Raw genomic sequence first — 144,179 nt, 5'->3', positions numbered from 1 at the left:
TTTGGATATCCAGCATGAAGAATATGTGTCGGGTGGGAGGCTTTCAGCCACCTGGCCAATTGCCTAATTACTGTGTTTTCTTCTGTTAATGACTACCCTGTTTTGTGTAAACCTTGGGACTGCTGAGCAAACCAGAATAAACTGGCTTTACTCTTTCCAGTTGACATATCTGTTTTTCCTTCTATTAGCCATGCCAAATCGGGCTTAATACAAATGCCAATTTTATAAGTTTGCGATTTGGGATATATAGCATGCAAACTACTTCAAAACCACTTCATCCAAAACAGGCCTACAGACTGTTGCCAATTTGCTTATACTGTATAGACGTGGAGGTTGTTTAGGTCCAAATTTCAGAGTAGGACTCAACCCCTGTGTTACTGAGGGTTATGTATAGTTCACCATTATCCTCCATATTAAGAAATCCTTGAAACTTCTATAAAGAAAAACATGACCTTGATACTAGTGAATTGTTAACAGAATTTAAAGTGTGACAACACTTTTAAAACTCAGCAAAAACTACAAACTGGAAAATGTGCCTACCATGAGAAAATCTGATTATACAACTGTTTAGGCAATTTTTTGTGATGAAAATGAATAAATACTGCATTGTAATGGGCAACAATAAACTAAAAATGTAATATAAAAATTAAGGATGTCAGGTCAACCAACATCCTACCCTGGTGTATTATTTGAAATATAACATGTAATGGAGATTAGATTACATTTAAATAGCAACACAAGCCATGACATATAGTTGGACAAGTCCAGACCTAGCAGAAACAATTTATTTGCCAAACTGATTTGTCTAGCAGTTTGATAAAACTCATCTAGGCTTCAGTAAAAAGGGTCATTTATTATCATCGTCAAACTCCCTCTCTACCTTTGAGAAATGCCTCAAGCCACATTTGTTCCATGGATTTCTCTACTAGCCTGATGTCTCTTTATGGTACCTGAATGTTTGTATGTTGCACTTTTAGTTCTTCAATGGTTTTATTAGGTTCTTGCGTTGTTAGAAGTTGTTGTGTAGCTCCTGGTCCAGTACTGCTTACACTTGTACCTGGGCATTCACTGGAACCTCAGCCTAGCTGCAGTTATGGCTAGTTGACTCCTTGACAGTGTATTTGTTTGCAGTGTGCTGTTTGCTTGCTTTGGACAATAGCATATGTTGAGCATTCTGCACCCACTCGTCCTGTTTAGAGAGTCATGGGTGGTGGTGGATTGGGGTCTGGAACCTATGCAAGCAATGTAGAGAACAATCCAGGATGGGGCTCCTACTCATCACAGGGCACACTGAGCAATTTGGTGACTCTAGTTCATTTCAAAATGTTTTTTGTACTGAGGGGGGGCAGAGTACCCAGAAGAAATCTTACATCAACACAGGAAGAACATGCAAACTCTACATACATGGAACCATAGCAGAGACTTGTGCCCTGGTCCTACAAGTCTGAGGCGACAGTTCTAACCACTGCACCACCATGCCACCCCATCTGTTATATGTGTTAAATGTAAATATAAAGCCTAGCTGCAATACTAAACACTAAATGATGGGTGAACAGATATAAAGTCTATGCACATGGAGTCAGTTTCCACTGTTCCTCATTTGTGCAACTCAGTCATGCTTCCATGTGCTGTTCATGTGCATACTTTCAAAACCACCAATGTTGTATAGCAAAAATCATCATAGAATGCAAATGAAATAGTCCACATCTGTAAGTTGCTAATGGGAAATATTGGGAAACGTACCCCTGACTTACCTGTTATAGCTGAACATCAATCATGCCTGTTCACAGTTCCGTTCCTTGGGAAAATCCCTGTTACAGCCGCGAACTCATGTATACAACCTGCCATTTTCACTGTTGTCCTCCTTCATTCTTCACTACACCTACAGAACAGTTGAAGTCCGAGTGCACATATCCATTGAGCTTGAAAGTGGGCTGGCATATGTTAAGTTTGGGGGTGTAGTTAAGACCGTTACGTAATAGACAAGGAATTTCGAAGCAGTCCATTTCACTTCCTTCTTTTACATATTCAGGAATTATATTCAAAATAGGGAACAATAGTGTTTGAGATTCACGGTACAGTACGTCCTTGTACCAAATTCTCCTTTTCCAACTATGCCATGGTACAGTCAGATTTTCATTCTATGGCACCGTTCAAGTATGCGTGCATTTAGTGTATAAGGAATATGAGTTCATGAATATGTTTGGTAGTCTAGTTAGTGGCTACTGCTGGGCATTCTCTGCATTGGGTCAATGGCGATAAAGGGATTCAGGGAGGAAATCTGTGGTTCTATCCCTTCCCCATTATTATTCACACAGTGTCTTGGTTTCTTAGTATAATCATCTATATTTAATACCTACAGTATACAATATCTACCATATACTTACATTACAAAACATGTATCACATCATTGCATCATGTATATTTACCTTCTTATACTTATTTCTTTTTTATTCTATATAATATATAGATAACCTATATATAATATAATAATGCATAATTTATTATATATAATCTATAGGTCTGTCCAGATCTCTGGATAATTAAATAAGATGGGATGTATTCCAATAATACTTTATTGAATTATGCAATACAACTGATCCTTTGACTGTGGACCTACTGTAATAAGCCCCGCAGACCTAAGGTTATAACAAAATGGATAACGTATCTTGTACAATAATACAAGTGGATGTCAAGCATGCACACTGGATGAGCATAACACGTTATATATCGTATATAAAAGATAAAGACATGAACCAATACTAGCATGCTAAAATACTGGGGATTATAAGGTACTGACCTAGATGAAATCCATACAGAGATGCTGAAAGAACTGGATGTTGTTGGATTGGCATAGATCACGTGCTTCTTCAGTGTTGCATGGACGGCAGGTAAAGTACCTGGTGCTGGTCCCTAATCTTAAAAAAGGGGGAATAGAGGGTTTTGTTCAACAACAGGGAATCACGCTTCTCAGGCTCCGTGGGAAAACCTTTGCCAGGGCATTGGAGAGGAGGCCCTGCCCAGTGTGTGAGCCTCGGATTCAGGAGGAATAGTGCAGATTCCGGCCTGGCCGTAGAACAGCGGGCCAAATTTTCATTTTGGCACAGTTTTATAGAGTGTGAGTTGGCCTTCATCAAGGATGCATTGCTTCACCATTCCCAGGGTCGGATATACCTTTTCAGGGTCCCTAGGCAAAGTTTTATTTGGTAGAGTCTTCCACCAAAAAAGTTGATGACCATTTCACTTCCCCCACAAACAGATAAGGCCCTAGGCAGCTGCCTATTCTGCCTACAGCTCGAGCCGGCCATGTTTGTGCCTGCTCATAAACATTATAGTTTGATATATATATCATTTTAATTTCATGTATAAATACACTATATGGACAAAAGTACTGAGACACACCTCTTAATCACTGAATTCTGGTGTTTCATTCAGACCCACTGCCACAGGTGTATAAAATGAAGCACTTAGCCATGCAGTTAGGTTTACAAACATAAGGATGGGTCCTTCTGAAGAGTTCGGTTAATTTAAGCGTACTGCTGTCACACGATGCCAACTTTGCAATAAGTCAGTTTGGGAAATTTCTTCCCTGCTAGTTATTCCATGGTCAACTGTCACTGGTATTGCAAAGTGGAAACACTTGAGTGCGGAAAAAGTTGCCAACACTCTGATGACTCAATAACTACAGAGCTCAAAACTTCCTCTGGCATTAACCCCAGTGCCGGGAGCATCTTAGAATGGGCTTCCATAGCTGAGTAACTGCATGCAAACCTCACATCACTATGTACAATGGCAAACGTCAAATGGAGTGGTGTAAAGCATGCCACCACTGGACTTTGAGGAAGTGGAAATGTGTTTTGTGGAGTGACAAATCATGCTTCTCTTTCTGGCAGTCTAATAGATGAGTCTGAGCTTGGAGGATGCCAGGAGAACATTACCTGCCTGACTGTATTGTGCCAACTATAAAGTTTGGTGGAGGATGGGATAATGGCATGGGGTTGTTTTTCAGGGGTTGGGCTAAGCCCTTTAGTTCCAGTGAAGGGAACTCTTAATGCTTTAGCATAACAAGACATTTTAGACATTTCTATGCTTCCTACTTCCTACTTTGTGGGAACAATTTTGGGAAGGCCCTTTCTGTTCCAGCATAACTCTACCCCAGTGCACAAAGCAAGGTCCATAAAGACATGGTTGGATGACTATGGTGTGGTACTTGACTGGCCCACACAGAGCCTTGATCTCAACCCCATCAAACACCTTTGGGATGAACTAGACCAGAGATTGTGAGCCAGGCCTTCATGTCCAACATCAGTGCCTGAGCTCACAAATGCTCTTCTGGATGAATGGGCAAAAATTCCCAGACACAAGCCAAAGTCTTGTGGAAAACCGTTATAACTGCTTTGGGGAGACAACTAGATAATGATGCCTACAGATCATGGACGTTGTGGTTTTATGTTTTTTGGATACAATCCAGGTTAGTGTCCAGACATCCCTGTCAGACAGCTTCTGTCCAGAGTTACTCCTGTTGGATTTGGTCCATTCTTCATGGTGGTATGCTGACATTACCCTGGACATTGTGGCTCCTGATTCACCACAAAGATGTCCTGGTCACAGATGCACCAATAAGATGTGCACCAACAACTTGTCCTCTTTTGAACTCTGATATGTCTCCCATTACGTTGTGTGGATTGCAATATTTTATGTAGGGCTGTGCTATTGCTTTGCTAAACCAACATTTTCAACCTTCACACTCACGCTCTTACCGCTCTTAAAGTGACATCCACACTATTTGCAGCTGATGATGTACTTTTTTCCCTACAGTATACCCTTGAGAAATTCAATGCCAAAGGTGAAGCGGCATGCAGGGATGAGAATCAGCACTTCCAACACTCGCTTGGAAAACAATGTATTGTCCCTTTCAGGATATCCTGATTTTCCAGAGTTCAACGTGTCCCTGGGACAACAAAGGTGGGGGTTGTGTTTCACTTTTATTACCAATCTTAGTCTTCATTGTATGACATCACCACATTGATCTGTGTTTTTTTCTTATTTTCAAACTCATGGCTTCCGGCCATCCAATCATTTAGCTAAGGGTGGTGTGTGGCTCAGCAGACTAAGCCTTTGTGCTTGTGACCAGAAAGTCAGCAGTTTGACCTTCTTCAGCTTGACAGCTCCCTTTACTGCTGGTGGCCACCACCGGGAATTGCCACCACAACAGGTACCAACAACTATATGGCCACATCTGGGCACAGCTGCCTCAGCAATGCAGATCCAAAATATAGCCCATTCAGGCTCAATGTCCCTAGCTTCCCTTGGGATGCAAGAGACGTTCTGCTGAAGGTATGAGTTAAAGATCTCCTGGACAAGGGCTTCTACCAGACGCTCCCAGCACACCCTCACTACAGTATGTATTCTGTCTGGGATTCTTCCTTGCCATCTGATCTATCTCACCACTAGGTGGTGATCAGTTGACACCTCACCTCCTCTCTTCACCCGAGTGTCCAAAACATGTCCGATGTCCAACATAGGTCCGATGATAGGACTACAAAACAGATAATCAAACTGTGGGTTTGGATGCTCTGTTCCCAGGTGCAGTTATGAACATTCTTATGTTCAAACATTATGTTTGTTATGGAGAAACTGTGATTAGCACAGAAGTCCAATAGCAGAGCACCACTCGAGTTCAGATTGGGCAGGCCATTCCTCCCAATCACACTCTTCCAGGTTTCACTGTCATTACCCACATGAGCGGTAAAGTAGAAAAAATGATTATAAATATTGTGAAATTAAATACATTACTTTTGAATGATAATTACTGTATAACTATAAAGTTGTTTAATTCATTATTGAATGTGGAATTAAATGTGATACTTATTTACAATCCAGGACAATTTGAGTGGAAAAAAGAAATGTTTCATTATTTTTGGCACCAATAATATACAAGATGCTTCTTTAGTGTTATTTGTGTCTTGCAAACAAGTTGTCTTCCAGGGACTAATTCAGCAGTGGTAATTACAACACCTCAGCTCAAACTAGGTGGTAATTTAGCTCACTCACCACATTAATAGCACATCTGGCAGAATCTAGAGTGGGATGATGCTTATTTAAGCCCTATTTTCTTGTAAGCACTTTGTCAATAGACATTGTTCTGTAAATAGGATCTTTACTGTGGGCCACTTAAAGAGCAATGCAGGTTCTTATTAATGCTATAAGAAATATTTTCCTTCATAACTATTCAAAGCATGCAAACAATATAACGAGTGTCAGTAATATGTACAGAGTAGAAGATACGCACAGTGAGTATGAGAGAGATCTGATTACAGATACTAAACATATAATACTATGCAGGAGCTCAGGCTACAGAATGCCTCCCTGTCTATCTTGTGGATCCACCTTTGAATAACAGGCAAAGTGAAAGAGTCCCTTTGAATAGATTAATAACCTGATCTAAGGCCAGGTATAAAAATTGGCAACATAACAATGGAACATCCAGCCATTTATCTTCCAACTGCTTATTGCCTATAAACAGCCAGATGGTGAGTGGCAAAATTAAATTAAATCAAAGTTCTTTGTGCACCAAAGGGGCAGAGCCTTCAGCAAGGCAAGTTTGGCCTTTATTTCTATGTTTATACTAATATTACATACTGCTTTATGACTGAGATCATTAATATGAGACCAAATGTGTGCAAACCACCCACAGTAACAGGAAAGGTAACAGGAGTGGGAGAGAGGTAGGGATGGGATTTACGATTGGATGGTATCTGACAATGGCCTTGAGAACTACTTGGGGATTACATTCTGATGAGACTCACAGACACGTGCGAATGTCTCTGAGTCCAGTCTTACATAAGAACATAAGAAATTTACCAACGAGGCCGTTCGGCCCATCGAGCTCATTTGGGGAGAACTTAACTAATTGCTCAGAGTTGTTAAAATCTTTTCTAGCTCTGATTTAAAGGAACCCAGGGTTTTAGCTTGCACTACGCTAGAAGGAATACTCTAACTACATGCTGTTTAAAGAAGTGTTTTCTCAAATTCAGTTTAAAATATTCTGCCGGCTAATTTCCACCTATGGCCACGAGTTCTAGTATTTAAACTAATGTTAAAGTAGCCATTTGGCTGAACAGCATCCAGATCTTATATACCTGGATCATGTCCCCCCTTAGTCTCCTTTGTGCAAAGCTGAACAGATTCAGCTCAGCTAACCTCTCTTCATAAGACATTCCTCTAAGACCAGGAATCATTCTTGTAGCCCTACATTGAACCTTTTCCAAGGCAGCAATGTCCTTCTTGAGGTATGGTGACCAAACCTGCACACAATATTCTAGGTGGGGTCTTACCAAGGAATTATATAATCATAGCATCACCTCCCTTTACTTAAACTCCACACACCTAGAGATGTAACCCAACATCCTATTGGCCTTTTTTATTGCTTCCCCACACTGGTGAGAGTGGGACATGGAAGCATCAACATACACACCGAGATCTTTCTCATAATCAGCTACCTTTATTTCAGTGGAACCCATAAAATATCTGTACTTTATATTTCTGCTCCCTGCATGGATTACCTTACATTTATCTATGTTAATTTTCATCTGCCAGATATCAGCCCAGTCGCTAATTAAATCCAGATCCCGTTGTAGCCTCTGTGCTGCTAGTTTAGTATCTGCTACACCACCCACCTTGGTGTTGTCTGCAAATTTAACCAGTTTACTGTATGTATTGGTGTCAATATCATTAATGTGAATTAGGAACAATGGTGGTCCTAAAATTGAACCCTGTGGTACCCCACTATGAACTCAGGCCCACTGCAACATTGTGCCTCTAATAACTACATGCTGCTTCCTGTCTGCTAACCAGTTTTCGATTCAAGCTGCTACAGTTCCTAAAATCCCTGCAGCTTTGAGCTTAAGCAAGAGCCGTTTGTGGGGGACAACATCAAAGGCCTAAGTAGATCACATCATAGGCCATTTTGTGATCAATTTCTCTTGTAGCTTCCTCAAAGAACTCAAGTAGAATAGTTAAACAAGACCTACCTCTCCTAAATCCATGTTGGCTATCCCTCAGAATGTTATTTGAATCCAGGTAATCTACCATTTTCACTTGGATTATAGCTTCCATTACCTTTCCAGTTATGCAAGTTAAACTGATTGGCCTATAGTTTGCTGGATTACTTCTATCCCCTTTTTCGAATATGGGTGTTATATTAGCATGCTTCCAATCAGAAGGTACCACACCAGTAGATAAGGATTTCTGAAATAGTGAAGTTAAAGGTTGGCTGTTCTTCGTTGTATAATTCTGTACGGTGTCCTTGTGTGCTCTGAAAGGCGCCTTTAAAATAAAATGTATTATTATTTAAAAAACCCTCTCAAAGCAGACTACTGCCGGAGCGGGAAAAAATGTGGAAATTGCCCTCCCGGCCCGAACTGGCAACCGAGCAAAGCTCAGGAGCAACTGTTATTTTCCGAGTTAACGTTACCGATATTAGATATAACCCCCGCGGGTGTTTGTTGCGAAGGTACGCAGACAGAAACGCCGCTCACGCGACACCCCCAGCTGTCGGTAACACTCGCACTATTTATTAACGTTTTTGTTCTAGCCAACTTGACAATTCTCTTTGAGGTTCCTAGGGAAGCCAGAGCTGTAGGGTCCGGGCAAAGTCAGCATCCGTACACTTAGTCCCTGAGAAGTTTGATAAAGAATGATCTCCACCCTCTGCTATGGTCTGGCATCCTGTCTAGGGTGAGCCCCTGTCCCATGCTGCCTGGATCCAGGCCCAACACACCCTGACAAGGATAAGTGGCTGGAAAATGGATGTACAGTTTTATTACATTTGCAAGCCCAGAAAACTTAATACCTCTTGTGTACAGTCCCCTGGCTGCAGATCAGCATTTATTTAGCCTGAAGGCATAAGGACACACCGAGTGGCCATTTCAATAGATACACCTGCTCATTAATGCAAATAGCCTGCTGCTCCGAATAGCCAATCATGTGGCCGCAAATTAATACATACCGTATACAGACAGGGTCAATAACTGCTCTTACTATGTGGCTTAGACACACAATTTTGAACATGGTGTGATGTGAGGTGCTGCCGGCATCTCGGAAATAGGCACCCTCTGGAGATTTTCTTGCAAATGAAAAACATCCAGTCAGTTTTGTTGCCAAAATTGCATTGTTAATGAGAGTGGTCAGAGGAGAATGGCCAGACTCAAAAAAAGCTATCAGGGAGGCCACAAGTGCGAAAAATAACAGCTCAGTATAACAGTAGTGTGCAGAATGGCTCATTTCAATACACAACCTGCCAACACAAAGTAGTTTTGGAGACAAAAGGGGGTCCTACCTGCTACAATAAAGTGCTTTGTGTGTGTGTGTGTGGATTAGGTTTATATTACATTGTGGGGACCAAGTGTCCCCCACAATCTAATAAAAACCTGTGTTTTTGACGTTGAAGGGACCATTGTTAAAGTCTCCTTACATTTCAGATTTGAAGATGGACTGATGTCATAATATTTCTGGCTTGGTGAATCCTGTGTAAAGTTTGAGTTTCAGATCCATTTTCATTATCTTCAGAACTTTCTACAAAGCACAGCTTCATCCTCATTTTATTTTTTCATCATATGGTCATTAAAACCTCTGAGCCATAAGCTACCTAAAGTCTTCCAGGATAGCACAGTAAGTAAGTCCAGAATGTATCTTGAATAATCTTCAGCATGAAGTAAGGCATTGAGAGATACTTTTACATATTTTTTGCAGCCTTCATGGTACTTTCATTAGTGACAACCTACTGATGTTTGTTGCTGAGTAAAGTACTTAACCTAGTTTGCGTCATAAAATAATCATCCATAGACTTTAAATTAACGTCCGTAAATCAGTTTGTGTGCCAAACTAATGACAAATTGTTAATAGAATCATAAGTGGAAGCTCAGGAAAGTTAAAGAACACATTTTGGATGGATACAGAATAAAAATATTTATTTAGTTATCTACTAATATCTTATTTCCATTGACCCAGATGTGAGCCCATTCACTGGTGCCACAAAATGTGTTGATTTCTCCCGTTGCCACAGAAGCTTTCATTTGTCTTTTTTTGTTTATAGGTTTTAATCTATTATGCTCCTCATGCACATCCCAAAAAGGAAAGTTAAATGGAGATCTGGTCCCGTTCTGAAATGTCTGCATTATATGGCTACATCCCTGAGCCCCACAGGACCCCCTTGGAGCCAAAGGGGCACCAAAGGGCAGATGAAGAATCATACATCTGCCCTCTTGCCCCGAAGAACCGTAATTTTACGTTTTAATGAGCTGGCCCATAGCTGGACACAAGAGCAACACTCACCTTCAAAGGTAACTGGTTTGCAATTTGTCATGAATATTTGATGCAATTATCTAACTGGGGTGGGGTCATATCTATTGTCCAGGAGTAAAGAGTCAAAGGATACATTTTAGAACATGATACTTATAGGTCGTCTGCCAAAGCAGGTGTAAGGGCATAGAATGGAATAACCAAAGCAAAGCCAGGTTGTTCACCAGGTCACTACTCATGCCCGGCTTCCTGCTGTTAATTTGTTCTTCCCAGAAAATATAAAAGAACGGCTACAGTACTCAACTAGAAGAACCCTGCTACCTTTTATAAATCAATTTTTATAGTAAAAGCATAAATCATAATTAGTAACTACTGATAGAAGGAGATGAGGATCATATAGTAATTGTTCAAATCAGTTTAGAGAGGTCGTTTATCTAGGTGGAGGTTTTGAAAGATTTAGCTGTTGGTTGCACTCTGGTTGTTCTAAGATATGAATAATGGAACCATTGGAAAAAAACTAACAAAGTGCAGACTCTGCTAGGCTCATCTGTTACTCGACAACATGACCTGTTTACAAATGACATCAGGCTGTTATGGATCATGCAGGTAACTGCCAGCAGAGAGAGAAAGAATACATAAAGTATATTAAAACCAGGGGGTGGTTATTGACTTAATTAAGAAAGTGATTTCCCAGGAAACTCTCTCAGAAAGCCCAGGACATCGGGTCACCCAGGAGGGGATACTAGGCCATCACAGGACTAGTGTGTAACTGGAGAAATAGCAGGAGTAACTGGATTTCCTGCAGGAAACCATCATGGACCTCCTATTCATGCGCTACATGCACCAAAGCTAAAATCAAAACTGATGATTACTCAGATCAGCTAAGACTGAAACCAAAAAGAGAAAACTGCAAAAGTTTAGTAGAATGAAACAAAATAAATGATGACATAGAAAGGGCATATGCGTGGATTGTCATAAATGTCAACAAAACATGTTATCGGCTGATGGTTCTGACAGCTGCGACATTGTAGGGGGATGTTTGTGTGTTTGTGTTCTTCTGCCAGCAAAATGCATGAAAGCATCAACAAAATCTCAGATGAATAAAGTATTTTGCGGTAGGGGTGACGTTTTTTCTGGATAACAGACAAGGTCTGTACTCCACAAATATGACAATACACAGATCAGCCGCACATCATTACTGTAGCTTACTGTTAACCATATTTGCCAATCTTTTTATATGGTAAACATATGGTTTTGCATTCTACTGTCTCTTGGGAAGGCTTCACTCAGAAGTTTAGCTTCTTGTCCAATTTCCTGACCACTGTGCTATTGTTGGGTCCTAGTTCAGAACATCTATATCAAAATTATGTAAATAGACTATTTATTATTTAGGTAATGATGTTTGATGTTTAAAATCAAACCATCATTTTGGCTAATAAGAAAATTTGATAATCTGAAAGCATGGTTTTAGGTCACTTTTACCCTGTTAGCCAGGCCATTGATTCCTGCAGATGCCACCATTGCCGTATCCGATAAAGTTCACGCAAGAAGGCCCCGTCTCCGCCTTTGCTGACACCCCATACCTGCCTACCTCAGCTCTCTCCATTATCACGAGAAATGGGGAAGAAAGAGAAGCTCAACTTCTGAACACTTTTGCAAACAAGCACATTCTGAAAAAAAATGGGAAAGAGAGATCCTCAGTCAGTTTATTGTAAGACACTAAATGTCAGTCTCGTCAGTATTTTAATTCATCGTCTCCTCCTCTGGCACGGAGAACTGCTGCCTCACTGACTGCAAATGTCACAGCCTGGTATATAACACATCTTCTGAAGCTCCACACACACACACACACAAAAAAATATAAAATTAATAAATATAACTATCTGTCAAGCGAACCGATGCAAGGAGAAGCAGTCATCACCAAGTTAAAGTTAGAGACGAGATTTGTGATTTGCAAACTGACTTTTGCTCAGAAACTTTGTCCAGAAAAATTAACAGAGAGAACAGAGAGTATTTTTCTTTTTTTTTCTTCATTTTTAATGACCGTGTAATAAAAATTCCACATCTGAATGAGGAACGGGCTGAAGGCACTTGTAAATAAAAACCTGCAGAACTGCAATATACGTATTATGCATGTTTTAGTTTGTGATGAAAAATGAGAAAATCCTCCTCACTCCACACTTTTTGAGAAGCTCCCCTTTCCAGTAGAAGCTTCCACATGGAGGCTGAGAAGTGTGATGTTCCCTATAGGTGGAAAACATCAGTCCTTCTTTTAAAAATAGGGACCACTGCCCCAGTTTACCAGTACAGAGGGACTTTAAGTACCTTCCATGCAACAATGAAGAGGTGTATTATCCATGTCACGCCAACGGCACACATTTCTTTCAACATGTACCCCTGCAGCCAATAGCAATACAAAGGCATCTGATTACCATTGTGAATTCAGTTGCAGAAGTTTTCAATTCTGCTCCGGTCACTAACAATCTAAGCGATATGGTCAATTGTAAAAAAAATTGCACTGTGAAGAGCTGAGCTGTGACTTGTGCCAAACACTGCAGTGTAGATACAATCAGGGAGGAACCCTGGGATCAGGCAGGATCCACCCCATTGACATCGTTATGGATTTCTGGAACTGGAGAACAGGCTCTGTGCATGAGACTTAGTGGGAGTGTGTGTTACTAAGGTGTAGATTTATCAGTGTTGATGCCAGGTTGCAGGTTCAAGCAGAGCAGTTCATTTGAGCCCTATGTGTCTTCTCAGCTAATATCCAGCTGTTTAAATGGGTAACAGCTTCACACCTTCCGTCCTCCTGATCTTTCCTGTACTGTTGCCCCTGGGCCCAGCTCTTAGTCTAAAATGTAGGGCGACAGGATTCTCTCGAGAGGTCGGAGGAGTGTTTGGGTGCAAGAGTTCAAAATGTATGTTCTTTTTTGACTTTGGCTTGATTCCATGCTATTTACAAAAAAAATAAAAAATCTCCCATTGGTTAGCATTTGCCCAAACTCTGTGTGGGCCAAACTCGTGATTGGCTAAACCAAGGTCCACTCTGGTCCCAAGTGGAGCAGAACCTGGATGCTACAGTAACTGAATATGCAGAGAAACCATGAGTTAAGACTCTATTAGTACTTTACCAAATGGCAGTTGTAAATCAAATAAAAATTATTCTCTTTGTAAATGTGGCATTGCAAACGAAGAAAAAAAAACAGTAGGGCTGACCTTCCGCTTGAACTGTGGCACAGGGGGATGTCTGAGGCTGAACAGAAGCCACACATCAGAGATTAAAGCCGTTCGGAATACGGCCGTGTTGTCACACTTCTGTCGAGGAGGACAACCTGATACTGCATGGTATCTGGCTGGATGTGATAACTGATATCAACTGGCCAGGCAGTGACCTGTGCCAAGGCATTAGCTGGGTACACGGTGAGCCCACATATAACTTTCAGAAACATTAGCAAACATTGGGATACACAGCCAGTGGGGGATCCATAGGTCTGCCTCTGGCTCCCATTCCTGCCTTAGGCACTGCAGTAATTGCCTGTGCTGAAAAGTAGACAAAAATGCACTACTGAGCTTTTTCTGTGTGCTTTCAGAAGCTGCCAATACATTAAACAATAGCTTTTGTGTGTCTCTGAATTTAAGCCAAAATTATGCTTAAATAGGTATAAAAGTTTTTAAATGTGTTCTTTGTAAGTCCTTTTTTGTCCCTTAAATTTGTTTCTTTGTAGGGGTCTTAAAGACAGTAACCCGAATTTCTGTAAGTGTTAGCTTATATGTGCTAATTTCAAGCATAGGAAAACATTACAGCAAAAAAGTTTTTTTTTCCATTAACATAAGTATTATTTCACAAAGTGTCCATTAAGCATGTCACAGCTTTTCCCAAGATACATAGCCGTCTGTATGATGCCATTTTGCCTGATGTCTGAGAACTTACACTGTGGTCTAACAATGTCCTAATATGCACACTGTATTCAACATCACACACTCTTTAAAATTAAATTTGACAAAAAGGTTTCTGATTTAAAAAAATATGCTCAGACATCAACCACATTTCAGCCAGATATCTTTGATGACCATTTTTCTATGTTTATTAAATTTAGGTAATTAAAAAGTCTATACAGGATGCCTACTTTGAAAATAGCTCTCCTTCCGCTTATTTAACTGATAGTCACTAGAAATGTATCCCAGAAACTTACCAGTGCCTTATGTGAGAAAGATCTTAAAGCCATCAATACATCTGTGGCATTTCTAATGAATCTGTGGCCAATGTTACACATTAACAATAAAGTGATAGATAGATGGATGGATGGATAGATAGATGAAGTAGTGGATGTGACAGAGACAGTAGTGAAAACATTTACTACATTTACATTTACTTCATTTGGCAGATGCTCTTAGCCAGAACGACTTACATACAGTAAGTGCTGAAAGTTGATAGAAAGTTTGAATTTATCTGGTTGATCATGTTAAAATGATGTCATTTACTATGCATTTCCTTTGGGTAGTTCAACAATATTAATACAAGATTAGGAAAATTGTGACTTTGATAATGTTTTGGACAGCATGAAATAAAAAAAATCTAAATAAAAATTTAAATAAAAAATAATAAATTGCACTATTAGGGCTGCGTGTCATGTAAGCAGTTGGAATGCCATGTGGAAAGAGTAACTGAACATCACACATTTATCTTCAATGCCATTTTTAAAAGGATCACGGTCCTGACTATTTGTCTTTAAGCTGTTTCTTTCGTTTTCATTACTGTCCCTGAATTAATTCTCCTTGTAAGCTGAGGATAAAGTGCTTGTCTCCTAGCTTTCACTCCAGCACACAATAGGGGCCTGGAAAAAACCCAGGGCGCTGCAGTTTGGAGTCGTAGGTGAGCTGCTTCAGTACAAAAGGAATCTGGCTGCAGCTGAGTGGAGAGGAAACTGCTCTATACTGCAAGGTCCTGAAAGTTGAATAGTTAGTAACTGCATTACGAGACACAACTAGCAACGATATAAAGGAAAGCTGCCGAGGAGTTTTTTCCAGGGCCGTCTTTTATGGAGTAATATTCCAAAAGCAGCCTCAGTTACAGATAACAGCTCCTGAATATTTAGGTTCACCAAGCCTCTTAGACAGGCAAATGTCCTTCAAACACACCCCTAAACCTTACAGGTTTTTTTTTTCCGAAAAGGACTCTCAATTATTAATATCTGCTCACACATCTTGCTGGGAATCGTAGGAATTTTATCTCCTGGTCTATCTGTATAAACCTCGTGGTTTGTCCTTGATTAATTACAACTGTCAAGTACCATAGGGAATCTGTTTTTATAATAAGGAGGGTCAAGAACCCAGCTAAGGGCACCATGCTGCTGTCTGCAAATGAGTGTGAGAATCCGCTGCAGCAATCAGTAACATAACTTAACGACAAGCATCTTCTGGAAACAAGAAAATTATCTATGCAGAAACATGGACTGGCATCCCATCCAGGGTGCATCCCTACTTGTGGGTCCCCCACCCATTACTCTAACCAGGATAAGCGGTTGGGAGATGGATGGATGGATGGATAAATTTTCTTGACACATTTCTAATGTTATATATGCATACATTATGACTGGTATATGGTTTTATGGTGAGAAATTGAGCACTACATGAAGGTGAAGTCAGAATGGGTGGCTGTTTGTTAAGGATGGTCCTGCTGTGTATTACTGTATATGCAGTAAAAAAGAGGGGGAAAAGCAGAGGAGTAAACCTAAACTAATGGAAAATAACCCAAAATCGAAACCCTACAGTTGCCTTTAAAAGGTAGGGTCATGATTTGCAGGGATGACTGAGTTGGGACCCCCAGGCTGTCAGTTCCTGGTCCTCTGGAGTGTAGGGTACCAAGTTATGGATGTGACCTTCAGAACTTCCACTGCTAATTGGTCCAGATCGCCTGTCATTTAATTTGCACTCGATGTAGCTGCTCAGCCATTATAGCTGTGTCTGCTGCTGCTCCCTGTGACACACTGGACCATGACGTACAATTTGTTCTTGAGTTAAATTGCTTTGATATATGAAATCATGTTTGCAAACCATTGGTTCTTCGAAGCATTTCCCTCTCCTTTACAGTGTATGATTTCTCATTATGTATAAAATTACTTTTTTTTAATGCTTAATTGGACTTTTTGTAGTGAGGTAATAAAATATTATAGGACATTTTAATATATTGAAAAAATAAACCCAATTTCTAGACAAGATCAACAGAAGGGTAACACTTTGCCTAAGGCCATGTTTTTAGTAATTTATAAATACATTCATTCAAAAGGCATTATAATGCATTCATAAGGTATTATAAACAAGTCCATATACATTTAGAAAAAGGCATAATACATTATAGCCATGTATATTATGCATTATGGCTGCCTTATGAAGCTCTCATCTAAAATGCACAATAGGTACTTTTATAATGCAGTACAAAGTGTCCTTAATGCTTACCTGCATTATAACCACTGTTATAATGACCATTATAATGCATGGTAAATGTATCTATAATGTAATGCAACACAATTTCTACATTTATTCGTAAGAATTTTACATCTATCTTTCCATCCAACCATATTCCACCCAACTGCCAGTTTCTTAAGGATTTTACTAAGTTATAACTAATGTTATAATTAAAAAACTGAATGCTTCAGTAAACTTGGAAATGACACACCATCATATATTGCATAACTGCATACAGCATAAAAACTGAAACTTTTTATTTTCTACAATTCCTAGATTAAGCACTTTTTTAGTCTGTAATTATGGGAACATCCCACCATAAGGGGCAGTATGTAACTCTGTGGGCTAGGACTCTGTGACTGTGAATAAAAGGTCACTGGTTCAAATCCCATGGCTGCTAGAGTGATGTCATCATGTCAGTATTGGGCTCTTGAGCAAGGTCCTTAACCCCAATTGCTCCAGGGACCCTGGGTGCCCTTGCTCTCTGATCCTCAGTTCTTTGGGTAAAAGCATTCACTATGACAATGTACATTTCTTTGCAAACCAGCTCAGCATTTTCACACCTGAGTGTCCTTTCAGATTTTCTTTGTGGTATTTTGTTGCACAGCAGTTTGGCAGCCAGACAATAGCTGTGCTGGCCATGATTGTACTGTGATCTGCTGCCACAGCCTGAAAAGCTTTGCCCGTCATTTTCCTTCCTTTGTTCAACAGAACAGCCTTTTCATACTGGCTCGTGGCTTCAATCTAGAGCCAAGCAACTGCACAAAGAGTAATATTCTATACTAAAGCACACTCATGTTTATGTTAACAAATACTGTACAAGCAACACGTTTAATTTAGCCCACATATATATGAAATAATAATAAAAAAAACAATATTTCAGTACTGAGCCTTTATTCAAGCTTTATCTGGGTATGGCCAAACACACCTTTTACATAATTCTGCTTCTGCTTAAATACACCAAATGTAATTTCAATCACACTGCCCTCACTGGCAAACTGTTGACATTTGTTTTGTTCTTGCATTTCCTTGTTGCCTTCTTCTCTGACTCCGATTATGTATCAAAAGTGGTGTCATAAAACAGGGGACAAGTGCAACATAAAGATGCTCACTCATTTTCTGGGAAGGTTAGTTGGCCTCTGCTTGAATATGTACAACCAACTTCAAGACATTTACACTAAAGAAAGCTGCAAGGATAAACTGATATTTTAAAATGTCCTTTTTAAAATAAACATTGCATGATAATGATGATGATGATAATGAGTATAATTATAACAGTTATTATAATAATTGTCAAGCTCGGAGACGGCGAGCAGGGAAGCAGGCGAATGGCAGCCAGAACTTCGGGTATACGTGGGTTTATTGCACGACAGACGGACAATACTCGACAATACAACAATGACTGATCTCGGGATGACTGACTCTGACAAGGACTAAATACACTAGACAAGCTGAGGGAAACGAGCAACAGGTGAGATCCATCAGGGAAGAACACGAGGTAATGAGGTGGGCGTGGCACACATCGGGATCGTATGGAGCAGGGTGTGACAGAACCCCCCCCCAAAGGCGCGCACACCAGGCGCGCCAGAGAAGAGGCGACGGACGAGACGAACCGGGAAAACAGGACCTGGAAAACAAAACGCAAAAACATCAACGGGGAACCGGAAACAAGACAGAGACACAGAACAGGAACAAGGACGAAAAGAAAGACAGGACCCGACAAAGGACGGGGAACGCGGACAGACAAACCAAGAAGGGAGACACAGAAGGGGAGAAAGGCGGAACAAAAGGGCCAGGAGTGAACGGAGGAGACACAGAGGGCAGAGGAGCAGAGACAGGAGGCAGAAAGGGAAAGGGAGGAGGAAAAAGGGGAGCCCGAGGGAGCCCAGGCGGGCGACGGGCAGCGGCCGGAGGGGCCGCAGGGGAGAGGGAGGAGGGAGCAGGAGGGGACCACCCAGGGGCCAAGGGAACGGGACGAGGGAGTGACGGAGGGGACACGGAGGGAGCAGGAGGGAACACCAGTGAAGGCAGGCAGGAGGGGGAAGCCGCAGCAGGCGGAGGCGCAGCCGAAGCCGGGGAAGGCGCCGTCCGACGCCCAGCCGGAGCAGGGGGGCCCGGAGGCGACCGACATGGAGCCGGAGGCGGGACCGAGGACCGGCACCGAGGATCCAGGGGGGGACCCGGAGGCGACCGCCGACCCCGAGCCGGAGGACCCGCAGGCAGCCACCGAGCCACAGCCAGGAGCCGAACGGGCGAGCCAGGGGGCAGGGCGGGCGGGACCCGGGCCCGACGCCTATGTCCCCGTCCCTTACGGGACACCGAAAGGCGGGGTCCTGGGGGGCGTTGGCCTTGCCGGGGTAAGTGCGAGGGAGTCAGGAGGGAGGACACAAGCGGGGCAGCCGGAGCCTCGGGCGTGGCCGCAGGCGGGGCAGCCAGAGCCGCGGGCGTGGCCGCAGGCGGAGCCGCCAGAGCCGCAGGCAGGACGGGAGAGGCGGCCTCAGGCAGGGCCGTGGGCAGGACGGGAAAGGCGGCCTCAGGCAGGGCCGCGGGCAGGACGGGAAAGGCGGCCTCAGGCAGGGGCCAGCAGGAGGCGCCTCGGCGGGCACCTCAGGCAGAGCGGAGGCAGCTGTAGGCGTGCGACCAGCAGGGGTCGCAAGGGCAGGCGCCTCGGGCGTACGGTCAGCAGGGGGCGCCTCGGCGGGCGCCGCCAGCACGTGACCAGCAAGGAGCGCCACAGCGAGCGCCGCCTTCACACGGCCAGCAGGGGGCGCAACCGCAGCCACCTCAGGCAGTTCAGGCGCCAGCAGGACAGGCGAGACGGGCAGTTCAGGTGCCGGCAGGACAGGCGAGACGGGCAGTTCAGGTGCCGGCAGGACAGGCAAGACGGGCAGTTCCGGTGCCGGCAGGACGGGCGCCGCCATCACGTGGCCAGCAAGGGGCACCTCGGAGGGCACCTTGGGTGAACGGCCAGCAGGGGGCGCCGCAGCGGGCGCCGCCATCACGCGGCCAGCAGGGGGCGTCGCAGCGGGCGCCGCAGCCAGAGTGGTGGCAGCTGCAGGGACTGCAGGCAGAGCAGGCAGGACAGGCGGGTCCGCTGGCAAAGCGGCGGCAGCTGCAGCAGGCGGTGCCGCGGGCAGATCGGCGGCAGCTGCAGCAGGCGGTGCCGCGGGCAGATCCGGATCAGCCAGGTCCGGAGCAGGCAGGAGGGGTGCCGAGCGCGTTGGCGCTGTCCCTTTAAGGGCTTTCAGTACCCGAGGGATAGCGTCCCTAATTGCGCGTATTCCGCCTTGACCCAGGCGCGCCGGCCGGTAGTTATATGCCTCCATCGGGGGCGGCTTCTCCGGGCGGAAGCTGGCCAGGCTGGTAGCGGCGGTGTCATCCCAGGCGGGGAGGAGAGAGCAGGCTCCCAGGAAGAGCGATGGAGTCTCCTCCTGCTGCTTCTCCCCTCGCTCGGGGAGCCGGCGCTGTAGCCGACGGAGGCATTTCCGGGCTCTGGTTAGCGGGTAGTCCTGCCCCGACGGGCGCTCCTTCTGGAGCAGGTCCCGGCCTCGGCTACCCAGCTCCAGGGCTACCGGGTCTTCCTGGACCTCGGGCTGGGATTGCCAGTACACGAAGGCTTGCAGCAGTCCGAGCCGGTGGTGCTCGGACTGCTGCTTCGTGCTTTCGGGGAGATCAGTCATTCTGTCACGCTCGGAGACGGCGAGCAGGGAAGCAGGCGAATGGCAGCCAGAACTTTGGGTATACGTGGGTTTATTGCACGACAGACGGACAATACTCGACAATACAACAATGACTGATCTCGGGATGACTGACTCTGACAAGGACTAAATACACTAGACAAGCTGAGGGAAACGAGCAACAGGTGAGATCCATCAGGGAAGAACACGAGGTAATGAGGGGGGCGTGGCACACATCGGGATCATACGGAGCAGGGTGTGACAATAATAATAATAATTATTATTATTATTATATTTGTTACTGTTTACTATCAAACTGTAAGAAACAATTATAAAGTGTTAAATTTAAAATACAAATATTCTATTGCACATTAACGGAAGTCTTTTATGCTACTTTAGGATAATGTCATCACATTTGACAATTTTTTCAATATTAATTTTGAAAGAATGATTAGCAATTAAAAAAAATCTGTCTTTTTTTCAGGGCACTGATAAAATCCACTTCTTATCACACTCAAAATTAAACCTCCCTCGACCAACCTACCTACTGCTCATAATCCATAACGTTCAGAAAAAAATCCTTGAATTTGAGTCCAGATAGAATAGTACAGTTGAAAGTCACCTTGACATGACCCAGTGTCACGCCCTGCTTTCGTCCCTCCAATTCTCTCTCCCTTGTTAATTACTTGTCTTGCCTTTCGCTTCAGCCCTCATGTGACTCACTCCAGCTGTCTCTCGTCTGCTCCCTTGTCAGTGATGAATAAATTGCCTGCCTGTCTTTAGCTCCCCAGTCAGGTCATTGATGTCGCCCTAGTGTGTAGTAGGGGCGCCCTAGGGTACTTCCCTTACTGCCTTTTGTGCCTTCTGTTTGACCCCATGTGGTCTGCTTTGGTTTGTCCCGTTCCTCGAATAAACCTCCTTTTATTTGTCCTCGCACCTGTCCCTGCCTCCATCGTTTCCCGTCGCCGCAACACCTATGGCAACCTGGATGTTGATCGACACGTTATTATGATTTCTGTATTGAATAATCAATGGCATTTTACTTTTGTATTTTAATATTTTCTTTTTTAGCAAAGCAAAGCCTTTGTCTATAAAGTGACAGAAAAGCCTGTAAAAATATCTACTCATGTGGCCATTAATGGCTCAGTGCCACAATAATTGCCTCAGACCCCAAATACATTGCAACAGTAAATTAACAGCTGCAAGAGCTCCTCTGGGAGTTGGCCAGTCATTTTCAGCACCACTAGAGGAGTTGTGTATTTGAACTTACACTCTACCAGTTCACTCTCGCTTTGTCGCTGTATTTAATGATGCACGATTGCACATCTATAGAAGATGACAGCTAATTTAGCATTAATAAGTACTTCACTTTTGTGTTAGCTATAGATGAATAAAATGTTTTTCATCTCAGAACTCTTTGTATGGTTATGAAAAGCAAGCTTTTTTCTCCTTTTTTGTGTGTTTTTAGTGAAGCCTTTATTGCAGCGTGCAAAATTGTTTTGTCCATTTTCTTAAGAAATGAATACAGTTGAAGTCCATTCTGTTCTCAATATAATGAAACAAATGGCACACATAAAAGTAGTGTTACATGTTACGTGTGTAGATAAGGGTATTTCTGTCATTACACATTGGGTGGGTGCCGTGATATTTTGGGGTCGTATGCTTGTAGGTGGTAAATCTTTGACTTCCATCAACAAAGAGCAGATACATGGTGTTGGTCTGAGAGACAAGCTGAGAGACACAGTAATTAATGGGAGCTTATTTCAAGGCCTAATAACAAGTGGAAACAGAATGACAGCCACTTTGCCACATCTATCATACGTTCTAATAAATGCGGTATTGAAGATAATAGAAGGACATACATGTCTATTGAAAAGAACAGCATTAAACTACATGTTATTGTTTAGGAATTAAGCTTCAATACTGAGGGTATCAACATGTAAAATGCGTTATGCCTTTTTGGCATTAAATGTCATTACCCACTGAAATCCAGAATGAATGGAAGTTAACAGTTGCACTTTATGTACAGGTTATGTGACTGAACAGCAATGCTTGTTCTAAATAATGGGATATTTTCATGGTGTGCTCTGACAATGATCCCTAATTTAGCTGCAGTATAGACTGATTTGCTTATAGAGACATATAGGGCTGGTGATTGGGTGGCCTGGTTGTAGTGTCGCCTCGTCCAATAGAGCAGCTGTCTCTGCTCTGACTTTGCATGTTTTGTTGGCATCTGCTACGTACCGTAGGTTCGTCTTGTCAGCTAAAGACATACATTTATTTAAATGCTTTTATCCAAAACTGGCAGGTAAAGGCCTTGCTCAAGTGGCCCAACAGTGAAATCACTCTGCCGGCCCTGTGATTTGAACTGGCAACCATCCATCATGGGCACCTCCCCATGCAGTTAGGTTAATTGGTGCCCCTAAATTGCCCATAGGGTGTGCACATATGTGCCCTACAAAGAACTGGCTTCCCGTCCAGAATGTAGCCTATGATGCCTTGGATACGCTTCAGTAGGACCTATGACCCCGATTAGGATAAGTAATTGGAAGATGGATGGAGTTATAATATCATTACAATTTGGGTCTACTTTCCACTTGCAAATACTATCCACTTAGTTTAACTCAAGAAAGCATTTGTTTAGCAGTGAAAGACCTTGAGCCTCAATTATAAACTGCCTATATACACAAAACTGTCACACAGGAAAACTCATGCCAACCTTATGATTTATAATTCTTGAAACTGAGTGGAAAAAATCGCTGTGTCAATGAAAGCTCCATGCCATGCATACAAACATTTCAAAGTATCTTTTAAAATTCGAATTCCATTTGCCACCCAAAAATAAACCGTCCATGAATACTCCGTTACGGAAATAAATAATACTAATGTACTTATCTGTTTCACCAACACAGCACAAAAAATGTTCTAAAGTACTGAAACATTAAATGATTATACAATTAGAACTATAACGTTCTGAAAGATTCCTCCAAAATTAAGCGTCTGCAGGTGTTTTACATCTCGAGTAAGTTTTTCAATACATGGCTGACTTCTCTGCCACAAATGATAAATGGCTGAGCATCGTTACTGTTTTTTCGGAGACAGATTCTTATAAATATCTGCAATGCAGCAATGAACCCTGCCATAAATCTATCGACAAGATAATGCATCCACATAAAAACGTCATCAAAAACCACGGAACTTATTATCCGGTATACGAATTTAGTTTCTAAAAAACTATCACGGCAAATTTATTTCACACATTAAAAAAGATCTGCATAATTTTGTAACTGGTTGTACAGTCACCCCATCCAGGGCAGCCTTTGCATCTCAGTGTTTTCTGGGAAAAACCCTGTAAGACCCAGACATCTAATGAGAACTGGGGCAAATTCTTAGGCCTCTGATGCAGATTTTATCTTGCTAGTCAAATGTCAACTTAATACATCTTCCCTTATCAGAAAAAAGTCAGTTTATAAAAATATTGTGCAAGTTTATTTCAAAATAAACATGGAAATAGGAACTTATGTAATTAATATATGAAAATATAAATATACATTTAAAATAATATGCCAGGTACACTGACTTTTAATGAAAACATTTTCAACTGCCAGAATCCCATTTCAGAGACATAATTTAAAAATATAGGCTACTTATTACATTTAACTGACGTCAGGAAATATTTCTGCCCTCAAAAGGATTATGTGGATGCTTAATTACTATAGCACATGGTTATCCATGTGTGGAATAATTTTTTCAGTAAAGTCATTTGTGGGTACAAATGACTTGACTGAAAGGTTTTCACTAATAGCGGTAAGGATGGGATACAGCTGAGGGAAGTTCATAAGAAAGGCCATCTACTGAAATTAATAATAGAATTAATGGCATCTTTTCCATTCCCTTATATTAGAGGCCTGATTTTTCCCTACGTCCACTCACTACTTAAATGCATTTTTCCTCCATCATCATTAAAATCCATGTTTTAAAATAATTCTGTTGTGTATCTTCTTTTAGTTAATAAAATTGCCTTCAATTAATCGAATTAGATGCATTACAATATAATTGTAATGCATAACAGCATGAAAACAAATTAAATGTAATTTAATGGGTTAATATTTTTTTTTATCTTTGAGTGTGGAGGCACTTTACAAATCAAGTGCTCTGTCTGTCTGACTGAGTGCAGAGCTGCAGTGAGCCCAAGAACCAAGCCAGGAAGCACAAGGCTTGATGCAGAGAAATTAAACATAATGTAGGGTTTTAAAAAACAGAATAAACTATTAGCAAAAGGAACATAGATAATACAACGTGAAAACCAAAAAATGCTAGCTGATAAAAGAATTCATGTTAATTCATGGCTTTTGCAAACAAGCAAGTAAATACATTGTTTAAGACTTTGCCATATAGCTCACACTGTCCAAGACAAACACATCTACTGTATTTGTCCACTTTAATTACCCGATATAATTACTTTCTGTGAACTAAACATAGTGCTCCTCTGTTTCTTATGTGACTTTTGAAGAAATCAAATAATTTGAGTGATCCATTTTCAAAGAATATATGCTTCAGCTAAGTTAAAGTAAATCATTCTCTGGGGCTTTATGATTTTCAAGACTCAAGAGTTCTTTATTGTCAACACATCCATGTACAAGTACACCGTGCACTGAAATGCCGTTCCCCTTGACACCCCCAGGGTACTACAAATACAAGAAATAAATGTATAAAATTCACAACACAATACAATAAATAAATACTAGTAATTGTTATACTTTTTGCATCATTGTGGGTAAAGGAATTTATTTTGATCACTGTGTGAGTTTAATGCTTCATTATATAATACAACTGTGACATTGCTTCATTTTTGACATTTTAAGGAAATCTGCTTCGTAATGATTTGAACTGATAATTATTCGAAGGCTGTCTTATTAGCCATGCTAATTATCAAATGATTAGCTTCACATAACAGGAAGGGCAATACAAGTTCCATTGAGGGCAGCAATAAAACAGCACATTTCCTGGCTCCTTACAGAGGTGTTTGTAACTTTTGAGGTTCTCGCTTTCCTGTGCCACGTCCACAGAAATGTATTATCCTTCTATTTGAAGTGTTGTAATAAATTTACTAACAATACTTGACATTAGTGACAGCAGTCCCTTAAAACTATCTGTCTTTTATCATTGCAACACCCAGCTACCTTAGTTAAAGCGTTAGATCCACCTGTGCCACTGACATGGCCGCTGTGCATGTTTGCTTTCAGTAGGGCGCCACTATGACAGATATAGCTGCACGTTGTCTAACATCACCCAGCTGTGTGTGCTGCAGCGGCCCATTCCTACTCATTCTCCAGAGACCCCTGTCATTCTGGCATAATTACCACCAAGATCTACACCGGGAAAATGTGTGTGGTGGCTACCGTCCCTCTCAAAGGGCTCGCAGTTGCTTGAAAGTTACGCAAAAATTCTATGCACACTTGAGTTGAACTCAAGCACAGAGCTCTTTCATCTAAATATTCATGGGGATTTAAAGATCATAGCCTGTGTGATGCCTTGCTCATGTTTAACTAAACATTTTCAATAAATCTATAATCAATAAATCGAGAGATTCCAATGGAATCAAATGATGTTGCTTATGCGTTCATCCAGGACCAAGGTGTATTTCTGAGTTCCATTTCACTTATTAAAACACGATACACAATTAATGAGAATGAAACTAAAGAGACAGTCAACAAATTGCATGTGAGGATTTTGCTGTTAATCTTATCGTGAGTGTAAAGGAGATTAACTCTCAGCCAGCCACCTAGCTTTAAAAAGCCTCCTCCTAGGGGCTCCTGTACTGATGATGAAACTTCTTGATAGCTGTATTTGGTATGCAAATTAAAAGGCCCACAGAAATTATTATTCCTAGGCAACTGTACGACCTGCTTCCCATCTTCGTTATAGCTGCACTGAACTTGATTAAAGGGATAATGTCCCAGAGTCTTCATCTAATCTGTGTTTTTAATGCATTATCGCTGCACCATGGTTTCAATCTAAACTGCTATCGGTTGCTGGCATGGTTTTTCAAACTGGAGCGATGAAGTAAACATCAAATCCCAGCATGTCCTTGTAGAATTCGGCTGAGATTGATCCCAGTGAAGAGGAAAGTGCACTTGCTTCTGGCTTTTGTCCACATAAATAAATAATGTTTGTCTTTAGCCATGGAAAAAAGACTAAATGAATACTATAGGCATATCAGTTTCTTGGAATTTTGGCATCGTTGTTGACTGGAAGAATAAATATTGTCAATAATTTAAGAGTGATTGAACTTGAAAGAGACCATAAGCTGAAAAGGCAAAGTGATATTTGTTACACTTTACCTAAAGCACACATGTACATTGCATTATTGATACCTTCATAATGCATTACATAGCATTCAAGAAGTGTTATAAACATGGCTATAACTATTTATAAAAAAGGCATAATGCTTTATAGCCATGTTTATTATGCATTATGAATGCTCTTTGAAGAATGCAGAACAAAACATCCTTAATTCTTATACTGACCATTATAATGCATTATGAAGGTATCTATAGTACATTATAGATTCGACCTTCATAGAGCATTCATAATACATAATAAACATGGCTATAATGTGTTATGCCTTTTTATACTTATTGTCATGTTTATAATACTTTATAAACACATTATAATGCATTTTGAAAGTATCAATAATGCATTATGCTGATTGCTCTAAGTAAAGTGTTATATAACCCAATATTTTACTAAACAATAGCTACTAATATAAAAATGCAATGATATGCATCTTCCACATGGATATTAAGAACATTACTGTTTGAATGGTGTGTTTTTCACTTGAAGTTACTGTCATGTAATTATATGCATTTTTGATTCATTCCATAAGAACATTACCATAGACAAATGAAACCTGCAGTTCCTGAGAACCCAAGTGTTATATTAAGAGCCTTTCCTGAGATTCTATTCCCGAGGTTCTGGGTCAGCATGCCTGGTCCTGGCTGTGATGCTAACTGTAGATACATCATTCTAGGTTGCCCTCTGACTCACAGACTTCCCTGTAATGAACACTGACAGATGGAACCGCTGGGATCTCAGCAGGCAGAAGATGGGGAATGCTTGCTTATTAAGAAAAAACACCAACAATGCATACAAAAGGAGAGAGAAATTGACTGTTAGACAGATATACCTTGACAACTCAGTTGCACCCCTGGGGAAAAATCTGGAGATCAAATTTTTTGAAGACAAATTGGTTCTGACAGCAGTGATCTATTTTTTACCTCTCTGTTCACATTAATCATCCATAAATGACTCACATACAACAAAACAAAGTACATGTTTTATCCGTTACTGGGTTGTTTAGAAACACAATAAGAAAAACAGATGCATGACATATAATTTTATATTTAAGCTTATTTATGAATCTATTTTCAACATGTGCTCAGAGCATTGAGGATCTGGACCCTATACTGTGCAGGACCCCAGCACCAAATACCACCATGGTCTGGTCCTCTAAGTCCCACAAACACACAGGCAGACACAGAAGGCCAGTTCGAAGCAACAAGACAACAATAAGAAACTGGATTACTCACAGGGAGCCCATGCAAACATGAAGAGGACATCCATATTTTGCACACAAACAGATCGAAATCTGCAGTGCCACAGATATGAAACACTGAGAGAAGTGCAGACCATATTTATGATGCAGTGTTTTCTGCATCACAATGGAGGCCAAATTGTAAATCTCAACATGGGAAGACTTGGAGTCTAAAGTCTCATCTATATGAATAGAAATAAGATATTTAAAATTGCACAAATTTGATTTGTGCATAATATGATTGTGAAATTTGAAAGCAGTGATCACACTGTCACATTACCCATGTATTGTAACCAAGTAACAGACCATATGAATGAATATTAAGCCATCTATGTTTGTGTAATTCTGACATCAAAGCATTCTCTCTGACATTAGCACAATTTTTAAAAAGGAAAAATTTGAGCAACTGATAGATATCAGCTGATATAAATTCATATAGTCAAAAATTAGACACCAACAAACTCACAGTCAAAATATAATAAAATCATAATAATATAAATATACTTCTAACCTTTTAACAAGTTTAAAAGAACTGTCTTTGACACTCTTAAATAAATGCAAATTTAAGATATAGTATAATAAGGTCTGTTGTATTTTAACAAAAACACCTTACAAACTAAATGTACTCACACATAAATCTGTTTTGGTATAATACAATATTTCCATTTCACTGTTTCATTTTTGCAGGATGATGTGCACACTCATAATCCCAGGCTAAGAGTGAGGAGTCATAATGCAGGGAGCTTGCGGGTCGTGTTACCCCCCCACCCTGCAGGTGGCAGGATCCCTTCTTTCGGCACCTGTTTTGGGGTTAGGATTAGGGTTAGGTGTAGTGTATTATCATTTCTCCCGCTTTCTTTCATTTGTTGTAGGAAGGCTAGAGAAATTTAGGTTGATTTGGGTTTTGTTTGTTGTTCTCGCATTCTAGCAACTCATGTGCTACGCTGGTTGCCTGTCTCTCATGTTGAGTATTTGTAGCTAGTGTAAATAAATCTCAGTGCGGAAAGGATTTCATTTGGTCTTTATCGTATATAACTACACTCACATTTTGTCACGGCTTGACAAGAGTGGACTGACTAATAATCCCAGGCTGAGAGTGGTATGCTATAATGCAAGGCGATTGGCTTCTCAGCATTTTCCTCAGGGAGAGAGCTGAATCCCTCATCATAAATTTTCAAAAAGAGATTATTGGTGGGTTTTTTCTGCCAATGCCCTACAAAATTTTTGGAACCCTTGGTATTGATTGATTGTATCGGCCAGCCAATACCTCCATATTCTCCACGGCCAGCAGAGCAATCATATCACTCTATCCCATAGTCTGCCGAGAAATCATATCACCACTGGGCCCTCGTGCAAGGCCCTTAACCCTTGGTGCTCCGCGGACACTGACTGACCCTGACTGACCCTGCTGTCTGATACCAGAACTTGCCTCAGTGGTATATCGCTAAATAAATAACTGAAAATTAAGTGCAACTGCAATGGAAGGCATCTCTTCAACCTTTCAGATTAAACCTTAAATAATACAGACAAGCTCCAAGCTGATGTTAACCACATGCATGAATACAGGACTGCCTCCATTCTTGCCTTTGTGGAAACGTGGCTAAATAAGAACATCAGTGATGACACGCTGCAAATAGACGGATTCGGCACTCCCCTCAGACTAGACCGAGATACTGAGCACACTGGCAAACAACATGGCGGCGGTGTGTGTCTCTATGTAAACAAACGCTGGTGCTCCACAGTCGTCGTTCGAGAGGAGCTGTGCAACAACGACATAGAACTTCTTGCTGTCTCACTCCGCCCCTTTTATCTTCTGAGAGAATTCCCTCAACTCTTTTTTATTCTGGTTTATATTCAACCTATGGCAAATGCAACTACTGTACAGCCACAGAACACATCAAGAAAACAATCGACCGGCTGGAACTCATATCCCCTGACTCCCCCAAATTTATCCTTGGAGACTTTAATCACCGCTCACCTGAAAAGTCTCTAAAAGGTTTTCAGCAGTACATCACCTGCTCCACCCGTCAGGGGAAGACTTTGGACAAATGCTACGGATCTGTACCTGATGCATATAAAGCCTTTGCTCTTCCCCCACCTGGCACTGCTAATCACCACACTATCCTGCTAGCTCCAGCCTACACCCCTATCATAAGGAGAGCAGAGAAGGCTGTACAAACCATCAAGCAGTGGACCCACGACAGCATTGCAACCTTGCAAGGTTGTTTTGAATCCACAGACTGGGACAGCCTCCTCCTCCTCCTCCTGTAACATCAATGAACAAGTGGACACGGTGTCTTCTTACATCACCTTCGGTGTAGACAGCATCATTCCCATTAAGGAAGTAATAATCTATCCCAACAATAAACCTTGGATAACCAAAGAACTTAAAGGAATTCTAAATAAAAGGAAGAGAATATTCTTCACCGGCACAAATCTTGAGAAGAAGGAGGTTAACAAAGAGGTAAAAAGAGCCATAAAAAATGCCAAGCTGATGTACAAGAACAAGGTGGAGGAAAAATTTGGTCAAGGATGCCTCCGCTCAGCCTGGCAAGGAATTAAGAATATAGCCGCGGTGAACACTGCCCCCCCCCCACCCACAGGACCATCCAGGTGGCAGGCAGCAGCCCAACATCCCTCCCCAATGACCTCAACTCCTTCTTCTCCAGGTTTGAGACAGACAACACCTCCTGCCTCAGTGTGGTCATCTCCTCCCTACTGCCTACTGGAACAGATCTCACCTTCTCCATCGAGGAGGTTGTGAGAGCCCTCAAGAAGACCAAGGAGAACACAGCACCGGGCCCAGACAATATTAGTGGCCGTGTTCTACGTCATTGCGCAGAGCAGCTGGGGGGGGGTGTTTAAGCTCCTGTTTCAAAGATCAGTAGAGAGCTGCACAGTTCCCCAGCTATGGAAGCATTCCACAGTGGTCCCCATCCCCAAGAAGAGCTCAGTCAGGACTCTGAGTGACTTTAGGCCTGTGGCTCTGACCTCACTTGTGATGAAGACCATGGAGAGGGTCATAAAGAAGCACATTGTCAAGGTGACTAATGCTCTGATGGACCCTCTCCAGTTTGCATACCAGGCAGGTAGAGGGGTTGATGATGCAAAACTATTCACCATGGACACCATACACAGGCACCTTGAACATCCTAACACCTCAGCTAGACTTCTGTTTGCTGACTTTTCATCGGCATTCAATACTATGCAGCCACATATCCTTGCAGAGAAACTATCCTCCCGCTTCCACCTGGATGACCAGCTAGTTCTGTGGATCCTAGATTTTTTAACCAACAGAACACAGAGAGTGCTGGTTAACAACATCTTCTCCGACCTCTCCTTCTCCTCCACTGGATCTCCTCAAGGCTGTGTCCTCTCACCTCTACTCTTCATCCTCTACACAGATGATTACAGGTATTCCCAACCTGACTGTTATCTGATCAAGTATGCGGATGACACTGTTCTTCTGTCTCTCCTCTCTGGTCCTTGTCACCACCATAACGCAATGCTCCACAAGTTTGTGGAGTGGTGTGACCACGCCTCACTAGAGCTGAACGTGGAGAAGAAAAAAGAGATGTTGGTGACCTTTTCCAACAAGCAGAGGGAACTGGCAGCTGGAGACACCAGCATAATCCATGGGAAGACTGTGGAGCTTGTGGAAGAGTACAGATACCTGGGCACTATCTTTGATAGTATGCTCAGGTTTGCCTCCAACACTGAGGAGATTCTAAGCAGATGCCAGCAACGGCAGTATCTCCTGAGGAAACTCAGCAGCTTTGGAGTCAGCAAGAACATATTGAGGACATTCTACTACTCCTTCATTGAGAGCGTCATAACATTCTCAATAACCTGCTGGTTCCATGCCACCACTCTGCATGACTGAGCCCGCCTGCAGAGGACAATCAAGGTGTGCTCTAAAATAATTGGATCACCAATCAGAACTCTGTCCTCCTTCTGTGAGCTGCAAACACTGAGAACAGCACGCAGAATCCTACAGGACTCTTCACATGGGCTGTTCCCAGCATTTGAGTGGCTTCCTTCTGGGCGCCGAATCCACTGCCCGGACTGCAGGACTCAAAGGAGAAGAGCCACTTTTGTTCCAAGGGCTGTTCAAGTTTTGAACTCAAAGCCACTATTACCCTCTGCCTCTATGCACTAAACCCCATAAAGGCATAACACATTTCATTCCCCACTACCTATTGACCTCCCCATTTTGGCACCTTATGTTAATCTGTTAATTTAGTTACCTGCAACTGCAATTTTGCACCTTATGTATATATTGAGAACAATTTTATTACTTATTTCTTAATTTTTATTATTATTATTACTTTATTCATATTTTTTTGTTTTATTTATTTGTTCTATTTCTTTAATGTCTGGTTCTGTGTCTGTGCAACACTGCTCTACGTGCCTCAAATTGCCCCTCGGGGACAAATAAAGTTTTTTGACTTGATTTGATTTAAATTATGAACTAGGCTATACATATACATGTATTCATCTCCCAACAAATTGCAGGTTAAACCACATTATATGGAAGACGACTATATAAAAGTGACTTCATACATTTTTTTACATGAATATATATACAACATGCAAACAGCCTTCTGTGGTTCGTCTCTATAAATACTCAACAAGATTTCTTGTACAGTATTAATAACACTGGAACATGTAGTTGGGGGTGAATTTATCATGCTACATTTTAGCTTTAGGGAATTATCAAGCAAAAATATTTTATTAATGCACCATTAAAAATTGATTCACGTTCATTAATACTCTGATGATGCTCCTCCATTTTGAATTTCATTTCCATAAAGGGGATAAATTACCTGAAATGAACACTGAGGCTCTCATCATGCAGAGATAATCAACAGTGGCAGGATCAAATTAATTTGTTACGATCACGTACCAGTCATTATAATACCTATGTATTCAAGACTGGTGTAAGTATATTACTTGATTATTTATAGCTGAATGATGTAATATGCTATTTCAGTACAGCATTCTACTCAATACCAGCACTGAGAAGGTCCGTGTTTTCCATTCGCAATATAAGTAATCCCAGGTGAGGCTGAGCAAAGAAAAGTAATCACAGGTCAGAAGACATAAATCTCAGATTATTATGGTGATTTGTTTTTACATAATGGATTTTAAATTTCATCTTTATACATCTGATTGGTCAGTAATTGCTGCTCACATATCCATCCACACATCCACGCTGAACACGTGTGGTACGGTTCCCTTTGAGAGACCATCGTTTCAGTTTAGAGGTGAATTAATGGCTCATGCCTTATGTCGAGGCATTTGAGTTAATTAGAAGAATCCATCTCCATCGAGGATAGACCATTCTGAGGAACAACAGAAATATGTATTCATTATGGTAGTTTACTATTGCAATAAACGGCTGTTTAGCTTGCAGCACAACACAACATAAACAGGCAGATATATGGGTGCACATAATTCATCCCTCATTCTCCTCCTTTTTAAAAGCTGAGGTTTATTATAACATCTGATTGAAAAACATATATGCAGTACCATTCAAAAGTTTGGACACACCCACACATAGAAAGGTTTATTTGTACTTTTCTCTACAATTTTTTATAATCATAGCTATCAACGCTATCAAATAACAAAATATGGAATTATGCACTAACCAAAACAGTACTAAATAAAAAATTAATTTGTTGGGGGAGGGGTAACTCTGTGGATTGGGACACTGAAGGTTGCTGGTTCAAATCCCTGAGTTGGCAGAGTGTTGTCACCATTGGGCCCTTGAACAGGGCCCTTAACCCCAATTGCTCCAGGGACTGGTTGACCCCACTGTCTCCTCTGTGCCAGTTTCATGAGGTGACCTCCTGGGATGCTTTTCCACTTGTCATGAAGGAGGTCCTAAATATGTTTTGAGCACTCATTGGTCATTTTTCTTTCATTTTCTGGTCAAACTACTCCCAAACCATCTCTACTGCCTTTAGGTCAGGTGGCCAGGTCATGTGATGTGACAATAATCACACGCTTTTGACTGGTACCGTACATACATACAGTATATAACACAATATACACACTCATCAAAAAATATATATCAAACTTAGAAACAGTGTATACACATATATAAAAGAATATATGCATATATGTGCTTGTGTATATACATATAAACACACACACACACATTTATTCATTTGTTTTTTTAAACAATCTGTTGATACCCTTTATCAGGTTCAGTTCAATATTGGCTCCCTGGATGAAATGGTGAACCCCTCTGAAAATAATGTTATGTTAAAAAGACCACTGCAATGAACAAGCCTTTAGCAACATCTATTATTTTTGTTTATTGTCTTGAGTCATAGTACAGTACATGAATCAGGACACAAAGTGAGCAGAATGGGAAACTTCAATGGCAGACAATGGCTTTTCATGAAAGATGAAAATGAATATTTCAAGCTTTTATGTGTTTTTCATGAAATGGATCACTACCAATTTGTATTTATATATATATATATATATATATATATATATATATATATATATATATGTTTCTACATTGGAATATGATCTATAGTAGCAAGCAAGACTAATGCCTGACAATGCATTTCATTTTTTAAAACAAGAATTCCATACTTTGAAACATAAGCCATAACCACTGTGTAATATTTATCTCCCTCTCCCTCTATTCAAAATAAAATAGCTTTGATTTTGATCAACAGAAACACACTGGTTGGTGTTTGTTGCTTATATGTTATATGTTTTACATTTTCGCTTAGCAATGCATATAAGGCAGTTATACTATATGTCTCAATTCTTCTTAGGATTGTGCTACTGCAGATTTAACAAGGAACCTTCTGTATTTCTTTAGTATAATACTGCAACATTTCAAATGGGATGTGTTAAAAATGGGAGCCCTTCATCAACCCTGCATGAGACAACAGAAGGTCATTAGTCACTATACAGACCATAAAAGGCATCTAACAAAAACAATTTTGAAAAGTCTATCTGCCTGCTTCAACGCTGCAGTCAAGAAAAAACTGTAAATATCTATGAAAATTCCCTGCTGAAGTATCTCTTAGGGCTCCACCTTTTGGTATGTTGTCATATGATTCTGTTCTGCAACTTCATGGGGGTTTAAATGACAGCTCCAGCAGTTAATTCTGGTATCACCAGACGTGGAAAGACCTAAGGTCTGTAAAGTGACTAAACACAAGAAAAATCCTGGACAACTCCCTGAGATTACAAGGTCATCGCCACTGTCACATCCAAACACATGGCTAAGGAAACTGAGGACTGTCAAGAGAAAATGCTGTAAAACTGGCATAGTTGTTCTTGAACTTTCTGCTTCAGTTCTACTACAAATTGTTGTGGGCAAAATAAGGATACAAAAGAATGATCAGAACAGAACATTTTGCAAGACAAAATATAATATTCTTCTCCACAAGTCTTTCATGACAGACAGAATTCAACAGAATTTTGGGGATTAAGTAACTGAATGTTACACATTTTTTCAATTACTTTAAACAGTTCATAAATACACTCTTTAAAAACACTTTCCAAAAAACTACGGATGTTGAATAATTATTGCTAACCTGTTCTTCATGTTTCAAAGACCAAAAACATATACTGTCAAAGACATAATAATCATTCTAACACTAATAACAAGAATAGCAATGATAATAATGTCAACACACCTTTCTGCTAGATAAGACTGTCCGCATAAAGTTCCATCACTGTACTCCTGCAGTGGTGTATAAAGGACCCACTGCAAAGTCTCCAGCTAAGCCAGTGAGTCTGAGGGCTTGACATTCTCGCAATCTTGGCATCAGTGTCTGCTCTGTGTCAAAAGGTGAGATTTCACTGGAGGGGAAAAATAAAAACATCCAGCAACTTCCTATGCTGAAAATGAACACAAACGGCGAGGAGGAAAAGAAAAGGGACGAGACAGAGAGAGAGAGAGAAGCTGAGAAGCCAAGCCAACCAAAAGTCGTGTGACATCAATCCAAATCTGTGGTTCTTGCAAAGATTCACTGGATGCACAACTGATTCTTTAAGCTGGAAGAGAGAGAGAGAAAGAGAAGCATTACCTTGGATGACCCTTGACCAGATCAAAGACACTATTAAAGGAAGCTGTAATAGGGCGATATTGAGAATATGGACAGATTAACACCTCATATAAGAAAGTCTATTTTATGCAGCCAGATCCACCCGCAAGGGACCCAAACGCTGTGCATGGATGTGACTGACAGCTTGCTCTGTGCAGTTAGATACTCAATCCCGGTCTGCCCATGCAACTGCCCAATCAACCCAAAAAAAGACCATGCAGTGCTTGAGCTACTGGCCAGAATCTTTTTTCTGGTTCAGAGGTTAACTAAGCTGGTGCATTTGCTGGCACAAATCCATACTGGCTGAGAAGTTTATATCTGCCTTCACTTCATTAGGCAGTATTGGCAGGGATACTACGTGATGTTGGCTAAACAGGAAGACGCTCCAGAGAGCTTGTACTTCAGGGGTGGTGGTACATTTCAGACCGCCAAGCAGCGAGGTCACCTGTGGATTTGACCCCACTTCAATGAAAGTAGTAAACACACAAAATGAAGAAACGGAGTGGACTTCCCTCTTTGCTACAGGGGGTCTTTGTTGAATTTGAGTCTAGAAACCAATCAGCATTTGCAGTGTGAGGTCAACGCGCTGCTGTATCCATCTGCAATTACTAGTTTAACCTCCTGAGACCCAAGGAAAAAAGTGTCCTTCAATTTAGGTTATTTGTCTTTGGAGGAAAAAAGACATCTTACAATTTAGATTTTTTCAAATAAATTTTTATTTTTAATTTCACAGCATGTCCTCTTTAGTGTACAACAGGAATAAATACATTTCCTTACATCAGTGAAAAGATAGATGCAAAAATAAAATGTCCACTACAATGGACATAAATGAATGGGTGGGGTCTCAGGAGGTTACGGGGGCTGGGGTTTGGGGATTTAGTGAGGAACTGAAACCCCATTTCAGAAAGCAACAGTCTCTCTCTTTTATGATACCTCTTCACACTTGAAAGACTTTAGATGCACACACTGGCAAACAAAGGACGCAGTATCAAACAAAGGGCATTCTCTCAGTAGAGCAGAGGATTAAACAACCCTGGCATTTAACTGAAATTATGTAGGGTCACTGTGACAACTGATATTCTTTGATGTCCCCCGTCTGACATATTGATGTATGCAAATTCAATTTAAAGAGTAATATTTAAATTTAACAAGATTAATTGACTTTACCAGACCTTGAGTGAAAAATGCAGATTACAGTGTATGACATATTAAGATCCATTTCTCCTGGGAACACCTGAAGCAACCTGGTCCTACCACTAATTCTCCCCAGTGTCAGTCCATTGAGATGGTATGACATTTTTTTTTTCAGCAGAAACACCCACCAAGTGTAAACTTGAGAATGGTTAGGACAATCTTAGACATAAAGTTGTGTCATCTTCTCAATTCAAAATAGCACATGAAAATTAATCCATAAATCAGCTACTCAAGAAGTTTTTCTTGGGGTAAATAATTCTGATTGATAACATATTATTTTTATAATGGTAATAGTAAGATTTTTGCATGTTGGTGGTATTGTTTCCCAGACGACAACAATAATAATAATATATATATATATTTTAATTACTTTATATTACTTTTCCTTCCTGCTATATAGTGTTCATCGTGTCAAATGGTGACTGTCTGTCTGTACAGTTGTAGCATAAGCAATTTCTCTATGGGATCAATAAAGGTTTTTTCTGTAATAGTGATAATATTCTTGTGTGAGGGTCCATATTTACTTACTTATAGTAAGTAAATAGTTTGTATAACAAAATATATATATATATATATAAAACCAAAAATATTCATATGTATACTGTATGTTGTATTTTGCACCTAAACTTAGTTGTTGATTGTTGGTGTTATTCAAATGGATATCTTTTTGTGATCTAATGTCTTCTAAAAGTGTTTTGTGTGGCTCTTGTTTCATGAATATCTTGTACATGTATGTTACTGGTCATTCATTGGAAGCCTAACAAGAGTTGCATCGCAGTTCCCTCTTAACAGCCATATGCTTGTGACACATTATCGGCTTTATTTGCCCATTACGTTGGATAAAAGAGTCTGCGAAATAAGCAAATGTAAATGACGGAATCTGCTAGCATGTTTTGCAAACTGCATATTCAAAGCCACAGAACTATACTTGTTTTATTTGATGACTGGGTTGCTTAATGATATTTAATAATTAAGCGTTCAACCTCATGGAATCATATGAAAACTAAAGAAAATGCTTGTAAACCTACCTAATGTAATTATAATTAGGTAATAGATAGCCTGTGCTTAAAAAATAGAGAGCGCTGCTTAGACAGAGCTCTTCTAGTGGAATCCAGACTGCTACAAACCCTTTGACCGCTGACAGTCTCTTTGAGATCCCTTGTTCACCTTAGTAACTGATACACGGGTTAGGGAAATTGAAGAAGTCCTTTCAGCCTCAGTTGATGTGCTCTGATTAACCATATGCTGAGAAGAATACTGACACAAACTCTCAACAGTTGGCTTTGGGAGAATCAGACAAGGGAGGTTTTATATGTCAAAGGCGCAGTGCTTTCACATTAACAGAGCCACACACTGTGACAATGCCAAGGTGGAGAAAGGAAAGAGATAAACACTGCAGCGTTTATGATAACAAACATTATTATCATACAATCGTATGATGTTTGTTATTAATGCATATTAAAGCTGTTAAGGTATGCCAGGATGTTATGTATACTTACATGCTGCTTCTGTTCTATGAATGAATTATAAATGCATTATGAAGGTGCACTGAATGTTCTATGAAATTATACATTATGAAGGTGCAGTTAATGTAAAGCGTTACCAAATAAAGTCCAGTGTTTTTAAGATGTAACACATATGAATACCGAATAAAACAAATAGCATGTGGAAATAGCAATAGTCATGTGATCATTTTGATGTTTTGGAATGCAGTAAGCAATAACTGTTAATAGATACTGTAAGCACATTGTTGGGGAGTAGATAACTACAATTAGTGAAGCTACTAACTTTATTTATATTAGTAGCGCAGCTACTTTTAAAACGCTGTAGTTTTTCCAGTAACTAATTATTATTATTTCATGTAGCATGTGGCAAGCCGGCACATTGTTAAAAATACCACAGGTCGTCCTATCAAACTATGCCATGACTGATCGGTCATTCCGAGGCCGTGGATATGCGGCCGCGACTGCGCCGCGTCTGGCAGCTCGCACAGTTTCCACCTCAACGGCCAGCAGCGCGAGTATGCCCGCGAGACGCTCATTCATTCATCTCATGCTCAGGCTGCTGTTCGCAGCGCTCACAATACACTGTACATTCGTATCCGTTTGTGTCTTAGCAGCTAAACTGGTGATATAGAGGTTATAACAATAATGAACTAAGAAAATGGTGGTAAAAAACACCCCAAATAATATGACTTAAAGATGATATAATTTTATTATACAGTATCATGGGCTTCGCCGCCATTAAATCTGAGGGGGACGTGCACATGTCCACCTCATATTTCATAATTATTCGCTTGGACCCCCCCACATTTAACATAAAATAGTTTTATGCCAGTGTGTCCCACCCACATTCAAAATGCTTCTGACTCCCCTGTACAGTATACTATATACATATGATCATTTTTGCGTATAAAATAAAGACCTGACAGATGGCGGTCATAAATTGTTTCTTGTTTTATAATGTCCTTCTAATTAATACTTCAATAACAATCTGTATTATTTTTTTTCTTTACAAATACAGGTATTTTCAGCTACCGGGTGTTTCTGACTGGTGTTTTTTGCTTGAATATTCTAGGGATGGATGGGTTGAAAAAAACAGCAAACAATTTTTTAGACACTTTCATTAAAATGCATAGGAGCACTTAATTGGTTCTTGAACAGTGTGGCATATTGAAGCCTTAGGCTCACCATACTTCCAAGTTGAAAGGTGACTTCCGTCACATTGGTTTCCGGCTAATGTGTGCGCTAGATCGCGAGCCTGTTGTCTGAAGTGTAAGCTGAGTTGTTAGTTACAATAAAGTTGTAAAACGTGTGCAACCATCTCGTTATTAAAGAACACCGCAGACAGATTCTGAAAATCTATCATTTTTTTTGTAACCCCTTCTAATTTTCGCACAGCAATTGTGAAGGACCCTTGGTTGTTACTTTATCGTGATGACATTACATTGTTAAAAAAATAGATTTTCATATTACAGTACTTTTATGTTTATCATGTTTCACAATTTTATAATTAATTTGATTTAAGAATATCCTGCAGTTCCGATGTAGTTAGATTCTTTTTCTCTGTAGCTTGTAGTGTTGCTATAGCTACTATATTATAACCAGAGGTGAACCCTCTATGAGTCACAGACACAGAGTAACTCATCTGGTTGGTTGAAACAAAATCTTGGTCTGGATTTGTACTCTCTGGACCTGAAATCTCCACCTCTGATTAAAATAGTAGCTTGGCTGTGGCTTAGCTACTTTTAATCATAAGTAGCTTGTAGCCTGAAAAGCTACCGTTTAAAAGTAGCTTCCCTCAATACAGGATATGTAATGTGGAAATAGCAACTGTCATGTCATCATTCTGATATTTTGCAATACAGTAAGCAATAATTAAACACAGTGGCACTGAAGGTGATACTGATGCTTCACGCCTCGAAGGATGGAGGCCAGGAACCAGCCTCTGCTGTTTGCGTGTGGAATTTGCATATTCTCCCTGTGTTGTATAGGTCTCCTTTGGGTGTTCCAGGTTCCTCCCACAGTCCTGACATGTGGTAAGGCTAATTGGCATTTCTAAATTGCCTGCAGTGTGTGATTGTGTGTACGTGCCCGGAGACGGAATGGCATCCGGTCATGCGTTAAACCGATAGGATAAAATGTGAAAATCCATGGAAGCGAGCTTCTCATCTGGTCCCCCGTGACAGAGGCTGGATTTGTTGGGTCAAATTTTCAAAGGCACGATTCAGAGTGCCGTTCCTGGTCACCTGGGTCCATTTGACATATGGAGGATTTCAACTGGAAAATGATTCAAAGGAATCCCCAGAAGACTTTGGCATACTTTCAAAAGAATTGCAAATCGCTTGCAGTGAGGAGGGGGTGCAGATCAAGGGAATGGAGAGGAGACAGGAAGGGAAAAAAGGACTGGCAGACTGAGGTAGGGGGCGGCAGTAAATGTAACCACAGGTAAGTAGGGGCGTTGATATGGAGTCAGTACAAACAGGATTACTGCAAAGTAATGTGCTAACAGAAATCTGACAAAAGAGGCTTGAATTATACAGCTACCAAAAGCACTAGTTTTCTTACTTCTGTCCATGGGCCTCTGCTGTTTATTTCAGATACATCTTTAGATGATTTACTGTTCATACAAGACAGCAATAGGCACAACTTACTGTAAGTCTTTAAAACAGATGAATCGTGAAAGACATCCATTTCTAGCTGAAACACTACTCAGAATTTCAAGTACAAATGCATTCATACAGAAAATATACTCTTCAGAGTCCTTTACGGAGATAGTGGGTCCACAGATTGTCATTACCTGAATTACTCAAACACTCAAGTTGTAGTCATTTGTCTTAAAGCTGCAGTATGTGTGAGAGATCAGCGCTGTAGATTGCCCTTCCAATGCAACTTCAGAATCAATTGCTGAGATAACCCTGGGACCTTTCCTGTTGACTTCCAGACTGCCAATTGTTATAGACTCCAGATTTATGCCTGCAAAGTGCTCCCTCCACAAGCCTCAATGTCTTTATTTAGGCAGCCCTTGGACGTTGCACTGCTTGTGGCGATCTTCCCAAATTACCTTTTATTCACCTCTTTTCAGATTTACAGAGATGACTTTGCAACTGATTACAACCCCAGGAACCATTTTAATTAAATCAAACTGAAGATTGCATGTGTCAATTGATATGAAATATCTTTCTATGTAAAGTAACAAAGTACAAAAAGTATAAATACAGGCAGTCCCCAGCTTACAAACGAGATCCATTCCCTATGTATACTGTACATCAAATTTGTAAGTTGGAATAGGTCCATATGACTATTATTTATCGTCACTTACAGTAGTCAAATGTTTTTCTTAATATACCGAATATATTTGACCTTTTTATAGATATAAAATACTTAAGAAACACTTTGAAATACACTAAAACATCTTAAACATAATAATTCAGTACATCATAACAGTTATACAAGCAATTACATATGGTACTACAGTGCACCTTGAGCCGACGAACCACTGAAATGGTGAAATGCTTTCATGACTGTCAGAAAGCATTGAATACATTTCTTATTATGCACCATGGTATTTAAGTCAAAGTTTTAACATAACAGGTAGAGAAGGCACCGATCAGATACCCACTATCGATATCTGGCTGGTACTGTACAAGGCAAAAAATGCTGGATGGAATATCGGGGGGGGGGGGGAGTGGAGGGTTAGAAGTCGATTCGATTTTCCATCAGAGATTGTGCTAGCCTAAAAAAATAATGAAAACTGTCATGTGTCACAGCTGTCATGTTGGCTGCGTGGAAATTCGGTATCCCCTCCACATTTGAGCGTTTGACATTCAGTTTTGGTTATATGCGAGTTGGCCATGAACAGTTAAACAGTTAAAGATCACTGAAAGTCACAGATGATGCGTAAGCCAAAAACAATCCTGAAAATGATTCGGATCACATAAAATCATTTAATATACAGTATAAATATTATTTGTTAGAGTAAATAGTGTAAGTTGGGTTTGAATTATACAGCAACTAAAAGCACTGTGCAATTGCATCAAACTGTATCTCTCACTAGGAAAAGCACTTGGAAGATGAAGGGATGGACAGAGATTTATATTATAGCAGAAAAAAAAGAATTGCTTGCTTACCAATGATTACAAATTCACTGCAAAGAAGCAAGGCTTTCAATAAACAATCCAAAAGCCAGATAAATAGCATGTTCAGCTGACAAATCCAGTTATTCATCTCTTTATTTGTCAATGGGACTGAAATTCTTCAATGTAATGGCTATTTTCCAGCCAAAATCCCTTAAAATTCTACACTTCCACTGGTGGCTGCGGTATAACAGGTTGTTATGGATATTTTAATTTAGCCGGTACTTTTACAACTGCCGGACTTGTGGATTTGCTGTATTCCCACCACCGTTGCTGAAGTTCTTGTTTTGCAAAACAATATGCAACTGATTCACAGTGTGATACTCAGAAACGTATGTGGCTGAGTGAGGGCCTTGTAAAAACAAATGAAAAAAGGTTTAATACTGGAAGGGTATGCAGTTTTACTGAGCTGAACACCATCCATTTCAATCTGAAAAGTTACACTTCTGTTCTGCCAAAGAAATAGATGAGTTCATTGCTTTTAAAAGAGTCTCCTTATCAGAAATTCACTTTCTTCATAGAAATTCAGGTGATGATTACAAAGTGATCAAAGAAAAGGCAGTTCTATATTATATCTAGATCCTTTTATATTCTGCAATATCACCAAGGATGAATTTTTCAGTAATAAAGCAATTCAATGGCAGCAACACAAAAAGAGCAAAATAGCAGGTGAGTCTTACACGTGGGAAATTTGAGCTTAGGCAGCTCATTGATAACATTTCTCTTTTTCAGAAGTTTCAAGCTTCTAAAACAATCATTCTTAACTGTAGAGTCTTATAACCAAAGTTAACAAAAATAAAATTATTTTTAAACATCCCATTAAATGTCTCATAATTTGAGAAATGAAGCTGGACCCTGTGATTATAAGCAGGAGAAGAGTATGTATGTACGCATGCATGGATGCATAAAAGCAACACAGAGTAAAGGGCTTTGGCATCGTTATAAAAGCGCCTATTGAAAAACGAGTAAGAAGAAATGGGTGGAAAATCAATAAGGTGTCAGCAGAAGTCATCTCACAACACAGCACCCACACCCTGCTCAGGCCGCAGGACGTGTACTACTGGGGTGCAGTAGCTATGAGCGTTCAGGATGGCTAGGCTTACAGATGAATTTAAACTCCCTCCATGTGGCTGCACAGAGAGAGCAAACAGCCTGCAGTGGGGGGGGGGGGGGGGGGGGCATGAGGATGCAGAAGGTGAAGGAAAGCAGAGGGGGCTCCCTTCAAGCACATTCTCACCATCATGTCACATGTCCCAGGGCAACATGCTACCAGCGACACAGAAGGAAAAACAAAATGAATTAGGTTTTGTCTCACACACTACAGAGACATCAGAGCTGATTGTAGTGATACATTCTGACTGTAAACAGGTGCATTTCGATTGTACACACAATACATGGACGTGAGGAGGCTGCACATGGAAGGAAATATAGATTTAAAAGTACTTCTTCAACTTATATAGATGTACAATGTATACAGATGGACAAGGATACCACAAGATAAACATGGATGCCAAGCAGACATACAAAGGCACTTTACAGTTTAAAGTTCTATTCCGGTACTACACAAAATTGAGTTAAATCAGCCAGAAGCACACAACCATGCTTTTGAGCAATCAAAGTTCTCTGGCTGTGGGTTGTTTAGAATCACTATTGAGAGCTTATCTGTACACCAGATGTTCAATGATCAACCAGTTATAAACGATTTTCAGTCAACCAGAATACTGTTTTTTTTTCATAACTGAACATGATTTTTTTTGGCCAAGAAACTACTGTGTTGATTTTTTCGCAATTTTCACCTTTTCCTGCCAAAGAATTTGAAAATCCATTATAAGACCAAAATGTTGTTAGAAATTTGTTGGAGACTATACAACATATGGGGGTGGTTTTATAAAACCAAAAACCTGTAAAATATACAAAAGATGCATATTTGTGAATTTGTCTGTGAACCAGACATCAGATGACTGTTTTGTTAGCTTATAATAATACATTTATAAAACTACTGCATACACACAATGTTCACCTTTCCTGCCAGACCTAATAAAGGTCCAGTACAGGATTGAAATGTTGACTTTAAAATAAATATATTGGTGCACATTCTGTGGAAGAATGTGTCTGTATGTACAGAGAGATTTTTAGTAATAAAGACAAAGTGTGATGAAGAAGCTAAGACATATGTGAAAGAAATGTGGATAATTAAATTTGTGTTTGGCCAACACTGAGACAAACATACAGTTTACTCAAACTCATACTGTACATTACCATGAAAATGAGTGTACTAATGTTTATTTATATATATATATATATATATAAATGGATTTTCAGGGGAAAAAACATTCAGGTGAGATTTCGTTTGTGACACATTTGGACTCCAGAAGAAAACTAGTCAATTAATGTTAGCCTAAAATCATAAACTTGCCCAAAGCGATTACAACGTGAGATGGGGGCATTTTCACAGGTAATTGGTTCGTGGAACAGGGTGCTGCAAATGGTATGTCTTTCAGCAGTATTTTTGTTATTGATTGAGGAGCAGTCGAGTCTCAGAAGCTCTTCACTCCTCCATCACTCTCCCATCCCTTTTAATCAGGAAAATTAAAGCACTGACTGTCTCACAGGTTTTTACGTTCAAATAAAGGTGAAATAAATTGCATCACTTCCAGAAAAGCAGCTTTTGTCTCTTCTCAGCTCACAGAAACTGACCTTCTATTTCAAGTAGTACAAAAACAAATTATTTTACCATTGGTGCTAATCAACTTTAAAGTAAATAAGCTTTGTATAAACATTTGTACAATGTATTTCCAAAGTCCACGCTCAAATCAGGAATGCATCAGTGCCGCTGTGTAAAAATATGTTTATGGTGGCCTCTGGGATCCAGATCATAGTGGATTTCCTTTGTTCTTTTTCTATATCAGACTTGGTAGCACATTTTGGTAACATGTGTGGTGAACCCTAGATTATGTTACCTTCCAAGAAATTTCATTTATCACATTGTTTCAAGACCACCTTGAGATGAACAGTACTAATATGTACCAGGTATGGACACAGATACTTAAAAAGTACTAAACTGCCAGACATGTTCAGGAAGACAGACTTCCAGTTACTTTAAGTAAATATAATGAAGTAGGGCTTCAACACTGTAGGAAGATCCAGCTCTTGTGACAAAAGCCATTTGGAAGGAAGGTCCCTGTGTAGCGCATTTCCCAATGGTGGTGTATTGATCAAACACCTCAGCAGTTACATCTTGTCAGAATAATGTGGCAGTTCTGTACACCTCAGAGAGAATGGGGATTTCCAATTGATTGTGTAAGATACAGTATCCGGGAGTTCAGCAGAATTTCAAATGGATTAAAGCAGGAATTTACCTAAATACACCCATCAGAAGAAGTGTGGATTGAGATAAGACACACGTACAGTACACAGAGCGGACCTCAGGGCAGAGCAGCTGCGTGCATGTTATCTGAGGCATGACGCACCCTGCCAGGGGACTTCTCATGTAGAGGAATTATGGGAAAAACTGCAGCAGCTGGCGCACAGCGAGGAGCGCAGCGTGCATAACACAAGGGGACAAGCGAACATTAGCTCTGTCCCACGATTTGTCTGTGAGAAGTATCTAGTGTCAAAAAACTACTGACATTTTTATATAAGGGTTGTCATTCGATACTGTTGTGTAACTTAAGTACAGGGGAATGTAGCAAAAATGTCTTTTCTTTGACTTGTACTGCAGTGTGAGTGTGTGTGTGTGCACGTGTATATATATATATATATACAGTATATACTGCAGTACAGTATTTAGTGGTATACATTCATTTAGAGATCTTCACAGTGCGGCCTGATAATGCTGGTCAAGAGCTCTACTCCTGAAACAACATGTAACTTCCAGTACAGGGTAGAAAGTGGGCAATACGACAATAGCGGAAATAAATCTTTACAGCATGCAAAGGAAGGCCCACAGCACTGTTCCTTGCCCTTCGTGCAAAAAGGCCGTCTCCCAGTGCAGATAATTACATGTAACGCTTCGCAGTGCTATCAGTGCCGTTTGCAGTGTCACAGAGCCGTGCTCCGCCGTACTGCTGCACCAGCAGTTTTATTCTGTTTCTGTTTCCCTTCACCGTCTCCGCTTTACACATCAGTGCGTAAAACTGTTAGAGCGAATCTATGTGTAATTTACAATCCACACGTGACATCATAAAGGCTATGCACATTTCAGTGAGCACAACAAGGCTATTAATATTATCTGTCTTATTGGAAGTCTTTTGAGCATAGATTTCTTTGGTCATGTGACTATCTGATCATATCATATTCTTAATTTATAAATGAAAACAAAAGCCCAGGTCATTTCTGTAGCAGGATAAAATAAGTCCTGTTTCATCATAGGTGGGGTTTCACGTAAATATATTACAGTCAAGACCAATTCAGTGTATTTGCTTAGAGAGACTGACATCAATAAAGTGAAGCATACAAAACTGGCTTCACTTCGACGGCCTCTGTGACAGCAGCTCATTTATTAGGTGCTGAATTATTCATACGGCACTTTTCCCTACTTGTGTCGCCGGTTAATCCACTACACTACTGCACAGACTGAGAAAGAAGTAAATTTTATTTGCTTTATTTTTTATTTGCTTTGTTTTACAACAAAATCACCCAAATAAATGAAAATTCTATTCGATCAATAAGTTTAAATAAATAACTGCAAAAACAGTATCAAATGGACTCACTCGTCTTCATTCTTTCTTTTGATGTTTTTTGAAGCAGCAAATCCAGTTGATACTGAGAAGCCACCTTGATTTTGAAAGGCCAACATGAAAAAACATGGGCTTAGTTTCCAATTCTGCATCCAGTGAACCAGTTTGCTGCAGCACTGCAGACATACAAATTAATAAAGAAACCACTGTGCACGGCACTGGGTCAGTTATCTTTCCTCAGAGACCAAAGCTGTACAGTCAGGGGGCAAGTGTTCCCTAGGTGCCTTTAGTAAATGTACATGATTATCACTGTAAACATGACAACTTGATTTTTATTTCATTCAGATGTAGTTACCAATTACTGTTTTCTACATAAATGCATTGGTATTCACCATCTCAAACCAAGCTTATATGCTAATACGCAGACTAGAGCAGCATGAAATGGATCAATCTTGTTTTATATACAGTATAAGCCTATTTACAGCTGTGCAGCATGTCCAGTACCCAATCAATTATTTCATTTGGACAGAAAATGCTGGAGTCTGGCTTAAGGAAAGGCTCTGAACTGCAGCGTTAGATAGGATGGCAAAAACTTTGCTGCAGAAAAATGGGCAGAAAAAAACAAAAGCATTCATTGACCTTTCCCCATAAATTGATTATAAAGCATAGGATAATGTACTTCGTCATGGAGATTCGATTATCTGCAATAGGAAGCTTGCTTATCTCCAAGATATGAATTCATAGGGGCCAGGAGGAATCCTCTGACTTGCAGCCTTACTAAGGGTCATTGTGGTATTACTAATTTGTCCTTGACTGGACAGGGATATCTCTGGGAGAGACCAGTATCAGTAGCAAGTTTTGAGCTGGGCTACTTACTTGTTTTGGTGCTTGGATCCCTGCAGGTGTGCGTGATACTGTGCCACGGAGTTAAGCGTGACACTACAAATGTCACAGGTATAGCTGCGTTTCAGACCTGGGAAAATAAAACACAATGTTCATACTGGATTATTCCCATTATAGGTGTTAACATCTTTCAGAAGAGGCCGACACTTAAAGGGTTGGGACCCGATAAAATACGAACAGTGAGAATGAATTATAAATTGTTTTTCATAAAATAAAAACTGGACACATTGAGTGAGTCATATATGTGAAACAGTTTCTGTTTTGGGTCTTTCTACAGCTTGTGATAAAATGCAAAGATAAAGGATGCACCACGCAGCTTTTGTGGAGTCTGGCATTTGGATCTCCTGCCAAACTTAGGAAGAAAAGCTTTGAGGGTTGGGTACACCCTTTGCTGGCCTCATTGTGATCCTGTTGAAGTGATTCTTGCAAAGGTGAGGCACTGTGATTTAAAAAAACAGACCATCAACACCAGCCACCTGAAGTTCTTTCCAGGACCTGCTTTGCATGAGGTCACAGATGGACAGAACTTTATGTAATCTCAGAAAAGTGGCATTCTGCATTACTTCAGCTGTGCAGGCTTCGCACAAACAGAACTGTGTCAAAACCTCAAGCCTGGAAGTGTGAGGCTATAGCAGAACCCTCAAGCCACTTTGGACATCACGAGCATTTCTGTCCAGAACGAACTGCTACACTCTATCTGGGTGAGTATTTTCATTATGGCTTCAGTGGCATTGTAGACCGATGGAGCATGTTTTTTGCTCCATTAAAGTTCTCTACAACCTAGCAGTCTGTTATTCAAGGAGACTGGGAGGAACAGAACACCAGGCGGGACACTTACGATCATCTCCCTTAGCTGCAAACAATAAATCTCATGCAAATGATTTCCATAACAGACGCATATGTGATGGGGTTGGACAAATTAATAGAAGGATCACATGAAAGAGGACTTTGAAGTGACTAAATCACAGTCACAGATGCATTGACAAAGATGAGTCATATTAAGTTGGATGCCAATTTGTGGTATGTGTCACCTATAAAAGAGGTCTGCCAGTCAACACTTTGATATGCAAGCTTTCAATGGGCTACCAGAGTTCCAGTGAAGTCGAAGAGTCGGTGCCCAAATTACTGGTGCATCAGTCACAAATCTGCAAGAAAATCTAGCGTCAAGAAAAGCATTGGCAAAGAGGCCAGAAGTCACAAGTTGAAGTTCACTGACATTGACTTACATTAGGAGAAAGACAAAGCCTGCTTTCGGTCGTCTACTGGCAACCATCTTGTAGAGTTAATGATTGCTCTTCATGAATTGATTACAGCCAAAGAACATGAGGCCATTCTACAGGACCAGACGCACCATATAGTACAAACACTGTTTCCTCACAATGCTCTCATATTTCAAGATAATTCTGGCCCCACACACAATGCTAAACAAATTCAAGTGGTTTCATGAAAACCAGAAAGAAGTTACGAGTCTTCCTTGACCTTCCCAGTTCGCAGTTCTAAACAGCACCAAAGCTCTATGGAAAATTCTGGAAAAATACTGTAGCTCTGTTCTAAAAGCAAAGGATGGCCTTAATCCTTAATAGGTCCTTGATATGAATACATGACTATTTGTTTCTATTATCGTGTCCAGTCACATATTTATAATAATATAGTTATGATCACAGAAATCAATACTTAAAATGCAGTGCCTTTTCAATTGCATAGTTTCAGTTGGGAATGTTTAATGCAGCAAAAGAGATTTATTTAATGAAAAACAATGAATTTAAAGTGCTGGAGGTAACTGCCCATGAAATTCAAATTCCCTACTTGTCATTTTGCCACAATAATTGACATTATGCAAACACAAATAAATAAAACTTCTCCCCATCCCTTAGTTTTGTTCTATTTGCTGATTGTGGCAAAAAAATACTACTGGTTAAAGACAAATTTAAGCCTTCAAAAGCAATGCAATGTGCAATAAGATGTCTTTCACAGGATATAAAAGGCCAACTAAAATAATTGTAAAACCAATAACAAACCGATTGTCCCCTCCAAAAAAATATTGGAACAGAAAGAAAGATTCCAGATTCACAGCTTTTGCTCACATTGTAGCAACATTTTGTTTTTAAAATCACCACTAAAAGCCCATTCTCACCTTGTCTGTCACCATAGAGAAAAGCATGATAGACAGATGAAGGATTTCATAATGCTTAAAATAATTTTCAGAGGTGCTGCAAAAACTTCTGCTTTTAAAAATTACAAGCAAGCTGAGAAACAAATTAATGACTCATGACCCGGGGGTTGCTGGATTTCACTAAATATTTAGCCATGAGAACAGACATTCCAATTCTAATTTACATTGATTTACTCAGTCACATTCAGTTCTCTCATAATTACATTTAACATTCCTCCATTAAATCAATTCAAATATTATTTATATACAAGTAACCATTTCTGTCTGGTGAAACAGGAATTCAATATGCAGTAGAAATACCAAGCATCCTGAACTGATATTGAGGGTAAGTCATGTTTATCAAATAAATCATTCAGTACTCTGTAGAATACACTAGCAAAAACCAGGAATTTGCCAAGGGGATAGTATAGCAAAATAAATAAATCAATAAATCATATAAAACATTCTGAAGTGACCCAGCAGAATGCAAACTATGTAAATCTAATACTGGGACCAGAGCAACGTGCAGCTAAATGAACGTAAAATGTGTGGCATTGATTCAGTTCGATTTCATTTTATTCAATCCAGTTCAAATGAATACAATGTAACCCCCCAGAGTATTTAACAACCTCTAGCATCAACATCACACAATCAGCTTCCTACAAAAACACCGATACACAGAAACATGCCATAAGAGGACAGAAAAAAACATAAATCCACACAAAGATAAGACAAGAAACAAAGCAATCATGACAATTTGCATATTCCATTTTTGGCATTAAGTTATAAAAGCTGGAATAATTTTCAATTTTATATCGTAATGGGGTAGAATGGTGGTTCTGAGGCTAGGGCTGTGTGCCAGCAACTGGAAGGTTGCTGGTTCAAATCCTGTGAATGCCCAGAGTGATCCTATTCTGTTGAGCCCTTAACCTGCAATTGCTTCATTTGGGGCAGGATGTTAATCTACATCCAGCCCTGTAGGCAGGTTCTCCAATTTACAGGGAATAACCTGGGGGTTGGTGGCAGGACTGGAACTCCAGACACTGGAAAAAACCTCACACTGGTCCATTCGGACTGGTGTGGTGCTGAGGTGTCACCTGCCGCATGGCTGCACTCAGGTTCTCATCCCTGAGGTGGTTTGTTTTGTGGTGCGTGTGGCAACACACTGTAATCACTGCCTGCTCCTTATCCTCTATCATAATGTATTCTAAATACAAGTCAGATTACATCGACGGTAACGTTCCCCAGTTCAGTTTTACTTCATATCACTGACTGATTGGGCTATGATATTAAATCCAATCAACAGCATGTTGAAATTCCCCAGATTCCACCAAGACGCTTGTGTTGTGCACAAATAAACCTTTAGCCTCAGACACTGTTACTAAAGAGTTAACAGGTCAATTACACTGACAGGCGAAAATAGCTTCCGATACGCTACTGTGTCTATATGAGCAGGACGAGAGGCTAGAGAAAGGACACACCAAACTAAATCTTCTGAATATATCTCTCCAATTAATTCAAATGATAAATAAAGAAAGATGCAATTTGTCAATAGCTTTGACTGACAGGCTGAAGGGTTATAATCATGCAGTGCAATCATATAATTTCTCATTATATGATTCATGCATTTTCATCCTGTGAAGCTGAAATGGACAGCTGAAGATGCATTGATGAGTGGTAAGGCATTGCAGCATTCTGGACGTGAGACGAACACCACTGGCCTCTACTGTAAATCTATATTGGATCACGAGTTACCATATCTTATTCCAGTGCTCTATCTTCTCGATACAAGAATATCTCCTGGGCTAACAGATCCATCATAATTAACATCATGTAATTAATGAGGTATTTCCCTAGGCTCTAGAGGGACAATTTCTGGCAAGATTTTCAGGTTGCATAGCAGGCTGCAGCCTCAGTTTCTGCACTGTTAACAAGTTCTACTGCAATAAGACCCAAAGAGGCACCGTGAATAAATAAAGGCCTTTCAGTTACTAGAGGCAAGGGGGGGGGGGGGGGGGGGGTTGGGAGGTAGGCTTATCAAAGCTTATGAGGGTCAAGGCACATGCACTGTTTTGAGATATGGTGAGCTGAGGTTTGAGGTACAGTATCTGGGTGTGTGAAGATAACTGGTAGCTCTTGCTTTGAATATCACTCAAAAACAGAAGACTGGCCGCATATGAATCACCAGAGTTCCCAGTTAAAAAGCCCACTGCCTTTCTTCCCTCTTTATAAACGACTGGGGATTGCGTCATGTGGGATCTCCATTACTGACATTACGTGGGATTGCAGATGCTAAGGTAGCATCTTATTTTAGTCAACATGGCTAAAAGCTACATTTTTAGAAGAGTTCGAGTCTGACCATGATCGGCATTTCTGTCACTGACTGCGATAAGCCTAATATTATCACTTCCATTCATTTCACACAACACGTAAAAATCCTCGATTGACTTCAGTCTATAAAAGATTAACAACTGTGCGACAGTAAAACAATTTTAAATGTGCATTATCAGCCTTTTCAAAGGGAGAAAATACCTTGGTGAGTGAGTGCATAAATTTCACAGCACTAACATTCCAGCGAAGCCGGTTACACTTCAGAGTAGCACTGATGACTAGTTTCCATCAGAAATCGTTCGAAAGTCAGGAAAATCTACTTATACTCTACAAAACTCTCAGAGGAACTGCTGACTTTTTAATAGACCCTAAATGAAAGAATAAGCAGAACCTAAGGTGATATAATTAAGTTAAGGTTCTTCCTCGGAAAAAAAGCTTTTTATTGCGGAAATGGGTGGTTATATAGCAAAGCAAACAGCCTAGTCATTTTATACATGAGTGAACAGAATACCTCAGGGAGACATATACATACTAAACAATTGGGGTGGAATAGATGCAGGAATAATCAGAAGCTGGATCATCAGTCACCACTAAACCCTAAATCCTAAGGCCTGTTCCCTATGCAATCTTGCGACTTTAGTCCACTCTGGAGTTCCTTCAGAATACCCAGACATCTCCCAGGCTTATAATAAGCTTGTATATCTTTACTCGTCATCTGCATTTTCCCAGATGCCTTGGAATGTTTAGTGGTGAACAAGAAAAGCATCACCAGTGGAAGTTCGTAATAATTATGTCTGACCTATAAACATCTGTGCTTAAAGGACTTTGACTCATGCTGTACCAGTGAGAAAAACTACTTCACACAAACAATGGATAAAAAAACCAAATTACACAAGGGTCAGTTTGTGTGTGCCATTGCCAACCAGAAACATTCTGGTATTTCTTTCTTACAAACCTCCGTCCACGCTATAGCATTAAGTATGCAAAAATATAGAAAAAATCTGGAGCACAATTTATATCTCATCCTTGTCATAAGCAGGGCAAAAGAGCCGACGTGAAATATGCAAATCTCTTCCGTTTGCATAAGTACAATATAAGCAGTTTATGCCCCGAGTCCCGTAATACCAAGTCACATGGACACAGTTACTCTGAAAGGGATGTGACCGGGGGAACACTGAGGAGACACTCTGTTGACGAGCGCTGCAGGATTCACTCACTTCTCACAGCAGACTGTCTACAATCTAATCTCAGCCAGGGAAAAGGCTGAATGACATTATCAGGCACTGAGTGCACGTCGCTTAACCATTCGCTGCTACCGTTAATACGTCCGGAAGAAATAATAGACAAGCCATTTGAGGATTGTCAGCATCATATATGAAGTATATATCTGCATGTACATAATGTGGTGGTAACACCTTAAGTTGATTACTGTTCATAAACGTATCATGACAAATGGGAAAAAAAAAACATTTAAGGTGGAATGATTGAAACACTGGTGGCTTGTTATAGGGTCTGAATGTTTCCATTGTCCTTGATGAATGGACAGCGTAATCACGAAGGATGTTAAATGTATTTAATGGTGTTCTATGCGCAGATCATGTAAATGAAGACACACACAAATTGACATTTATGGGAATCCTTATTGGTACAGCTTCCTTTCTGCCCGTACCTTTTATTTCCCCAAAATCCAGAGTCTTTCCCAGCTGTTCCAGAAGGTCAGCGCGAGCAGCATTCTTCTTGTGCTTCTTGCCGTCATAGTGTTGCTGAGCCATACCGGGGTTGTTGAACCAGGCGTTGCAGAGCTGGCAGTAACGGTCCGAGTCCCTCTGCTGCCGGGGCGAGGTCACGAGTGACGTGTCACGAGGCGTCTTTACTGGACTGGGTGTCACCTCTAGGGGAACGAAAAGGCACAGAGTCTGAGTTATGATGTCAACCATCTAACTTTAACTACATTTCAAAGAAGACAAAGTCTTGAACAAAATGAATAATATATCATAACTTGTTTATAGAGTAAATCTGAAGCTGTAATAATGAATACACATACTCAACGAAAGAAGCATTTTCCATCTGAAGATCTGAAGAATAAAATATATGCTGCACCTCACATAAGGGAAAACAGCTTTTTTATATACATTTAATGCTTCGTGCTCGGGTAGCACCGTAAGTCCAGAGCAAGCAGCCTATTCCCACTGCAGTCATGCTAACGAAACACTCCACGGCTCGGTCCTCCCTAACAGACACAAAGTTTACTGAGGCCCAGTTAAATGTCCTAATCTCCCATTAGTCACTGGCAGGGGAAATGTTTAAGACCATGAGACAGTCAAGGCCGACCAGCAAATTTTTAGTGGAAAACAGCAGCAGAAGGGAGGCTTAGTCTATAGTGCTGTACAGTATTCTCCAGTTTCACTGCTGTCCACCTACATTTATAAAGAAGGGCATTCGCTTCCCCTGAATAACTCTCATACTCTTTCATCATTAGGCAGTAGCTGGAATGGGGAGCTAGAAAGTATTATTATTATGCAAAATCTGCTCCACTTTTACAGTGAGAGTAACCAAAAGAACCTGAGATGTAAATGACAGCAGAAAGTTGCATCTTTCTCCTGTTTAAAACTGCTGAAACAGATTCTTGGAAAATGTTGGAAATGTGTCCAGGAAAGCAGAAGATGCACTGCTCACTGGCGCGATCACAGTAGAAAAGGCACTCAAACATTTTTACTAGATTTAGTGCAAAATATCTCCTTTCTTATATTATGGTGCTTTGTGGTCATGTGTGTGTTCCTGTAGCTCCACTAATACAGCACTGCACTAAAAACACAAAGGTCATGGGTTCAAATCCCAGAGAATGCACATGAATTATAATCCTTCCATCAACTGTAAAACATCTTGAATAAAAATGTCAGATAAATGACTGTAAATATATTTCAGTGAGACAAATATCAGACCCATTCTCAAGAAATATGTAATGGCATGCTGTCCATGAGACGAGACACACTTACAAATGTACTCTAATGATTAAAACAAATGAAATTGCAAAAATGGTTCGGCACAGTGTCATGACCCAATATTAAACAAAAACACGTTTAGCATTCTGTTATACTACATTTATCCAAGTTCAAGTTCATATTCGTTTTGCATTTATAATGGTATGTGATATAACTTAGCTGCACAGCATGACCCTCTAGTAAAATACTCCCATAGCCAAGAAAATGCATCTGACAATTTTAAGCATTTCATTTATTCTCTTTTAATATGATCTTATTTAAAGCATCTGCAAAGAAACAGAACACAAGCACATCCAGATTTTTACCCTCAGTTGAAAGTTCTTTAAATCCACTGTAAGGTTCTAATTATCAGAATAAAAGTTTCTGCCACATTTAGCCAATTAGTGCATGTGATAGTCACACACTCTAACTCAACACAATAACGACATTGTAGAGTCTCAGTGTCAAAGAACAGGCACTTAATTCAACTGTCTAATACACAAACCATTTTGAAGGTCATTGTATTCCATACATTATTCATTCTGAGCCGAGCTAAATTGGAAGCTGCACGTGCCTGAAAGCTAGAGACACCTGCGCCCATTATGGCTGACCTAACAACGCAATGTGAAGCACAGTACCTCCTGCATGTGCACAGATTTTACTTCCAATGACAGATGTGCTGTGCAAAGAACTCTGCATAGGGTGCAGAGATAAGTTACTTCCATATATAAGATAACTTATAATAAATGCCAGGTTTCAGTGTTGGTAATATTTTTTACAAGCTAACAATCATGAAAGAAAAATTACATATTGTGGAAACTGTGTGTGCAGCCATCTTCTCCCTCAATGCTGATGCTCACTTAAAAATAAAACATCAGAATAATGTACCCAGACATTATCGAATTAAAAAAAATTCCCTTGACTGAACCATTTCATAGTTTTGATTTTTTTTTTAACCAGGGTATGGAGGCACGCAACAAACCCGATATTCACTGCAATGCTCAACAGCAAGAGATATTTATTCATGATAAATATGTACTAAAAATGCCAATTCAGAATGCACTCACAAAAATAGGATATGCATGTTAGCAGCCTCAGCTGCTTTGGGCTAAGTGAAGAATTACAATTATACACAGCGTTATCATGACTGATTAAAGTCTCCACAGCCAGCGTTGCCAGCACAGCCTCATTTTACTGGACATTAAGTGTCCGGATGTCTTGCCAATACTCTTTTCTGATAAGGGAGAGGCTTATAAGAGCACTGAAAAGCACAAAAGAGAGGGAAAATCACAACCGTGGAAAAGAGATTCTGGATGATTTTATTACATCATGATTACTTCTGAATTATGTTCCAAGAGTAAATATAATCAAATGCAAAAACAGCAGCCCGCTAGCAAATATTCAGAATAAAGACCACCTACATTTTTAATTCAGAATAAAGAGCACCACAAATTGTATGTTCACTTTAAGCAAGCATTCTGTGCATATGACCTTGAAAGAAGTAGAAACTTAGCATAGAATCTTCGGGAATAAGACTCAAAACACTGTTTTATAGAGAACAAAAATACAATGCACTATTGCTAAAGAGCCACCATTTTTTTTTAATTGGTAACACTGGTAAATGTTATATATGAAATTTCAGAATATAGTATGATTATGAAAGAACGTTGGTCTACTCAAGATTTCCAAACAAAAATGTATTCATAAAACACTTCTTTGGTGCAGTACCTACAGTAAGAAACAAAATCATAAGCCTTTGTTCAAATCTAGTACAATCATCCTTTATTTCATGTCAACTTAGTCTTTACGGGCAGAAATGCTGAAGAAAGAAGATGCTGTCATACTGATCAGGCTATTACACCTTTCAGAATAAGCTGCCTACACCACAGCTAGTCTTTGCAAAGCATAAGATGACAAAACCTTGCTCTATAATGGAGGTCATGTTCTTCTACGAATGAAACATAAATGAAATGACTAAGCTGCAAGCTAGAGTGATTTTTATCCATCTAATTTATGAGAACAGCCATACTGTCTCCATCAACAAAGCCAGATTAGTGGACCTTGTTTAAGGACTTACTGCTCTCCATAGCTTAATTTAGAGAGATCAGCAAATCCCTAATTAATATCCTGGTCTTGGCTGAATAAGAGTCATAGACAAAAAGTGGCTGTTTTTTGCCCAGTCATGGAAAACCTATTAAAACTTGGGGCATGTAGATGAAACAAAGTTTTTCATTTTATTCACATCTCGTACAGCATTTGTTGGAATGAAACAGGGAGATTATGGCTTTTCTTTAATCAAGATGGTAGGAGTAGTATAATCAGAAACTCCAGTATACTCAATGCTACATCCTCATACTTAAGCCTAGTCCATACGTCACTTTTCCGTGTTCACTTTCATGCACCTTCAGGCTGGGCTTGGCTGTCTGTGCGGCACATTGTGTTCATACTGCATTTGGCTGTGGATGCAGATGGTCGCGGTTGGTGCATGCGCACAGCAGTGATACTCTAACACGCCTGGGAAGGGCAGATGTATTCTAACAAACTGTATAAGCAGTGTGGTGAAACGGGTAAACTTTTAAGAAGTTTTAACAAGTTATTAATCAAGGCAGTATTACAGTAATAAGGCAACATTTGCCAAGACTGAGTGCTCATCTGTGAAAGTCCACGCTGTCACCTACTTACAAATACCTAATCAATTATCTTGGTCTATTCGCATGGATGCGCAAGGTTTCCGCTAGACATAAAAATCTGGGCTACACACGCACTGACCACAGTCATCTGCGGCCAAACCCTGATGAAGGAATTTACATCACGTCCCTTCCACCGCAACTGAAAATGCATGCAGGAAAGTGAAATTTGAATTGGCCTTTACACTTTGGAAAGTGCTGAGAAGCATTTAAAAAATCACATCTGATAAGCTGAGAAAACAACCAGAATTTAACAATTGTTTTTTTTTTCTCTCCCTTTAGCAAGTTTATTCCACAGAGAAAATAAATTAGGTAGCAGATCTCATGCACGATAACTGCAAAAATGTTTGAAATAATGCTGAGGGAAATTACACTCCCCAAGAAAGGGGGGCCTTCGATGGCCTATTAGTCATAATCAATATAATTTCACCATGGGGTATAATAACTGTCCTGATATAATTACTGCGTCAAAACTGCCATCTAAATAGCTCAGCTGTGGGTCTCAAAATTAAGTAGTACAGTGTTTTACAGCACTTTAATGGAAAAGAAACACAGCCAGATACTCACATTAGCACAGGGTAAAGAGACATTTCCAAGGACTAAATATGTACTATAAAATGTAAACACGGTCAAAAACACACGGACATATGCATTTTCCGATTTATCATTTCACACTAGAAAAACATAATTCAAAGATGGCAGTTTTTAAAATTTAAAATTAATATTTTAATCCAAAAGCAAACCAATTACTGTCGCAAAAACAATCTCATCTAAATCCTTTCAATATGAGCAGTTCTACGACTAATTTGGAATTTACATATCTTTACCTTTAATATATTAGATAAAAAAACCAGTGTTTTTTTTGTCTGACAATATCTTCATAAATATCTAACAAACGAAGTGGAAAGTTGGGGGATTATGCCCCCCATTGCAGTAAAATGCCATTTTAATTTAATTTAATCTGGTTTTGTGGGACTGGGTATTGTTAGAAGATTGTTTTACATTGTACAAGTCACTCCAAACTGAACAGGGGGTGTAGTGGCCTAATGGTTAGGAAAGCATGCTCATGAGGTTGTTGGTTTGAATCCCTCCCAGAAAGGTACGACTGAGGTACCCTGAGTAAGCTACTGCCCCCAAGCACCACTCCCTGGGCTCCTAACCCTAACTACCCACCGCTATGTCATAATAATGCATAAGGGTTAAACCAGGCATCTCCAACTCCAGTCCTGGAGAGCTACTATCCAGTAGGTTTTCTATCCTACCTGGCTTCTGATGAGCCACACCTTTTCTCAGGTAAATACCAGGAACAGGTGTGGTTCATCAGAAGCCAGGTAGGATATAAAACATACTGGATAGTAGCTCTCCAGGACTGGAGTTAGAGACCCCTGGAAGAGGAGGAAGTGAAGAAGTAAGAGAAGGAGGAGGTAGTGAATTAGTAAGAGGAGGTGAAGGAGTAAGAGAAGGACAAGAAAGTAAATAAGTAAGAGGAGGAGGAGAAGAAGTAAAATGAGGATATGAAGAAGTAGGAGAATGAGGATATACAGTAGAGTAAGATGAGAAGGAAGAGAAGAAAGAGGTCTATCACTAAAACCATTCAAGTGTTTTTACAGAACTTTCAGGAAACCAGCATCTTGTGGAAGTTGTCTACTGCTCACCCCAGAGCAGGAGACCCACATTGTACATACAGTATGGTCATGGCAAAAAATTGCATTACTCAGGGGACCACATAATGGCAGAGAACACCATATTCCAAACGTCAACAGAGTGAGTCTCTCTGCACAATTAGATGAAGCAGCTACATAGAATTCCTTTTGAAAGAGAGAGCCATTGAGCTAGAAGCCGTTGAAACATTACATTGTCACATTTCTGGAGACCCTCCACAACAGACTAATCCCAAATGGCCAGAGGCCAGAGCCGTCCAGGTACATTATCACCTGGAACATTGTTAGTTTCCACTGTACTGATGTGGTCCATAAATGGTTCACAGTTCACCCTCTTTTAATGGCAGTCAATCTCTTGTACTCTATGTTCTTAAATCCCCTTGAAGAATTCTTCTCTGCATGGCATTGGAAGGTATATGATCTCCAACCTCACCAACACATACCCCTTCTACAGGCGATGATCTGGGGTCATGCCAGGCCTGGATACGGCACTCCAGACGATACTTTCCATACTGCTTAGCTCAAGACAACATTGCATTTGATGTTGATGAAGTCTAATAGCCAGAACCATGAATAAAGTGAGATTTAGCTTAGTATCTTTCTATTATTTTTTCCTATCGCGAATGTTTTTGTTTTCTTCTGCTGTATGTTTGTTGTTTGACCAGTATAAGAACATTTTGCAAAAAAATATCCTTATCCCATTATTTGTATTGATAGTGTGTTATGTTGGAGATACACATCCATACTTTATACATTTTTACACATTTTTGAAAAGAGTTTGAAGAGTTTTGTGAGAACTGTTTGCTTTTTCAAGAGATGTATGTTTTGCTGGATAGGTGTAACTTTTTTTGGTTAGTGTTTAGAGTTTTGCAAAAGCAGCCTGTAGTTTCAAAGACAGTGCCTAAGCAATCGGAAAAAAAAGTAAAAGTCCAGCCTTGTGTGGGCTGCCTCAGTGTAATCAGATTCAGCAGCTCTCCATCTACGGCTGTCCTTTTATGTGCCACCACCAAATGGCATTGCTTCAGTTTTGGAGTGATGTGTCTCAAATGAAATAAGCCTCAGATTGTCACCTATACCAGTGGATCTGAAACATATTGATACGATTAGATTCCCCCATGATAAATTTTCCCGACTGACTCAGGGATTGTTACTGATAAAATCTGCCGAGTGGGCTGGAAAAATAAATCACCCAAAAACTTTTTGAATCATTACATTCAAATGTCAAATGTTTTCTGTGGTCCTCCTTGCCACTAAGTGGCATTGCTGCAACTCCGGTACAATTTGTCTCAAAATGTAACCACTAGCAGATCATCACCCATGCAATAAGTCTGCAAAGTTTGGAAATGATCCATCAAACTACTTACTTTTAGAGTTACTGGGTTCACAAGATCGAGCATATTTTACAGCTGACATTTCTTTCTTTCTCATTTCTTCCTCTGCTGTCACATACTGTAGCACTGCCGCTTCAGTTTTGGGGGGCGATTCAATAAGTACTTATATACCTTTTCGAGGTTCAGTTAATGTTGTGTATTTTTGCGTTTTCCGATTTGTCATTGCGTTTTCTGATTTGAAAATGTGTTTTGCACTTTAGGGCATTGTAGTATGGAGCTAAAACAAGTTAATCTCATAGACAGCATGCAGATATTCAAACAAATGAACACCAACATATTGCTGAAATCATTAGAAAACGTTAAATAATTTGAATACATTTACCATGCTGTAAAAAGCTTTGCACACATTCACCCTCTGGAGTCTCAGGCCTTGAATATTTCACCTGTCTAAAAAACATTTATCCCTATTAATGCTTTTATCCAGCACAAACTCAGCAACAATAATCCAACAGTCCATTCAAAATGTTATTTTTCTATTTTTTGCTTAAATCAACTTTAAACATACACTTTTCGAAAACCTGTTTTCAGAGGTTACAACCTTGTAATTGAGAGCAAAAGTTCAACTGTGAAGATACTATACACAGACTAGCACAATACCTATTAGAACTGCAAGGAACCTATTCAAAGACAGAGAGAATTCTTTGCAGAAACACTTCAAAAGAATGGATGCAGCTTTGGTGGGGAGTGAGTGGATTGGGAACCTTGTGCTTTTTCTTATTGACCCACTTGGCTGAAAACAAAGGGCTCAAGGGAGATGGTCAGAGTTAACACAACATTCTGCCACTCCATTAGCCCTGCTTATGCAAAAATCTGCTCTTGGTACCTTTTCCTGCTTTCTGCAGACAAATTGCCTATTTGTGCATGGAAATGAGATAAGATAAAGTACATATAGAATAGTGCAGGTGTTAGAAGTGAGAAGGGAAACAAGGAAGGTGCTGAATAGTACAGTGAGGAGTCAAAGGGTTTTCTGTTAGCGTCCTCTAAGCGTGGTGGGAATGTGGATGTGGAAACCAGAAGATTAGCAGACATAAAAAAAGTGTCTGAATTGCTCACTCCAGTAAAGTCTTGGAGATGAGCCTGTGGATGAAAGTACTCATCAACTGTAACAGCTCTCTATTGAGAGGACATGCCTTGTTAATCAAATGGAGTACAGTTTGGACATTCTGTCCTCCAGCACCACTTTCAAGGAATCCAGACTCAATCCGATGACAGAGCGAGTTTGTATGATTCCCCCCCAATAAACAGCTGTAAAGATGATGATACTGTCTACAATGTACTTGAATGACACTGAATGACTTTAGTTTACTCAAAAAAAACCATCCTAATCTGCAGTACTCTTGCCTGTTCCTGTAGACCCCTTCCATGTTTTCACGTTTGTTGTGTCTGTCACTGATGCAGACACAATGCTAGTCACAGCACCAATTCTAGATTTTCTCCTTGGATGGTGACAGCGGTTCCTACATCTTTCCAACACTGAGTTGCAGGTGGTTCATGGGTTGGAATTCCCCAGCCAATAAAAGCCAGCACCAGACTTCTGTACTTCTCTGCTCTTCCTTCCCTGAAGTATCCCACAATAATCAGAGTACATGGCATCATGGCATGAGATGACTGAAGCCTGAAAAATTGTCCCCACAAGGTAAAATGTTACAAGTATTTATCACATTATGGGGAAGTCTGGTCCTCACAATGTAATCATTACAAAAACACATGCAAACGCACACATGCAGATTGATCTACTCATATCCTTCCCAGATTCCTGAAGGAAATGTTTGTAAAGGCATTACTATAACATTGCATTAAGGTTTGAACATAACGGTTGTAACAATTATAATACGAAACACTGCACTAATTCTAAAGCGGTTTTATATGAACTTATTCTATAACAAGTTTAGTCCATGACAGTGAACTTTTCAAACGCATCAAAAGAAAATTCAAGTTTGCGGTGTTTTTCCCACTAAGTTTGTAGTGTTTTTGTCGGGCTGGGAGGGGAATCCCTCACAACAAAATTTGCCCAAGCTTAGCACAGACAGAACGAGTTCACATGCAGAATTTAAAGACATAACTGCAGTGTTTATGCACTTGATGCCGGTTAGATCAAAGTTATACACAACTACAATCAACACTAATTAAAGATACTGCTTGACTGGATCAGTTTCAAATTCATCTCTTCTTGACATTTTTGTTTCTACTTTATTTATTGACGAAAGTGTCAGTGCATTTTGTCATACTTTTAGCATCATAAGTTAATTTTTTATTACATCATTGTCTTGTTTTCTTCAATTAAAAAATTTCATTGTACTATGAATGAAATTAACAGTAATTTGAAGTCAGCAGGATAGATTAAATGTGTTGCAGCACCTCTATTAGCTGGAACACACAGGCCTTAGACACTCGGAAGTTGATACCATCAGGGCCTGCTGCCTTGCCCACGCATAGCCATAGACATGGTATAAAGGTGGAAACTGATGGGGAAGACCAAGCAGGACTCATTGTGGGGCAGAGTGGATTAAGACACAAGTGACTCTGTGTGGCCCCTTTGCTGGGCTGAGGGCACCAGTGTCAAAATTGGTAAAGAACAGGTCCAACTCCTCTGACCCGCCCTTGTACTCATCACCAGCACCAAGCACCTTGGAGTAGTCAGTATCTCCCTCTCTCCTTCATGCTGTTATTCTCCAGCTTACGTTCAGTCCTCTCCATTTAATCCCTCTTCTCTCTGATCTTCCTCTTCAAATCCCTCTGTATGTATCTCACCTACTCCTAGTCCCCCATCAGGAAATCCTTCTTCTTACTTACGTTGTGATTCAAGGCTTGTTGTTTTGGAAACACGAACAAAGTTTTCAGGGGAATGATTGTATTCACACAGAAGCTCGATGTAGTCAGTGATGCAGTGAGAGAACCCATCAATGTCCTCACCATGCAGCCTAGAAGAAAGGCCCAGTCTGTCACCTCCAAGATGTTCTCCAGGCCTCTGTTGTTCCTTGTGACCACATTCTCACGGCAAAGGGCTTGGGCTGAACAAAGGAATTGTATTTGGCTGTCAGATGTACAATATTTTGATTGGACTGGCTAAGCGGAGGGAGGGCAACACAACTGCACGCATACTTCATGTTTGTATGAAACAAAGTCCAAAACCTTGTTTCCCCTCATCTTGCACTGAAAATTCCAGTATGCATAGATAGCAAGTTCTATTTGAGTTTGTCAGTTGTGAGCATATTTAATATAAAAATTGATATAACTACCACAGACATACCTTTACAAGACAATAATTCAATTCTACACACAGGATATTTCTATAATATCTAGTACATTGTGCATTTTCAAAATTAATTGAAGATAAACTAGAAAAATGCCCAGGTTTATTTGAAATGCTAAAACAGTGTTACATACAGTATTATTTGGGGGCTTTCAAAGCTTCTGGGCACACCCTGATTTTTTTTTTATATTGGCTCATTCAGAATTCTATTTTGTTATTACATGCATATTTACTAATAAAAAAAAAATAAAATTAAAAATCACTCTATGTAACCAGCAGCAGAATATCTGCACCATCAGTCCAAGAAAGATCATGGCATTTCTCCCAGACCCCACATCCTGGCTTGATGAGTCAAAGCGATGCTCCTATTTCCAAAATTATGCATAATGATGTATGATATCCCCAACACTTTTGCCACATTATATCAGATTTACAAGACAGACTGCAGGAGCATTACAACACAGCTCACTATGTCAGGGTGTGGGGGAGGACAAAAGTCCTTCTAAACTATGCACCGGAGAACATTATAAACTGCAAATATCGATGCGGGTGTCACATGAGAATGGAACTGACCTAAACTGACGTGTGACCCTAAACTGACAAACTGATTTGCGGAGGGAAACTCCGGTGACATTATATGGAGATTCGCATTTATTCCTTCCCTCAGGATTTGGTTGGTTTTACGGTATCTGCTAGAAAGCTCTCTGGACTAATTTTGAGTGTCAGTGTGACTGATGAATGCTCTTCACTCCCCCAGCTGAAATTCTGTTCTGAATCGTCAGACACAGATGGTAAATCTAATGACCTAATCTGTCAGAAAGTGTCTATGAGGTGAGACACTTGCCGAACGATTACTGTTAAACACTTCTTAGTAACACACGAGCAATGCAGTCACCCAACACTAAATAATAACACTTTACAATGTATACGTACACAGTTGCTGCCTATTCTTAAGTATGTTTAGCTGAAACTGGGTCAGTCACTATGCTAATCAATTGGATGGAACCATTTCAACATATTCTGCAAATGTTGTTTTCATTAGTTACAACTGTACCGTTTTAAATAGCTAGATATTTCACTTGTACAGTTTGGTCCACATTGTCATGGGATCTCTTTTGTAGATCACAAAGCTAAACACCTCCTTGGACATCAACAGAATTGAGGCTACAAGTCTGTAGCTCTAACCACTGTTCTACTTAATACACACTACATAACAATTAACCAGGTACCTTTCAGACTAATTTTAACACAGAGCCATGCTATAATTAGACCATCAGTTTCACTTCTTTTTAAAGCCGCACACCGTTATTTAATGTGAAATGTAATCCAGGCTTTAACAATCTAAAAATGCTGTTGTTACACTTCTGTTGTCAGGAAGGTTCTGGAATCCACCCGCTGATGGACCTGTTATTGTAGGCGCAGTGCAGAAACACACACCCACAGAGAAGAAGCAATTAAGGCGGAGACTAATGACTATAATGGCAAAGAAGGCAGTGTAAGGGTGTCGACTGTCACTCTGGGGAGCGGGGCACTCTCCCGGTAAACTCTATCAAAGTACAACAAGTCGTGCCAACCACTCTGCCCTAGAAGCTTGAAGGCACCAGCCAGATGCACACAGCTAGAAAGCCTCTTGTAAGCAGCAGCCTAGACTACACAAGCTGCTGAGTGCTTTTCTACTTTCACGTTCCCCGCAAATAGAACAAGTCCTGATGCCCAACGAAAGAGACGGCTGTATATTGTTCTCTAGTTCATTCCATTTCTCTTGTAGGAAGGTCCTGAAAGTGGCAAGTCCAAGTACACAAAATGGCTGCATTTTTCATATATCTACTTTATACACAAGCATAAACAAATATCATGCTTAAGGGATGAACTGCGACGAGGTGTGCGGTTATACGAAAATAATAAACAACAACTTGGTGTAATGCTAACCACACATCTCACATCGCGAAGTGCTTTATCCCGCTTATACCATGGCAAACAAACAAAAAATAATAACAGAATAAACTAGTCATGGCTAATTTTTCAAAGTGAAATAATTTCAATTAGCATTTAATAATGTTCCAGTGTGCTCTTAAATATACCGCCATTACATGGAAAGGACGTCTGGTCAGGCTACTCGGTGGAAGCGGCAAGTCCACTTAGTAACCATAGAAACCGTCAACAGAGAGGAGCTTGGGTTTGAACAAACAAGGGACATTATGCTGATAGGAATAGCTGCTTACTTATGAGTAAAAAGCCACGCAAGATTTTATATTATGTTTGATAAAACGTTAAAATGCATTAATACAGAACGGTTATTAGGCTGCCGAAACCTGTGCGGTTACACGAAAATAAACACAAAAGAAATCAACACCCACGTGACATTTGTGGACCAATAAGAAAACAGTATTTACCAAAGCTGTAATAACTTCATATAAAAGTTAATATGGACACAAAACAATTTGATACTCTTCAGTTTCAGGCAGAGGTGAAGCGACAGCACAGGTGGGGGCCCTGAGGGGGCTACTAATTACAAATTACATTGAAACGACAAATCTGCCTTCTCTGTGTAATTTATTTTGAACAGAAGTGAAAATAAATTATTTGTGTTTATTACATTCTCTTTGTCGGTATTATTAATTTAGACTTCACGATAAAAAAATACATTTTTCCATGTCGAGGGATAGAGAGTTGAGGGGCCCCATTGAGTTTTTTTGCCTAGGGCCCCCAGTCCCTAGACTTCTGGCGATATATAATACACAGAAACAAAACACAAAACCAGAAATGTTGATAAATAAAAAGTGGCACTTTTTAGTTTTGTATCACTGACTTAGACAATTGGGTACATACAACTTTGACATGAACGTGAGGCAGCTTCCCTTCTCATCTCATTTTTGGGTCAATTATGCCCCCAGGCAGGCTGGCATGGACACTGATACAGAGTGAAAGGATTTTTTTTTTGCATGCACCTCTCCATAATACCGCAGCATGATCACGGAGGAGGATAACGCAGTGCTCCTGAGGCACAACTGCTGGAGGAACTACCTGGCCGCAGTGTCTGGAGCTTATGAGATTTTTACTGCGGCAGAGAGAAATGGAGATTCTGACTCCTCCAACCTTCAGCTACAACAGCAGCAAACACCGGGAAAAATGCTAAGAAATTCTGAATTTGAAAACAGCTCTAAAATATTAATATGGGATCATATGCAATATATATTATTAGCGACAAGCTACATAAATGCACTTAGCAAATGAAATCTGGCTTTACTTAGAATTACTTTAAAGGTACGGTCAAAAGCACAGGATGAAAATTCGTGAAAGATCTTGATGTAAAAATGGAAAGTGGTGGTAAGCAGGTTTGCCAAAATAAGCAAGATGGTTCTGTGTCACAGTGAGCAGTAGCACTGCTTCACAGCTCCAGGGTAATGCATATTATTAATCTGCTTATTACGTGCTAGTGGAGTTTGCTTGAGGTTTTTGGGTGAATTTCACCCACTAGCTAAAGTCGTACTGTTTAGCTGCATTACTGCCCTGTGATGGATTGGTATCCTGCCTAAGGCACTTCCCTGCCTTGTAGCAAGTACTGCCTGGGATGGATTCTAACCCCTTACATGACCTAACACTGGTTAAGCAATGGGAAGATGGATTGATGGGTTAGTGAAAACTCGAAACTGGCAAAACAACAATAACATCATGCCTTGTCTGAATATCAAAGACTATTGTACATCTTCAACTTACACCTGTTTTGTTTTTGCATAAGTAAAAAAAAAAAGTTTGTATAAGTTTCATCAGAAGAAGCAGAGTTTTAAGACCATATCTTCAATGCAAAGCTCTTAGCTCTCTGGGAGAATAGTGCCTTTTATCTGAAGAAGTTGTGCAGGGTATTAGTAGCCGAGGGCAAAGTCTGGATCCCCAAACAGGCCACAGCAGACTCACTAAGGAGATAAGATTCTGGATCACCTGACAGCATCTCCGGAGTGGAAGCAGACAGAACATTACACACCCACATTTCCCTCATCATTACCCTCACTCTCAAAATTTGTTTATGGATTCTGAGATGGCAGCTGTTCTAGTTCACGACGACGGCAAACTTCTCGTCGCTCCGAGGTGTACAGAGATGTAATAGAATCTAAAACAGCTTATCGCTTGAAATTTATTCCACCAGAAGGAATAATCCATGCTCCCCCGTGAGCAGGTCAGCTTGGCGTCCAGAATCGTGCATCTGGCACCTGCTGCTTTCAGCCTGCCCCCATGCTCGTGGGGGGGGGGGGGGGGGTCCACATAGCCTTGCCCTGATGGGTCTGTGTGTCTTTTTGCACAGACCTCTCACACAATGACAGGGATTGTGCAGCTTGCATGTAAATCATACACAAGCGCAGGAGGCTTTTCTCTAAAGACCTCATTAGAGAACTGAGCTGTAAACGGTGACGTGCTGAATGAGGTCTTATATCTACAAACAATATGTGCCACGGGAAAGACAAGCTGATTGTATTAATGTCTGATTCCATATGAACTGCACACACTTGTAGCTAGGTGAACATACCTTCACAAGGTGACCTTCACAATGCAACAAAAAGTACAATTATTTTGCTGTGTGAAGACAAAGACAAAAACAAAACAGACAACGTCTGACTTGTCCAGTATTAAGAAGACAAACTTGTTACCTGGCTTAAGCGCACTGGAAGCCAGTGAGGAGGACCTACCTTGGGCTGTGACGGCAGGCTGCTGCCCAAGCAGCAGTTTCAGCCTCTTGGCGTGGATCTTGCCCTGGTAGTGAGACTGTGCGACCACGGCAGACGTGAAAGACATGTTGCACAACGTGCAGCACTTATTCTTGTCCACATCACCCTCCTCACTGCCCTGGGGGGAAGACGGAGAGAGACAGGACGTTCCTCATATCCATACTGGAGCCGCTTACCTAAACAGATGTCATTCCCTGCCTAACTTCAATTTAAACCAGTGTTTCTCAACCTCGCTGGTCTCACACACAAGTACCAGGTGTTTGGTGTTCTTGATTTTTTTGGTTCAAGTGTGTTTGGAGCTGGGAGGGAACGAAAATGTGGGCTGTGTGGAGACCGCTGAGGTCCAGCCTGAGAAACACTGATTTAGAAAAAAGAATAAGGTATGAATTGTACTATGAAATCGTCATGCCAAGTATGTTTTTCCATGATGTACTACAAGAAAGACATTTCCTGTGGAGATTCGGGGCCTAAGGTAGCTGAAGACATGCACGTGTGCAGATCTTTCATGAACATGAAGCTTCTGAGGAGTACAGTAGCATGGCAGATGCCCCCCCCCCCCCCAAAAAAAACTCCTCTAGGCAAACGTGCTGTGGATGCAGAACGCTGTGGGCAGCTCTCAACACCCCAGCAGCGCATATGACACGTCCTGACGGAACCCCGGGGGGGGCGCAGTCCTGCAGCTGGATTGATGCAGCCATTTAAAATGGAGGTGGATGGAGGAGAGATGGTACACACTCTTTCAAGGGGGGGGGGGGTTCCGTGTCAGTGAGATGTGGAGGTAAACTCAGCTGTGTTCTGCACACATAAAAACATCATGAAACTCATAAACCGTCCCGTGTCAAAGATCGTCACAAGACATTTACCGTTTCACAAGGACATAGGGATTTAGCAGAAAGTAAAGCTTTACTTTATCTTTTACCAAACTTCTTATTATCATTCCACTTAAAATTCTAATAATACTTTACAAAGCAAATTCATAATAAAACTGGAACATACTTTATCATTTAAAGTATTTAAATCTAAAGTAAACATTCTTTTTTTGCATTCAAAAATGTAAATATATAAAATCTACTGTACCTCATTAAAAAACCTCTAAACTGGTAAAAATGAAATACAAACTAAGACAGGCACCTGATGTTTTTTCTGCTGAATCTACTTGCTTGCATTATTCGCTGAAAACCCATGTACATGGAAACTGGAATTCTGCCTCAGGTCCTACACACCGGAACTAAAACTAAAAAAAGCACATAATCTGAACGGTATGCTTTCACTAACCCCCTGCACAGACGTAATTGATGTGTGGGAATCGGAACTACACGCTGGATGGACACACTCTTGTCTTCCCCCATCCCAAGGTGCCCCCCTGAGTCTTACAAAAGTGGTCAAGATTACAGTGATTTCATAAGACAATGTAGTATCTTAAAACTCTGTACAGCTCTTAACCCACAGAACTGAAAACCATGGCTAAAGACAGTATTAGGGAGGCACAGTACTGCCCAAAGCTTCAAAGCCCATCTTTTATTCTCACACATACTTAGGTCAGAAGCTAATCAGTGGAAGCTCTCACTGATATGAAAAAGATATGCAGCAAACGGCAATTGTCCTTTAGTGGTCAAGATCTGATCGTTTTGAATTCAGATGTGGAGAACATTCTGGTTACCCATGAATCTTTCCTGTAAGGAATACAATGTGACAGGAGTTACAGTTTAGAGATACATACTCTCTTTTTAACCCATTGCTGTGTTTTACAAACCATTTTCTAGTGTTGTAGTTCTCGAGACCGGTCTTGATCTCGAGACCGGTCTCGAGACCAATTTTTTGTGGTCTCGGTCTTGTCTTGGTCTCGACTCTATTTGGTCTCGGTCTTGTCTTGGTCTCGACTCTATTTGGTCTCGGTCTTGTCTTGGTCTCGGACATAGCGGTCTCGATGGGATGGGGAAAAAAAGAGAAAACTGCACATCCTAACAGAACAGTATCATTATTTATTATGCGCCTCAATTCAAATGCAACCTGTCAGATGCATCCATTTCAAAAACGTTACATTTTATACATTTTCTCCACGGACACTGCCAGTGCTTCACAGTCCACACACATCATACACATCGTATCATACATCGGCAAAAAAATGTCCGAAAATGTCCGCAAAGTCTATAGCATAGTTATAATTCAAATAAATTAGGTATTTTACATTGATTAGAAAGCACGGTCTTGGAGGTGCAAGTCAATCTGGAGGCTCATTCTCTTCAATTCAAAGCAAAGGATCATTACATAGCTGTATTCATAGCTTACCCGAGGCCTCTGTCCCTGGTATAAGAGACTTAATATGAACATCTTTCTGGTACATCCCATCTCTTTCCCTTGACGAGGTCTGATAAAATGGTTATAGGAGAGGATTGCTGAGAATATTATTTTCTATCAGGTCTCGTAACTATGACAAATCTGGGAGATTTTAAATGAGAGACATATGGACATACGGACAATATAATTGAAAAGATAACATGAATTTGATTTAACGAGTAATGACACTTTACAGCAATGCCTTTTTTCTCTACAGTTGATCTGGGTAATGTGATGTCGATTCTAGCCCTAGTCTGTTTTCGGTCTTGGTCTTGGTCTCGGCCAGTCTTGGTCTTGGTCTCGCCTTAGTGTGTCTTGGTCTTGGTCTTGGACTTGGTCTTGGTCTTGGTACCCTCAAGTCTCGGCAGTGTCTTGGTCTTGATACCCTCCGGTCTCGGTAATGTCTTGGTCTCGGTTTAGGCGGTCTTGACTACAACACTACCATTTTCTAAGAGCGACACCCATATATCTGAAGAACAGTAAAATGATCTTTCTGATCTGCAGAGAGCAGTTGGCTCTGCTGTCACTTCAGCGTCGCACACTCGTGTCTGCGCAGACGGGGAGCTCCACAGTGCTGCGTTCCTTTATCTGCCCTATAAAAGCGTGACACACCGCAGCACCTGACTTACCAGCCTATTTCCCCCCCCCATCCACCCACAAAGCACAGTATCAAATGTCAGAGCCTCCTGCCACCATTCACCGTGGCCTCGATTCCACACATCAGTCTGGGTTCCTGGGGATTCTCCCGGCCTCTGCTGACTCGGCAAAGAGAGGAAGTATTCAGGGCGACTGAATGCGAGGCCACAAAAGAAATAAAAGAACCCAATAGAAATAGAATAGAAAAATTCATAAGATTTGCCAAATATGACTAAGGGACCCACATACTTAAGTATATCAGCATCTATCTCTCATTGCGTCATACAAATTCGATAGAAACTCAATGTTACAAAATAATACTTCAGGAAAAAAACAATGATTATAAGTGACCAAACGATTAAAGAGTTAAACGGAGATGGCGGGCGTGTCACTGTCGGTGTTTGTATGAATTTCTGGTTTACATCCCAAGATCATTCAATGTCCTCCAGATTATTAACATGCTTACATGTGGATGCCAAGATAATCTGAATCTGAAGCATGTGACCATATAAATCTAGGTCATGATATGTAGTTTAACTCTGTTTAAAGCATTTGAGTTTTATTGCACACACAGAACACTGTGCACAGACAAACTCAGATCACTGAACTGAATGGCACGTAACATTAAAAAAATGTGATTTTCACTCTTTTACCCCCCAAAAAAAACCCTATTCACACATTATGTTAGGTGTACAACGTTTTAAAGTCAAGCTTGCAAGGGAACTCATTACCACACTAAGGTAAGATGCTTCGTCTTCCCTGCAGGTCAGTTATTAAACAAGAATATCTTTCTGGTTGTAAAAAACAGTTGCTTGAGACCAGCGATCAATTAAAAATATATATAATCAGTGTTTTGCTACCCTTTATCCGCATCTGCTACATGCAGGGAACATTTTGTAGTGAGACCTACAAAATTCTAAGTGTCTTAAACAGTAAAGGGTGGTCTGACAGTGTAACCTGACAGAGGCAAAAGAAAATAAAGGGTCTCTGACACAGATTTAAGCAAACAGCCGCAGGTTTGCTCTGCGCCGCTCGGGCGTCACGCTGAAAGAATCAAGAAAACCCCCCCAAGCCCCCGACAGGCAGCACTGCTGTAGGCTGTGGGCCTTCTAATCAGACGGTACGGCTCAACGCGAAGGCAGAGAAATTGAGGAAATCTGATATTTCAGGTCCGCACCGCCCAAACAAGCAAGCAAGCGGTGTCAGCTAAAAGCAGAGATGGGGTCTGCTGTAGGACTCCACATCAGTTTGCCTAACCGCTCCCCCCAATAGTTTACAATAGAAGTTTTTTTTATCCTCTAAAAAGAACTGATAATAAATAACCTTATATTGCCGTCATATAGCGCCTTTGAAATTGTATTTCGTCAGTTTGTTTCCGACGTTGTTTGAAATAAATAGCTGCCACTGGTTTTTCATCCCCTCGCCATGAAGCATCTCTGCGCGTTTATTCCAAGCATTGCGAATGTGGGAACTGCATCGCACAGATCAGCATAAAAGTGGAAGGCGAAGTGGTATCTGGAATACTGTGAAATTAAGCTGTTATATCCAAAATCCTGAAATCCCTATTCCCTTTACGCACGACTGTTTGGTTTTCCTTTGGCTATCAGAGTGTCGCCTATTACACCAGCACGGCTCTTCACACTCTCTACCCACACAGGGGTGATACAGGTCTGAAGTGCAGTATTACAGCTGCTCAGCACCACCAACAAGGACATTGACCAACGTCGAGCCTCCCACTGCAAACTCTCTTCAGCAACTCCAGGACAATTGCTACTCAAACATATGTGGTGTGAGTTTCTTTTCGCATTGTCACATAGCATTTTCCTAACAACAATACAGAAATGTATTATTAGGCTGTACCGTGGATCCGTACCATGTTTGAGAACATTTGACCCCAATATGACTCGAGTGATTGCCCCGTACCTTGCCCAGGCGTGCTTGTAGAGGCGGGCCTGGGCACAGTTCAGCTGGACTTGGGCACAATGTGCATCTAGTGTGATGGCTAATTTGCCCGAGCACCGGCACACAGACAGTGATCCGACTGGCACACACATGCAGACTTGTACACCAAACATGAACTGGACCTGGAAGAACCATATTGGGTAGGCTGTACTGATCAGGTTGCGACATACATTTTAGAAACATGGCAGCAAAGGGATCACTTTGGTCTACAGCAGAGGTGCAGCGTTTGCTGGAAATCTGGGCTGAAGACAATATCCAGGAACAGCTGGATGCATCACACTATCTTCTCGTACATGTAGCACAATTAAATGAAAATCGCTGCACTGCATACTCGATTAATCTATAAGAGGGTCATGTGGCATCGAGCCCAATGTGACTCCAAATAAGCCACAGAATAAGAACATTAATCATGAGCTCCATTGTGTTGCATGATAGTGCTAAAAAGACCAGTCGTCAGGCATATATTGCAATTATGTTTAACTTACCCGCTGCCTAAATTAAGGAGCTGTAATGAGTAGACGCTAATGCACACTGTTAATTAACGCCCTGATAAATCCCAATGATGAAATCAGTAGCGTATTGTGGCTTAGAAAAATCAATGTAGAAATGCAGTGCATTCACATAAAAATGAAAACATGCTTCACGACATACAAAAATGCCATATTTATAACGTTTGCACCACCTTCCCCTGTGACCTCAGGGAAATTAATGCTTGGTGGGATTATGCAGCATGACAAAACGCATTCCAAGAACTTATGATTTGATTAGCTGAACAATCCTCAGAAGAAGCAGAGGAAGGTGATTTTTTTTCCTGGTAATATGCCAGATGCATCTGAACAGCCTTTGTGGCCATCGTTGATAGTGAATAGCAATTAACAACAAAAGTGTATGTGCAGTCATTCAGAGCATTAGAGCATTCCATTCTCTCTTTATACTGCATTCTGAGATTGCAAGGTCTCTGTGCAACACTGACCTAAATATAGTACTGAAAGCAGTGGGTTCCCGAGGACAGCAGCATCTTCCTTTCTAACTTCCTTTCCCTTTTGTTTATCTTGGCACAAAACTGAGAGTGGCCTCCCTATAAAGCAGGCAATGACTGTGTAAGACAACGAGGACCACATTGCAGAAAGTCACAAATCATTAGGTTGAACTCCCTGATAATGCTTTAAATCAGGCCTATCATTGTCATCCATCTCTACGCAATTTCAATGTGCAATTTCCCTCACATATGCAGACAGTCCTGAGTGCATTAACACTCAAAGTGTTTAACGGGTAACAACATGTACAATTAGATGCAGAAGAAGGGAAGGATATTATTAAAGTGACTTACTGAGTGATTATCATTACCCCCCCCCCCTCCAATCTAATGTGTTTATGGTAAAGCTGCAACCCCCTGGTTGGTCCACACAAATTTCCACTGATGTCCGTATTTTTTTTCCTGACCTAGAAGGTCTTTAATTGGTCGGATTGCAATAAAAAAAAGTGGCAGGTGAGCTTCAAAGGGAACAGCTCTGCCTGATTTGGGGTTTCACAGTGAAGATAATATACTCAGGACTTTGTTGGGGTTGGTTATGGACTTCCCAATAACAGCTTAGGGTGTGATTACGATGTTAATGTGACAGTGTGGGAGGTGCTGCCGTAAAGGTGGCAAGAAGATTGGTGTAGGAGAATTACTGAGTATATCCTGAACAGCAGAGAGCAGTGAAGGAATTACAAATGCTAAGAGTTCAGAGTTTGAAAAATACTTTGGTATACTCACAATAGCAAATTTGAAAAAATGGTTCTAAGACTTCCTTATTGATAATTCAATGGAGAAGTACTGTATCTGAGTTCTATATGAGTGTTTCGAAGCTGAAGGGCAAAAAACTTTCTATTAGTTTTCCCTGAGACGCTACGCACCAAAATCACTTTACTGCGGATGAAGAATCACATTGGGCCTAATCTTTAACTTCACAGAGCCAAGAAAATCTGAAGCGTTTCTTTTTTAATTCAGACATGCCACTGAAAAAGCCACAGCAGAGAGATATGGGCACATATAGAATTTCAAATGCATCTTTCCTGTATTCAAAATATTTAAATCAAACACAATGTAGTTCTGTGCTTCTTGCAACTCCCTGCCTTGGTAAATGTCTACTCTGAAGTTTAAATTCTTTTCTGGTGTATTGTACTATCAAGATACTTCCTACGAGTGCTTAGATTAAACGTTTTTTCATGTATCAACCACCAGTATGAAACCCAAAGCTCTCAAGTTTCATCAAATGTTTGGAGTGAGATTACATTAAGGGTGAACCCTGTGTCTCACGGTCAATGCGTGGGACTTGCGATCCCTGCCTGCTGCGTTCATCGGCTCTTGCTCTGCCACTTCCGCCTTGTCGGTACTCTGTGTGTTTGCACATCCACGTAATAACATGCTCGCATCGGGATCACATGTAATTTATTTTGGAATTTACCCGGAAACAACAAATGCTATTTTATGATTGGCTTGTAGGTGGTTATTAACTGTCAAATTCGATCGGCGCAGCTATGTACTCGGCGGAGAACTCCACTCTCTACACCTGTGCACCGTCCATTAATTCTATATAATGGGACACCTTGGAGGGTCCCTTCCTTCCTGTGACGTGTGAACAGGTTGAAATGCGTGTCTCACGGCCAATGCATGAGACTTCAGAGCCGTGATGATTCCCGTTCTCAAAGGCTAAAACGTCTCCGCAATTTAAGCTGCAGTTGTACAAAAACCTCTTGACTGTATGACCCTACAGTCTGAAGTGACTTTCTGTTTAAAAAAAAAAAAATCATTGACGGCTGACAGCTTCTGTATATTTATCGCTATTTTCTTATTTTACTAGTGATATGGCAGTGGAATACATCTCTTGCACACACTATATAAATGTGAGATAGGAGTTTCTGTGGAATTTCACATTACATTCTACCCGATTGGGTGGACAACTTTTTGTAGAAGCCAGGTTCCGTTAAAAGCAGGAACCGGACAGCCTGATGCTGAACTTGAAAATGCCACAACGTTTCAAACTAAAGCCCCATCTTCAGCGGGTGAACTGGGGAAAATGCCGGCACATTCGTGTCACGTACATCCTGTTAAGAGGTTATATAGCACTGTGGGCAAACACAGTAGGACCAATAGTTTCTGTTCCAGTTCTCTCATGACAGCTTTGTGTGACACTTTATAACTGTGAATGGCATTGTATTGACTAAGTACAGTGCAATTATTTGTGTTGCCCCATCGCCGATGCCTCCATGGAAACAGGCTGAGCTGCTGCCTAATGAGTGTTCAGCACATCACCGTGTCACAATGCTAAAGGCACTCCCTCATATTTTCTAGCTCCACCACCTGCCACACACCAGCAAAGTGCAATAAAAAACAATCTGTGATTTGCAGGAAATCTTGAGACCAATGGAACAATAGATGGATAATTTACTGCTCCGCAATTTAGTAAGTCTACAATTGCATAATACTAGCACACACTATATTCATGAGTAACTCTTGAATAAAGTAGATTAGATGCACTCACAAAGGCAAGAGCCTAAAAACATACAATGATTGCTTTGTAGTAAACCTTACTCTGTGTGAATCTCTGACCTATTATTCTGGACATATTTTATGGACGACAACACTGCAGCTGATGATGTTAAGCTATTTAACTTTGGCCTCATTCACTCTAAAAGACTGACAGTTCTCTATCAGAAACAGAAAGCTCTTGTTTATACAGGAAGATGCAGGCTGATTTAAACACTGCTAATTAAATAGGAGTGAGGCTCACTGGGACCATTCAATCTGAACTGAATTCTTCCCCAGTTGCTAATTGGATCAACTCTGATGGATCATGCATAGAATTACAAAGTTGGAGGCTGGGGGAGTTTTAAGTGTCCTTGGGGGGCCATGTACCTATTAGTAACTGATGCCATCAGCTGATTTGTAAAGAACAGATGGACAGGATTAATTCCCTTGCTGCTCCATAGTGTTCTGCTGAAAAAGAAACTTGATGCACCTGTGTTCCGGCAGGCGATGGATCACTGGCCCCAGCTAAACAAAAGCAAAAGGTCATACAGTGGATTTCAAGACGGGCTTATCCCTGCTCACATAGATACAGCTTAACTGCAAATACTGCAGGATTCCACACACGTCTTGATAAACAAACACAATTCTGATCTAAGGTAATTTAAAAATGATAATGCTACATTTATATAGCAGACACAGTCAAAAGGGACGTACAAATGAGCATCAGAGAGCAGGTGAGGGGTAAGGGTCTTGCAGAAGGGCCCAATGGTGACGTCACTCTGCCAGGCCTGCTCACCTTGGGCATGAACATGGGGAAAGATCCTCCTTCACCCGTTAAACTTCACATCACTCAGTTAAAAATATTTATTATTACCACAGAGGCACCTTTAGAGGAGATGCTGATAATATATGACTAAGCCAGAATGTCCAGCAATTGTCAGCCATGCCTAGGATGGTATAAGAATGAAAATCAGTCACATTTCCTTCAAGGGAGTACTTGAAGAAGCTTCCTGTTAATATGTTAGTCAATCAATATGTGGGGGGGGGTTGTGTTTTTCTTTTTGGAAGGTGAGCAAAAATACTGCTTTGGTTGGTAACAGCAGTAAACTCAGCATAAGATATTTAAGCATTATACCAACTTCAAAGTTTTCCTTTCTCATGTTTATGATCCTCATATTTGGCTAAATTTGAAATTAAGCTGCCTGCAGGGATCCAATTATCATTCAGAAAGCTTTACTCTATACAAGTGAAGGCTCTCCACCTCATCTTCCTGTAAAATTTGAATATGGATATAAATCCAAATGCATTCCTACTAGCTGTAACAGAAAAAGAACTTGACTAAATGAGTGTGTGAGTCTGTGGTTTAGGGCACGTTACCCGTGATCAGAAGGTCACCAGTTGAAACCCAGGGTCGCTAGAGTGACTTCTCCATTAGACCTTTGAGCAAGACCCTTTGGGCAACCCCAGCTTCTCCAGGGCGGCTGATTCTGCTTCCTCAATTGCATGTTGTTTCAGATAAAAACATCTGCTAAATATATAGACATGAATCTAACAAGTGACCCACCTACAAATTATTTTTAAAAGCAAGCCACTTAAAGTGCACATAAAAACATATAAATAAAAGTTGTTGATACAATGAACTGTGCAATTCTCCTCCTTTAGATTAATCCTGAAATTGTGACCAAAAGAAATACAGACAATTCTAGCTGCACAGGATCAGGTTTGATAAAAACTCACACCCTTCTTCCTGATGCTTGATGAGCGGTAAGGGACAATTGCATCTGACAGAAGCACGTTTTTTTGAAGCTTTATAAAGGCAGGGAGACATCTCCCTGAAAGGCACATGCTCCAATTAATCACAGCCCCCACCTTATTCTGCCTGCTGCCCTAAACCACCCGACACCTGGAGGTATAATTTTCTGCACATTATTACAGATCCGTGTTAACTGTCAGACACACAGGTGAGAGTAAACAAACAAGCACAGATGGAATAGCAATTTTCTGCTGCATTTATACACGTTCGGCAATGGCATCATGACATCCTTCATCTTTCAAGGGCATGGTGTGCCTCGGACAAAACTGAGCAAATAAAGTTTAACTCCCAGATTTGCATTTCAGTTTTTATGAGTCACGTAGCAAATGCACTTAGTCAATCCTAAGTGGATCACACAGCAAATTTTAGACTAAGCCTATTTTGAAGAGCTGTTTTCCTATATTTATCAAGGCAGTTTAATATGATCTATGTCCTCAATTCCCACATCATTCGTTATTAAAGTCCAAATCATTGACTGAAGGCATGGATACTCACTGCTGCTATAAACGTGTTGTGTCAACGTGGAGGACCTTCAATTGGAGAGTTATTGAAAACATATGCAAACTTAGACCGAATAATAAATAATAATAATAATAATAACAACTGATACTTTATTGATCCTGTGGGTAAATTCTCTTTTTGCCCCTCCCCCGACTTGCTCTCTGTAGATGACAGCAAGCTGGCCAGAAAGGGCAGCACCCAGGGAGCTGGGGGTTAAGGGCCTTGCTCAAGGACCCGTGGATGTGCTGAAACTGGGCTGGAACCAGTGACCTTCTGATCACAGGCACAGAGGCTTAGCCCACCGAGCCACACGCTGCCCCCAAGCCCAGTAGATGTGGCGGATTTTAAGCCAAGCTAACACAGCAGCGCATGAACGATTCACCCTGTCAGTCATGCCATTTAGCATGCATCCTAAATGAACAGATTCACACCCTTTCTCCTCTCCCCAGTAAACAAACACAGGGAGTGAGATTACTGTCTCCTTAGCTTTTCTTGACCCGCTCTGAGAAGTTTAGTTCAGCAAACATCACATATTGGCTGGGGAGTGGCAGCGAAACATAACTCAAACTATATATAACAGCGAAGAAAACATCTTGTCCTGCATTTTACATATGCAAGTTTGACTTATAACATACAGCCAACTCCTGATAACACTTGGGGTTTCACTGTCACTTCAAAATCCAACAGTCCATAAAAAGGACGCCTTTGAACAATATGGCAGTGAGGCAGTTCAGAACACGGACCGTGACAATCAGTGGCAGAACGGCACAGAACAGAAGGCCTTACCTGGGCCTGAAAACATTCAAGAAAGCAATATAGGTCCAGCCAAGCGTTACGAAACAAATAAGCGATTTTGCAAATGTTTTCACGTAAAAATAAGCATGTGGTGCCATATTTAAATGGAGAGGTAGATTTAAGGATTTAAGGAGCTTACATTGTCTGTTCGCAGCTTCTTTGCAGGGCATCCGCCATCCAGCGGGTGCAGCATGTAATACAGCCTCACTTTGTTTGCATGTTTCCGACTCTGTGAAGGGGAAAAGAGTTACGATCAAATTAACTTTAAAATAAAAAATTACTTGAAACATAAATACAATCCACAGGCGTCCACAGTGATGCGGGCGCTGCATCGGTCTGTCATGGTGAAGAAGGAGATGAGTCAAAAGGCGAAGTTCTCGATTTACCAGTCGATCTACGTTCCTACCCTCACCTATGGTCACGAGCTGTGGGTAGTGACCGAAAGAACGAGATCTTGAGTACAAGCGGCCGAAATGAGTTTCCTCCGCAGGGTGGCTGGACTCTCCCTTAGAGATAGAGTGAGGGACTCAGAGTAGAGCCGCTGCTCCTCCGCATTGAGAGGAGCCAGATGAGGTGGCTCGGGCATCTGATTAGGATGCCTCCTGGACGCCTCCCTGGTGAGGTGTTCCGGGCATGTCCCACTGGGAGGAGGCCCCGGGGAAGACCCAGGACACGCTGGAGGGACTATGTCTCTCGGCTGGCCTGGGAACGCCTCGGGATTCCCCCGGAGGAGCTGGATGAAGTGGCCGGGGAGAGGGAAGTCTGGGTTTCCCTGCTGAGACTGCTGCCCCCGCGACCCGACCTCGGATAAGCGGGAGATAATGGATGGATGGATGGATAAATACAATCCAATGCCTAAATAAGCCAGGAATAAACAGATACAGTGTGACCAAAGAATGCTGTGGCATCATTTAGGGAATTGGTCAAGGTCATATTGAGTGTAGAAAAAATACAGAATTTTCAACTGGGATGAATATAGCACATCTATCTACAAAAAGAGCTTTCACTGATGTTCATGAACCTGTAAAAACCCCTAAGGAATCTGATTCCAAGAAGCAGGAAAAGTAGATTTAAGATGAATGGGTGGATGGATGGTGATACAAATGCTGTAGACCAGGGCTATTCAACTCACGGTCCTCGAGGGCTGAGCCCTGCTGATTTTCCAGCCTTCCTTCACCTGTGAGCCAGGTGTGAAGCCTCTGACCAATCAGAATCAGTAATTATTAAACTAACTACCTGGGAGAACTGAAAACAAGGCCTGGATTTGGAATCGAGGGCCTGAATTGAGTAGCCCTGCTGTAGACCATATCAGAACTGATACAGAAGTTCATCCCCTATTATAGGCTTACTCAGGCAAATAACTGTCCCTGCAAACACCTGAAAACATAAACGGCAGAATGTTTTTAGCACAAGCCAAAGGTCCTATGTAATTATACCCACTGTCGTAATTTGTATTCGGCAATGGGAGTCCTGCCATAATATGGTCTTCATTAGAGTATATACGGGATACGTCTTTGAAAAAAAAATCTATGTAGTTAGTGAGTTTTATATATTTAAACTACAGTTCTTTGTTGAATTACATGAGGACTGACTGAGTTTTGGTTCCCAATACCGTAACATATTACTAAGGAAGCCTAAAATTTTGGCAGTCTCAACTCAAGAATTAAAAAAATGAGTTTTGCAAATTTGCTTTTTCAGTTAATAGCAGAAAACAGAGAAAGCACGACGAAGTGATGTGAGGTGGGTGACAGCTTGGTAGTTTGCTGTACAATCAAAAACGCACTTTTAAAGGAAAGGAACTGGAAAGTGGCACGTCGAGCACGGCTGGCAGGCGGCTTGGTCAGTAAGGGAGGCTTCATGGGGGCAGAATCGCTGAGCCTTGAGAGGAGGAAATGTGCTCCGAGTCCCGATGTGCATCAGATTGCCCTGTATCCACTTCAGAGTGAAACCTAAATACAGCCTCAGAGACGGTGACCTACTTAACAGGCATGTGGTTTTATCCGTTATTTTGTAAGGATTGTACTGGAACTGGAGCACATGTATGAGGCATCAAGTTTGGCTAAATCCAGGTTTCTACTCCTGGAAGAGATGAGCCAAAGACAGACTGTGCTGTCTTCAATTCCCGTTCTCAAAGTTGTCTGTTTTTTTCTTTTTTTCTTTATCAAATCATCCTACTCGACCTTTTAGAGTCCAAATTAATTACACGTTTACACTCACTAATTCAGTAGCTCAGTGGCTAATGATTTTGAACAGGCAGCTAATGTGCTGGGGCAGACATGATTAGTGTGTCGGACAATGCCAAGGTCAGACAACTGAAGACGGAGTTTGCAGTTAACCTCCTGGTGCAAAGAAAGAGAAGAAGCCATCAGCAACAGCCCTTCTAGGGAGCAGATCAGCTGAGATATTATACAATGTTAGCCGCTCTTCAGTCCATAGGCTAAAGCTCAGCATAACTTCCCCATTCCTGACCATCTTGATGATTATGCCATTTTAGCTGGAACTGGAAAGCGATAGCTTAAATGGTCTCTGAATATACTATTGACCAAATTAGCCACTCTTATGACCAACCAGCTGTCAGCCATCGCACCTTTATTCAAACAGGGGTGGTAATACATCCTTTTGGTGAACATCTATATCTGCTGTTTTTCAGTTTCATCGCTATAGCTTGATGTACAGACTACCTGACCGTTAAATTAACTACTACAAGATAAGCCACCAGAAAAATAAAATTTTGAACAGCAGCGGACTAATTGATGGGCTTGCGTCTGCACATGCTGTGATCTAGTCAATGGAGCAAAATCGTCTGGCATTACTGGCAGGCTTCCTCTGTCACTACTAGTAATGTATATTCTATTCTTGTTTTTTAGATATCTTAGATTTAAAGGTCACTGTGCCCTTCATGCATTCAGGAGTACAGTGGTAGAATGAGGTAGAATCTGCTCAGCGAATCAATGTGTTAGTAAACGGGGAGCGAACTGGGTGCAGTGAGCTATGATAACAGCGAAAAAGACTCACTTTTCACCAGATAACAGTGAAGACTTCCTTTCTGCCATCAACCTCCTGTTAAATTGCCTACTTTGTCCTACAGGAAATCGTTTGTCACCTGCATCGGCCCTTGTTGCACCATCAGTCGACAGAGGACACTTTTCAATGAAGCTTGAACTGCACACTTATTTAAAGGGGAAAAAAAATCATGCTAAAAAAATCCAACACTTCATCTTTAAAAACTACACCTTTATAATACACACACGAACACATACATCATAAATGTATTAAATCTACACGAAGCAATTTATACTAAATCCTATTCCCATACAATCCCCATTTATCAATCTTAGCTACCTGTACAGGAAGTTAAGGAAATGCTCGACTGACAGTCCGCAACTAGACGACTTGAAAAGCGCAACACCCAAAAAGGAAAAGAAAAGAACAAAATGGCTGAATCCACACCCACATCTGACGTATCCCATACGCATCATCTTCTCCTGCAGAGTAACCAGTCAGGTGACCTTCCCACTGAGCTGTCAAGCAATATCACTATGCCCCCCCCCCCCCCCCCAGTCCATCGTACTGAACCCCGCTCACTACAAGATGCTAGGACTGTGCTACTCAACACAGAGCTGCGCACACCTGGGTTACAATGGTCCATGTTATGACATTTCGATGCATAAATGTTTTTCAGTTTCAGTACAATATTCAATAAATTACATGAGATATTCAACACTTTATTATAAAACAGGCTTTGTGTTAATGATTTTCCCCAACTGTAGGCTAATGTAAGTGTTTTAAGCATGTTTAAGGTAGGCTAGGCTAGGCTATGATATTTGTTAGGTTAGGTGTACTGTATTAAAATGCTTTTTCGCCTTACGAAACCTGGGGAGAGGCTGCATAGTATATAAGAAATATAATCTATTATATGCTCTACTATTAATATTAATAACTCAAAGAACATTTTTCTATCTGGATCATTACACTGTGCAACTTTGATATCCTATAGTGTCCATTCCATCTGAGATAACATGGACTTTTCCTCCAACCAGGCCCAGTTACAAGATGAGTTTTAAACAGATAGTGAGAACTTGTTTATGACCGTTAATTTGCTTGCATGCTCCCAAAGTGTGTATGTGACAAAGTGCACCCCAACCGCGTAACGCAGGTCATTAGGTCACATAACGACACCCTGGCGACTGGATCCATTCTTACTGCTCTAACGTCATTCTCCGGGACTCTTCATTAGGTGCGGCTGCTAGTGGCGATGCGTAGCAGAGGCGGGGTGCCGTGTCGAGTGCTGCACGTCTGACGGACGGAAAGGACAAATAACTACCCAGAGTCACCATCCCCCGTGTTGAAGGTGAGTTAACAGGAACAAAAGTGCACGTGGCACATGGGCATTGAGTGTTATTGGAAAAAAAGATATTCAATTGTTGCTAGTGCACAGAACAAATCTGACAGTAGATCATGTAGACGCAGCATGTGAATTTTGGTGTTTATATTTTGCTATTGCGTATGAATAGATTTCAAATGCTACTGCAGACCTCAGGTACTACAACGGGTATGAATATTATGCACAAGTATGCACCCAATTTCGCTGTACTTTTACAATGATAATAAAGATTCTGATTCTCAAATTCTGCATTATAAAAACAAACAGAAATACGAAAAAACACCCGTACTGTGTTTATCACACATCTATTTTCTGAAAACTTTTTCATCACCTTATGATGATGATAAATTTAATGTTTCCAGATTAGCCTGCATCTACATCACCGAAACAGCAACCCGTCTCAAACTCCCAGTAACAAGGTCCCCGTCACCCCTCCCCCCATCTACTCCCCACTCCTCCCACACCCCCCCAAACTCAACAATTTCTAGCCTTCTTAAACACTCCCCACCTCTCCAAAAATCTTTATTAAAAGCCCTGTCAATTTAAAACTTTGTATGATTTGCCTCAATGCAATCAGGTTCACCAGAACTGCATCTGTAGCTGTCCTTTCATGTGCCTTGACTAAGTGACGCTGCTTCAATTTGGGTGCAGTGTGTCCCAAAATGAAATATGGATTATCACACATACAATGTTCCGGGGAAGTTAGAAAAGGATCTACATTTTCTAAATACTATTAGAGTTCACAAGATCAAGTACCTGCTACAGCTGCCCTTTCCCTGGCCTGATGCCATCCAGCAGTGCTGTTTCAATTTTGGTGTGATTTGTGTCAAAATGATATCAGGTGTAGATATTTATTCATATAATTTTTTTGAAAAGTGGAAATAAAATCCATTACTTTTTGAGTTATCATATTTACAATGTCAAATGTCTTCTGCAGTCACCCATCCCTTTGCTGATTCTATGTGGTGTTGCTTTAATTTCCTGTCTGGAGAATACAATGATTTGCAGTTATATCTCTAGTGATATTAGAAAATATTATCCATCTACTAAACTGCAGGTAGTCCTGGGAGAAAAGCCTAGTTGTAAAATATCAATCTTATCATCACAGGGTATTCGAGGGCATTGTTCTGATTTAACTTACGGGACAAGGAGCTCATACAGTAATGTTTGATATTGGAATTATGTCGTCTGTTTTGATCTAATCAAATGTGACCTTCTGTTTGTCAGTTTTTTATTTTTACATCAGGGTACATCATTAAACTCACAGCGGCGGCTCATTATATTGTTTCTCAGGTAATTACAGAGCTAGCTACCCATATGTACCACATCCGTCTCTATCCCAGCTTCTTCTACATGTAGTAATAACCTTTAAAATCTCTAAAGAAGAGGAATTAGCCCTTAGTCTAGCTCCGAGAGGAAAGAGAGAACCACCCAAGTCATGTTTGGTAAATCCAAAAACAGCTGTTTTTAGAAACATTTTTAGTAGTAAACTGATGTTAATAATTAGAAAAGTTTTGGTTTATTAAATCAAAATTATTCATTTATTTTATTGATTTATTTTAAATAAATCCCCCCCCCCCCCATTGACTCACTGGAGGATACAGTATTTTTTTTTATTTTTTAAATCTCCCGTGGCTTCAAAGTACTGTTCTGCATATTAGCAGTTGTGGCAAGCAATTTGCTAGAAGGGATTGCCTTCAGAAGCTTAATGAAGAAAAAGTGAAATACATGAAGAATTAGAAAATTAGGCAGCCATATTTTCCTATTCTTTACTAATAGATAATCCCGTACAAAAAACTATCGAGAATGTAAAGAAACTAAGCCAAAAATCTTACGAAGCAAAAGAAAAAACAATGTTTTAATGGTATAATACATTAAGAAAAACAGTCAGAATTTAGCATGTGCTAATAAACCCTCAAGATAGTTTGAACCAATTCTTATTTCAGCTTTGAAAATATCATCATTGCCATCGTCACATCTTCATCATCATCATCATCGCTATCATCCTCCTTTTCCCGCTGAGGGTCTAGCTCATTCAGCAATCCCCAGACACTACCAAACTAAATTAGAACTACACTATACGGACAAAAGTACTGGGATACCTGGCCATTACACAGGAAATTTTATGACATCCCATTCTAAATCCATAGGCTATAACAGCTGCCAGTCTTCTGGGAAGACCTTTCACAAGTTTATCAAGTGTGTCTGTGGGATTTTTTGCCCATTCATCCAGAAGAGCATTTGTGAGGTCAGGCACTGATGTTGTACATGAAGGCCTGGCTTGCAAACTCCATTCTAATTCATCTCAGAGGTGTTCGATGGGGTTGAGATCAGGGCTCAGTGTGGGCCAGTCAAGTTCTTCCACACCAAACTCACTCAACCATATTCTTTAGGTACCTTGCTTTTTGCACTGGGGCACAGTCAAGCTGTAACAGAAAAGGGCCTTCCTCAAACTGTTCTGACAAAGTTGGAACATTTTTTTGGTATGCTGAAAAACAACATCAAACCATTACTTCTCCAAAGTGTACAGCTGACACAATGCAGTCAGGCAGGTAATGTTCTCCTGGCATCCATCAAACCCAGACTTGTCCATCAGACAGCCAGAAAGATTCTTCTCCAGAGTCCAGTGGCAACATGTTTTACAGCTCTCTGTCCGATGCTTGGCATTGTGCTTGGTGATGCTCAGCCATGGAAGCCCCTGGCATAGTTTTTGTGCTGCGGTTAATGCCAGAGGAAGTTATTCAGTCACCAGTGCATGGGCGACTTTTACACACTAAGCGCCTCAGCACTCAGCAACCCCGCTCTGTTACTTTACGTGGTCCTGCCACTTCATGGCTGAGTTTCTGTTGTTCCTAAATGCTTCCAAGTTGCAATAATACCACTTACGGTTGACTGCGGAATATCTAGGAGGAAAAAGATTTCACAAATTGACTTCTTGCAAAGGTGGCATCCTACAACAGTAGCAGGCTTGAATTCACCGAGCTCTACAGAACGACCCATTCTTTCACAAATGTTTGCAAACCTGAATGCAAGGCTAGGTGCCTGGTTTTATACACCTGTGACAATGGTCTGAATAGAACACTTGAAGTCAATGACGAAGAGGTGTGTTCCAGTATTTTTGTCCATATAATACATTCCATCCAGTGTGTCATTGACAGGCTCCTTGGCCTCTGCTCAGTGAGACATACCCGAAACAACTCCCTCAGAAGGTGACCAGTTGCATCCTTAAAAGATGCCCAAATTACCTCAGTTCACTCGTCGCGATCCGAAGGAGCAGACTCTATTGTAATTTCCACTTCTCACCCTGACAATGAACTGCAAATTTGAAGGTACTGATTGTCATCCTTGGCAATTGACACTATGCCTTGAACTGCTCAAGTCTATGCCGAAGGCCGAAAGGACAACATCTACAAACAGCAAGGATAGCACATTGAGCCACCCATACCAGATACCCTAGCCACAGCTCTTCCTTGATGTCCTGTACATGAAAATCACAAGCAGGAGTGGAGAACATGCCCAACAGTGCACAATGAGGTCAGAATCTGCTTTGTTTCCCCTGAATCCCAGGTTCTGTCAGAGTGGAGTATCCTCTCAAGTACCCTGGTGTTGACATTCCCATATTGTTCCCCTATAGTAGGAACACACCCTTTTTAAAATCCCCCCTTTTTTGAAAATAGGGACCCACCAACCCCAAGATACTTTACCTGACTTCAATATTAAAATATTGAACACAAGCATCATTCATGTCATACCAACAACATCCAGTGCTTCAAGAATCTCTATATGGATTTCAATCAATGGCTTTCTGCAGCAATTATGATGCCCAAGGTCTTCAACCTGGTCTCTTCCCAGCCAACCCTGTCTGTTCTTCTGGGTGGGTCCCCTGGTCCATTAAGCCTCCTTCCCATGTCCCTAAGTTAACTCACCAATAACACATGACCTCAAATCAGTTGACAAAATAAAATCAATAACTGATTAGTTTAGGGTGCTCTGGTACTGAGATCAAGTATACTTATGGACATTCTACTTTTTAAATACGGTGTTTGGTATGGATAAGCCATGATTTGCATAAAAATCCAATAATAATCAATAGCAGTACACACCTCAAGTTTAAATATAGAACGTCATTCTTCCCAGTCATGCTTCTCCAGATATCTCCAGTTCCGTTCCCCAATATGGTCTCAGTGGGAGCACAGAGTCCATAGAAGGAACTCACTTTCTTTATGAAGACTGGGTGGTTTGATGTATGTATAGAAACAGTCAAAGCTTTCCTTTGCGCAGTCTCACATTCGCACACAGGCAACTATTCTATTCATGTTCCCAAAGGCAGTTGTCAAGTGCCAAGGTCTAATCTGCCTGGGTCCTTCCCACTCACACCGGCTACAGAGCACCTGACACCCATCGCTCATCTAAAGGGTGGTGAACCCGCAATAAGACTCCACACAGCCTTTTTAAGCTGAGCTTAGCCAGGCACATGTGGGCAAAAACAATCTCCAGGCTTGGCTCCAGTCATGGGTCCCAGTAACCAGAATTCCAGGAAGGATACTCGGGTTTGACATCTTCCACGGGAGTCTTCGATGGATCATAATTTGACCAGTCTTTCCCCACTAAAATGTTCAAGACTCTACAAGGAGCTCCAGTCGATGCAGCTCACAAACTCCTCCACCACACTAAGGCCATGATTCTTGGAGGGAGCCTGGAGTCACTGTACATCACACCGAAATTCATATATAAAAAAGACCAGGATAAGCACTTGGAAAATGGATGCACAGAGTGTTTAAATATCCATCTGTTCTTGCATCCAGCCATTTTCCATGGTGGAGCCATTCTCAAGAAGCACAGGATACGTAGGCAGGAGACACAATGAACGGGGCACCAGTCCACCACACCCACTCACACTCACTATGAGGAATTTAGGAATGCCAGTCTACCCAACTGCACTCTGGGACTGCAGAAGAATATGGGAGCAGCTGCAGGAGACCTGCGCAATCCCAAGAAGAAAACACAAACATAAAAATACATAAATAAACGTACAAGTAGCCATATAGTAACATTACGGGTTTGAACCTCCCACTGACACTTAGTCAGTTACTAAAGTAACAAATTTGAACCCCCTTGAAATTTGCTTCCACCCCCAGTCAACAAAATCTACTGAGAAATGTACTCCTGGCTATGGGACTGCTACCAAAACAGTATAAATGCGAAACTGGAATTTAGATGGCATGTAGATTTTCTTGATTAAAGTTTAAATAATGTAATGTAATGAGTTCACTTAACATATGAGGTCAATAATTTAGAGAGAAATTGCTGCATGTTAAATTTCTTGTGAAAGGCAATATAAAATAGATATAAGTAGTATTAGGGTAATATCTTGCGGTTCTCTTTTTCACATTACAAAATATGTACAAGGAGCACCTAAATTTAGTTTAATTAGGATTAATTAGGCATACACCATTAGTTCTGTCAAGCATTTCCATTTGCATTTTATTTATCATTATTATTTTGCAATAATTTATTATTAACATAGTATAAATGATCAGCATCATTATTTGCATCATGTTTACATTTTACAAGTTATTACTCTGATATTCAATATAGATTTTTGCTTGCAACATTGTAATATCTGGGTATCATTGTGAAATCACGCCTCCAGGGGTACCAGTTCTCTGCCCTCACTCTATGTGTGTCGAGTTTGCAGATAGTTGTCAATTTGTTCTCCGCATTTCTGCATGGGTTCCCTCCCTGGGTACCTCATCGTCCTAATTTTCATGTGCTTGTCAGTCAGAATGTGTGCTCTCTGATGGATGTTTTTACAAAAGAAATTGTGTGTTATACATTGACTTAAAGGTGAATTAAAATAATTGATTTTTAAACAGAATGAAAGATTTCATTTTAGCATGAGATTTATGTTTGGGATGAAAAATGCACAGATATTTTCCTGTCATTTCCCACGTATCTCAGGAAATTGCAAGTGACAGAAAGATTTAGTAAAACAATTACATAGCACCTGTTGTCACCACTCCGTTAATGACACTTGAGATGCAATTAAGTGAATCTGTCAGCTGACAGACATTTTATCTGTTATCCGGAAAATTAATTCAAGTAGTAGCAAAAGACTAATCACAAGGAGGTCTGTTCACTTATGCCAGTGCTGACACAATCTGTTTCCCATTCATCTTCTGTCTTTCGTTTACACTACTGCGCATTAAATGGTTGGATGTTGGGATAATTTAAAAAGGGTAACAAAGTCACAAAAAAAATAAAAATAACTAAGAAGTAGCAGTAATTCAAGCACAGAGTCATTCCCATCATGCATCGTTTATCTTGTGATCTCGTTCAATATGAACTAACTACAGAAGGTTTATTGACAGTTAAAGTCCACCTTGCAGTGATACCTAAAGCTTCCAATAACTAAGACAGCATGCCAAAGCAAAGGGTATCATTCTGTCAGGGAAAGCATCAGGGAATATTCTTTTATTCAGCACTGAAGGTTCAGTTGGCATAACGCCATGATTGAACCTTTAATTGCCAGCCCTCACAGTGTAAGCACGGCTTTTCAAACACCACTCTGTGGCACAGGTACAGGCCAAGACTACGAATGTGGAGGTCAGCCTAACAAACCAAAATGTAGCTACCAGCTGGAAAACACAATGTAGAGCATAACCTTCAGTATTCCGAGTTACGAGATTTTATTATGATTTTCTGGAACTACCCAAAACATTCCACAAAATTCCTGCAGCTGCAGTATTCACTTTTTAATTTTAAAATATTAAAAGTTTAACTTAGCTGGCTAATACTTGCATTTGTAAAACAGTGTTCACTTGTCTACTGCCATCAAAAAGTGCCTAAAATTTTATCATTGATATTTACTGTTATTTAATTGGTCCAAACTATATTATAAAAGTATTCAAGGAACCTATATATAGTAGAGTATCATTTCTCATCTTAAATCACACTAGATTAAAATCTAAATTCTTATCCTTATACTAGTGAAAATGTTTGATGCCTGAAAAGAGCGAGGACAGTGTAATAAATACCAAGTTTCAGACAAGCGCTCTACTGCAGCGCCACGTAGAACTGTCACTCTGATACATGTATTTACTTAATCTTCACTATTTATACGAGTCGCAGTATATTTTTTGTGAAACATTCACTCCCCGAACACATCACAAATTAACAGGCTAGTTTGAAGTTAATAATTATCCAAGCCGAAGTTCACACAGAAACATAGCTAAGAGTTTCTCACTAATTTAGTTACTTTCTCCTTTCCATTGGATTAAAGCTAACACAAACTTGCTCGTTTGATTATAATCCGCTTAGTGAGATAACAAAATCCCACACAAAAATCCTGGTCTCATCCAGAGAGTCTAAGAACCCCCGCCCCCAACCAACTACACAAACACACAAACACATGCACGCGTGCGCACACAAACACACACACACTCACTTTTTGGCATTTAAGTAGAGGAGAACATTAATTGTGCAGCTTCATAATATGTAATCCTTGAACTAGATTTCATCATTATCATTAATTTTAATTTACCACTGACCTTAACAAAAAAACACGCGCACAAACACCTTTGTCTCAATCTGCCGCCATTACCCTGACAGAATGCTTAAAGAGTCAACATTCTAGCATTGTGACAAGCTGGAGAAAACAAACCACAAGCTGTCCTGTTGTAATTATACTACAGGCTTCGAATCATCTCTTCGAGTGCAAACAATAAGTGTGAATCATGTCTCACATTATGTGCCAACTGCAGGCACAACAGCACTGCCATATGGAACCGACTGGCATTAACCAAGAATGGAGACAATACATTTAAATCAGCACTAGAGCTGTGGACAAACTGCACAAATGGCACTTTTATTCACCCAGCAACAGTAACCTGGTAATGAGATAAAATTAAATAGCAATATGCAAGGATAATGTGGCAGCAAAGTGAGGGCAAAATGACAGAGGATTACTTTATTTGTTAGCTCTATGCCGGATATCTGCATATTCACTTGATTGGCAAATCCACAAACCAAACCCAGAGGTATGGGGGTGGAGAGTTGCTGTTTCAATAACTTGAACAGTAAATAGTGAGAATACTCCTCTTCCTTTACTATGATACTATACTGTATATATATATATATATATAGACAAACACACACACTTCATATAGGCTAATACAGTCTGATATGCAGATCCTCTGAATGAGCACTGAGCTCACTTTTGGTTGCACCTCAGAGATTCATGGTGACTGTTGACCAAATAGGCAAAATTGCGACTCGGGAAGACAACTCACGATGACCATCCTGAGGAGTCTGCATGTGATTTGGAGAAACAACTGTAGGAGCATAGATTCCTTCCACATTTCAGTTGTATTTTAGACCGGTATATTGCATGGCATATTATATGGCATATTTTCCTAAATGGCGAAAAGCAGCTGATATCTTTACCGTTACCTGCATTCCAGTTTCCCACTAAGATGGGCGTATCGTGTGGCTCTGTGGGTCAGGGTGCTGCGCCTGTGATTGGACACTCACTGGTTCAAACGCTGTTGTTGGTAGTGTGATTTCACCAGAGGGCTAGATCTTGCTTTTTGAAACATACATCTGCTACACAAGTATACATGTTTGTCATGGTTGACAGAAGGAAAGGCATAAATACAGGAACAGCAAGATGATTGTCTTATTTTTGTACCTTTCCCTCACTTTCTCGTATGTGTCTTGTACTTACTGTATCTGTTACAGATCCCTTCAATTGCCTGTATTTCTGTTTGACTTTAAATGACAAGATAAAAACAACCATTATTAATGAAAAAGGCAAGAACTTCCATCCTCTTATCCTTCAAGACTTTGACAGTGTCAACATAGGAAACCACACACACAGACACATATTCAGTCTGAGTAGATTTAAAACTGTAGAAACTAAAAAAAGAATCAATTCAAGGATCTTAGAAACCCTGTTTTCCATTCCAATGTTACAAAACTTTCAGCACCCTTATGATGAATGAACCCAGTGCTTCTGAGGTAGGACACGTCAAAGGCAACAACTGCGTATCGATCCTTAATGAGGAAGCCGCAGCCTCAGTCTGCCAGCCTTCTCTTGGTACCATGATCTCTGATCACCCACAATATGAAAAGACAAACTGCCTCTGTATTTTACAGGGAATTTCATCTTGCTGCTCAAGGAGAACCAGTGACTCTGTTGTATCAGAAACGTCTTCAAACTTTCAAACCGGGGTTGTTTCAAGAGACGCTCTATAAAGACATTTCTACAGCTGAATTACGAATTCATATGTAGACAAGTACTGTAGACAGACAACAAATTGGTAATGAAAAACAACACAATACTCCCAGCTGATTTTGAAATATGTTCTCATTCATTATACAGTATATAATAAAGTTTTGAGACTACTGAGCTCTGTTATATATGCATGGCGGTTGATATAACAATACACAAAAGTACACACATGAACCATACCAATTTAAGTATGGCTACGCTTATTGAACTGTGTTCACCAAAGCTAGATATACTTACTTCCAGTGCCAAAAACAGTTAGACCAACACTGACAATGGTTTCCAAAAGAGTAGCCAGATTAATCCCTAAAAAAGATCCCAGGACATAAATCCTGCCTGCCACAGACATGTGACATGTGACATGATCTGCAATGCTAATCTGGAGGGAGCAGCCTTGACAATTCAAATCACTGCTACTACTGCGTGACACTGCATATTACGACCTTCTAAGGACACTCAACAGAAAACCATGCTGTCCATATTAATAAATGATGTTGTTTTTATCATGTTCATACTGAATACAGTGAATTAAAGATTATTACATAAATCTCCTGATTGAAATTCTTTGAGCTGACCATGATTATTTTGCATAATGTCATATTTCTGCCACTATTTCCATGTCGTTTTCTATCGTATAATGTTTGATTGGCGCTCATCCAATGACGTCATCTCATTGCACTTCTGGATCGATCTGTACCTCATACATGCACAGCATTACACTTTACGGCTTATTTTACAATGGTGCCAGATTTGTACCACTTCATTTCACGATATTTTCACAACCCAACCTGATCCTGTTAATATTTCTTTTTATGAAAGTGTTCATTTAATACACTACTTGTGAGCAGTCTTCACCAGCCCAGAATGAGATATACCGCCAGAAATTCTGATTTTGGATACTTTGTCTCTGTTCTCTGTCAGTTTATTAAATGATCTGCATACCACCTGTACTTGTGTCTGAGTGTGTGTTCATGAGGTCGTTAAGTACCGCAGTCACGATGGGGTGATTGTTTAGGTCCCTGATGGCTGCCACTATTTATGCTGTAGCAAAGTCGGTAGATTATTCCAATAGTACAAGCAACTAGAGAAATGTATGTTTTGTCCATTTTTTTCTGATCCCACAGATTTGGACTGACATATTTATATCTGAAACAAACGCAAAATATGCCAAACTTCATATTTCATTTCAGAGTGAACCTAAGCTATAAGTATACCAAAATAACTGGTAGCTGGATAGCAGCGATTTCAACTGATGGAAATATAATCTAATATTTCAGATATGGCATATTTAAATAATGACAAGCAAAGAAAATGGATTGTTTTTTCAGTCAGTGGAATCATTAACACCAGGGGCCTGCATCACGATTCAGCTGGATGTCTTGCTTAGCTGGAAAACTTGTCGGATTTAAGCTATCCCAGTTTAAATGGACATTATCTTCATTTACATACATTTTGCCCAGACTACTTTCATTCAGACAAGTTTATCTGGCTTAGTTTGCTGCAAATGAAGACAGTATAGTTTGCTATAAAATAAACGGATCTGGCTGTGCCAGAAAATGCGATGCCGTGCATGTATGCGCGAAAATGCTGCGTATGCGCTGACGTGCAAGGGACAATCGGGTAGGCGGTACAGATTGGTTAGTGACAACACCACTCTTGAGGCGTTTAAAATCTTATTTTTTATTTACGTCCTATCTGCCCTGTACAGTTTTTGTTTATGAAGCCTAAAAAGGCAAACAGAAATGCGGTTTGATGTACAGTATATGTTGCAATGTTCAATGCTAATTAATAGATTTTCTAAGGTGTACGTGTATTATTAAGCTATGATTAGGCTACCTTGATAATACAGGATTGCTAACACTCACGCTTTCCGACTCTCAAACTTACGCACGACATCTTACAGCAAATCTATATTATTCCATTATAATTCCAAAATGTACTACATCACAAGCATTGGGGAAGTTTGCAAACCCTACAGACTGTTTACACGGTAATAGAGCTGTCACATACATATAAATGCGCGGACTTGTCTCGAATTGAAAATCTCACGCCAGCCAGCTGACCAAGGTTGGTAACCCTGATAACGTTGTTATAAAATTAACAGAAAAAGACAATTTAGTAGTTAATTGCGATTATTTGTATGACAACAAAAAAATAAAAATCATAATCACGACAGCACTCAACACAAGCAGTCAGCGAATTTTTGACTTGATATTCAGTTCACACCAACGTTGAGGAGCAGTTTAAGTGTGGCCCAAATCACAATGCCGTAACCCTATAAGGAGACCAGGAAAACAAGCATTTTAGTGACGACGCTCCTGAGAGACAGAGGAGCCCCTGACAGAGCTGGTTTGCTGGGGGCTTTGCTCTAACCTCATAGTGGGCCACCCTCTGGGACTCGGAGATGAGCTGGGCGCTGCACACCTTGCAGTAGCTGTCAGTGAACAGCCCCTGGTCCTCGTCTGTAGACTTCATCTGGGAGGAAACCAAACACAGTTAGTGTCACTGAGACAAAATGCAGCCTGAAAATGACACACTGAAAATACATACATAAGCCAGTGCTGGATCTTACAATTAAATAATGCATCACTGTACCAACAGACAGGCAATACTGCAGATTCTTCAGCTGTTTTTTTATTTAATTTTTCATTGATTTACTGAGATTGATTTACCTAGACTAGACATTTCTTGTTGTGAAGCATTAACCAAAGAATGCACCTGCTTTTGACATATTCTTTTATATATATATATATATATAAATATAAAAATATATAATAAATGGCTTAGAAATCACTTTTTTAACATCAAACATTGAATCTGTTCTTATTCACAAAAAGACCCATATCATCACGCCAAGGCTAAGGCGTGGTATTGTTAAAAAGCTATTTGCATGAAACATCAAAAAGAAAATGGCTTCAAAAAATGCCTCGGGTATTAAAACACAAATATTATATCAGTGAGAAATACAGGTTGAAGAGAGATGCAATGTAAGATACCAGATGCACTTTCTAGGGCTCCCGTTCACTATTCTGCCTTTTATAACGTGGGGATTTGATCAGTCTAACTTCTTTACCATGAAGTCAGTCCTCTTTTGCTCCACACGGTCCTGTTATATATTTGCAGACATATGTGCATCCTTTACTTTTGTTGATTGCTTCTCTAGCTTCTGTCTGAACTTTAAATGAGGTACAGTGTGTTAGAAGATCTGCTCCCTCCCACGTCTAAATTTACAAAGCTAAAATGGGAATCGGTTATATGAAAGGTTTCTCACTCTGTAGTCATTTAAAATTTAGTTGCAAAAGAGAATCCTACCAAGCACACCAAGTAACTCAGCCTTAAAGGCCTATCTGGATAATTCATTATTTACCATCACTGCTATTATCAAAGTCAATGTTGAAATAGCTGGATTTTGACCAAACCCAGTTTAAGTCAATTGCTCAGTATCAGCAGAATACTTTAAACCAAATTCCCATCCTTTCCTGTTATACTAAGCAGAAAAGTAACCTATTTTTGCTATTGGTTTTTTTGTGCCAAACAGGACCACTGGCTAATTTATTAATATTCCTCCTGCTGCCGTCGTGCCACCTCCTTGCAATCAGTAGGTGATGGAATATGGTCCTGCGGAGAATGAGATAACTGGCATGAATGACTTTTCTTTCTAAAACTATTTATTTGCGTGGTGAATGTTCTTGATGGCTTTTTTGCATTCAGTTCAAATTTTCCATAAGAACAAGCATACAGCTGTGAAATTTTGGCCAAGTATTATGCGCAGTATATATATTTTTATTCATTCATTCTGGAAGCATGTGTTGAAAAAACAGATTTAAAAGAAATTTCAAATGTGAGTTTTTAAAATTAATACCGTCAACGTTCACCATGCATACGTTTCTTGTTTTATACCCCGAGCTTCCACTGAGCCTCTGAATGATGTTATTTAATTTTGCTATATAAATATTCATGTACAATACAATAATTCAGGTCCTGCAGAGACGATACTCTGGGAGGGTTTACAGTGACACCTTTGAACCATCAGGGTCTTAGAAGTCTAATAGTGAGGTTTACAGTAGCAAAAGACATCCAAGCTCTTGCATTAGAATAATTCATTTGGCATGGAAAAACTGACAAGGACGGACTTGGAAATAAATGCCACAGAGAGGACATTAGGAACCACAACAACTCAGCAAAAGCAAGGCTTCTTCATCAGCAAGAGGAACCACCTCCTGGCAGAAGCCAAGTGCCTTAAATGAAACGTCTTGGAGTATTTATCCACTTGGCTGAGTATTAAGCATCTATTGCAGCCCCAGCTAGAATAGGTGCTTACTGAACATTCACTCAGCATGAGTTCTCTCTGAGAAAATATTTTGATGTGGTCTCACAAACGTTCTGGCTACATAAATAATAACAATTTCCTAACAGCACAACACATAAATAATATATTTAGCATTGCATTCATCATTTCAAATTTGTTTGGTCTTGTCCACATATAAATAATCTTTCAATTCTAGAAATCATATGGAGAATTGGAACTAGCAGAGATCAGAACAAAGAACAAACCTCGTTACACAGCAGGAGCTTAAAAGAGCTTCTGAGTATTGTTGACCTTGGACTAACTCAATGCAGCACTAGATAAACTGCTTGGCCTCATCTAAATATCGAGCATCTACATACCAAAGAGGCGAGGTGGGCTGAATATTCTCCTTGCTTTTGCATGTTAGCATTTATGTTATTCAGCAGAAGAAAACTCCTTCTGCAACTGGTCCTGAGTCAGCAGCCCTCACAACACTCCATCTAGAGCTCATTATGCATACAAAAAGCATTTTATAATAAAATTTCAAGGCGTCTTTTATCTAATACTTTTATAGGGACCACTAATATAAATAATACAGCTTCCTTCAAAGCAGCAAACATTACTGATCATATCAATTACAACACACGTGTGGTTTGGGTACTTAATTTTGCTACTTAGACTATAATAAGCACATTTCTAAATAGAACAGTAATCTCTTTCCTTCATCCTTCGTTGCGAGAAAGTCTGGCTTTTTCATTTTGTTGCAATGAACATGATTATGAGAATAACTGAACATTTAATGGGATTTCACAAGAGACTAAGATCACATTAGACTAGAATGAGTTTGTATTGTGAGAAAATAAGGCAATAAAAGCAAAAGAAAAAAACTGACATTCTCAAACTTCAAAGTCGTGTCTCAGAATAATGTAAAACCACATACATCCTTACAAGTACAAGCACTCAAAATAGTTTAACAAGAAAAATATAGCAGAAAAACACAACAGGATGTTGAAGTTATTCTTGCCTACTATTGCCAAAATATGAATGCAATTACCCAAGCAGTTTAAATGACTAAAATCATCTCCAAGAATAACCTAGTAAATTCATTTCACTTCCTTTTCAACTCTACTTTCCCTTTTCCCCGGGAAAAAAATAGGAAGTCTCTGAGTTCACCATCACCAGGATGTCCATGATCACTTTTTTATTCCCTCTCTCCAATCAGGTGTAAACATCAGCAGTCTGGCAGAGACAGGACCGCTTCAGGGTGATGCCCAGCGTGGTCTGACACGTTAAAGTCTGCAGTTTTCCGTGAAATCTAAAGGCCCGAGCTCTGAAGCTGGACAGCAAAGCATGAAGATGCAATGCACTTGGTCCTGCCCAGGTTTTCTATGGTGGCTCACCGACTGCCAACAAATACAGAAAAAAACATCAACCAAGGAAGCTATAAAACACCTAAGACACCTTTCCAGGTGTCCAAAATTCACACACCTACTAGAGTTTGCATCGATATACAGGACTTACTTCAAACAAACAGATGTAAAGGTAATAAATAGAAGGAACGCTTTATAAAAGATGTGAACATAAACTTTCTCATTTTACATTTTACATTTTGATATCCCACAATCTGTAGATCTGTTGAGCAAATATTTTTCGATGTCTATTCTAATTGTTTCAGTTTAAAATACCAAATTAGCACCTAACGTGAGACTGGAATCTATAGTTACTGAAGTTGGACCAAGACCTAATTCACATGTTACAATAGGCCTAAATTTACGCAATGTTTTTATTTATTTTTTTTTGCTGTAACAGAACATGTATTTGTCGCTATCATTTTCTGTTCAGAACACATGAAGTGAAATGAAAGAATACATGTCTTGACACAGGAGGAACCTAAATTCAGAGGTAGTTGTTAAACACGTGTGGAAGAGTAATTGAAAGCCAATTCCCAAATGACAATAATCATTGGGCTTATTATTCTGACTTATCTCTGGACAGGATAACGTCCGAAAAGAAGACGCATCATAAGAACAAAGCACACGATTGTTGTTTTCCACACATAATAAAAGGTGGGGCAGTTTCCTTGTGATTTCTTAAACAAGATATACAATGCTTAATTGCAGCTGAGAAAAAAAGGTAATAGCTATTGCATTTCCACTAGATGGCACCTTCAGTCGGTAACACAAAATGACCAATCCTATGTATATATCCCAAGAAACCTGGTATTTATCCTTCGGCTAACCTTTGGCAGTACAGCACGTTGGGGACACATTTTTCTGTATGATGCTTCCATGCTTCTGTGCCCCACTCACCCGCCACTTGCCGATGCCATGAGGCAGCCACCGTTCTTAAAGGGGCAGCACCAGATTTAATCAAAACAGGGCAATGGTACACAACTTGGCTACACACGGAAAATGTTACGCTCATTGTGGCTATGAGTTGCTTATGGCCAGTACTCGTTACAGTTATTCAAAGTGGCAAAGCAAGTGGTGCGGGAATCGTGGAGTGTTAATTCATGAGACATCACCTGAATGAGTCTGCTACAGGAAATGGGCAGAAACAGCCTCTGCAAGTTAGTCTCCCCTTGGCATTTAAGGTGCTTTTGGCAGGAAATTCAGACCAGGCTAAAAAATAACTACAGCTATGGGGTGTTTGTTGAGTAGGAATGGGCGACACCTCTGATTATCTCTTTGATCCGACACAAACTAGTACAAAGGTCTGAAGGAAAAATTAGCTCAAATAATTTGCGTGAAGACCAATATGTAGGAAGATTATTATTTCATTATTTGTTGATCGATGAGTATTATTACTTAACTATAATGTTTGAATGGTCCATTTCTCCTCAAAGTGTATGACAGGATTCCCAATTAGCCAATTCAGGGGAGATTTAGCTCCCGATTGTGAATGGGATTCACTATGTAACCTGGGTTAGAATGATCATCTACCTGGTGAAATATTGTTGGTGATGTAGTGATTATGTAACAAAGCTCATCTCACTGGTCTCACACTATTTTAAGGCAAGCTTGGGATTTTAAAGTTCAGTGGCAATTTTGCACCAGAGAAGAGACTTGGTGTGGACAAACACTGAGGTGGAGATTTAGGATGTATAAAAGGCATGCATCTATTCCTAACACTACAACTAACACATGACAGAAATTACACATAACATAAAACAAAAAAACAAAAACAGAATAAAATTAACAATCGGGACAGAATGGGGGAAGGCAGTGATCAGGCTTAAAAGGGTACCCTTAAAGGGAAATACTGTTCTGCACAGCAAGACCAGGATCTCTAAAGTGTGACCCAAAATTATAAAACAGATGAAATAGGACAGGCTAGACAAATGAATAAATGAATGAAATGTGGTTTACTTGGATGTGGAAGAAGTCTCTGGAAGTTTGTTGCTCAGGTGAGGAGTTGATTGGTAGATGGAATTCAGGAGGAAGAGACGTCTGGAGCGATTCTCACTTCTCTGATTCTCTGTTTTTGGTGAAACTTCAGCTGGTAGGACTTTCTTATTGCTTATGGAGCTTTTGCTGAAGTTCTGGTGGTTCTTCTCCCCTTTTTCTTGCGGCTGAGCCTCTGCTTCATGCGGCTCTTTTTCTCAGGATTCCAACGTGGGCATCACAGGTAAGCTTCACACTTATGATTTTGAGGTCCTGGGTTTGATCGTCTAACTTACACCATGCATGCTGATTACTCACATCAGTCCGTAGTATGAGCGGTTATGTTGCACATCACCAAATTCTGACACTTTTAGGAAAGTTTTACAGAAGTTACACTCCATTAGGTGGATTTAGGAGTCGTCATTAGTTTCTCAGAATAACAGTCTCAATTACACATTTGTAAATTACAATTTGTGGTTAAATTGGCTTATTTCAATAATTAGATGTTTCACAACACATATATTGATTGATTCATTCAACAAAAAGAAATTTAACAAAGGAAAAGGCAAAAATGCACTAATGACGTATTTACGAGCTCAGATAAGTTTAGAGGTCCTCAGGAAAGCAGAGAGAGAGAAAAAACCTCTGGATAGTTAAACAAAGGAAGGAGTCTTCTTATAATAGACGGGGGATAATGAAGATACATGGTTAGATTATTTAAAATGTTTCCTAATTTCTCTAAGGTAGGTGTGAGAATGTGAGTGGATATCTGCACATACACACACACACACACACACACACACACACATATATATATAATTGTTTTACATGAGGAATATGGCACAGGGTACGTGAGGGACATTTGTGAGAGTGACAAAATTATTAAGATTACTGAACAGAACAGACAAACATAATATATCTAGATATTTATACTGATAAGTGATAAAAGACACACAGGCAAATATTAAGCTGATCTCTAAATTTCTCTCTTTGAGGTATTGTGTTTTAGGAGGCAGAAAGGGGGGGGTGGTCATGTTGCATTCTTAAAACACCAGTGCAATTTGTTTCTTATCAGTACTTGAGCGTGCAATTCCCCCTCCCCCCCCCCCAGGTTAGGAGGTCCAGCTCACTGCACAGCCCAGAGCCTTAAATCAGGGACCTGCTGGCTGTTATCTGCTCAACTCTCTGGGCCATAAAACAAAGAATGTGAGGCTACATTCTGTTACTTTGTTAATGGGATTGTGTGTGTGTGTGTGAGAGAGTGTGTGTGTGTGTGTGTGTGTGTGTGTGACTGCATGTGATCCTATAGGTTGGTACTGCTGATACCCGTCCCAATACTGATATAAGGTGCTTGGTCCAACCCTGACGATAGCATTTCCTTGGCGGGTTGGTGATCGTCTCTTCGGTCTTCCCCTTTTTTTTTTTGAAATGTTAAATATTTTTCTTTCGTTCTAGGTTTCGTTATTCAGACACATGGACAGTTTACTGGTTCCCAATTGTGTTTGCAGCTTTAATACAGAAACTCCTCACTTAAGAACCGAGTCCAGTTCCTATAACTAGGTCGTTAAGTGAATTGGTCAATAAGCGAGGAACTAGCTCTTACCGATATTTCAAGCATACTGTAGTGGTAATGAGTTTATTCCAACCATCTTTAGATATTGTTTTAACATCACCTTTCCACCATTTTTAACATTCTTAGTATATTTATAAATGTTTTACAGTAGTGTACTGTATACTGTAATAAACAGAACAGAGGAATTCAGCTGTAATATACATTACTAAGGTTTACACACTGTAAATACAGGTAATCATTTTAGGCCGTGTTTTCAGTTCTCCCAGGTAGTTGTTTAATAATTACTGATTCTGATTGGTCAGAGGCTTCATACCTGACTGACAGGTAAAGGAAGGCTGGAAAACCAGCAGTGCTCGGACCTCCAGGACCGTGATTTGAATAATAAGGGTCTAAAGGAAAACTCCAGCTTGATAACTTTGTTTTAAATTTAAATTTAAATGTCTCGCTGATTTTATCAAAGTGGTCAACAACATTTTTCATTGCTTCTATGTCTGTGGGTGACGGCTCTGCACTGATACTTTGCTTTTGCAGGTCGAATCTCCGACGAAACCACTGAAGTCATCAATGGCCTTTGATGTAGTCCTGAAGATTGTGGAGCGCTAGTGTATTGAATACTTGCGTACAAGTTATCTTAGGTTGGCATTTATGGTTTGACTTCAGAGATTCAGATCGATTTCTAGGTATTTTTTTTTCGAACTGGTTTGTTCGACTTTTAAGAAATTAAAGTTCTAATGAGTTCGAGAATTGAGGTACCACTGTATAGGCTTTCAGACTAGGCTATCAAATTAAGACAATAATTAAGACAATAACTGGAACAACACAATAATAAGGAGGGCAGTGGTGGCTTAATGGTTAGGGAAACACACGTGTAATTGAAAGATGGTACTTTCCAATCCCTGACCAGCAAGGCACCACTGAGGTACCCAGAGCAAGGTACCGCCCCCAAGCACCGCTCCCCGGGTGCTGAATTAGCTGCCCCCTGCTAAGTCACATTTTCACATATGGGTTAAATGCAGAGAACACATTTCGTAATAAAAATATGGGGCAGCATGTGGCTCTGCTAGTTAGGGCTGACAGGATAATTTCACATTTAGGCCCTTGAGAAAGACCCTTAACCCCAATTACTCCAGGGACAGGCTGTACATGTAATGGAAACCTTGAAAAGAAAATTTCCATCCATCCATTTTCTATACCTGTTTGTCCTACAGTATACATCACAGGGTTCCAGACACTATCCTGGAGGTTACCGGTGCAAGGCAGGGAATAAGCCAGGATGGCACACATCATTCACACACATCATTCACACATCATTCACACACATCATTCACACACATCATTCACATACATCATTCACACACATCATTCATACACATCATTCATACATTCACACATATATATTCACACCTACAGATAATTTGGGAGCTCAAATTCGCTGTCGGGGGAAACCAGGGAATCTGGAGGAAACCCCATGACAACATGGGGAGAACATGGAAACTCCAGATTTAACACAAGACTGGAAACCTGGTCTTCAGAGGTGTGAGGCAGCAGTGCTAATCACTGTGCCACCTTTCTGAAAAAGAAATTTACAAGTCTTTACTGTGATCAATACAGCCGTTAACACAATACAAAAATGGTCTGGCCCCGATAATTAAAAAATTGTCACACTAACCCTTGAAAAGAATTGCAACAGCATGATCATTGGTGGTACTTAACTGTGTTCAGTGGGCCATTTATGCTGTAATTTATGTTGTTACAGCTTGGTTACTAGAACAAGACTAATTGCATCAATCAGTAACAAATCACATTACATGCGAATTACTACCTTTAAATGTGTATTCTATCTCTTTGGAAGCACAACAAAATACATACATGCATCTGCCCATTAATTTCAAAGCACAGAAAATGATTGCATGCACCATTAAATAGCTTCACAAAATTCTGCCTATGTTATAAAGTTCATTGGTAGTTTTACACTAAGTAGGAAACACACGTTAAGCTTAACACTATATAAAAAGATAATGATGCTTGTGGAAATAAGTGCAATTTATATGCTCTATTCACAGTTGTCAGCCCTAAATATATTTTTCAAGTCTACTTAACATCTTGAGCAGTTATGTGGGTATACTGTTCTAAGTAGTGAAGTATGCTACACTGTTCTAAGTAGTGAAGTATGCTACACAGCCTCATCCTATGCCATCCACAGTCAAAAAATGTTATGTCAATGCCACTCTGAACATAAAAGCCTTAAAAATAGCAACATTTTATTTTTGTTACAATTACCTTCATGAGATGCTTGGGCTATTAGAAACACTGCTACGTTACTGAATCTCTGACACGAATAAGTTTTGTTTGTTTTTTAATTTATAGTGGATTTAATAAATTATTTTCTACGGCTTCACCCTTCTTGACTGATTCCCACTACCACTTCCACACACCCATCCTCAACTAAGTGAAGGTGCTTCACTGCTCATTTACGCAGCTAGTTTAAGCAAAATAATACTACTATCTTAATAACACCTTGGCAAAAGGGTAGGATAAAAGATTCAAGTTATGAAGAGACATTGTGGTGCTACAATATGAAAGAAGGAGGCTATAGTACTAAAGTAGAGCATGTAGATTACTCTTCAAAATAATAAAAAAAGCTGCTTTGCTGTTGAAGCATCATAAACTGTGATTATCCACATTCTTCAGTCAGAATATAGTAATTTTCTTCAAAATAATGTGTGCACACAAACTCCATGATGCAGCAGACCTGATGTTGTAAAGCTATTAATAAATTAAGAAGTGCAGCAATTTAACTCAAGATATTAATAAATTAATAAACCTAATAATTACGGAGGAGATACAATGAATTTTTTATTTTACAAAACATCCAATATTTTCTCCAACACTGGGAAATACTTGGTGTAATAGAAGTGAAATGGCTAACATATGTTACATATGATGCTTCAAATGGAATAAGGAAATTTATCACATTTATAACTTCTACAACAAATCCCTTATTTTTCTCATGCCTAAAACTATTCCCTTCTGGCTGTAAATACTGTACACCACCTGAATTTATTAGCAGTCCATTAGCGAGAATTAAGTAACAAGTGTTGAACAGTAGGGACGAGACGTCTCCGGATCTCACAGGGAAGAAACCCAAACACGCCCCACCCCCACCCTCAAAGCGGCAGCCAAGCCAGGGTAAGGCAATGAGGCGTCACCCAGGGAAGCCCCTTATAAAACCTGTCTCTGCATCCTCGGCAGGTTCCCAGAGCGGGAGCGGAGCTGGGCTTTGGTCCAGGCACCACAGAATGGCCAGGAAATTCAGTTTACCCGATCAGGACATAATGATGCCCACTGCAACATTACAATCTAAGAAGATAATTTACATATATTACAATAAAATATTTAGCTACATTGCTACCGCTGCACTACATGGAGTAAGGATTCGATGAAAGTTCCTAAGTTGTCTGGTTGCATTTCTATGACCTTTGATACTTATCTGTAATGCACTTCCTGTACCTGCACATTCATAACCAGTCAGTAAATATTACTAAATATCTTTGTACATATACAGAAATATATATAAAAATGCAAAATTTGCTTTTCAGACTGAAAGATAAAAGGTAAGTATACAAAAAAAGTATACTGACAGAGACCATGTTTTTACCTCAAAGAATGAATGCTTATTCCCGGTGGCAGCTGTCAGACGGAAACCAAGGGGTGAGTGAATGCTGCTTTGTGGGATTGTGTCGATGTTGCAGCCACGGGTCGGCAGATAGCCAGACGGCTTGAATGCGAAATGGGAAAGGTAGCTTAAATGTGCTAGCCAGCGTACGTTTGATCAACCATGTGGGAAAAGGAAACATGAAGCATCGGAGCAGAAAGAATGTGACGCTTTCCACTTTCAGACTACTACCAGCAAATTATAGCGCGTTAACTACCTACACCAGTGTTTCCCAACCCCGTCCTTGGGGACCTCCAGACAGTCCAAGTTTTTGCTCCCTACCAGGAAAAAGTGGACTGACTGGAAGGAAGCTGCCATGGAGCAAATACGCAGACTGACTGGGGGTCCCCAAGGACGGGGCTGGGAAACACTGACCTACACAATACAGCAGACAGACGGATTTGGGGTTTTAATTTTTGCCTTATGATACTTCATCAAGATTTATTTAAATTTAGACTGCACTGAAGGTACATGAACAGGGAATACAGGGAGTGACTCAACTATGTAAATAGAAACTCAAATATGGTAAATAGGAAAACGGCTCTCACAACATGACATCTAAACTCCAGCAGATCTTCATCAAATAATCTTCCTCTAATCTTTGATTACTTCCCCTTGCATTTCAATGATGGGGCTGACACCTGATCTTCATGGGTGCCTTGGAAGAGCATCTAGGCTCAGTAAAGATAATTCACCACAATGCTGCATGGATAAGTATGACAGCAACACAAGATTCTGCTTTACCTCATAAACTGAAAAGCTCGGTCTTTCCTTTCCGGCTGTCTGTGTAACAAAGGATCATAAATTTTAGATGTCCACCCCCACTGCAAACCCTCATATATGCTACATATGCTCCCCCTCCTCGGATGGACCTGGATAAAAGCAGAACTGTTGTCTGTTTATGGGCTGTGAGTTCATGACATTCCAGATATGAGGAGGGTGAATCAATTCACCCCGACACTAGGTGGTCAAAAGCAAGTAGAGTCCAGATCATGGGGGCAAAAACGCACAGTAACAACCAGCTTCCTAACAAGCTAACACACAGACACCAAGAAGCAGAGCAATATATTGCTATACTCTTTGTATACTCTTTGTTCCCTCCCTGTGCTTTTCTTCAGAAGGGAGTAATTTAGGGCAAACAGGGTAGTTACCGCTTGTATTTATATCCCAAATGAATTATTTGGCTGTGATTATAAACCTCATTTTACTCTTGGGAAATGCAAGGGGCACTTCTGATGGATGGATACCCAATACAAAATATGACTAAAAAGACACTAATTATCTGTCTCTGAACTATTTTTTGTAACTTTTATAGAATTGTGTAATCATCTAAATTCGGTAAAAAAAAAAAACATGCATTTTGAGTTTCAAGGACACATGCCTTTGTTAGACTGACAATGTGAATAAAATTCACATTTTCACGTTTTACAGAACTACGAGGGCTGTTCTCAATGTGATGGTGTATACTGTAGGTAAGGTGGTTTATTTGGAAAAAATCTTAAAAGTGTGATACACTGCAGACATTTGGAATGAACTGCCATTTTTAAACCAAAGCAAAACAGGTAAGGGTCTTTCATAAATGTTACATTTTATATAGACAACAGCAAGACAACAATGGGCTTTTGCCCCCCACCAAAAGGCATTGTGCTTTACAAACACTGAAGCAGCTAAAGCGCAAAGCCCTTCCCTCTTTTGATGGTCCCGTCTCATTCTTTGGTAATACATCTCCCAAGGGAAACACTGTCCAAATAAAAGCATCTGCTCTTTGCATTGAGCAGCTCTGTCCCTGCAAACCTGCCCCCTTCCCAGTCTGCAGGGCTCTGCACCTGTTTTCACAGCATCGCTGAAAAATAACTGCCCGATTCCTACTTGGGGGGTCCTGCTGTGTGCGTAATGTCTTGCCGATTCCTCCCTCGGCCAATGAAATAACGCAAATAAATTCACTAATTAATCCCCCAATCTTTGCAGTGCAGAGTTACAAAAGTGACGACCTGCCTTTCTACCGGTATTAGATTTCCCAGTAGAGACAAACATTACGTACCTTGGGGGGTATATTACGGTAACACATTACAGCACATTATCTTAGGTACCCATGGTATCTTGAATACTGGAGGGGGGTCACCCATGGTACAAACTGCCCCACCCACTCAACAAATTTTATCACCAAGATTTCAAAATACTGGAATAGTGCACTTCTGAGAATACCATGAAAATGTTGCGGTGTACGTCAGAATATCATCTGATTGTCTCAATGCCTAACGAATGTCATTAAATACCATTCATGTCTACATTATCTTGGAAAGTCCCATCTCCAAGTTGGTTAAAATAAAATAATAGTCATATGTAAGCTGTCATGCAGGAATCTAAAGGTGCATTACTTCAAGGCATCAGGTTGGATTCTTTCAAAATTCAGTAGGATCAGTACAATGAAAAAAAAGTTTATTTCTATTATCTTTATCATAAGTTGATTCACAATAAATACATTTTTAGAACTAGATTAATTAAAAAATGAGGATTCTGCTAGTGTCACAGTTTAAATACCTGCTCTAGTTGTACCTGTTTTCACATGGTTGTTTATCTTCCTCATGCAACATTAATTCTTTCTGCTCTGCCAATGAGCTTGTAACAGCCGAAGAATCCGCCGACTGGTACATCGAAATCTGTACATTTCCTAACAATGGTCAGCTAAATGTGTTTACACCAATGGCGGGAAAAAGGTTTTAGAGATTTTCATGCTAAATTTCATTTGAATAGCACATTACTGCCAATAGATTATTTCAGTCTGTACATCATCCAGGGCTCAATATTGATGATCTAATGCAAAAGCGTAAAGCGTAAAGTGCAGCAAACATTTATGAGTCCAGATCCATTTCTCTATTTTGACAGCGTTACTAACAGACTTTGTGCCAGCGGAAAGCACAAAAAGGTTGTCCTAACTCTCTTAATTATTCAGAGGTGTGTTTTGGGCAAAACATGCAATGGATCAATCAGAACGGCAGCTCTCCTCACCTTTAAAAGGCAGCGGCACATGAGCTACAGCAGATCGCTATTACAATTTCCCGGCAAGCCAGATCGCTTTTCTCACAAGGAAATGGACGTACCCATGCGCGAGCTGAATAGGTGCGAACACATCATCTATGGGAACAGCACTGTTCCACCTGAACCCTTCAAGGTGAAGTATGCGTGGGATGAGGTAACAGCGAGTGTGTCCTCATTTTCTGGCATCACCAGATCATCCTTTTTTGAAGCAGTTGCTGGATAATTCCTTTATGGGTACTGTTGCAGGTATCAGTATATATTTTACAGACAAAGAATCTGTAGCAAAATACAACAATTGTACCAAATCATAAGTGAATAAAATCACCAACTGAACTGTATTTACACCAAAGAGTCATACTAGTTCAGCATTACTGTAGGTGTGGTCAAGTATGGGAAGAAAAAGGGGTCATTTTACAAACGAGGCATCCAAGTTGCTTGCTAAATCCTTAATTAAATCTTTATTAGTGTACCTGCTGGGAAGAAAAACATTTCAAACTGTGGTAAACTTCCCACTGCCTGTACACAAAGTCTTTATTAAATGCTAAAGACTAAATTATCCATGACTGGCTTCAAAACTTTTCGGTTAATGAACGTGCAAGTTATTTTAGAATTAGATGAACTTTGATGATGCCAGAGAGAGAATTTTTACTTGAGAGAATAATAGTCATTGGAACTAGGGCTGACACCTAGAGAATTTCTGTTTAAAGTGATAAAGTTTGAAAATAACATTTCTTAAGAGAAACACTCAAAACATGCATCACTGTTTCCTGCACAGACAAACCCGGTGCCCACCATATTTATAATAATGTTAATGTTGGTAGGTGATGATGTTATTATATGCAATTTACACAGCAAACCACAAAAATGTAACCAGTCACTGACCAAATTTATTTGTCAGCTATTTTTATTACTGATTATTATCGACATTAGTGATTAGTTATTGCAAACCAAATTCACTAGTTCGTTTTCACACTCCACAAGTACAGTGTTCATAAACATTCATTCCTAAGGTCTTAGAGAAACTGAAATCTTTAACAAGTCTCTCTTCGATATGCTGGAACACTGCACAAAACACACCGCCAAAATAAGCTAAAACATTTGATGAAATGTAATATTTACAAGCAAATTTCCAATTCTTTGGCTTCTGTTACTCTATCTGAAATATAACAGATGGCAAAGACAATACCAACTAACTGCTTGCTCAACTACTCAATTTTGTACTAAAACCAATGTATACTACAGAAAGACAATTCAGCAATGTGCTTCAAATACAAGAAACATCTACTGGTACTAAAAGGTAAACTCTGGTCCCCAAATTCTTGATTGAACCTAAGGCCACTACTGAGGGACCGACAAGCATGAAATGACAAAAACCGCCAGCAGTGTGAGGCAAACAAAATGCATCACGAGGTTTGTTATAATATACTTTTATTTTAAGGTAGTTCTAAGCAGAACATTAAGTAAATGCACACCTCCACATAGCAAGTGTGTCCCTTCCATTTCCTGCAGACTGAGAGACATATTCTAAGTAAATGAAAACTCCACATACTAATTTGTCTAGAAAGGAGAGATGTCCCTCAGCTTTGGTTGGCTGCACAAAACAGAAAAAAGCTATGAGACTGAAACACTTTGACAGGCATTGGGGATGGAAGCACCTAGTGCTGGTCAGCAATCAATAATCAATTACTGGAAGAATTCAGTGGATTACACATTATTTTGCAAGAACACATGCACTCAGATAGTCAGACGATGCTCACAATACCAACTAATTGATGGTGACAGTCCCAGAAGATGGGACAAAAGTACAATAGCTTATCTGAAGCAAGATTGGAAAAAGGATCCATGTCATTTTACTACTGTAATGCAAGCAAAACAAGCCGTGCAATACTTATAAAGCATTCAGTCAAAAATTACCGCCATATGGATGCATCCTACTTGCCAAAAGAGCCAGTAAAACATGGCACCTTTATAGTGGGAACTGGGGACTGAGCTAAAAAAGTTATGCAACATGCACATTTGGACAACAACTTCACCATCATTTGCAAGCCACCAACTTTGGCAGCTGAACACATCTTAGAAGGGACTCTCATGACATAGTAACACTGACAGACCTAATAATTTAAATTGCAGTTACTAATGACAACCTGCATGACCACAATGAGTTGGGTTTCAATGACAACTGAGCATTATGTCATCCTTATCAATTCCCATTTAACTGCAACATGCTACACAGGATCTTTAAAAGCAGCTGCACTATAACCTCTGTAAAAAGGCAGCCAGCACATGCATGCATCCATCCATCCATCTCACTTGTCTAATGTAAGGTCAATAAACACAAGGTGAGTGCAGATGAGATCATGGGTCGCTCGAATAACACATGCATGAAATCAGCAATTTGCAGATTTAATCATATTCAAAACCACACCTTCCATGCAAAGCATAACCAATATGATTTCCCATCCTTGTCAGATATAAGAAATAAGGGGTTGTCGCTGATCGACCCTGCACTGAAACTATTTGAACTATGTCATTGTGGACTTTTTAAAATACAACTGGCATAAGAGAAGCTAAAATGAAACATACAGAATACAGTGAGGTGCAAGAAGTCCTTTTACCTGGCATCCTCAAAAATCCACATTATGAGATAAAGGACTGCTGATAATACTGCACTTTAAGACTCAAGGGAAAAAATATAATTTTCATATTTACGAAACCCTTGGCACGACAGATGGTGCCTTTAGCAGCAGGGGAACAACAGGGCAGAGTGTGGCTCCGAGGGTTAGGGCTCTGTGCCTGAGACGGTACTGTTATGGGTCTGAACCCATTAGGTACCACAGGCTTGCACCATCAAAGACAACGTGAAACTGAGCAGTTAAAATCTGCCTGGGGCATTTGTGGCAGGGGGCAGCAGTGAAGCCCCCCCGCTGGGCTGTGACCAGCGCTGTACGCAGCATAGTCACTGTTGGGCCCTTGAACAAGGCCCAAAAACTCTGAAAAATGCTCCAGGGGTCAAATAAGTCCATGTTCAAACCCAGAGCTTTGCTCTCACCTCTACATGCATATATATGTTTCAAAGGAAGGCGAGATTGGATATCCGAAATGTAACGAAGTCCCACATACTTGTAAAAAAAAAAAGTGGACAAGTGCATCGTTTGACTTACAGCAAGGGTGTTTAACCAATGCAAAAATTAGATATAAATAAAGTAAAAATCAGTATCTGACAACAATGGTCATTACCATTTCAATATTTTTATGCATTTCAGTCAATGCAGAAACTACCTTCTTCAGCGGTAATAAATAGTAAGAGAGACCAAAAAATAAAAGAACTGAATGAGAAATTAAAATAATAGAAGTTAATTTCACTGTCACTGCAAAAAAAAAAGATGAATACACTGCAGTATATTTAATTTTATGCAGCCATAATAGCTAGCTATAATCTCTCAAATTATTATGGACAACTTGGCTGTTAGATGTTATATAGGTCACTGTTATAGCATATAGGCAACTACTGCCAGCAAGTGGAGCTAGCATGTTCCGCCAATTTCACTGCTGGTCTCGTGTACATTTTGGCCATAGGGCCAAAATGTACACGGGATTCTAGTGAGCCTTGTGCTGAAAGGTCACCACAGGCCATTTCTCTTCTGGAAATAATAGTGAAATAATATTGTGCAACTCTTTTCTGGAAGCCTGAAGCTTGTCACCATACCCAATACTCACAAGATCTACAGGTTAAAGCGTTCAAAAAACTAAGTAGAAAATCATTTCACATCTTCTAACAATATATAAATTGTTGTTTTTCAATTAACATTAATATACTCCAGAAGTTCCTAAATATGTATAAAAAATTATAGTTAAAAATATATAGTCTTTTATATGGCACAATTAATTAATTTCCATCATGAAAGATAACATTAAATAACACGTGACATGTGTTTGTTTAAAGTCTAAAGAGGCAGGTGAAGCCAAAAGCACAGATTGCAGTGTTAAACATGGAACTGGCCCAAGTTACAGTAATGTTGTGAGTGAACTGATAGAACAATGAGCCACCTTGTGGTTTGGGCTGCAAGATATTCGGTGCCAAGGAGAAGCCTGACTCCATGAACTGCGACGATGAAGCGCATCAAGGTGAAGCAGCGCAAAAAATGCATCTGCGACCATCAGTAATTTGCCGTTCTGGGGTGTCCTTTAAAACATTTAAGGACAGAGGAAAGTATTTTGAATAAAATAAGCCTTCTGACGTCAATGACAGAAACATAAATAATCATCCAGAAGGATCCCTGGGTCCTGTTTTACATTAACTAACAGGGTGACTGCAAAATCTATACATTCTGCAATTGAGCATAAACAGGAAGCACAAACAGTGCTGATTGTTTTCTGCAATATCATGAGTACAGATAAACATTCCAAATTATTAATGCCATATAAAGAACGTGCCCTAATTAGAAGTAGCCTCAGATCACTATCGAGCTCTTAAACTGGCCTCAGATCAGTATCGAGCATCATCTTATAACTACTGTCTGTTTCTCTGATGAGCAAATGAAAAGAATGCAACCTCCACAATTACGGCTATATTTGAAATAACATACAAGTTATTTACTTAACCCAAAACTGAAAAAAAATGTATAACAGTATTATTAACTGGAAAAAAAACAAAATATGAATAAAAAATTTTAAATGTAGATGAAAACTATGATCAAAACATGGATAACTTCACGTTAACAAAGCAGAGCAATCCACTCATGATAATCTGCAATTACAATGATGTTTCAGATCCAAAACTTGCCAACACCAGAATTCACAACTTGGGAACTTCTTCATTTCAAATAATTCTTCTGGCTTATGAATGTAGGACTCCAGGCTCCCAAAGACAGACAGTAGCACACAGGCATAAAATGAACAGCTGCAAAACGGCAAACACTGCCCCACGATATGATTCAGGAGAGTTAACTGCGAAAGGTGGCCTCACTGTGGATTATCTACAGTATACGAGGAATTGATGTGGGGCTCACGTTCACACTACTGAATAATGAAAAAGTCAGTAATGGACGTTGAGGACGGTTATACACATTCACAAAGCCACACTGATAAAATTAATAGCATGTGACAGGGAATATATATGCCTAATGCATGATGTATAACTATGCAGTCCAACGGAACAATTTACATTTTATTACAGTGCAATGTGAAGAAAATCCAGCAAAGACAATCCATTACAACTTGGGATAGAAAAATAATTTAAACTTTAAAGGAGTTCTAATCAATATGCACAAAACATTCCCAAGTGATGTCCGAATTAGCTTTATAAATCCTTTTCTGGTCATAGCCGTAAGTGCAATGTAGGACGTTTATAACTGTTGCCGAATTTCACCTAGTGCAAAGAAAGGAGGCAAAATCAAAAGGGATTATGTTAAGTCTCTATCGCTAGGTTAATTAGCATATGATACGTTTACATTGCGATTATTTATTGGCTGGTTGCAAAGCAGAGCGCCGGACCCTCACACATCATCCTCAGCTTAGTCGTACCACAGGCGAAAATGTCAAAGCATATATTTAATCTTACAGCTCTGCAAAAACCGTATGCTTGTTCCCCACAGAAATAATGCATCAAGTGCTATCAATCATTTCTCCAAACTTCAAACAGCGCAGTCTCTTTGTTTAAGTAATCAGTCAGCTGTCAGCAAAGTGTACACATTTACAAACATTTTCCGCCTGCTGGCATCATCCCCGCACCAACAACATACATATTCTTTCCTGTAATGATTTTAACGCTATTTTTAAGAGTGATTTGCACAACATGTCATGTAAACAAAGCTGTCTATGTTGCCACAAACCTCATTTGTGAAGAAATCGCGACGGCCTTTGTATTACGAATAAAGTGCCTTACAAACCGCTGCCAAATAAAGCGTTTACTATGCCGTCTTGCAAGTCTGCTCGTCACTACACTGTTTCACGGACAACCCAAAAACTGTACTACCTAAAATTTCTTCCACATATTCTGCCATTAAAAATCAAAGTCTATGCGCACATTTAAAAAAAAAAAAAAACTTAATATTGCCATACATACTTTCTATTAGCAATATGATTCTTGTGAGAGTTGAGAGTTTGACAGAGGATTACTTTAGTCAAAAGCCACACAAAGGACATACATGCAATGTTAACATTATTGCAACACACAAATAATTAGCATATAAGTAAGTACCTGCCACTCCAAACTGTAACCCTGGAACAAATGGTTTGGAAATACCGTCAGCTGATGTTGCACTTGAAGGGAAAACGTATAATCCATTGACCAAAGTATGTGGAGCGAGCGCTTATTGTCCGTGCAAGCGAAGCCTCCAGCACCCGCAGTACCGGAGCCTCACAGCAGGTTTCTCCCCGCCCCGCCGCCGTCCTATTGGCCGCCGGCTTATAGTAGTACTACGGAGGTCCGCTGTTCACCCGAGCAGCTGAATTAGCGAGGGAATCCGGGCTGTCGGACACCTAGCACAGTAAACAATGCAATACACGGAAAAACGAGCAGAACATAAAAACAATAGGTGTAATTTAACTTTTTCCCGTTACTTGTCAAAATCAATGAATTCTTACTCCGACATAATTATTCATTTAACGCTAGAGGAATTATATTACATTTACTGCATTTGGCAGACGCCCTTAGCCAGAGCGACTTACATAAGTGCTTAGAAGTCTTATCAGTGAATACATTCTGATACTATAGTTCAATAGAACCTGGCCATATGTATATATATGTATATATATATGTATATATACATATATATACATACACACACACACACACACACCATATATATATATATATATATATATATATATATATATATATAGAGAGAGAGAGAGAGAGAGAGAGAGAGCAATACAATGACGATCTCACTCAAGCCTATATATGCTCCATATATAAAAGCATTTCATTTATACACACACGTGCACACACATACTTATGAGTCTGTTAGACAGTGTTGTACAGCAGCTTCTAAATGTGACTTATCTGTGGTAAAAGCAGCCTGGGCACATGCTGACAAGTGACAAGAAGAGTGTCTGCAGCTTCATGTGACCTTTTACATCATTAACACATGAAAGGGATCTGATATTTTAATCCACCCTGGCTGAGAAGGTAAAGAGAGACTTCAGTCATAAGAAGCAGAATGACTTGCTAAAAACCAGAATGAATGTAATGTGTTCCTCAGCCTCTCTGGGTCCTGTAGCAGCTTGTCAGAGACATCAGTGCATATGTGAATTTACTGTGTAGTATTTGTCTCGCAACAGAATTCGTTATGCCATATTTTACATTATCACAGTGTATCATGCTGTCACATAGCACTAAACAAACTATGGCATTCCTCAGATCTGGTAGAAAGGTGCTGAAGATGCTTTGGATAGATGATATGCTATAAAATACATTCCAGTCCAAAAAAATATTTGGTTACCATTTATGTGCACTTTTATCTGAAAATATAACCATCCATCTTCTGACCACTTATCCTGGTGAGGACAGAATGCTAGTGCATTTCTGGGCACATAGACTGACACAGCCATACATTATGGGCAATTTAGAGACACCAGGTAGTTTAAATGCTTCTCTCTGACTGCAGGAGAAAACCTGCATGACATGGGAAGAACAAGCGAATTCCACACACAGAGAACAATAGACACACAAACCTTGAACCCTGGAGTTGTGAAACAATGGTGGTACCCATCTACTATGGCCACATGTCTGTGGAGTTTGCATTTTGTTCCCATGTCATCGTGGGGTTTCCTCTGGGTACTCCGGTCCCCCCCCCCCCACAGCCCAAAAACATGCAGAGGTTAATTGGAGTTACCCAATGTACACATGTGTGTGAATGGGGTATGCATATGCCTTGTAATTGGTTGGTGCCCCATCCTAGATTGTTCCCCATCTTCCACCTATATACTCAGAACCCCCTGTGACCCTGAATATAACAAGCGGTTACAGAAAATGGATAGATGGGCCATTCAGTATATGATATGTTTTGACTGAAGAACGTCAATGACATGATTTCTAGAACATTGGAAATAAATTTATTATGGCAGTATGGGTTTGCATGTCATGACCTGTGGTTACAGATTGTTACAATTCTGAGATTCATAAAATTAAAATATAGAAGAATCATATTGTTTCGTTATCACTTATTTCACAAGAAATTCATGTTGCACTATCATCATGAGATGCTGTGCTTTCATATATATTAATCATACTCAACATGAAGTATATAAATAATGCAGTCCTCCAAACGAAAAGCACTTGTTTACAGTCTCACTTGGGAATTAATTTATACTGATTCTATACAAGACATACAGTACTAGGTGGCAGTTACAACAAGGAAGGAATTTGTCAGGATAAGTCCGTGGATTGTTCTGTTCTACCTGTTGTTTCCCTGTGTGTCCAACAGGTGTCGCTGGCCATCCCATTCATTCTCCAGTGTTTTGGCACCTTTCTTAGTTTACGTTGTTTTCCCCTAGTGCACTGAGCCGCCGCATGGCTCCTAAACAGGCATTTGGCAACCAGGCATCTCCTACCGTCGTGGGTTATTCGACATTTTGTGTTTTGTGCCCCTAAATTCTGCTTTTGTATAACGTTGTTAATTAGTTACTTAGTTTTCTTGTATTCTGTATGGAACCTTGTTTTTGTACCTTTGTTAGTTATCCCTGTTTGTATCTAGTTTTGAAATCATGTGTTGTTTCACCTTTGTTCCTAATATCTCCAGTGTAGCCTTAGTGCCTAGCGTTTGATTGATTGTGTTACCTCCACCTGTGTGTAATCTGTAATTGGCCCACACCTGTCTCTCATCTAACCTTGTTGCTTGTGTACAGTATATACGTGCCTGCCCTTGACCTGTTTCTTGGTCAGTCATTTTCGTGTTTGTTTACTGCTAGTGTTGTGCATTTGTATGCATATTTGCATGCTTACATATTGTTCTTGTAGATGAATGTGCATGTTTGGTTTAGCCTTGGATTAATTCATGTTTATCATAAAATTCTCCTTTGTCACCAAGCCACACTAGTCACGCTCCGCATCCCTGCCCCTCTTCTTCTTTCCCTAGTGTGAGTCCAATGAGCCACACTTGTTACTAATTTGTCTTACCTCTTGTTTCAGCCCTCGTGTGACTCAATCCAGCTGTCTCTCATCTTCTCCCTCGTTAGTCATGTATAAGAGTGCCTCCCAGTCCTGTGCTCCCCAGTCTGGTCATTAATGTTGCCTCAGTGTGTGCTTCAGTGGTTTCCCTTTGCACCAGTTTTGGCTTTTGTTTGGCCCCACATGGTCAGCTTTGTTTACCCTTACCATGCCTTCTCCTGTCTCCTTCAGTTCATAATAGCATGGTCATTCAGGATGCTGAATTATGGCAGATAATGTAGGTGATCTGATCTTGTAGTTTGCACGTGGCTAGTTACTAAATATTATTTGCACATGCCATATCATTTTGACTGCCGTAACCTTAAATTATCTAAAAATTTAAATGGTTCCACCTCTGGCTGTTCTTGCATTTAAAACCTTTAGTAGCTAGTTATTCTATGTCTTCCCCTCTGCTCTATTTCCTTAATGATTCAACTGTTCTTGGCTCTACAGGTGATAAGCCCTACTGCTGCCCCGACCCATAACGATGTCAACAGAGCTCATAATATCTCAAATTTAATGAAATGACAGAAATGCTGCATTAGATGAATGATTAATTAAATTGCAGTCACAGGTCATTTCATTTTAATTTGAAATGTGTTAACAATATAGCTCAACTGAACACTTCTCTTCCTATCGAAATGAATCGACAAAATGAAAGATAGAAAACTTAATATAAATTACAAGCCTGAGGGTTAACAACCATAATGATTAATGAAATATATTACCACATAAAATAAAAACTGAAAGACTGCAGCTGAGATAAGTACTGATAGTCCATAAGCTATGCCCCATAGGGTTATGAACTCACTAGGTAAATGCTGAATTACTCATCAATTGTCAGTTATACGTTGTAATAGAGACTGACAGTGGAAACAGGTGGGGAGACTGACAAGTGTTAAGATTATTCTTAAAAGTACTGGCACATCAAATGTATTATCTGCTTTTATAGCCTGACAACATGTGTACTGTTATTCACAATTGTAGGTGTCATTCCTTAAGTAACTACCGAACCCCTGCCCCCTCCCGCCCCCCCCTCCACACACACACACACACACACACACACACAACTTATTTGCTATTGATTAATGACTGAACAATATTATGTACTACATTTCAATTTCAGCACATGATTTAATTTTTTAATTTACCACTTCTTATCACAGGAAGAGGGGCTTTGAAGTCATTAGTAGATTGAGCATTAAGAAATATGATATATACAGATAATTTAAACTAGAGGTCAGAAGGTCTGCCATGCCTGAAATAAACATATGAAATAGATTTTTGCTGTCAATTCAGTGATTGGGGATCTTGTGGGATAATATATGGAATATGGACAATAAACCGTAAACATGGAATAGAATGTGCTCCTCCCAGATTAAGAAAAACAATTCCAGTAGCTTGCATTCGTGGTTTACAGGTACAGTGTGTCGTGTTCATATGTATTACAGAAAGAAGACAAGGCCTTAAGGAAATGCTTAAAATTAATTGCTTCAGTAAAAAAAAGTTTTATAATTACACATGCTTATTATGTAAAGGAAGGTAAGTCGTTTTAATTAAAACATTAGCATTAAGTGGGTAAATAATTCAGTATCTGTTAATTAAAGTTTATTATTTTAACTAACTTATACAGAACATACTGCAGTATGCTCTCATTTCCAAACTGCGACTTAATTACAGCTGAAATGCAGTTTTTCTGAGCAAATATAATTTAGGAAGTAGTATACCCCATTGATTTTATTGTGTAATTCTTCATATTTATTGTTGATATAAGGAAACACGGGTGGTGGGTGATTTTGTGGGCTGGGACTCCGCCTGAGTAGGTGGTCACTGGTTTAAATCCCATGACTGGCAGAGCTACATTTATCACACTTGGGCCTTTGAGTAAGGCCCTTAACACAGATTGGTCCAGGGACTTGTAGACCCTGTTTGAGATGCTCAGGTGCCCGTCCGGTCCTGTCCCAGTTGTCTTTTACCCATTTGGCCAGCAGTTCCCGCTAGCCATCCTGTTTGGTGTTCCCCCGCTCCCTGGGCTGCTGAGGAGCTCTGTGGGTTGTGTGTGTGGCTCACAAGCAGACACCTGGGCCTGGGGCTTGCCTCGCCTTTGTGTTTTATTTTGGTTTTATTTTATCCCTGCTGGGTAATTTATATCTTGTTTATGGTTACTCTGCCAGTGCCTTGTCTGTTCTGTTTTACTTGTGTTTTTTGATTCCTCCTAGTGTTGATTGCCCTCAGTGTTTCTTCCTGTTTCCTAGTCTCTAGTGTCTGTTAATTGTTAATACCCCACCTATTGCCCCTTGCCGTTAATGATTGGTTAATTTGGTTATGATTCTCACCTGCCCTGCATTGTGTCTTGTTAGCTGTGTATTTAAGTGCCTGTTCTGTGTCTGTTTGGTCAGTCATTGTTGTTGTTCCTCTGTGTTAGTAGCGGTGTTGTTCTCCTAGTCCCGATCCCCGTTTAGCTCTCTTCCCTAGTTGTGTTTACTGTTTGGTTTCATAAGTGAGTTGTTTATTTTTCTGTTCGTTTTTGACCCATCGTGGTCCCATTATTTTGTGTTCAGTTTTGTTTATTAATAAACCCCTTTTGTTGTAGCTGCTCCTTGGACCATCCTTCTTTGCCCATCTGCTCCATGCCACGGACTGTTTATTTTCCAAAATTTCCCATTTTGTTTCATGTCTACATCCTGAGTGTTGTTAGCTGGCAAATAATGGTGCCCACGATAAAGATTTTAAACAGGCTAAACTTTGAATGCTGATTATCAAATTAAAATTTTGAATGGAGATGGCAATAGGCTAAGTATATTTTAAAATTATCGTAAATATGATTGTAATGTGTAGAACAAATGAAAAACCAACAGCCGAATTCTTTATAAATTTCCCTCTTTTTTAAAGGGGGTGTAAATCATACTATAGTATACCTTACATCAGCAATCATAACAAAAATATACTAAAGATTACATGCAATAGAGTGAATACTTGAGCATCTAGGTGGAAAGATTTGGATGCTGGAAATAAAGACGGAGTCTGGCCCCACACCATTGCTCTCTGCAGTCACAAGGGACATTCCCCAAACAGCAGGGCACACACTTAGCACACAAACACATCAAAAATATGATCAAACACTGACCTCTCATGCATGACAAGAAAGTCAAGGTCAGCCATTTAAATGCAACAGCTTAATCTGCATCATCAACAATTTCCACCCTCAGTGCTCCACTTCAATCTCCATACCACTACCATCTGTCATTGTAATTAAATGAAACATATCCCTCTTTGATACTGAGTTTTAGGGAGAACACAACCAAAATATACACCATTCACACAGTAATGACAATCAGTGGTGAATGACACAGTTGTTTGAAAATGAGAAAGGGAACAACGTCAGTAAAAATGTAAATTAAGCCCTTCTTTCACAATTGTGCCCCAAAATTAATTGTTTCTAGACCTCATCGGCACAAACTGCACAAGCTAAATCAAGACATTAAGAGAACTTGATAAAAAAAAAAAAGATTGATGTAAAACAAACAGTTCCTAACATATCTCTGGGGTCTTTTTCCAAGTATGGCCTGAATTCAAAACAATCCATTACATCTTTGTTTATTTATTTTGCATATTTTTTTCTTTAACACTGTAGATGTTCCAGAAAGCAGGCAGCTATGAGAGCTGCCTAAAAACTGTAACTGACTAAAAACTGTATCAGAGCAACATCCCAAATGACTCCTTCAGCCACACCAGAAAAGGTAAGATCTTGTGCAATTTTCTAGCACATACATTTGCATTTATTGCAAGCAAACTTCCACATGTCAATACAGGGCTATTCCATTTTCAGTGGCATTTTCAAAGGCACCAGAAGGATCTCACAAAGGCACCTCACAAGCTTGTCACCTGGTCACCTCCCAAGGGAGCTGTTGCTGGCATGTCCAATTGGGCAGAGGACACAGCGTAGACCCAGGAAATTATGAAAGGATCTTTTGACATCATATCAACGTCAAAACTAGAGAGCGAAAAACCCGAAGAAACCCTCTGGGGGTCAAGGTCAAGGCATGCTAACATTCTTGCTATGGATGGATGGATCGATTCACCATGTTAGGATTATAAAGCTGTTCTCTTCCTGCAACACATTACAATATTAGGGAACTGAATGTAGGTATTGTAATTGACTGATCTGCAATCAGATTATAATTGTTTGATTTTCTTGGCAACAATGTAATGCAGTGTGAAAGAGTAAATGGGACCAAATCCTTACTCAATGGTTATGTGATAGAGACCCAAAAGAATCCACAGTCATGTAAACCTGGAAAATGTCAGCATGTCATAGTGAGTGTGGCCTCCATAGTTAATGTCCCAGCACCTTTGTACTGTGTGCAATCACATCGGTACAGGACACATCCCCCTTTTAGTCTTATCCATCACATCCTTGTACATCATTCTTCCCAGCTTCCACACCATCACTCATGAGATTCAACTGAATATTGCAGGACTGCAGCAGTATTAGGCTGACATGCCATCATTTGTGTTCTCCAGAACCAAGAAAAGGGCTTCTGAAAAGCAAGAGGCTTCTCCCTCCAGTAAAGGAGTGACTAAACAGAGCAGCAGGCTAAGATTAAACACAAGGCTTTTGTTCTGGCTTGTTTCCCCCTCTCACTCGACCACCTGGGTTTTTTGCAGTGTGTATATGCCTTATCTCCACCTCGCAGAGCTGCTCGACAAAAAGCACTGGGCGTTAGGCGTCTCTACATTCTTGTACTCATGCCCATCATTTCCGACTTAGAGTGTGAGCTAGTGATCTGGGGGAAAAAATCCTTTTCTCTTCAGGAGAAATGACTGTTAGTGCCATTGAACCAGCCTGCAATGTGTGAATTTGTGTAATTTCATATTGCTGAGGTGCTCAAAGAGTTTTACTATTAAATATACTTGATATTTTAGGCTAATGTTCATAGTATAAGTTTCTCAAAGGATTTAACTTCACAAATTCTTCATAAAGAAAGACCTTTAGTGCACTTCAAGGGCAATTGTTTTGATATTATAAACATTTAAAAAATACCTTCCACCTAACAGCAATGTAATTGTAGTCCATCTTTTAGGGTGATACCAACAAAAGCTGCATTCATTTATATGTGACATGCACAACATACAATCTGCGAAAGTCTAGTGTTGGAGTATATTATACTGCTAGTGCCAGATGCATTGATGCATTGTAGGTAAGTTGTCTTACATACCGATGGTAGTTCTGAGAGTTTGGTTAGAAGGCAAATAAAAGTTATATATATATATATATATATATATATAGTTGGAGTTCTTTATCAGTTCTTTGGCATAATCATACTCAGAAACGGGTTGAATGTTTCACAGATAGAATTCTGTGACTTGCTCATGTTTTATATGCTAGGCTTTTAACTCCCCCTGCTGGAATTCGCATATTATTACAGGTGTTGAATTAGGAGTAGTTACTCATACTGCGCACAGCTGACGGACGCAGCTGACAGTTCTGGTTCTGCATAAGAGGGCTGAATAACACAATAAAAGTCACTCACAGGACCATGGGAGCGACAGATTGGCTTTGATACACTTTGCTATTTCTTTTGATTCCAATCTGGTTTTGATGTGAACCAGCTCCCTGACATACACTGTATGGACAAAAGTGTTGGGACACACCCCTCAGGTTGGGGAGCATGCGCTGATGCAGCACATTGCTATACCTACCATATGACGAAACACCTCAGGGTCCCGGCTGGCGACCCCCTGGGCAGATACACGGTCCAGTCCCACCCTCCAGAAATGGCCATCCATCTGCTGCAGCCAAGTGTTACGTGGGTGTCCCCTTGGCCTTGTCCAGCCGCTTGGGTCCTCTAGCAACCACTCGTACTACACAAGGTAACCAGCAGTACCCAAGGATTCTCTGAGGAAAACAGTACTGAAGGAGTCCAGTCTTTGTCTCAGCTCACTGGATAGCATCCATGTCTCACAGCCATACAGCAAGATGAAGCACCAGGACTCTAAAGACTTGGACCGTCGCTCTCTTGCCAAGATATCACCACACACCCCTTTCCAGCGACCTCATGACCCCCCATGCTCTTCCAATCCATCTACTGACTTCATAGGAAGAGTCACCAGAGACATGAATGTCGTTGCCGAGGTAAGTGATTCTCTCAATGAGGTCAACATTCTCCCCACAGACAGACACACTACTGATGGCTGTGCCTAAGAAGTCATTAAAGGCCTGGATCTTGGTTTTTATCCAGGACACTCGCAATCTTAGGCACTCAGACTCCTGTCTGTCTCTCGAGAACCCCAATCACAGCCTCCACTGACTCTGTGAAGATCACAGCATCATTGGCAAAGTCAAGATCAGTAAATCTTTCTTCACCAACGGACGCCCCACAGCCACTGGACCCAACAACCCTGCCCAACACCCAGTCCATACAAGCATTGAGCAGAGTAGGAGCAAGAACACACCCTTGGCAGACCCCAGAATCAACTGGGAAGAATGCGGAGGTTTTCCCTCCACTCTGCACAGCACTCACAGTACCAGTGTACAGGCCGGCCATGACATCCAGCAACTTCGGGGGAATCCCGCAAAGTCTCAGAATGTCCCACAGGACAGCTGAGTCAATCGCTCTATGAAAATCGCCAAAGGCCACAAAAAACCTCTGCCGATAGGGACTACAAGTGGGATAATGCCTGACTCCCAAATGGAAGATTCAGCTTAGGTCCAGTATGAGGCTGGCCTAGGCCAGATTCCAAGATCAGGCTGCTTCTGATGAGTTTGCATGCAGTTTGTGCCAGGAGGACAGTCTACCACCAGCCTGAAGAAGTTCACCTTGGATACCACAGATCCCTGTGGCCTTCCCTACCTCCAACTGATTCACCACCCGTACAATCTCAGTGAAATTGGGTGGTTCACAGCTGATCGGAGGATCAGCCTCAACAACCATGGACCCAGAGATGTTTGACATCTTAGCTGGAGGATCAGCTTAAGTCGGCCCAGCGAGTCACAACAGCAGTGTCATTCAAAAGGACTGTTCCATCACATCTCTCGATAATATCCAGGGTGCACTACGAGATGGAACACCTTCTTCTGGGAACACCAGCAACACCAACACAGCCCTCAGCAACCTTCAGGTTCTTATCACGGAAGGTCTCCCACATCACATTAGAATTAGCAGTCGCGCCCAAGTCTGCAAGTTCTTCACACAAACTGCATGCAAACTCATCAGAAGCAGCCTGATCTTGGAATCTGGCCTAGGCCAGCCTCATACTGGACCTAAGCTGAATCTTAAGAGTAGCAACAACAAGTCTGTGGTCAAAATTCACAAACTGGGCACTTCTGTAGACCCTGAAGTTCTGCAGCAGCCTCCACTGTCTGCCCACGTGGATGTGATCGATCTCCTTCGTCGCATCACCAGTATTGGAGAACCAAGTACAACTATTTGCCTCAGGGCATTGAAACCAGGATCCAGTGATCTACTGCCACTGGCCTTTTACAAAGTCAAGGAACATGAAGCCACTCTCACCTCGGTCTCTAGACCTATGGGGACGCAATCCTCATAGCCAGCTCTGTCATTGCCAATGGTCACATTGAAGTCATCCATGACCAATTTTTTCCCTGCCAGTTGGAGGATTGCTTGCAGGGCGAGATGCAGTGTAACATCATACCCAGGACAAGAGACATACCTTTTAGTCATTGAATTCAGGTGTTTCATTCAGACCCATTGCCACAGGTGTATAAAATCAAGTACCTAACCATGCAGTCATGTTTACAAACGTCTGTGAAAGAATGGGTCATTCTGAAGAGCTCAGTGAATTAAGCATGGTGCTGCCACCTTTGCAGTATGTCAGTTTGTGAAATTGCTTCCCTGCTAGACAGTCCACAGTCAACTGTAGGCAGTATTATTGCAAAGCGGAAGCATTTAGGAACAACAGGAAATCAACCACAAAGTGGCAGACAAAGCAGGGCTGCTGAGTGCTGAAGTGCACAGTGCATAAAGGTTGCCCATGCTCTGTTGACTCAATAACTGCAAAGTTCTGCTGCAGTTATTTATGCTGTTTAAAATCAGTCATACTACAGAAAATATCAAGGTATAAGGGAGCATAAATAGAAATAAGTGATGGAAAAATATGGCTTTGAAACTCCATAACAATTTGACTCAGAGGTTTGGTTCCAAAGCCCTGTTTCTTCCATCATTTTTACATAATAAAACATATTCACATAAAAAAAATCTGCTGAAGTTTATACTCAAACACTACAACTAATCACTAACATTTAAAACTTATAGTTATTAGAAAAAGCAGCAACATTTTTGTAAACCATGTGTAGCTAATAGGGATGTAATGGTACCAAAAACTCACGATAAAAGGTTCGCGATATGATACTTATCACAATATTAAAATAGAAAAAAGTCTTTTAATGATTAATAATCAACATGTTTATTTATATCAAATTAGTTCTTCCTTTTAACATAAAGTGATTCTGCTTTTCTTTTCATCATTAGTGAAATATCCAGCTATGACCTTAAGCCTTTGGCACAACTTAGCAGTAGTTGTCCTTTGCAATGAATGACTGAACAATGCATGTAATTATAACACAAAAACAAGCAGTAGTTCCTTTATAAAATATTAACTATTACTACAGCAGCTGGATCTTTTAATCAAAACACAATCTTCAATTCCGAAGTAGTGTTTCAAGCCATTTTTCTGCCGGGTCTGTTTTCACTTTGTGAAATATAGGCCACGCCCACGCATACTTACACGCTAAATAATGTGTGAAAACAGTGCACATGTAACACTGATGACCCTATTTTAGGTCCACTTAGTAGTGCTACTGAGACGGACCTTATACGAGAGAAATAACCACGTGATATCTTGGTTGATATCGGAACAGTCCGACAATGGTTTCGAGGTATTTTTTTTATCGCGATATTACTTTTATCGTTACATCCCTAGTAGCTATGTTACCTTCACTGCCCCTCCGCATACAGTAATCCATTGTATTTGAGCTGTATGCATGCCCGGCTGCAGCTCACTGCTCCCCACTAAGGATGGCTAAAAGAACGCTCCATAAACCATTTGCTGTATTTTCTGATCCCACTAGTTGGTGCTCTTGGTTTCCATTAGGACCTGCTTTGAGCACCATCTAGTGGGGTCAGAAAAGATAATAAATGGTTCATGATGTGTCGTTTTCGCCACCATGGCTCTCGGCAATTGACAAGTTTGGCATGTTTGGTTGAAACGGTTAGTAGGCAATTCTCGTGAGACTCATAAGACCCATAGACAGTGGAGTACTGTAGCTAGACATTCTGGGCCCCCTGAAAAAATGTCACCGTGGGGTCCGCGGCCCCCATACATTATATAATTTTATGTATTCAAGGGCCCCTGTAAAGTGCTGGACCCCCTGAATCTGTCAGGGTATCCATGCCCCTCCGACCTCCCCTGCCCATAGGACATATTTATGATATAATTCCATTGGATATGTATTTTAGTGAACACAAGGTTTTTCAGGAACCTTTTAGTTGCATTGTAGCAGTACTGACTGTATAAGTTTTAAAAAAATATGTAAGTCTGGCTCACTGCTCCCTAAAACAAAAGTATTTTTCAGAAATGTTTAGCTATAATGGGAAAATACAAACAATTATAGAAAACTAAGGGCTCTAAAGTCTTAAATGTGAGAATAACCAATTACAGAGACAGAAAAAATGTCCTTAAAAATACAGCTGGCTGTTACATACCACAAGTGAAAGATCAATAATATGCCTGTTTATTTTCTGAATGAGAAAATGAGAAAGAGTTTCTTCACTCAATAGGTTTTGGGGTCCGAATGTTGTCCCTGATCTTTACGTGTGGAGTTTGCATGTTCTCTCCATGTTGGTAAAGTTTTCGACAGATACATTGGTTTCCTCCCATAATCCACAAACATGCACTTAGATGAACTGGCACCTTTAAATGCCTGTAGCTGGTGATTTTTTTTTTTTGTATATCCATTGATCTGCGGTTTTCAACTGCCTCGTGTTCTGGGCTGTAAGGGGTAGCCTCCCGGCCCCATGTGACCCTCTTCTGGATGAAGAATTGGAAGATGGATGGATGTGGAGCACAGAAAATATATGTCCATATATTAGTAGAACAAGAGCATGTATAATTGCCACACAAGAAATGATTTATTGGGATTAAAATGGTCAGTAATAAAATATCTAAATCTACTAAGGATTGTAACAAGAATAGTGTCTGGATCAGCCGACATTCCATATATCATTTCAAGGTATTTCTATCAGTATCTCGTCCAATCTTACACTTCTGGACTCTATTCAAATCAGAGTTTAGAATACGGCACAAAAATAACATGGAAATTCATTCTTGGCCAAAGCTTAGCGGACAGGCACTGGCAGATGTACACAGAGAGGGAGCCAGGCTTGCCCACAGGCATGGAGGAAAGCCAGAACATGAGCTGTTTGTCTTGGAATCTCACCCATATGGGCTGGAGAGGCAAGGGGCTGCGTCTAGCAGACAGATGGCTGAGTATTGGCTTAAAAGTCCACCAGACTCCCCCTTCATCTATGGAAAGAGCAGCAGAGGTCAGTCTTTGCGCAACCCTGCATGGCACGTCCATCAAAGCAGCCTTTAAACTATTCTCTCATTGAAAACACCACACAAGGTTTTATTAGACTGGAACTTTGGAAGTCCCAAAGTTCTCAATAAAAGCATCAAGCCACAACTGGACTTAGAGAACCTTACACTTGGTGATGTTGACAGTAATTTGTATTGCATATATGCAATGTTGTGGCACCAAATGGCAGTAATTAAGCTTCCAACTCGGAATGAAAATCAGGAATAATAACACAATAAATACCCTTTCTTTGCACACATATTGCCATTGATAAAATAGTATTTTCAGAATGACATGCATTATTTCAAGGAGCTTTCTCTGAAGAAGGAAAGAGATGCACTACTGCCAGCAGAGGGAGGCCTGAAGCCACACATCACACAAGCAATTCAACGTCAATGATCCAAGAATGTAACCTCAGTGTATTTCACTTGATTTTTCATTTGGTTGCCATGTAGCTTCTAGCAATCCAAAACAAAAAAACTGCACAGAATGATGCTTTCATATGTGCTTCGTTTTACCCTTTAAGTTTCTCAGCAGGCTCTTGTGGTCTCTGTGTTAATGCCAAATTGCAAAATGCCATGGGCATTCGGATATATAATATTACCAGATCTCCTGGACCAGTACAAAGGAAGATTGTCTGGCACCCATGGGAATGTGCTAACAGGAAGTGCAGGGACTGTTTGGGGTTACTAAATATTAGGGTAACATTATTGACTTTTACATAACAAAACAAATAATCAAGGGTGAGTTTCCCGAAGCGTTCTTAACACTACGTCGTTAATTAAGTTCTGTGTTAAAAGATAGAACTAACGAACGACGTAGCGTTAAGAAGGCTTCGGGAAACTCACCCAATCAATACAATAGCAGGCTGACCCTAAAATACAAAGGCTATATTAAATACATTGAAATTCATTGATTGAAGCTTCTTTGTGAGACTTTTTTGCTTGGACCTGGTTGAAATCCACTTAAACTCGAGTTTTTGGAGGATGCTGCAGTTCTCTACCTTATTCTTCAGTAGCTAAGTGGGTATATGGAGTTTATTTTCCACAAAATGCTAAATTAATTAGGCTGCCATGCATTTATGTCAGCTGGAACAAAAACATATACAGAACTGTATGTAGGTGTAGCAGACAATTTTACTGAACAAAAACTCTGAATGGTGCCAAAACTGTTGATGTGGCCTGGTGGAATTTATTTAGAGACATTTCTGCATTAATGTCAACATTCTTAATGTTATGAATTACTTATTGTGGTGAAATTCTTTTAGTTTAACTTAAAAGAAGTGTTGGCTAAGTGTTTTTTCTCTTCAAAATAGCTGGAATATAATTGATTATATCTATTAAAGTATGTGAGGCTTCTTACATAGTTTGACATACTTGAGAATTCATACATAGAAAAAAACATTTTTACTACTCAATCAAAGTTGTTTAATCAGAAGTCATATAGCAGCAATTTGCAGAAGTTCATGTTTACAGAATGTTTCTGTGAAAGTTCAGTGAAAGCTCAAATGTTGCATAAATCATTTTAAATTTCAGTCTATTAATTCTGTTATATGGCCAAGAAACAGCAGTTACAGCAGAAAACTGGCCACCCGTAGTGCATATGATATTTACATCAACATTTAATTTCATTCACTGTAATCAGGGGGTATCTGATGAACTTTTACAAGCTGAATAAAATGGTATTAGTTGAAAATAATAATGAGCGCCCAAACAAATCTGCGTCTCATTAGGGGCTTTCAAATATGCATCATAAATCATTTGTGAGTGACACGGCCAGGTGTGGGGGGGCACCGTACCCCGCAAAGCGCTACCTCAAGATGACAGAACAGCTCCACTCACTCGGGCCACATGTGCAGGACGCGCGCGGTAACCTGCATTGTTTCCACCGCGAGACACACCTGTCACTTCATCTGTCTTGTATTTGGCAAAGTGGTCAAGGATTTGCGATGATATTTATGGGGCGGCGTGCACATGATATCCGATGCCTATTTAAAAGCGCTAACCCCCCACCTGTGATTTGATTCTATTTCTGAGTATATAAGTACTATGGCTTTATCTTACTCTCACAGGAGACAAGAAAATGTGCATAAGTGGGTGGTTAAAAAATATAAAATAAAACATTTATTTATAAAATAACTTGTCTTAATACATATCATAGAGGTTTTTAAAGAAAAAGTTGGCGAGCTGTCTTCCACTAGCAGAGGCCATTACCATCTCCCAGCATGCTCCCCTTGACTTGTAAATAGCCCTTGTCTGCTGTCATTCTAAATAACTGTGCAGTGTACCTGTGTGTGTCGCCTGAGCCCTAACCTGTGCTGTGTATGATCCTTGCCTTATCCTCACGTTTCACTTGGGTGATACGTAACCCCCACTGTGTGTGCAACTTGTAGTTTGTAATGGGACCTCCCCATGTTCCCCTGTCCTTTGAGTTTGTCTATGCCGCTGTGAAATAGCTGCCATTGTGTGAATCCTTTTACAAGCCGATAGTAAAGAGCCGAGTGCATGAAGATGCTGCCTTGCTTTTTACTCACTAATCCAGAGCCTGGGAGCATTACACTTGTGTCAGAAGCTGGATGCCAACAACGGCCCCACTGTCACTACCTGGAACCTGGAGCCCAAAATCTGGCCAAGGGGGTGAGCGAGCTGAGGGCACGACAGTGGTCGGCTAGCACTGCAGAGCTCGCGCTGTCAGCGGGCCCACTCGCTTACTTACCAGTAGGAGTACCAGCCATGGGAGCTCTTCGAGATCCAGCTTCAGCTTCAGCTCGCTCCAGAAACCCTCTTCAGCTTGCCGGACCTGAAGGCAGCATTGAATCAGCAGTTTGGGAGCAGTGGAAGGGAGACCAGTGCGACGACACCTGTTCTGCATGAGGTGCTGCCACATTTCATTCACTGAGAGACTGTGGGGTGCTAGCCAATGATGTCAGCGCCCTGACCCAACAGGCTTACCCCAACTACCCATCTCCCATCCAAGATCTGGCATTGCAGGCTTTCCGTTCCACTCTCCTCCTGGACCGCCAGCAGGAACCAGTGTGCTTCATGGCCCCACACAGCATGAAGCAGGCACTAGCGGAAGCCAAAAGGATAAAAGCGACCCTGGGTGTGGCAGGCCAAGAGGGTGTGCCAGTGCGGTCGGCGGTGCCCCAGCAAGGCTGGCCCGGGACTGTGTGCCCCGCAACCAGAAACTCATCTGTTGGCAGTAAGAGGGACACACTTCTGACCGGAATCCATCCTGGGGATGTCCGGAAGCAGTGAGTCATTGACGTCTTCGGGTCCGGCTGGAGGCAGTACCATGAGTTTTGACTTGCCCCCATTCCGGACGGCTACATCGTGGGGATGGACGTTGTTGCCAGCCAGGGGGACGTTCTCGATCTCAGGCACAACAGCCGGGCCCTGCAAAGAATCACGGTTCCCCTAGTTTCCACAGTGCAGCCCAGCTCAGGGGAGTCACAGTCGCCCTGGACCCAGGCATTTTGCCCTCAAGCCTCCCCTACCAGCCCTCCAGACCGCGGCCTAAGACCATGTTGGAGACTAAGGAGGGCGGGAGCCAGAATGGTCGACTCTTGAGGGAGAGGCTGTGTAGCATCGGTGAGCTGCTGTCCACTAGTGGACGTCATTAACATTTCCCAGCAAGCTCTACGTGAATTGTAGATAGTCCTTGTCTGCTAGCATTGTAAATAGCTGCGATGTGTACCTAATTGTCATGTGAGCCCTTACCTGTGTTGCGTAACTCCCCGTCGCGTGTGCGACTTGTAGCTTGTAATGGGACCTCCCATGTTTCTCTGTCCTGGGAGTCTTGGCGGTATTTGTGTACTGTATAGTGAAGTGTAATTGCTGCTGTTGTGTGAGCGCTTCTAATGGCTGATAATAAAGGACCCGATGTTCTGAAGATGCTGCCTCACTTCTTGCTCACCGCTCCGGAGCCTGTGTCTGCTGGGCGTGACACAATCAGCTGGAATATCAGCTGAAGAATGACGGAGACGTTCCTCCTGATCTATCATTTTGAAGGACTGATTAGTGAGGAAATCAACTCAGTTGTCCATATCTTACCTACCTAAACTTTCAGTTAAGACTATGTTAAATGTTTACATGACACAAATATTAGAATTTCAATGTTACCTAGATTTGAAAAATAAAATATTGTTTTATTAAATATCAAAAAATATTTGGCCATGTAAATTAAAAGAATAAATGAAAAAGGCAAATATATACAGGAATGTCAGTCACCATACTGTGGGTTAATTCCAACACAGTTAAACATCCATTATAATTTCCTTTTGCACTAAACACTTTATTACCCCATGGAATGTTTATGAGTTATTGCAAGAAAGAAGTTTGAGCTTCTACTTCTGGATGACACACATGCAAACACAAGTGCACACATGCAGAAATACATATACTTTCGGAGCGAAAGTTAGGCTGCAAATCATCATTATAAACATGTTCTATCTGAAGAGCTGAAGGCACAGAGCGTTCTGGATGAATACACAACACAAATGAAATTTACCTTTGACCCATAAAACGTGCTTCTATGCATGGTAACTATTTTCAAGAAACACCCCAAATTGCCAAAACATGTTCAGTTTAGGCTGAATGGAAGTTGTTCCATTTTACACAGTTTATCATTTATTTAAAGTTGCTTGAACATGGGCCTCAAAAGCAGTGAAGAAATTTCAGAACAGATACAGAAAAGATATTGTGTTCAAAGGGACTTTTAAATCATTGTTAATGGAGCATAAAAAGATTTTAAAAGAGGTCAGCTCTGAAAGCAGAATCTTGTTATGAAACAGCAGCACATTTTCACATGTCTGCTTTAAAAATACAGATATTTTCATAACTGCCATAATGTTGCTGAGAATTTAAGAAATAAATGTACGGCATAATTACATTAACCAGAAGAATCTCTCTTATTCTGTCTGTTCCTCAACTTACATGTTACATTGCAAAGATAATGTTTATTATTACTGTAATCATTGACACGTTGTTTATACTGAATAAAGCAGTCTGTTTTTTGACAAATATGCTGATTTTGTGCCCAAATCCTTTTGGGCTACTGGCATGTCTCAGAGAGACTTATCCACACTGCATGACTTTTCAGCCATAATTCACCTTTAAGATGGAAACAAATCTAGAACAAACTTTTACTGTTTATTTCCATTGTTCGGCTGTCTACTTAAAAAGTTGGAGAAATTTCATGGAAGTGGTATTAGATAGAGGCAATTTGTTCCCTGTCTGTAACTGGAAACCACCAGGTGATCTTCCACATAGACCTATGTCTTGGGGCAGTTTTCCTTTGTGCAGAAATTCTACCTCTTAATTACAGAACATGGATTTTGGGCATTTGCCTCACATTTTTATGACCATCTATACAGTATATACAGCAAGTTTCTGTTTTGCTATTCAAGGCTCTGCCAGAAAAAGTTGTTTAGCCAAAATTAATTTTTATTCAATAATTATTCTTAATGTGTAGTTTTACTATAGCAAAAACGTTTTTGATTCACTTTAAGTCTGTTTTGTTATATGGTATTTTAAATTCATAATTGTACATGACATATGTAGGCATTTCTTTCTCTCTACTTACGCAGCAACAATTCAACATTTATTGTGTTTTTAGGACTAGGTTTGCTAGCAACATTTGACATAAACACTCATGCAAACCATTTGCACACTTGGTCCCTTCAGCTTTCAGATTACGTTCTGCCAGCAAAAGTGGCCTTTACATAGACGTGCTAGGAAATTTTGAAATGTTAATGGCTTACTTTCACAATAATTCTTCCCTTTGCCTAAGCACACTAGCAGATGAGCCTGCATCAATGGGATTCTAGGTATTTCTCTGAAGTTCATTCTTCCCAGTGGAGACTTGGACTGAGCTACAGCTGATGTGCTCTACATGCCTGTGGATGTGCCTATTTATCAGGTCACTTGAAAGTTGGTGTTTCCCTAAAGAGGGATGTATTCCCACAATAAGGATCCCAACCAAAATAAAAACCATCCTCAGAAGTTTAGATAGACTCAGCATTTGGAGGCAGTGTGTTGGGGCTTCCACCCAAATATTTCTTATTTCCACAAAATGTCAATGATGTTAAAATCAAGACATGGAAAATTCTTTTCATGGGTGATCATCTGGAATGTGCAGCAATTACAACATGGAGATGGACAGTATGCAAACCTTTCAAACAGAGATCAATCAAAACAGAGATGAATCAAAGAGCTTAATTAAAATGTTACAGGTTCTTCAGAATGCATGAGCCTACCAGGCCAAGAACTATATGAGGTGAAGCCACTCATTTAATGTATGCAGTTTACATAATACAGTAATACTTTTAAATTATTTGTTGTGCCATGCACACTAAATTGCAAATGCAATGATCATGTGCTTTTGCTATACCTTGCAAAACATAAATTCCAAATAAAAATATATAATATTTAAAAATATAGAAAATTGTCCAGTTAAGCTTTGCACCGTTGGTTTCACAGAATAGGCATCACCATTTTTTTACAACCACTTCTTAAAATGGTTGAATGGATTGATTAAGTAGCACTGCATGTTCCTGCGAAACACTGCCACACAGGCCAATTACCGCCGGAGAAACACACAGGCCCTCATTATCCATCTACTCCTCTGGTTGCCTGGTATCAAATTTGATGGCTTATTTGAAAGGCAGCGGACCAACTGTCAGTTTATTTCAGGCAAGCTTAAGCCAAAAGAAATTCTTCTTTGTTGTTTAAATGAAATTCAGCAATGGTTTATGCATCTTTCATTACTGCTTAGAGATTGTGGAATAAGACAGACTATGTGGTCCAGGAAGGACTTGGAATTCTTCTGGAAAAATATGCAGTGTATGTGTGTGTGTATGTGTGTTTGTAAAACTAATCCTTCAAATAACCTTAAAGCCACCCTCTTCTCTGATCCACAGTTTTGTATAGACGTTTCTAATGTGCCAAAAGACACACAGTGCTGTCATTGAGGAGCAAAGCAGATCCAGTAACAGTAACATTCCAAGGCGGTCTTGCATGTCATCCAAGGTTACCATTTCTGAGTAGGTCCTGAATGATAGCTCATTCAATGCATCTGATGACTGGCTACTTCTGCAAAACAGAGCATAGCTCACCTCCTTATTTAGGCCAGCTAGTTTAAGAAACTATCTAAAGTAATTAAAATGGTTGTAGTCAAGTGTTATACATTTATTATGTGTTCAAGTGGGTGAAAAATGAAAATATACAGTTATAAACATCCTACTGCAATATGTAGTGCAGTGTCCCTTGGGTTTTTCCTACAATTACTTCATAATCTGTCTGTCTGTCTGTTTGACCTCTGATGTCCCTTAAGCCCCTAATAAGATTTAATAATAAATGTACAGAATATATATACAACATGAATACATTCGTTTGTTGCAGGTCTACATCTGTATCTATACCTTTCCATGCTGCCATTCCTTTTTCATAATGGTAGGATGTTTTGATCTGCTGGTTTAGGACAAAGAGTTTTAACTTTATTCTGTAAAAAGAAATATATTTTATATTTCAGCTAATTAAAAAGAAAAATCTACTTAAAAATAAATTTGTAGTCTGGGACAGTTCCCAAACATGCTAGCAAGCCATTATTCCTGTTCATTTCCTTAATCAGTTTCAAATAAAATCATATATTTTTTAAAGATATATTAAAAAATATAAGTCAGCTTTCTACCAATGATATGATCTGCAGATATCTGGGTCATGGGTGCATCAGAGGAATGCAGCTGTGTTAATCCACATCACCCATCCATATTCCTTTGACTTACAGTACAACAGTCATGACTACAACAGAAGCTGTCCCAGGCAGCACAGCACTGAAGGCTGTGCTCCACCCTGGACTGGATGCCAGTGCGTCGCAGGGCACATACACAAACACACCAATTAGCTGATCTGCCTGTGCGCTACGGGAGGAAGCCAGAGTACACAGAGACCTGAGCTACAACCTGAGAACATACAGGCACAACCCTGGAGGTGTGAGCAATCGTGCTGCCCAACAGTCACCATTAAATGATGAATAAATTTATAATAAATATAAATACATTTATAATCTGGCAAGAAAAAAAAATAGAATTACTGAATATTAATTGTTTTGCTCCCAAGCTATCATGCATATGTGAATTATTAAAATTCCACTAGAACAAAATAACATATGCTAAATAACAAAGGTCTTTGTACATCAACAACAGCCAATCTGTCTTATAATAAAATATCTCAGGGTAAATCATTCTACTTCTTTGACTTAATGTTATTGTAATAAGAACGATCTGGAATTTTTTATAGGGAGAAATGTTATTATGACCTTCATAGTACTTCAATAGTTCTGGAATCTGTTTCTAGGCGTTATTTGTAAAGTTAAATTGGTACATCTGCATAATAATTGCAAGTTATATTAAAAGTGAGTTGGTTTGTGTTCAAATAAGTGTCTGGACATATTAGCATAAGAAAAGATAACTGGATATTCATAACCAGCGTTGCAAGACCATCCTCTTAAATGTTTTTAGGATGTAAAACATGCTTTTGCAAATCAGTCAAAATCAGCTAAAAGAATGATAGTGTGTGTAAAATTACATGGCATATTATAAGAGAATATATATTTTATACCTGAACAAAGTCAAATTTGACAACATTTCAAACCATGAGTTTTTTTTCTTTCATTTTGTTCTACAGTATGATTTGTTTTTTCACCAATAAAAAAAATCCAAAAACAAATCTGAAAATGTAAAAATCAATATACTCTAATCATAATTGTTTTGCCTCAGTTGTATTGCTGATATATTTCCCTTAGCCGATATTCTTTCACAGATTTACCATGAGATCAACGCCTTTCACAGCACAGCTCCTGTGCTGCTTAAGCTTGTACCTGGGCGTTCCCTGAAAGCTCAGGGTAGCTGCATTTATGCTTAGTTGACTCCTTGAGCGCACATATGTTTCTAATGTGCTGTTTGTGTCTCACTGGAACATCACTTTGGAAAAAGTATCAGCTAAATGTTTAAATGAATAAAATATAACTGTATTCATATTCAGGGGTGTACCTAGAAATCTGACAAAATTTCCCCATGCCCCCACCTCCCACCTACCTAATTTTACATATAATTTAATGTATTCAAGAGCTTCCTATAGTGCTGGGCCCCCTGAATCTACCAGGGTGTCCATGCCCCTCTGTTGCCCCAACCAACCAAAGTAATGACACCCCCTGCTTAAATAAAAAGGGGTGTTACTTAATTAAAATATGCAAATATTTGTTTTGTAGAGAATATATTGGGACATTCAAATGGGAAATCTACAGCCCAAACTTGTAGAAGTATTGCTTCACGGGGGGGGTGGGGGGGGGCATAAATAAAGTGAGCTTTGTAACACATATTAGTCAGAAAGCCTTCATATTCAAACAGTGCCATTCAACCCGTTAAGCGACATAGGCGGCTGCCTAGGGCACCGTCTTCTCAGGGGCACCAATTTAGCAAATGTCCATGGACAAGCGTCACCATGCCACCGCTGAAGCTTGCCTAGGGTGCCAAATGGGCTTTTACAGTCTGGCACTGTAATCCCCAGGGAGAAAGACAAGTCAGCTTGCTACACAATGAAAAGATGAGAGGAAATATGTCATCATAAACACCAAAACAAGGACTGGAATGGCTTATTAGGGATTAGAGGCTGACACGGGAGTGAATTTTCAAACCTCTCCCGTCCCACTCCCACAAAAAAAATCCCATCCCATCCCAATCCCATAAAAAAACTGGGGGAAAATCCCATCCCTTCCCAATCCCAGAAGAATGACTCCCATTCCCTCCCACTCCCATGTTGTTTTCTTTTTGGCTGGAATCTGTCAGTTACAGTAAAAAAATAGAGTACAGATCACAGCATGCCCAGCTTAGTTGAATAAAAATCCAAAATGTAATTTGTTATTTTATTGAACTGAAAGTCCATCTTAACAATGCACAGTGTGTTTCATGTTGAATTTTATGCAAATCATCCATCCATAAACACACACACACATTATATAAACACATATTATAATTTTCACTGAATTTCTATTACGATGGAGTCCCACTATCTCCCTTGTAGCCAGGACCCGGTTCACCAATTTCCATTCAAGAATATAATGAACTGTAACCGTTAGTGTTTGTTCTTTCTTCTGCCCATAGGTCAGTTGTAACAGCGCAGTCTGGGTACTAAAGGAATAGAATATCATGTAAATGTTATTTCAGGCTTTGAAGGATCTTACATTAACAGATACATCTTTCTCAACGCGTAATTTTTTTTCAGTTATTTCAGACCGCCCAGAAATATCCGTGAGCACAACTGATGTATTATTTTCAGACAGTAGTTGTTGCAGCGTAGCTTTCACGTCTGCCTCCATTTTGGTTATGATTTTCGCGGCTAAAAAGTGCGTGAAGAAGCCTACTTCCTCTCTTACATTATTGGTGGTTGGGACTATCGCCACCAACTGCTACGGGTGTGTGGAGCACGCCATTCACTTAACCGGCTACACCAAAGCAAACAGGAGGAGAGCATAAACAGACAGGACAATTAGTATTGAGTTCAAAATTAGTTTATTTATTTAAAAGGCATATTTCTGTATAAAGTTATCATAGTGTTATTACGATTCCCGGTTCCGCCCACTCCTGCTTACATTTTTTCCAGTCCTGTCCCAATCACGTTATCAATAGTGATTTTGTTTCCCATCCCGTGGGATTCCCGAAAAAATGTCAGCCTCTATTAGGGATACCGCTTACTTCTGGAAACACACTTCTTACCAGAGGTGGAAAGTTCAGGTCCAGAAAGTACAAATTCAGACCATGGATTTATCTCAAACTAGCAGTTGAGTACTCTGTGACTGTGAATCTTTATACTCAACTGGTTGGCTGAAACAAAACCTTGGTCTGGATTTTTACTTTTTGGACCTGAACTTTCCACCTCTGCTTCTTACTTCTCTGTGGTTAGCTATTGGAGAGAATTACAGTATTGTTCTAGCAAGAATCTTTGCACCTGCCAGTTAAGGAACAATTTAGCAAAGCATTTGTACAGGTTTTTTATTGATCTGGACGCCGATTCAAACTTTAATGAATTGCAGTTTAACCAATCAAACTTGAATCATAGACAAGAACCGAAACAATGTCTGTTCACACTAAACAACAGGATGTGGTTGTCTTAAAATACGTTGTTGTCCAGAAACACAGAGACATTACCACAGGAAGATGAGAATCAAGTAATCAATTACTCATACATTACTCCATCAATTGCTCCTTTATTAGCTTTTAAAGTTTTTCTCGATGGCTTTGGAGCATTTCTCAAATGACAATTAACATTTGCAAAACAACAAGTGCAATCCCAACACCAGAATGTTACTTCTGTACTGTTAAGCCATGGATTTTTTAAAGGGTCTACCATATACTACTGCTTAATACCATCCATTTAACAATCAACAGGTTACCTGCATAACATGAAAGAAGACGGAAGAAGCTGATCAAACTTCCTAACCATCTCCTCGTTTTAGGGTGTGCCCAATATGTTACCTTCATGATGACTCGCTCCCCTTTTTTTAACAATAGTGCTGGTATCTACAACAATGGTCTAATTCACTAAAAACCTAGGGAACCCCCATAGTGTGCATGTTGCTCTCTGCATCATGTTTTGAATTAACCTATTAACGTGTTTCTCCAGTCTGCCTGTGTGTGTTCTCATCTGGGCCTCTATTTTGCTTGCAGGTGGGGTGACTTTGTCCAGGGACACTGGATGTTCTTGATTTTCTTGACATGAGTCTAGGATCTCCACTCTCCAAAGAAAGATCGTCCAAGTAGGGCTTGGTTCATTTTCTGTACACTGACTGGACTGAGAATGGTCAGCGTCAGACCTGAAGTCCTTACTATCCAGCAGCTGCCCAAAGTCTGCCTCAATGGAATGTGGGCTTTCAGAAGATCTATTGGGACTGAACACCTCAGCTACCCAGCTTGCAGTTTCTTGGATTTTGACTGCATTCTCGCAGCTGAATTCTGTGTCATTTGAAAATGATTCACCATTGTCTTCCATCTCAAAACATAAGAAATCAGCCAACAGGATATTTAAGATTTTTAAGAGGTTGTATTTTAGAATCTAAGATTTTGACTGTGCAATGCATGGATGTACTAAAAAGGCTGATTCGTTTAGATTTGACCAATTCCGTGAAAATAATCAGAATGATTCTTAGTGCAAGTAGTGTTTCTTGATAAGACCGTATCATAGTGTAGTTCTTTTCTCTCTGACTGAAAATCATGCAAGTACAAATGCGATTCTGCCTTGTATTGGACTCAGGTCCTAATGGTATCAGTTCCATTAGAACAGATTTGCGTTGTCTCTGTTGCTCCTTGGTATACCTTAGTTGGTCTGTACAGCAGCAGATGATTCACATATGCTGGGCAATATATATACATATATACACTCACCTAAAGGATTATTAGGAACACCATACTAATACAGTGTTTGACCCCCTTTCGCCTTCAGAACTGCCTTAATTCTACGTGCCATTGATTCAACAAGGTGCTGAAAGCATTCTTTAGAAATGTTGGCCCATATTGATAGGATAGCATCTTGCAGTTGATGGAGATTTGTGGGATGCACATCCAGGGCACGAAGCTCCCGTTCCACCACATCCCAAAGATGCTCTATTGGGTTGAGATCTGGTGACTGTGGGGGCAATTTTAGTACAGTGAACTCATTGTCATGTTCAAGAAACCAATTTGAAATGATTCGAGCTTTGTGACATGGTGCATTATCCTGCTGGAAGAAGCCATCAGAGGATGGGTACATGGTGGTCATAAAGGGATGGACATGGTCAGAAACAATGCTCAGGTAGGCCGTGGCATTTAAACGATGCCCAATTGGCACTAAGGGGCCTAAAGTGTGCCAAGAAAACATCCCCCACACCATTACACCACCACCACCAGCCTGCACAGTGGTAACAAGGCATGATGGATCCATGTTCTCATTCTGTTTACGCCAAATTCTGACTCTACCATTTGAATGTCTCAACAGAAATCGAGACTCCTCAGACCAGGCAACATTTTTCCAGTCTTCAACTGTCCAATTTTGGTGAGCTTGTGCAAATTGTAGCCTCTTTTTCCTATTTGTAGTGGAGATGAGTGGTACCCGGTGGGGTCTTCTGCTGTTGTAGCCCATCCGCCTCAAGGTTGTGCGTGTTGTGGCTTCACAAATGCTTTGCTGCATACCTCGGTTGTAACAAGTGGTTATTTCAGTCAAAGTTGCTCTTCTATCAGCTTGAATCAGTCGGCCCATTCTTCTCTGACCTCTAGCATCAACAAGGCATTTTCGCCCACAGGACTGCCGCATACTGGATGTTTTTCCCTTTGCACACCATTCTTTGTAAACCCTAGAAATGGTTGTGCGTGAAAATCCCAGTAACTGAGCAGATTGTGAAATACTCAGACCGGCCCATCTGGCACCAACAACCATGCCACGCTCAAAATTGCTTAAATCACCTT

General features: G+C 40.3%; 1 protein-coding gene across 4 annotated transcripts; it reads right to left on the bottom strand.

The window, feature by feature from the left end:
• Positions 1 to 34,580: 34,580 nt before the first annotated feature.
• zmat4a (zinc finger, matrin-type 4a) lies at positions 34,581 to 117,311 on the bottom strand. 4 transcript variants are annotated; one of them, XR_002841369.2, is made up of 8 exons: positions 117,142 to 117,311; positions 97,318 to 97,419; positions 81,411 to 81,500; positions 69,675 to 69,831; positions 54,689 to 54,910; positions 48,510 to 48,606; positions 35,715 to 36,075; positions 34,581 to 34,945 (listed from the first exon to the last, which is right to left on the bottom strand). XR_002841369.2 is itself a non-coding variant. In XM_023838434.2 (8 exons), the coding sequence occupies exons 1-7, from the start codon at positions 117,226 to 117,228 to the stop codon at positions 36,048 to 36,050; spliced, it is 783 nt and encodes a 260-aa protein (XP_023694202.1). In that variant the 5' UTR covers positions 117,229 to 117,311; the 3' UTR covers positions 34,581 to 35,880; positions 36,002 to 36,047. The 4 variants fall into 4 exon arrangements, 3 of the variants coding, with proteins under 3 accessions (XP_023694202.1, XP_023694201.1, XP_023694200.2); XM_023838434.2 differs by having other exon boundaries at positions 34,581 to 35,880; positions 36,002 to 36,075; XM_023838433.2 differs by having other exon boundaries at positions 34,581 to 36,075.
• Positions 117,312 to 144,179: the final 26,868 nt, after the last annotated feature.

The sequence above is a fragment of the Paramormyrops kingsleyae genome, chromosome 2 (assembly GCF_048594095.1).
Source record: "Paramormyrops kingsleyae isolate MSU_618 chromosome 2, PKINGS_0.4, whole genome shotgun sequence".
NCBI classification, from domain to species: Eukaryota; Metazoa; Chordata; class Actinopteri; order Osteoglossiformes; family Mormyridae; genus Paramormyrops; species Paramormyrops kingsleyae.
Note: the sequence above shows the minus strand (reverse complement) of the source record. Positions and strands in the feature narration are given on the sequence as shown.

Coding starts and splice junctions, on each gene's coding strand:
- zmat4a (XM_023838432.2), bottom strand. CDS start 117,228: ATGGATTATACGTTTTCCCTTCAAGTGCAACATCAGCTGACGGTATTT. Junction 97,420..117,141: donor GTTACAGTTTGGAGTGGCAG/GTACTTACTTAT, acceptor GTTTCCTCCCAG/ATGAAGTCTACAGACGAGGA. Junction 54,911..69,674: donor GCCTGCCGTCACAGCCCAAG/GTAGGTCCTCCT, acceptor TCGTTCCCCTAG/AGGTGACACCCAGTCCAGTA.